The sequence below is a fragment of the Phocoena phocoena genome, chromosome 19, assembly GCF_963924675.1.
Source record: "Phocoena phocoena chromosome 19, mPhoPho1.1, whole genome shotgun sequence".
Taxonomy (NCBI): Eukaryota; Metazoa; Chordata; class Mammalia; order Artiodactyla; family Phocoenidae; genus Phocoena; species Phocoena phocoena.
In genome coordinates this window covers 15,910,085-16,038,891 of record NC_089237.1, presented here as the reverse complement: position 1 = coordinate 16,038,891, position 128,807 = coordinate 15,910,085, and the positions used below count along the sequence as shown (strand labels likewise).

General features: G+C 40.5%; 2 protein-coding genes and 1 pseudogene across 2 annotated transcripts; 2 read left to right on the top strand and 1 right to left on the bottom strand.

Moving 5' to 3' along the window:
• Positions 1–15,390: 15,390 nt before the first annotated feature.
• Positions 15,391–16,479, top strand: LOC136138783 (protein farnesyltransferase/geranylgeranyltransferase type-1 subunit alpha pseudogene; annotated as a pseudogene).
• A 6,566-nt stretch (positions 16,480–23,045) lies between these two features.
• CDC27 (cell division cycle 27) lies at positions 23,046–81,796 on the bottom strand. The gene is made up of 19 exons (XM_065896526.1): positions 81,640–81,796; positions 70,128–70,203; positions 61,371–61,518; positions 59,698–59,823; positions 54,624–54,721; positions 53,714–53,868; positions 53,397–53,608; positions 52,097–52,211; positions 49,646–49,761; positions 41,558–41,657; positions 40,123–40,330; positions 39,738–39,910; positions 36,718–36,870; positions 35,610–35,818; positions 33,642–33,759; positions 31,187–31,315; positions 27,984–28,058; positions 27,015–27,171; positions 23,046–25,810 (listed from the first exon to the last, which is right to left on the bottom strand). The coding sequence occupies exons 1-19, from the start codon at positions 81,664–81,666 to the stop codon at positions 25,728–25,730; spliced, it is 2,478 nt and encodes an 825-aa protein (XP_065752598.1). The 5' UTR covers positions 81,667–81,796; the 3' UTR covers positions 23,046–25,727.
• Positions 81,797–98,814: 17,018 nt separating this feature from the next.
• On the top strand, positions 98,815–112,252 carry MYL4 (myosin light chain 4). The gene is made up of 8 exons (XM_065898156.1): positions 98,815–98,965; positions 100,785–101,068; positions 104,135–104,162; positions 108,695–108,844; positions 110,306–110,479; positions 110,965–111,042; positions 111,608–111,652; positions 112,079–112,252. The coding sequence occupies exons 2-7, from the start codon at positions 100,946–100,948 to the stop codon at positions 111,634–111,636; spliced, it is 582 nt and encodes a 193-aa protein (XP_065754228.1). The 5' UTR covers positions 98,815–98,965; positions 100,785–100,945; the 3' UTR covers positions 111,637–111,652; positions 112,079–112,252.
• Positions 112,253–128,807: the final 16,555 nt, after the last annotated feature.

Here is a 128,807-nt window from a genome sequence, read left to right as displayed (position 1 = left end):
GGGGCTTCCATCACTCCTTATCCTTCCCCATCCTTCCTCCCATTTTCCTCCCTACGTGTATCTGAAGCTTTGTCCTCTGCTTAGTCCTAATGGAGACATATATGTACAAGAACTTGAAGTAGCCAAGAGACTGGAGAACCACCACATCACTGAGAGCTTTTTCATGTAAAGATCATCTGCCCACATTGCCCCCAAAGAGGTGCATCTTGTGAGATGAAACATGGCACAGAGTGCTACCTGTTGAGAAAAATGGTGTCAATTCGCATGCAAACGACCAGGGAATAGCAGGAGAACTCTCCAACAGAGATATACACATAAACTAACAGGTCTTAGAATGTTCTAACATACTAAATGAAGTTTCAGAGTAAATAAATGGCTAGTGACACATCTTTTGTAACACATGAATCAGCTACAGATTTGCAAGAGTGGGACACACCCCAGCACCTATGACACTAAAGTACCTGTTTGAAAGTGGACCTGGCTGTCTGAATTGCCAATCCATCCTACTGAGATTGGAACAGAATTTTACAACTATGTGGGTTGTCATAATTTAAAGTTAAAAAATAAACACATCATTTTCATGGAAATTAATTTGAGAACTTCATTAATATTTTAACACCAATAATTAAGAACAGTAGCAACACAAAGTAAGGAGTAACTAATCAGTCCTAGGAAGCAAACACAACAGTTTTTTTGAGGGGAAAGGAATGTCGGGTAAGAGGGTTGAAGAACTGCAAATTCAAGAACTAGAAAATCCTCAATGGTAAAGAAAAAGAAATAATATGAGGCCTTTAATTAAAAAAAAACAAAATACATCTTACCTTAAGAAGCATCCAAATAGCATTCATAGTGTCAGGAATAGTTCAGACAATACTCAGAAATGAGCAGGAAGGTAGTCTTAGTAATCCCCCAGTCACCAAGTACGAGCAGGTAAGAAAATCTTTTGTTTCAAGAAGGTATCTGAAAGAGAGGAATTTCATTTAGACTAAAAATAATCAAGAATAAGCAAATTAAAATGAATAAACAAATAGTTTAAGCTATCTGGACAGAGATTTGAAGTACTGTTTGCCTCACCATCTTATAAAGATGTAGAAAATACCATCCCCTTTGGAAAAGGACAAATGTGTGTGGTATAGGTATCTCCATATGTATGTAGAAATATATTTTTCCATAAAATTGGATTAAACGTATAACACATATTTTAGGTAATATAAAATTGCTTATCAAATAATTAGAAAGCCAAAACCATTTTTCCCAGATAGAAAAATGATTATCCAGGGTACTTCATAAACACTATTAAAAAATGATTTGTTAACTGATCACCTAAAAAAGCCCCTTGCCACGTTTAGTTTTATTTAATAAATTAAAACCTCTCTGATCATTCCGATTGTCCTAAATTTTCTTGAGTTTAAGTTGCAGAGCCCATTCTACATGAAAAGTAAAATCCATTCTTGACTAAAGTGCTACAAACAAATAAAAGACTTTTCTTTCCTAGAGATCTTTAAAAGCAAACCAAACAACTTAATTTTGAGGATGGGAGGGAGGCAAGTTTGTCTGAAGGTAGGAGGATGGATTAAACGACCTCTTGTAGGATCCTTGCCCACGTCCTAGGCCTGAATGAAAATTCCAGCTTAACCAGTTACTGCTTCTCTTAAAATGGAGGCTTGCCCGAGTAGGGACAAAAATAACAGCACCCACCTCTGTAAAATAAATTTCAAAAAATTCGAAGAATATACAGTACCCTCATTTTTAAGAAAAATTAAAAATAAAAACCTCTGGAGTGGATTTGTTCTTCCTATGCGTTTGTCACTTCGGCTTCGAAGACTTGGCATCACTTTCCTTACCGCTCGTCGGATTTTTTTTGGAGGGGGGGTAAGGTAGGGGGGAGTTTGACTCTTGACCCAAGTCTCGGGAGGGCTTAAGAGCCCCTCCATGATCCCCACCGCAAAAGCCAAGGGGCGATGAGAAAGGGGAGAGCCCGAGTTCCCACCCCTCCCCCCACCCTGGACCCCAGTCCCAAACCTACACCCTTTCCCACAGTGGGTCGACTCCTTCTGCCCCAAACCCATTGTTAGGGAGGGGGCGAAAGGGAGAGTGGGCTCATGGCAGGGGCGCCTGCGGCCGTTGCCCCGGCTCGCTTCAGGAGGAGGCGGCCCGAGGGATGCAGCTTCCCTTCCTCTCCGCTCGGTCCGTCCCACCTCGGCTCGGCCTGGCGCCCCGGGCTCTGCTCGGCGCCCCCGGCCCCGGGCCCGGCCCAGCCCGCCCCCAGAGCAACAGGGCCCCAGCCCCTCTGCCCGCAACCTGGGGCCCAGGCCTGCGGGTGGGCGCGGGGCGGGGGTCCCTGTGCCCCACACACGCGTCCCCGCTCCCCCAGCCCAGCCGCTTTCCAGGGCCCTCGGCGGCGCCCGCTCCCCGGGCCCGTCGGCCCCCCGCCTCCTGGCCGGGCCGCCCCCCCGGGTTCCCGCGGTCGGGGCCTCCTACCCTTCTCCACCATCACCCCTACCGACTCGTGCCCCCACCCCTCGGGCACCAGTGCCAACGGCGTCTCCCCCGGCCCCGGACCTACCTGCACGGCTCAACCAAGCCTAGAAGTGGGGGCGGGGAATCTTCCGCCCTCCTATGTCTCTCATTGGCCCTTCCGGGGAACATCGGGAGCGCCATTGGCTGGTGGAGGATGTCCGTCAGAGCGGTGGGGCGGGACAGAAGCGGAGAGGGATGCTGGTGCCTCGGCGTCTCTGTCTCTGGGTATCTCTCTGTCTCTGTCTCGGCGCTTGGAAATGAGAGACATTTGGATGAGAGGACTGGAAAGGGGCCTCAGGTGGAAGGAACAGAAATAGGAATCCTGGCAGAGCTTCCCACCAGTCTGCCACTCCGAACCCCCTACCTAAGTCCCCTTGAGATCCTCTTACCCATCACCCCCAACCCCGGCCCCTCACCCTTGTAGGTTCTTCATCCAGGAAGCGATATGATGAAAACTCGAGGCCGGAAGGCCACAGAGGGAGATTTTATATAGGTATATAAAATATACACATACAAATACTTATATATAAAGTCAACCAGATATAAGGTCACTAGGGCCTGGAGAGGGAAGGGCACACATCTCACAGGCAAGGAATGACTTGAGATATAGCCAAAATAAGAAAGAATCAAAAATTACTCTAAGCTGAAAACAGGAGGGGAGCTGAGGCGACCAGGTGGGAGGAAGACTTACATTTCACTGTATATCCTTTTGTATCTTTTGATTTTAGTACCATTCACAAAGATTCCCATTTTTTGAATTTAATTAGCTTAAATTTTAAAATAATTCTAAGGTTGCAAAACCAGGGGGACAGATAAGATGGTCGTCCAGGCAAAGTGGGACAACATGCAGATTTAGAGAGGAATTTTAGTTTTTAATATGTTCAGTTCCAGATACCGGTAGTAAACCAAGTAGAGGTGTCCCAGAGGCAAGTGGAGTTAGGAACCTTGGGAGAGGGCGGACTACGGGAGATTTGGAATTCTCCACCTAAATATGGTGATCAGTGACATGCTAAAAGATAAACTCCCCCATAGAAATGGAAAAAGACACCCACAGTAAGGTCAGGAGCGTGAAAAGAAACAGAAAGAGGGTCGGTGAGACAAGAAGAACAGAATAGTGAAAAGGTATGAAAGTTAAGGGAGGAAGGGTCTCTGGAAAAATAAAATAATAAAACTATGAGAACCTCACAGGTCTTACGACTCACTTCAGGGACCCTCTAAGGCTCATTCAATAAGAATGAAAACTTGCTGTACACCTGAAACTAACACAACATTGTAAATCAACTATACTTCAATTTTTTAAAAGCTTTTTAATTAACAAAAAGAATGAAAGCCAAGAGAATACTCAAAAAGCAGAGTTCTTAACTTTTTCATACATGCACCCTTCTCAGAAGGTTTTTAAATGCATGACAAATATACACAGAAATTCAAAGGCAACCAATTACATTAAAATACAATTTTCAAGATAGTTTTTAAAGTGTAACATAGCAATATATGTGCTTTGTATTAAATCTATTAAATAATAAGATCTAGTGGCGGGCCTAATGACCACCATAATTTTGAGGTGGTAAATGAGTAAAAATAATATTTCAAGATATCCACAACTGTCATATAATAGGAAAATACCTGTGATTTCTATTGGTGACAAGATCACAGGTACTGCTAATACTACTTGGTTTGTTATCTCCATTCATAATTGAAGGAAATACTAATATCCTGTTTCTAATTTTCTGTTAGACTTTTGCAAAAATACAGGCATATTACCTTTTCCTGATCCAAGTTCGTGGATTTCCTAATCTATGGACCCCAGGTTAAGAAATCTTATTCGAAAGAAATCATTCTTCCCCTACCCACATAGGGATGTGACCCTGCTTCCCCCACCCCCATCTCTGTCTCTCTCTTACCCTTCCCTACTTGCTCCAAGCACCCTCTGGTTCCCAGTCCTGCCTGCAGATGTCTGACGGCTCTGTGACACTAAGAACAGGGGTGATGAATGAGGGTTGGAGGAAAGATATATGTACACCTTATCTGTCTTCAAAGAAAAAAGAGAAAGCTCTGAGGTGTATTGCAGATCCGAAAAGATGGGGAAGAGGACCCCAGGATGGGGTATCATTCACTACCAAGAGAGAAAACAAATTATAAAAAGAAAACATCTTTATCAGTTAAGAAAGAATCTTTTCTCTGAGTTTATTAATATTGCTCAAATCAGCCCTAGAGAACGTCTGCAATTCAGTATCTTATTTCATAAATCTGTAAAATTGGGCAAAAAATAGTAACTACCTCCTGGGGGTTTTGGGAGGATTAAATTAGTTAGTACATATAATGGATTTAAAATAGTGCCTGACACAGGCTAAACACTCAGTTTTTAACTATCTTTATTATTACATTTGGCATGCTGCTTTCCAGCGCATTCCATGAAAATTTCTGGTACGACTGTTCATACTAATGACATATATAGTAGCAAACTGAGTGCTATGAGGGTTAGCTCAGAACTCTTGCTTTTCATTTAAATGCTTCAAAATTAGAATACTCCATTTTTTTCCAGGTACATTTTCATTCCTCTAGGCCGGGAATAACATCAGTGTCTCTTTAAAGGGATTGTAAACTTGGGAAAAAATGTCTGGCTACTCATATTACAAAGGGCTAATTTCCATAATGCTGTATATAAAGACCTCCTACAAATCAATAAATAAAGCCCAGCAATCCTTGGACACTGCTGGTGGGAGTGTAAACTGGTACAGCCACTTTGGAAACGACTTTGATATAATCCAGTAAAAGTTAAGATATACATACTCTATCAGAGCAGTCCCACTACTACATATATATTATTAGGGAATGCAGAATGTCAAGTGTCAGGATGACTGTACAAGAATATTCATAGCAGTGTTGTTCCTCAGTGACCCAGAAAGGAAACATCCCAAATGTCTACCAAGCATAAATGGTTAAATTGTGATGTGTTTGTACAGTGAAAATTAATAAATGATGGTTATATTCAACAACATGAATAACTTTTTGCAAAGGTAATATTGAACACAAAAGAAAGCAAGATACAAAACAATATATCTAGTATTATTCCATTTATATAGAGTTTAAAAGCAGGCAAAAGTAAACTATATTCTTTAGGGATGCGTAGTTAGGAGGTAAAATAAGGAAAAAGAAGGAAATGAACACAATAAAAGTCAGGCGAGCCCATCGGGGGCAGAAGGAGTTTTGTTTGATTGGGAGTAGGGGTTGTTCTTAGGGGCTGGCAGTGTTCTACTTTTGATCAAGTGACGGGTACGCAAGTATTTGCTCTATAACTATTTATTAAAATGTACCCCAAAACGTATATATTTTTTCTGTATGTATGTTATATTTCACAAAGAAAATATTTTTTTAAATCTCTGTAGAAAATAATGGACAAAAGATACGACAGGAATTTCACATAAAAGGAAAATAAGAATGGTTCTTAAACAAATGAAAAGATGCTAAACTTTACTAAAAGATGTGCATTTAAAACTCCACTGAGGGAATTCCCTGGCGGTCCAGTGGTTAGGACTCCGTGATTTCACTGCCGAGGGTGAGGGTTCAATCCCTGGTCAGGAAAATAAGATCATGTGAGGCGTGACCAAGAAAACCCAAAAACAAAAAAAACCCCACTGAGATACTAACAGGTCATGAAGATAACGCTTGCTAACACATTGTGTTGGCAATGGAGAGGGGAATAGCCATTTTTTGCATCACTGGTGAAAATATAAGTTGTTCCAACATCTATGGAGGGCAATTAGGTAATAGCCATGAAAATGCAAATGAAAATGCATAAATGCAAATAACCTTTAATTCAGCAATTCCATCCCTAGGGATTTATTCATTCATTCCCCAAATATTTATTTAGCACCAACTATGTGGCAGGCACTGTTTTATGCTCTAGAATTTATCTTATATATTCTACGAAAAGTCTGGGAACATGGGGCTGTTTATTATTATCATAGAGCTACTCACAAGAAAGAAGACTTGAATCTCAACCAGAGAATACAATTAAGATTATGTCAGGCTTCCCTGGTGGCGCAGTGGTTGAGAGTCCGCCTGCCTATGCAGGGGACACAGGTTCGTGCCCCGGTCTGGGAAGATCCCACATGCCGCGGAGCGGCTAGGCCCGTGAGCCATGGCCGCTGAGCCTGCGCGTCCGGAGCCTGTGCTCCACAACGGGAGAGGCCACAACAGTGAGAGGCCCGCGTACCACAAAAAAAAAAGATTATATCAGAGCACATTAAATAAAATGAAAAAAGTATAATAAATGTTTCTCTACTTACAAATCTTTCGATAATCTGTGTATACACGGCTATTGGTTTGTTTTTGAAACACTGTATAGAGAATAAAATTTAAATGCACTTCATTACAGGAGTGGTTAAATAAATTATGATTTGCATCCTGCTCTGTCACCAGGGCTGTCTTCATGGGCATGTGAGCTGTGCAGTCACACAGGGTCCCACACTCAGAAGGGCCTCATGATTTGCTGTTGCCTCTTGAAGCAGAGGAGCTATGAACAAATTGAGTGTCACCATTCCTTGTCACCTCATTCGTAAATAGCATCTGTGACGTTCCATGAGCACAGAATTCTGGTGGACTCGTGATACGTGGGAAATTCGTCCAATTTGTACAAGGTAAGTGTGTTACACGTATGACTGAATAAGCATTGAGAGGCCATGCTTTCCTTTTGAGCTAGAACTTGCTCTGAAACCAGAAAGAAGACAGTTTTCTAAGAAACATGGAAGACCAAGATAAGATCGTATCATTCTTACTTGCGTTACTTCTCCATGTTAGCCAATCACTTATGCTGAAAATGATGACATAGAAGGAAGAGGCGACAAGGCAACCCAGAGTTCCTTTTCCTTTCAGTCCTTCCTTGCTTATCAGGAAGCTGAAAGTAAAGTGTTGGTAGAATGTGCACATATCAAGAAGTGAAATCAAAACATTTGAGTTCATTTATCCAGAGTTCCCATTGTTCTGGTAAGAATAAAATAGACTTGTGTGAGTACAAGTTACAAAATACAAATTGTCCAATTTCAGTGATTCAACTTAGGAATTAAATGCTCTTTAAAACTGGCATTGCACAATATGAAGAAGGATGGTAAATTTCATAATAACGATTTAAATTTAAAATTTTTCTTTACTTAGATGACATTGAATAGCAAATAAAAAGCACCATGGTGAGACAAGTTAGAGACCATGAAAGAATGGAAAAAGCTTTATGTTTTAGTGCCTTTAATGGTACTTTCCCCCTGCTTTTTGAATAAGGGACCCACATTTTCACTTTGCACTGAGTCCCTCAAATTAGATAGCTTGTCCTGTTCGTCACTTACGAATTTTGTGACATTGGGCAAGTTATTTAAACACTCACCTCTGCAAAGTGGGAAGAACAATCATACCTATCTAATAGTATTGTTGAGAGGATTAAGTATGCTAATAAGTAAAACTCTTAAAGTTTAGCTATTTTATATTTAATATTATTATCATTATAGCTGTGTTGCTATTATCAAATAGACAATAGAAGAGTATCCAGTCTTAAAAAAGAAAGAGGAAGTCTTTCCTTTACTACATGTACTGCTAGAGAGTGATCTCCAAAATACATTAAGTGAAAAAACAAAAAAAGGGGTCAAACAATGTTTTTGACATGCTTCCATTTGTGTAAGGAAGGAGAGAAAAAAACTGTCTTACATATGTGCTTGCATACACTTAAAACATGTTTCTGGGAGAGGTCACAATTAAATAATACTGGTTGCTTTCAGGGAGGGGAACCAAGCAGCTGGAAGATGAAGTGAGAGGGGAATATTTCTCTCTTCAAACTTTTGAACCATGTCAAAGTATCACTTATCAAAAAATAAATTAAACATTTTAAACGTCTTCTATATTTTATTTTACACAATGCACTGCCAGGCACAGAAGCCTAAATAAATAACTGTTGGCTAAAATATTTCTTTAACATTTGAAATGGGGGCTTCTGGGCTTCCCTGGTGGCGCAGTGGTTGAGAGTCCACCTGCCGATGCAGGGGACACGGGTTCGTGCCCCAGTCTGGGAAGATCCCCGCGGCTAGGCCCGTGAGCCATGGCCGCTGAGCCTATGCGTCCGGAGCCTGTGCCCCGCAACGGGAGAGGCCACAACAGTGAGAGGCCTGCGTACCGCAAATAAATAAATAAATAAATAAATAAAATAAAATGGGGGCTTCCCTGGTGGCGCAGTGGTTAAGAATTCTCCTGCCAATGCAGGGGACACGGGTTCAAGCCCTGGTCCAGGAAGATCCCACATGCCGCGGAGCAACGAAGCCCGTGAGCCACGACTACAGAGCCTGCGCTCTAGAGCCCATGAGCCACAACTACTGAGCCCACGTGCCACAAGTACTGAAGTCCGAGTGCCTAGAGCCCATGCTCCGCAACAAGAGAAGCCACCGCAATGAGAAGCCCACGCACCGCAATGAAGAGTAGCCCCCACTCGCCGCAACTAGAGAAAGCCTGCGCGCAGCAACGAAGGCCCAACACAGCCAAAAATAAATATAAATAAAATAAGTAAATTGAAATATATACATTTTTTAAAAATTTTAAAGGGGTAAGATCAATTATAAGCTATTTTTTTCTCAGTCAGACACAAAGGCGTCTGATGTGACATTCCAAAGTAAGGACTGTAAATACAGTATCTAAAGTAAACTTGTACTTTTCATCCTTGTTTGTCCATACATAGAACCCTGTGTGACACTTTACAGAGAAACTAGAGAAAATCTTGGTGATTACACAGACCAGGCGAGGTTAAGGAGCTTGTGCTAGTCCCAGATGGGCTTGGTTGGTGATAGATTGGGGTGCTTTCCACCTACCAGGTGCTGTACTGGAGGGGCAGCAGTGAAGAGGAAAACCAAATTTCATTTTCACCAAGTAATTACGATACACTGTGATGAGAGTTAGGGTAATGGAGGTTCCTGTGACCATGGGTGCACATATTAGGGGGACAAGCAAATTCTGTCCCTCAGTTTTATTTCTCCAACAACTGCATTGAGATCTTATAATAACAACTCATGTGTTCTAGTCAAAGATGATACACCAAACCATTATCCAAAAGCCATGTTCCTTAAGTCTGGGTGATCCGTTCACCTGCACCTATGGGCCTCATTGTGCACAATTGATCTGTGAAGATCAGGGGTGGGGATGTAATTTGGGGCCATGTGACTCATGAACAGGAAGTACCAATAACAGTGGTTTCACCATGTAGGATCTTAGGCAAATATTTAATGACTTGATTTCTCAGTTTTCTCAAAATAATACCTACCTCCTAGGGTTGTTGTCAGTATTAACACAGGTAAAGCCTTGCACAGAGTAGATGCTCAGTATAAGTGGCCTGATGCTATTGTTGTTACTGTCCAGTCCTTAGGACCCTGGCCTTCTGGTTTAAAATATGAGAAGAGATGAGATCCTGAGTTGTATGCACTGCTCTCACATCCATTCACTTGTGTTGATTTTCCTTCACAATATCACATGTTTACCACTTCCTTTCCTTCCCACTGTCATCAGCTTAGTTAAGAGATCACTGGACAGTGATATTCAGTAGGACTGGAGTAAAATGCAAGTAGGTATATGTTGACTCTATTTATTCCTAAGTAATAGCACACGACACTGGGCTCTCCCTCACGAACCCCAGTAGCTGGTTGCTGACTGCTGTTAGCAATTAGGTTTCTGTACATCTAAATCTCTATAGTCATTAAGGAAATAGTTATTGAGCACCTGCCAAGGTGCTAAAGATGCAATGATGATTAAGATGGTGTCCCTGCCTTCAAAGTTTACATGGAAGTGGGGAAGACAGACAAAAACAGGCAAAAGCCTTACAGTGGAATAAACGCTGAGATAGAGGGAAGCATGGGCGTGAGGTGGGCAAGCAGGGAACACAGGGAACAGCATGTGCAAAGCCCAGAAGGTGAGAGACAGCAACCACTTTCCAGAAACTGATAGTTCAGTATGGCTGAAGCATGGCGTTCAAGAAAGAAAATTAATTAATCTGGAATAGTGGTCTCAAACTTCAGTGTGCATTGAAACCACCCTTGTTAAAAGAGCATCCTGGGCTCCATCCCTGGAGAGTCTGAGTTAGTGGGTAGGAGTGAGTTCTACTGACCAGAGTGGCCAGTCTGAGGGCCACGTTCTGAGAACCACTGATCTAGAGAAGATGAGGGGTAGGATCAACCTGCAGAGAGCCTTGAATATTATGCTGAGAGGTGTATGCTTCACACTTGGGGGCATGGAGAACTTTTTTTTTTTTTTTTTTTTTTTTTTGCGGTACGCCGGCCTCTCAGTGTTGTGGCCTCTCCCGTTGCGGAGCACAGGCTCCGGACACACAGGCTCAGCGGCCATGGCTCACGGGCCCAGCCGCTCCATGGCATGTGGGATCTTCCCGGACCGGGGCACGAACACCGTGTCCCCTGCATCGGCAGGCGGACTCTCAACCACTGCGCCACCAGGGAAGCCCTCAAAGCTTTTTGAAACAGAAACATTTTTAGGGGAATTCCCCGGCGATCTAGTGGTTGGGACTCCGCGCTTTTACTGCCGAGTGCGAGGGTTCAATCCCTGATCAGGGAACTAAGATCCTGCAAGGCGCGAGGTGCAGCCAAAAATAATAATAATTTTTAAAAAAATATTATAATTTTTTGTCTCCTCAGGGTTATTCTCTTCTCTTTTAAACATTTATTTGAAATATAATACATGTGCAGAAAAGAATTATATGTACAGTTTAACAGATAGTGATAAAGCAAACACCTGTATAACCAACACCATTATTAGCATCATGAAAGGCCCTTTGACTCTTCTGGATCACAGTACACTCCCCTCTCCTAGGGTTACAACTCTCATGACTTTTGTAGTAAATACTTTTCTTGCTTTTCTTTATCCTTCCACCAACTGTGCATGTATCCCTAAACATAGTTTAGTTTTGTCTTTTAAAATTGTTATATAAATAGAATTATACATGATATATGTATTATTTGAACATTGTATCTTGAAATAAAGACTTACAGAAAAGTTGCAAAAATAATACAAAGAATTCCCATCCATTCTTCTTTGAGATTCCTCAAATGCTAACATTTTACAAAGTTTGTTATAATTTTGTTTCTCTCTCTCTCTCCACACACACACAGATTTGTTTTTTCCAGAACTGTTGGAGAGTAAATTGCAGATATAATGTCCCTTTATCCATAAATACTTGTTTTTCTTAAAAATAAGGCTATTATCTTCTATCATAGTTACCAAAATCAAGAAATTAATATTGACACTACTATTTAATCTGTTGACCTTATTTGAATTTTGCCAGTTGTCTCACTAACGTGCTTTATAGGAAAAGAACATTAAAAAAAATAACTTTTGGTCCAGGATCCAATCCAGCATCACACATTGCATTTTCTTGTCAATTTAGTCTCCTTTAATCTGGAAGAGTTCTTTAGTCTATCTTTGTCTTTCATAACCTTGACACTTTTGAAGATTATAGGTTACTTACTATGTACAATGTCCCTCAGTTTGAATTTGTCTGGTATTTCCTCATAATTAGATTCAGGTTATGCATTTTTGGCAGGAATATCATATCCAGAAGTGATGCTGTATACTTCTCCATGCATCCTATCAGGAAGCACATGGTATCTAGTTGTCCCGTCGCTGATGTTAATTTTGATCACGTGGTTAAGGTGGCATCTGCCGAAGTTCGCCACTCTAAAGTTATTAATTGCAGGGAATTCCCTGGCAGTCCAGTGGTTAGGACTCCTTGCTCTCACTGCCGACGGCCCAGGTTCAATCTCTGGTTAGGGAACTAACAACCCACAAGCTGTGCGGTGCAGCCAAAAAAAAACGTTGTTAATTGTGAGGCAAAAATAATGTGTCTTGTGGGGAGGGACTTTGAGACTATGTACATATCCTGTTTCTCATCGAACTCCTGCCTATTAGTTTTAGCATTCAGTGATCATTCTGGCCCCAAACAATTATTACTATGGTGGTTGCCAAGTAGTGATACGTATTGTTTTGTTTCTTACATTTTTGTTTGTAAAATTCATCTATATTTTTGTGTCTAATTCTAGTTTATATCATTCCATTGTTTGAATTATACCATCATTTATTTATAATTTTATTGGTGATAGACATTTGGGGTGTTTATACTTTTAAGTAATTTAAAAGAATCTGTAATGAACATTTTGTACGTAGATCCTGGTGCATATAATAACACACCTATCTAGGGCCACTATCGTTGCCACTAGCCACATGTAGCTATTGAGCACATGTGGCTAGTGTGGCTAGCCCAAATTGAAATGTGGCATAAGTATAAAATACATACGACATTTCAGGACTTTCCTGGCGGTCCAGTGGTTAAGACTCTGCACTTCCAGTGCAGGGGGCGCAGGTTTGATCCCTGGTCAGGGAAAAAAGGTCCCACATACCACGTGGCATGGCCAAAAAACAAACAAGAAACCCATACCACATTTCAAAGACTTAATATGAAAATAAAGTAAAATATTTTATTCATGTTTATGCTCATTACACGTTCATAAGATATTTTGGATTTTGGGGTTAAATAAAATATACAAAACCCCCTTACAGGGATGAATAAGACTTGCTTCATCCAAGGACACTTTCCCTTTCTGAGCCAGCCTGCATCCGATGACTGGTCGACACGGGGGTATGAAGTCCTGTCTCCTTGCCCCAACTCAGGACCACTCTAAAGGTCCACCCACTACAATGTTTATAAGCATTTGTAATATTTATTCCTTCCCCTAAAAGTGAACTTGTTTTGAGTTTTTCCACCTCATTTTGTCAAATTGTAAACATGCTCGTTAAAAATGTCATAAGCATAATTATGTAAAACTTATTTTTGAATATACTTTTGAGAAAAGTTTCTAAAAGGTGGAAAATACGTTTTTACCTGGAAATTGAGTAAACAAGGTGTTTGTGTTCCTAAGAAAGCCTATGGAATTACTCATAGGATCTATGCTAAGACTCATGGCTACTGAAACTCCACAGCTCCCCTAGTGAATGTTTTAGTACAAATGCCTGGCCTTCTGAGAGTTTTCCAGCATTGAGCAAATCATCAGGCTCCCATGGGAAGGCGTCAAGTTGAGTTTTCTACAGAAAACTGCAACCTCCATACCAGATTGTTAGGTGGCTCCAACCTTCTTGTGCAGATTGGAGGAAGAAAATTTTGCTAGCAGAGGCCACAGACATACAGTTCTGGGCTACTATACTTTTCAAGGTACTGTACTGTAAGATTAAAAATGTTTTCTTTATTTTTTGTTTGTTTTATTTGTGTGAAAAGTATTATAAACCTATTACAGTACAGTTCAGCCCATTGTGTTACTTGGGTACCTAGGCTAACTTCGTTGGACTTAATGAACAAATTGGACTTGGAATGGCACTCATTCGTATGTAGGGGACTTACTGTACTGGCTAGGAATCTGCAGTGGCTGAGATAGAGAGGGACTGGATCTTCAGATAAGATTATGTGTCCCTTTCATCCATGCGCTTCTCTATTTTTTTGCTCCCTGCTTAACTTGCTGAAGGAAAAAGGATGTCAATTTGCATTAAACAAGTGTGGTGCTTTCAGTAACTTCTCTTGTTTTGCCTACCTTTTTTTTTTTTTTTTGCGGTACGCGGGCCTCTCACTGCTGTGGCCCCTCCCGCTGCGGAGCACAGGCTCCGGACGCGCAGGCTCAGCGGCCACGGCTCTAGGGCCCAGCCGCTCCGCGGCATGCGGGATCCTCCCAGACCGGGGCACAAACCCGTATCGCCTACATCGGCAGGCGGACTCTCAACCACTGCGCCACCAGGGAAGCCCTGTTTTGCCTACCTTTTGACATTGTGAACCCAAGGGTCTCAGGTTTAACCTTGAGTTAATACTCTTAAAATATCTAGCCTCAGAACGGCCCAGTCAGCTGAGGCCCTCACTGAGACTTCATCATAGCTCAACGTCTCCCTCTGCTCGACCTGCTTCCTTTCCTTCTCTTCCGTAGATGTTGATCCTAAGAACATTCCCTAATAAAAGCTTTGTACATTAATTTTTGTTTCAGAGTCTCCTTCCTGGGGACCTCAGCCTGCGACACTTCACTTCAACCATTTCTTGGGAAGCCCCACCAAAGTGAGGGCATAAATGAAGAAGAGGAAGACATTGGATACAGGAAAAAGGAGAACCATCATAAAGGAAGAGCAAAGGGAATCTCTAGGATGATGGTAAAGAGAAAGCTAAGGATGCAACTAACAAACGGCAACCAGTCCAGATAGAAGCAGTTCTGAAAGCTACAGAAGACACTTCAGGATGATGAAATCGATAGCATAACTGATACAGTTGAACATGCTGAGAGGAGATTTGGACAAATGGTAAAGAGTTTGGAGTTGAATTAATTATAAGTATTTAAAACTTAACAATGAGAAACAAGGCAAATAATCTAGGGAAAACAAAAAAAATTGTACAGGGAAGGAAATCACAGTGTTATATTGGCTCAGTTGTGAACAGGGTTTAAAAAGTGATGAAATTGTAAACCTTGAATATTGCTCTAGCCACAGTTATAATTATACTGAAGGCAGACTAGGAAGATTATTTATGTAGGGAGAAGCGATATAGGAAATATAAATCTTCATTCTCCTCAGTGGCAGTCAGTAGATAACTCCTAAAATTGAAAAATCAAACATTGCATTTGGAGAATACAGATAAATACTAAGAGAATCAGGTAGAGGAGATGAAAGTGATTCCCTCTGGGGAAGAGATTGCTCTTTTTTACAAGTGAGAAAACCTTTTTCACTATTCAAACTATAGGAATGTCTGTCTTTGATAAGAACAAATGTAATAGGGGCGGGGTCTCCGCCGCCTCCTCCGCGGCGGGCCGAGGAGCGATGGCGGCCGCAGACGGCGTCCGGGCGGCTGCGCAGCGCGGGGAGCCTGGTCAGCCCGACACGCAGCCGCCCCAGCCGCCGCAAGAAGAGGTGGCGGCGTCCCCTATGGACGAAGGGTTCCTGAGCCTGTCCTCGCCCACCTACGTCCTGTACAGGGACAGGGCAGAATGGGCTGATATAGATCCAGTGCTGCAGAATGATGGCCCCAATGCAGCGGTCCAGATCATTTATAGTGAAAAATTTCAAGATGTTTATTATTATTTCCGGGCTGTCCTGCAGCGTGACGAGAGAAGTGAACGGGCTTTTAAACTAACCAGAGATGCTATCGAGTTAAATGCAGCCAATTACACAGTGTGGTATTTTCGGAGAGTTCTCTTAAAGTCACTTCAAAAGGATCTACGTGAGGAAATGAACTACATCACGGCAATAATTGAGGAACGGCCCCCAAAACGATCAAGTTTGGCAGCATAGGCGAGTGCTCGTGGAATGGCTGAGAGACCCATCTCAGGAGCTTGAGTCTATTGCTGATATTCTTAATCAGGATGCAAAGAATTATCACGCCTGGCAACATCGACAATGGGTTATTCAGGACTTTCACTTTTGGGATAATGAGCTGCAGTATGTAGACCAACTTCTCAAAGAGGATGTGAGAAATAACTGTCTGGAACCAAAGATAGTTCGTAATTTCTAACACCACGGGCTACAATGATCGTGCTGTATTGAAGAGAGAAGTCCAGTACACTCTGGAAACGATCAAACTAGTACCACATAATGAAAGTGCATGGAACTATTCGAAAGCGATTTTGCAGGATCGTGGTCTTTCCAAGTATCCCAACCTGTTAAATCAATTACTTAATTTACAACCAAGTCGCAGTTCCCCCAATTGCCTTTCTCGTGGACATCTATGAAGACATGCTAGGAAACCAGTACGACAACAAGGAGGACATTCTTAATAAAGCATTAGAGTTATGTGAAATCCTAGCTAAAGAAAAGGACACTATAAGACAGGAATATTGGAGATATATTGGAAGATCCCTACAAAGCAAACACAGCACAGAAAGTGACCCATCTACAAATGTACAGCAATAACACCATCTAGAAGAACTTGATGGGATGCTTTTATTTTTCTAGGAGACTCTAATGCAGGAGTTAAAAACCAGAGCGATCATTCCCTTTGCCTGTGATGTAAAACATACATTACACAGGTACTGCTTTTTAACATGAACTCAGTGTCATGCTCCTTGGGTGCTGCTGCTATTCTGACTAGTTCTAAGTATTTGGTTCTTGTTAAGCAGAGTAATTCAGGGGAGGGAGGAGAAACAGGAAGTCCCCAAAGGAACTTTTGGAGCCTTTCAACATTTACTGTAACCCCTTAGCATCAACTCCCCCTAAACGGTGTATGTCAAGATTTGCAGCGTTAATGTTTGCAGGTAACGCATATGTAAAGGATATGAGTCACTTACATTTCGGTTCAGAAAGCAGGGAATGCAGTTGTTACATTAGAGCTGCTCTGCCACACTCACAGTATCTTGCTGTCACTGTAACCAACTAATGCCAAGAGAATGTTTTGTGTTTTTTTTTTGCGGTACACGGGCCTCTCACTGCTGGGGCTTCTCCCGTTGGGAAGTGCAGGCTCAGCGGCCATGGCTCACGGGCCCGGCCGCGCCGCGGGATGTGGGATCTTCCCGGACCGGGGCACGAACCCGCGTCCCCTGCACCGGCAGGCAGACTCTCAACCACTGCACCACCAGGGAAGCCCTCTTTCTCCCTTTTGGAATGAGAATGTCTGTCCTATGCCTGTCTCAGTATCGTATCTTGGAAACACATAACTTGTTTGGTTTCACAGGTTCACAGATGGAGAGGAATCTGCCTCAAGATGAATTGTACCTCGGAACTTCCCTGGAGGTCCAGTGGTTGAGATTTCGCCTTCCAATGCAGAGGGTGCGAGTTCAATCCCTGGTCGGGGAGCTGGGATCTCACATGCCTCGCAGCTAAAAAAAGGCATAGAACAGAAGCAATATTGTAACAAATTCAATAGAGACTTTAAAAATGGTCTACATTAGGGCTTCCCTGGTGGCGCACTGGTTGAGAGTCCACCTGCTGATGCAGGGGACATGCGTTCGTGCCCCGGTTTGGGAAGATCCCACATGCCGCGGAGCAGCTGGGCCCGTGAGCCATGGCCGCTGATCCTGCACGTCAGGAGCCTGTGCTCCGCAACGGGAGAGGTCCCAACAATGGGAGGCCCGCGTACCGCAGAAAAAAAAGGTCCACATCAAAAAAAAAAAAAAAAAAAAGATGAATTGTACCTCAGGTCTCACCCATATCTGATTTAGATGATATTTGGATGAGACTTTGGAGTTGATGCCAGAACCAGTTAAGATTTTTGGGCTGTTGGGATGGAATAAATGTATTTTGCAGGTGAGAAGGACATGAATTTGGGGGGGAAAGAGGGAGAATCCAGTGGACTGAATGTTTATGTCCTCTCAAAATTCATGTGTTGAAATACTAACCTCCAATGTGACGGTATTAAGAGGTGGGGCCTTAGGAAGTGATTAGGGCATGAGGGCAGAACCCTCATGAATGGAATTAGTTCACTTATAGAAGAGACCCTAGAGAGGTCCCTTTCCTCTTCTGCCTTGTGAGGACATAGCTAGAAGACCACCATTTATGAACCAGGAAGTGGGCCTTCATCAGACACCGAATCTACTAGCACCTTGATCTTGGACTCCACAGCCTCCAGAACTGTGAGAATGTTGTTTAAGCCACCCAGTCTGATATTTTTGTTACAGCAGACTGTATGCCCTACCTTTCCTCCTTTCTTTGCTCTTTATTTATTTTATTAATTATTGTTATGGGCTCATAAATTCCTATTTTTCTCCAATAGCATTATTGTACTTGATTTTGGGAGGATCAAATGTATTAAGTTTGGGCAGTCAAGTTGGCTCCTGTGTCCTTGTGGCATGCCTCCAACTCCAACTGAGTATTGTCAAGTTTTGAATTTTTGCCCATCTGTTCGGTGAGAAATTGTATCTCTATGTAGTATTCTTTTCTTTTTTAATATTTATTTATTTTGGCTACGCCAGATCTTCGTTGTGGCATGCGGGCTTCTTAGTTGCGGCATGCAAACTCCTAGTTGCTGCATGCATGCAGGATCTAGTTCCCTGACCAGGGACTGAACCCGGGCCCCCTGCATTGGGAGCACGGAGTCTTACTCACTGGACCACCAGGGAAGTCTCTGTATCTCTATGTAGTTTTAATTTGCATGGATCTTACTGAGTGAATTTGAACTTTTCATGTTTAAGGGGCATTTTGTTATATCTTTCCGTGAATTGTGTTGTTTGTGTCTTTCCCTCTCTCAAAATTAAAAAAAATTTTTTTTTACACATTAGGGGAATTATCCCTTTATCTGTGACATAAGGGCAAATATTTCTTCCCAGTTTGTCATTTTTTTGGTCATGCAAAGTGTTTTTCATGTAGTCAAATTTATCAATGCTTTTTGTTGATTTTTTTTTTCAATTTAAGGTGACATTTCACTTCTTCATATGCTTTTAAAAGGATATTTTTCTTTAGCTTTGCAGTTGTTTTCGGGAGAGTCTTTTTTATCAGCAGAAAGCCTTTAATTTACGTTTGCTGGCTTTTTGCAATAGTTTTGTATGGACGGGGATCGCTTTGCTCTATTCCCAGTCATTTCATGGGCAGGATTCCTAGTTTGAGAGCTCTTTTTTGCAGTTTCAGGATCTTGCTGGTAGGGGTGGGAAGAATGATGTGCTTTCTCTTTTCTGCCAGTCTTTTTATTTCCCCTTTTTCCTTTCAATGCCTCTTTTTCATATCTTATTCTCCCGTAGAAACACTGCTTGTATGAGGCTGCCACTCCTGGTTCCAGACATTTTTAAACCTTTCCCTGAAGTGTGGGCTATAATCTACCAAGTCCCAACCTGTGTTCGGTATTTTACATTTGTTTCATTTATTCCCCCGAAGATTCTGGGCTTCCTGTAATAAGTCTTCTACTCCATTCAGCTCTGTCCATGGAGAGACTTAGCCTTTTTCCTCACTTTCTGTGACCACAGGCTAATGGTGATAGCAGGATCCCTACTGGAAAATTTCCGCTGTACTTACAGGTAATTTGAAGTTATAGTATTCTCTTAATAATGAAGGCATGAAACATGTACAGTTTTGTTCTACTTGATTTTATGGTTGTTTTGGGAGAGGGACAGATTTGTAATCAGGTTAAGTGCCATTGTTTTCCAGCCCTAGGAGTCTCAATATGCTTTTTTCTTATCAGACATACATTTCAGCACCCAGTCACGATGTAAACCATTGAAAACTAGCGATGGAAAGGAGGTATCTTAATTATCAACGGTTATAAATGGTAGTTGAAGTGAGAGTTGTGTTGGAATTGGCAATGAGATTAACAAAGGCAACATATTGCACATGAGTGGTTTTAGATTATATCAAGTTGAAAGTTTGAGAAAATTAAGATGCATTTTCTTTAAGACTCGGAATAAAACAATGAGTGCTTGATATTATGGCTGCTACTGCTCCATATAATACTGGTGATCCCAGCCATAGCAATTAAAAAGAAAAAAGAAATGAGGTATTTTACACAAGGATTAAAAAGGAATTAATGCGAGAGAGAGGCATGGACATATGTACACTACCAAACGTAAGGTAGATAACTAGTGGGAAGCAGCCGCATAGCACAGGGAGATCAGCTCCGTGCTTTGTGACCGCCTGGAGGGGTGGGATAGGGAGGGTGGGAGACGCAAGAGGGAAGAGATATGGGAACATGTGTATATGTATAACTGATTCACTTTGTTATAAAGCAGAAACTAACACACCATTGTAAAGCAATTATACTCCAATAAAGATGTAAAAAAAAAAATACATGATGGGGAAAAAAAAAAGGAATTAATGTCAGGAATTCCCTGCTCAAATAGAAACCCTACAAATTCTTAGAATAAGAAAGTTCAATAAGTTTTTAGGATCAACTGACAAAAAGCGTTACCCTCTCTACAGCAGTGTGGTAGGTGCTCTTGGCTGCTAAACCAACAGCCATTCCCCCTTCTTTGCTAACAAAATCTCTGGGTCCAAACACAGATCATAATGTATCTAAACCAGTCATGGCAAACCCAGTCCCTTTTACCAGATTCTAAAATTTACCAAGTATCCCTTGCAGCTAAGGATGATTATTTGACCCAGTCCTGGCCAAAAATATGTAAGCAAATGTGTGCCAAGCTGTTCCTGCAAAAGATCTTCCTCTTTTTGCAAATGCTTTGGTTTCTCTAAGACTTAGTTTCCTCTTGTATAAAACAGGTAATACATGCCTTACCTTATAAGGCTGTAAAGATGAAATGAGATTATTCTTATATCAAAGTGATCCATAAATCCTAAATAAAAAGAAGATAAATGCTAGCATTTTTCAAGATATGCAAATGATTATGGGCACAGATTGATAGCATCGACTGGTATAAGGGCTGCAAACTGGCATAAGTTTAAGGAGTGCTGTTATATACAAAGAAATCCCTTTACCCAAGCAAGTCTTTTCATTATTAGGAAACTAAGAACTGATGAATTTTTATTCTTGTGTAGCACCTTGCCCAGTGATGTATTAACTCACAAAATATTGAGAAAAATCTAACACCTCAGACTACATGTTATTTGGGGTGATTTGCAGATAGTTATGCCAATATAGCTGTAAGTTCTTGTTCGGGAGCTGCAGGATATAAAATGTCAGATTATATGTATAGTATATAGTATATGTGTATATATGTGTTTCTATTTGTGATGTTTCTATAACATCACCTCCACCCTGATAATACCACTGTATATTTGTACAGTGCTTTAGTTTTACAAAGCATTTCCATGCTTTAACACATATGATCCTCAGTCCTCTGTGGGATAAGAAGGGTAGATCTGATCTTCTTTGTATTGATGAGAAAAAAAGTTTAATTGTTCAGGGTCACACAGCAACTAAGGGGCAAAGTCTACATTTCCTAGATATCAGTCTAGTGCTTTTTAAAAATACATGATTAGAAACCTTAATTCTACTTCTTTGCTCCCACTGTTACTTACTCTTTTTCTTATTCCAACTCCAGTGATGTACTATCCATTTGAATTTTCTTCTCAAATACAGCTTTTAGCCTCAAATTGAAAATTCCATTTTGAGGGTGTTGAATAAAAAGAATGCTTGTGTTAAGAGAAATTGGTAATTAAAAAAATGGAAGGAAAATCAAGCACTTAAAATTTCCTACTTTAAAGCAAATTCTAGTTACTCAAGAAAGGGATACCGCTTTCAGTTTCAGTATGAAAAGTACAGAGGCAGGACACACATAAAAGCCCCTTCAAAGGACTAAGCATATAATAGATTTAAATCTACAGTTAGTAATAAAGTTTCCTTTGTAAAACCCGAACTTCTGTGATACTCAATGTCAAAATGCTAGAGAGGACACTTGAGAGTTAACATTAGGTATGATCTGAAACTTCCAGAGAAATCCAAAACTAAGTAAAAGGTTTTGAACATACATAAATGCCAAAAGTGTCCAGCTCTATCATTTAATAGTTGAGTCTTGGTTTTCTCTTTTGTAAAATGCAGTAGCACCTACCTTATAGGGTTGAGGACTGAAAATACTGTACACAAGGTAAGTAACACGGTACACATGGCAAGATCTCAGTAAACATAAGTTTTTAGCAAAGTTTGCACTTCTGAACCTTCATGAACCATTAATTAGAGGCTAAACAAACCAAAGAATACTTCCTATCTACACTTCTAGTTACCCCTGCCCTACTGACAGCAAATGGCCAGTCCTAGGGAAGGTTACGGTCTGAGTCATTCCCTCTCACCTGCTCAGCGCATCTCACTTTATGTCTTTTTCCCTATTGCTACCCTTTCTTCAAGTCTGAACAAAACCCTTCAGCTCTCTACCCTTTTTCCAAGATATCAAACTAGAGTAAAATTTGGTTTCTATATACTACTTCTTTCAGATCTTGATATTTAAAATTGATTCTAATTAGAACAAAAAAGCTGTGTGTCCCTTTTAAAGGAATTTCAGAAATCACATGACTAAAGAATAATAAGCAGTTGACTTGCAAAGTAGCAGCTGCTGGCAAGGGACTTTTGTAGTTTGGGGAAAATACGTTCTAAAAGTTACCATTTTTTGGTCACAATATTTATTTTGACATTCCAAATAATACTAAAAAAACGGTGTGAGTTAAAAAATACATATATATATATATTAGAAGAGGGTGTAAGTTAAAAAAAAAGAGAAACATTGCCCTAGACTTTTGTGGAACATAAAACTGTAATCTTTCACTATTTTGCTGTGCCTTACTATAAAAATACAGATGGCACAGCTCTTACATAGCTTTAATGACTTGATTATAAATTTGCTTTCAAAAGTAATTTATTTGGATTTTCCATATCCTTTAATGAATTGCAAATATATTAACAGAAAAGACTTTCCCCCCCAAGACTGTACAATTTCCGAAATAAGTCAGGAAAAGCAAAAAGAAGACACAAAATTACATTGTTTCAATGCAAATAGAACACACACATCACACCCACACTTGCATTTTCCTAGGTTTTCACAAAGAAAACAGGTCACCGTATTTCTTGTGAAGACCCATACTATACTCTGGCTAAACAGAGACTTGCAAACTTTTTTCTTCAAAAAGAGCATTTTTAATAGACTAAATACTGGTTATCACTGAGTTTTTGTTTAAGGTACAACAGCAGCATGGTTCAAATGTCACTTGCAATTCTTGGAAAAAATAAAAATTTTAAAGTAATGAAATACAGAAAAAGTAGGACCACCTTTCATTATTTTGAGTACCATTGTTCTCTTGAAAAAATATTTCCAAACTTCTAAAATCCCAGAGTTAAGAACCATTTCCAAGGGGGAAAATATCCAATGCCACAACATAACTTCTGAACAAGAGTGTGTGTGTGTGCTTTTGTGTGTGTACACACATGTGAAAAGCTTAAAGAGAAACAAGGACGTCAAAGTACTTAGTATTTCTGATTTCCTTCAAAATAACTTATGAAATTTGAAGCAAACATTTTGCTTGATCAAAAAGCATATCTTCTTCTGGTGGTTTAATCTCCATTCCAAGCAAAAAAGAAAGAAAAAAAGAAAAGAGAAAGCCAGAAACAGTAAATAGGTGGGAAATAAGGCTTCAAATACCTAAATGACTTTGAAAGTAGAGGTGTGAGGAAAATGCAATCAGGTCAAGCTTAGGCTGATTATCCCTCAGCCAACCATTGCCATGCTGTGCCTTCCACAACTCTCCTTTTATCCTTGGTCTCAAAATTAGAACCAGAAAGACTTACTTCTGGCACAGGACATAAATTCCTACTACAAAAAATAACTAATTATACATCAGCAAATTGTTTTCTGAGCATAGCTTTCTCCAAGCTTTGTAACAAAGAGCTCAGTCCAAAGCTTTCTATGAAACTCTATATTTGATACTGTTACACAGCTGGCTTATGATTTGCCAATTAAAAAAATAAAAGAATATAAAATTAAATATTACAGAACTAATGGATAAAAATGGAATATTTGTTAGAATCCAAGTGCTAGCCTTTGGGAATTTTTAATGATATTCGTTTACTCACAACCTTTCCTTTTTCTTATAAATTATTTTTTTTTAGGCAGCACATATATAGATTTAGGTAGAAAATTTTGTTAAATACCTCTCTGGCACCCAATACCTAATCTAAGACTCTGACTTGAATTAGTTTGTAACGGTATCTAAGCCACATTCAAATCAGCAGATTAACAGTAAATGATAGAAAATTACTGAGTCTACAGGCTAAAATTTTTTTCTTATCTTCTGTAATCCACCTTATTTTCACAGCTTGACTAACAAATACAGGTAACCAGTAGATAAGTTTGTCCTTCATCAAATAATCCAAAACAATAACTGTAGGCCTGTCATTCATAAGAAACTATAAATTTGTTATATTCTGACATTGGCACTTAACAAAATGTTAACTAAACTTTCTCTAAAAATTTCCATACATTACAATAAAGGAGATACACAATTTAAGACTTTAAATTGGTTACTGTGAAATTCCAATAATTCCCATTTCATTATGCATAATTAGATCTTTAAAATTATGGTCATTCCCCAAAGACATCAACCTATATTATGACAAACTCAAAAGAGAACTCCTCTCCTTCGTAAGAGCAGGGGTGCTTTTCAGCTAAGAATTTCTGATATCCTAAACCCAATCACTCTCAGTAAATGTTTTGGTGACTCACACTATTGAAAATAATTTGAAGCAGAGAGTTGAAAAGAATGGAAATGACCTCAACTGAAGGTAACCACACATTCTTGCACCCTGCTTAAACACTTAGAAAAGTCAGAGGGATACTGTCTTGAACAAATATAGATTCAAGGTTATGGCAGGATTCTGATTGTATTAAGGCTTTCACTATCATGATCTCTTAAAGTCTTTCCATTTAGTGTTCTCATTTTGATTCTTCTGGTGAACTTAAATGGTTATTAAGAGCCTTTTTTTGGCTTTTCAGTGGGCGACCCTTCTATCATCTCTGAATGTTAAAGGTGATCCCACAGAGCTCAAAGAGAAGAGGCAATATGGTAAGGACCAATTTTAAAGTTTGTAATACCTAGACAACAATGATCAACACTTTGAAGCAAGATGAATAAATTAAAATTCTTGGTTAGACATTAAAGTATTCTTGCCAAGAGTAATTGTACACTGTATGGAGGGATATTGATTCCTACATATGAGTTCCAATATGCCCATTATATTTGTTTATGGGAGACACTGCAAGTTTAAGGTAATTTACATTCCTTGGCAATCAAGTTACTCTGTTATAGGCAATGTCTTTTATTGTTCCATCTGGCACTTGCTAACACCATTCTTGAAGAACCTAGAAATGAAGATCAGTCACTTTGTTTATCAGGAACAGAACCAAGTAAAAACAAAATTTCTGGAAAAACGACCAAGAGATTCTGGTTCATCACCATTTTCCATCTCTAATGGTTCCTTCAAGATAAAACAAAACTCTTCCTTCCATGATAGCTTTCCAACAAAGGGAGATTAAAGAAAAAAAAGAAAAGAAAGTTTCCCACCCTACCTACCCCCTAAATTGTCATTCATACTGGTGAAAGAGCCAGTCTTGTTAGCAGCTAAATATTGCACTGCCTTTCATTCTGTGTACAGTCAGGGTCCAATGAAAGGGGCACATTCAGGGTATAAGTGATGGATGATGACACTGCTGGCTCAAGAGTGAAGACTCAGTATATGGAAGGACAAGAAACACGTCAGCACTAGTCACACATCCAGTTGCAAAAGTCTTGATTTCCAGAAGTTAAAATTCATCACTTTCAGCTGCATGAAGTTGTGTGTCATCTGCATCTGTCATGCTGCTCTCCTGGGATTCATCTGTTCCCACTTTAAAAATAAAACAAAAATCTACAGTAAGGTATCTGACAAATATTTTTTGTTGGTTCATGAAAACAAGAAAATTATTATATTCAGAGAGATGAGACCTTAAATAAAAGCCCTTAAAAATCCTGATATCCTTCAATAAAATGCAATTCAAGTTCCTTATTTTATAGCATGTCTAAGATTATTTTATTGCATTTAACCTTTAAGAGTTTTAACTACTAAAACTGCCTCTCCCTAATGAATTCCTATTCCTAACCTAAGAATCAGAACTATTCTCTGACATTCCATCCAATTGTTGACTCCACTTTGGGGACAGTCCCTGTTAGTTCACAAAAATACAGAATATAAATATATTTCTGGTACAAAGTCATCTTAGTTTATCTCATCAGAGGTCTCTCAATTCTCTTATTAAAAAATATTAATATATTAAGTCTTGGCTCTAATTATTTTAAGACATACTCTCAATTAGGCGATAGAGTATATATATTCTTTGCTTTTTAATTAATTGATGTATAGCTGATTTACAATATTATATTAGTTTCAGGTGTACAATATAGTGATTCAGTATAGGGATAGAGTATTTACTGCCTTAAGTTATCAATCTAATTCTTTGTTCCTTCCTCTTTTTTGATCTCTCCGTTTAAATACATTTGCCATATATTTAGGTTTTAGGTTTGTGAGAGCTACATAGAATTTGAATAGCCACTACAGACCTGTCAGTGCTTTAAAAGTGCACAAATTTATTATTCACTCACTTAGCTCTTATAATATTTTCAACATAGTCACACCTATCATCTTTTCTCCTCCTACCACGTTCCTATGAAGCAGATGAGGCAGGCATTAGTTACATAGATTGAAGCTTAGGTAAAAATTAGCAATGGATTTGTCAAAAATCACACAGCAAACTAGATCCAGAACTGAAACTAGTCACCTGGCTCCATATGCACGCTGTTGTTATACGACCCTGTTCAATATCCCTAAAATTTCATTTGGTATAAAGAATCTAACATGGTTAGAGATAAAATAAAAAAGCAGTCCCTAAATCCGTATACAAAAGGTAGCTTTCTGAATACTCAAAAAAATTTCCATGTTTATTCTGTGCCATAAAGAAATATCTGTTTCATCTTACCAACTCTGATGTGGTGTTTCACTAGCTTTCTAGTTTGAATAACCACATATAAACCTAATTCACATGGATGATACTCACTGATCTGTTCCTCTTGGGTGATTGGCTCCTCATCATCTGGAAGGTAGCGCTTATCAATTGCCTCTTTAATCTGGTTATTGGCTCCTTTAGGATCTAAATCCATAGCCCAAGAGAAATTCATCAGGGCGAGGTGCGTTTGACCTAACTTCTTGTAAACCTAAAAATAAACAGCAGCACTACATTTTTCATTAAGTTGTAAGCTTCAGCTATAAAATCCTAAACATTTTAAATTAGGCTCTTGATTATGTGCTATAAATTCATTCTGATGAGTAGGACATTTTCATCCTATCGAAGAATTCATACCAACTTTTGAGTTCCTTCTAATATATTCAGATATTATTTTCAGAATTCCTTGCCTATATCTCTCAGGTAGTGAGCTTCCAATAAATCTCACTCTGTCTGGAACAATGATAATGGAAAGAAATGGACTATAAGTTGCTTGATTAGCATTCATTTACACTGATTTTAAACGGAGTTACATCAACTCTCAGCACCTGTCCACTGTCCTCAGCTACCTTAACCAACTGGCATCTGGGGGCCCAGTGTGTAAAATCCTGACTAGTCTGGCCTTGGAAATTTTGCAAGCCATTTTTTCAAACTAAACAACACAGCGGCGTTACTTTTCTTCTTTTGGGGGATGTTTGAGTATTTTATTGATAACTGGAAGCTAAGGGCTTTCCTTGAGGTAGCCTCAGTTAGGAACTCATTACTGGCCATTGGCTGCAAGTGCTAATACACTTCCAAAACTATAGAAGGATTAGGGTTATAGGGTGTATGTTCTTGCTTCTTCAGTAGGGTGTCATCTTCTTAAGTGTTAAAACTAAATCCATTCTTTATTTCCAGAGCAATTAGTTCAGAGCTCTAGTTGAATTTGCTCAACAGATATTGCACAATAAAATATTATATTTACTCTTCAAAAATTAATATGTTATGAAAGTCACAGTTTAGAACCAGGGCCCCAATCTTTACCTTTCCTATTAAGAAGTAAACGAGGGACTCTTTGGGAACAATTTGTTTCAATTCTTCAAGTTCTTGTAAAGCAGACTGAAAAAAGCAAAGAAAAACACAGTAGCAAAATAGTACAGTTTTGACTAAGCAAGTGTTTTTATTTAATTTCCCAAATCATCTTAACTAAAGCTTACTAGATCTTAATCAATGTACTTCCTTGTTGCATTAATTCTTGTTGTGAAAATAAAATGCAAGGAAAATACTTATGACAACAGGAACTAAGAAGTGGCAGGAATTCACCAAAATTTACTGAAAACACACACAATTCTTTGTGAAATATGGAGGTGACAACCCTTGCTTTTGTCACCATTTTGTTTAAAATAACTAAACTCCATCACACTGTATATGAAAGTGTTTTAAAAACTAAGTTGCAGAACAACTCTGAAGTTCTGTTAATTTACCTTCTCCCTGACACCAGCACTAAGCTTTGAATACCAACCTGCCATTTTAACTAATGATGAAGAGCCTAAAATTTAACCCTCTGAATTGAGTTAAAATTATCTAGCAATTTTCTGACCACTGCTAAAGGGTTCAGGAGATTGAAAAGACAGATAGGAAAATTGCATTTGTATTTAAAAGAAAGATATGATGATTAAAAATAAAAACTGGGGCTTCCCTGGTGGCGAAGTGGTTGGGAGTCTGCCTGCCAATGCGGGGGACATGGGTTCGAGCCCTGATCTGGGAAGATCCCACATGCCACGGAGCAACTAAGCCTGTGTGCCACAACTGCTGAGCCTGCGCTCTAGAGCCCGTGAGCCACAGCTGCTGAGCCCACGTGCTGCAACTACTGAAGCCCATGTGCCTGGAGCCCATGCTCCGCAATGAGAAGCCCACACACCACAACAAAGAGTGGCCCCCGCTCGCCGCAAAGCCCGAGCGCAGCAGCAAAGACCCAACGCAGCCAAAAATGAAAAACAAAAAAACCCAAAAAACTGGCTCCCCAAATGAGATACTGTCAATTTTTCACCTAGTAAGTGGACAAAAATAAAAAGTTTGATGTTACATGAAGTTACCATGAGTGAGGGAAATCAGGTATTCTCATCACTGAGGGCAGAATTGTAAATTGATGCAACCTCTCTGTGAGGACAACTTAGCATTATCTATTAAGTTAACAACTGCAGGTAAACATTGATTCAGCAATCCCACTGTTAGGAATCTAGCCTAGTTATGTTAACTAACATAATATATTTCTAATCAGAACAATAAAAGATCAGTGAGAAGAGTGACACTGTTCAACATTTTTGCAAATCTCTGGTTAACAGAAGACAGCTGGACTCTCTTATCTGCTTCTGCATTCAATCTGTTATGATATCACATCAAGTAATTTGTGAAACATTCCACTTTACACTGGGGAGAAAATGAAAGTGAAAAAGGCAAATAACATCTAAATATTATTATGAAAATAGTTTTGACCTTGTGGACTTCTTGAAAGGGTTTTTGGGACCAGCCCCACCAGAAGTTCCCAGACCATACTTTGAGAGTCACTGCTTTAAAGAAATTTTAATCAAGATAACATACCCCAAAACTTCTATACTTCTACACCACACACAGTTCACACAGTTTAGAAGTGATGTGTGTTTTTTCCTATGACTATATGTTACAACTGTTATCAAAATTTCATGTATCTATCATGCCTCCCCCCGATAATCCATTTGCAAATAGAAAAATAGTGAGAAATAGTGAGAAATATTGAGAAATAGTGTCTAACACAGCACCAGAGTTCTCATTTTTGCTCTAAAAGACTTTAAGACTTACACAACTAGATATCAACACAACACATTAAATAGGGTGGTGTCTAGCAATGTTTTTGCCACAGAGACTGAGGTGGCCCTCTAACACAATTTGATTTTCATTTTGGAGGCAAGACATTTCAGAAGCAATCAGTAACTGTTCCTTATGCCCTTTTTCTACCTGTATCTAATCCATGCATCAAAGTAGCCAAGCCCCAAGCTGGTCCTCAAAAATGACTATAACCATTACAGCCTGGACAGTGGATCAGATTAGAACATGAGCTTCTTGAAGCAAGTATAAGGCTGATTTACATGGCATTCCTGGTAGGTGTGGTGGCATTAAGATGGCTTTAAGAACAATAAATTGAATAAAATCCTTCAACAGAAAAACCTGACCGCATATCTAGAGAAGTACAGTGAAGCAAAAAAATGAAAACAAATGCTGAATTACAATTATAGTGCTTCAAAGAGCAAGTTAAAAGTGTTTATTAGATTTAAAAGAAGTTTTAAAAGGACAGAACAGTAGGATTAGACATCCACTTCATAAAGAAAACCAGAGCGAGACTATAAGAATTACTGAATAAATGACAAAGAATAAATTATACATTTAATCACTTTATATATCTTTCTTAGTCTTGTAAAAAGTTAAGGGCTTACCACCGAGTTTGTATTTTTCGATTTCAGCAAATTTCAATGTGTACTGGAATAACAGATTTCTAGGGAAAGAGTCCACTAAAATGGATTATTTAGCCCAAGTTTTTCCGTGCACTTAAATTTCGGGTATTTTTTTGGTAAGTTTTTAACTGTTTTTAGTAGAAAGAGCCTGAATTTATTTAAAAAGTAACCTGAATTTAAAATCAAAACTTTGGATTCATAGTTTATGATTACCTAGTCTCCCTGTTATAAGATCTCATAACTCACTATGTATACTTTTCCTTTATGTATTATTCTTGTGATTATTTGATTAATGTCTGTTCTCCCTCTAGAAGGGTACTAGATGGTAAGCTATTCAAAGGCAGGAAATATGGTTGCTTCACTTGCCACTATATTCCTAGTGCCTGACATATAACAGATACTCAAATAAATACTTATTGAAAAATGCACACATTCATTTGTCATCTGTTCGCATATTTTGGTCCTAACAGGATGGTTTATGTTTTACATTTAAGATAACTGCCTTTCCACGTAGGAAATCTTTTCAAGGGATAACCATATATTCCTAAATATCCATACACCCATCCTTCCCATGAGTACTTCTCATGAAGAAATAAAATCACACAGGCACAAAAAAGAAATTAATAGCTTTTAAAAATGGGGAAAATAGACTATTTAAGATAAAAATTCAAGTATAAATAACTTTTAGTTTATTAAAAAAGGGGCAAAACTTAAGCAGTACAACGTTGGAGACGATTAAGATACATGTATATATCTTACCTTATATTTTTCATTTGCAAATAAAACTGAGGCTCTGTGAAATTTGCATAGAGGGTTCTTAGGATCAATAACAATGGCTTTGTTTAGGGTATCCAAAGCCTTTTCAGATTTTTTCAGTGCGTGCTGAACCTGTAAGAAATAAAGATCCTACTTTTCCTTTTGATATTTATGAGGAAAGGTGAAAACCAAATAGTGTGACTCAAAACCAACATAGCTCCCAATTCACCATTACCCTACATAATGATAATCAAGATTCTATCTTTAGAGTAGATAGTTGGTTACCTTTAAGCCTAAAAGATAAGAAAAACCTTTGTCTTCCTTCTCAAGAAAATCTGTACTATTTAGCTAGGTAATACTCACATTTTAACAGATTTATTATGGTCCTCTAAATATTAGACTTTTCGAAACTTTCCAAGAACCCCTAGAGGATTTGGCTCTAAAACTTACCAACCCTGTTTCACTCGGAACAATTACACTTTTACATATTTTAGGAATTTGTTTTAAAAATGGTCCTTCTGCTTTACATATTTGAAAACCATTAATCTGTAATTCTGGGTAGTAAATAATTTATTTTAAATAACTTAAAAAAACCCAACCAAGTCTCACTATTTATTCCTGTGTACTCATATTCTGCTCTGTTCCTCCTTAGATGAATTATATGTTAAAAATGAAGTGGAAAAGACTCACAGACATAGAAAACAAACTTATGATTACCAAAGGGAAAGGGGTGGGGGAGGGATAAATTAGGAGTTTGGGACTAACAGATACAGACTACTATATACAAAATACATAAACAGCAAGGACCTACTGTATAGCACAGGGAACTATATTCAATATCTCATAATAACCTATAATGGGAAAGAATCTGAAAAAGAATATATATATATATATATATATATATATATATATATATAAAAAAAACTGAATCATCTTGCTGAAAACCTGAAACTAACACAACATTGTAAATCAACTATACTTCAAGAAAAAACAAAAACAGGGAAACTATAGCAAAGATAAGTGACCTTTGTAGGTCTCAGAACCCACAGATCACACAGTGCTGGACTATGGGCTTTAGAAACTGGCCAGTGGGGGGTGTTCAACCATCACACTTTGTCTGTTTTATATTGTATAATTATGAAACCATGACCCAGTCTCTTACCTGGAATTTGAGTGTGATTGGAAAGTGGGATTAAAACTGAAATTATGTTCCTTGAAAATCTCAATTAAAATAAATAAATAAGTTAATAAAATAAAATAAAGTGGAGTGAATGGATGTGATTGTGGAACTTTAACCAACAAGAATGCGAGAGTAGGTACCGCCAACATCTGGTGCTAAATTCATCTATGCAATGATCTTTGCAGAAGGTTATTACTACATGTGGCCAAATATTTTGCCCACAGAACTGAAATCCTAAATACTAGTTTCCTAACAGAGAAGCATACTCTTTTATCTAAAAACTTCAAAGAAACCACTCAAAATTATAAAACAATCTGTTCCACAATAACTTTAGAAGCAAGCCTACTATAAAATATGTTCAACTTCACTAAAAGGTATCAAGAGATAATCAAGTTTGGTTTATCTTAAGTGATGGGAAAAAAAATCTTTAATTTGACATACTTTATATTTTTTGCACAGTATCTAACTATAAAAGAAGTTACCATGTCAATTTTTAAGAAAATTATTATAAAGAACTAGAATTCTTCCTCCAAAATGAACAGTGAAATTCCAAACTAATATAATTTTCCTCATATTGTACACTTGCTCACACAAAAGCCAAACTTGCTGAGAGAAAGAAAAAGGGGCAGGGGAAGGAAAGAGGGAGAGGAGAAGGGGGTGAGAGGGCAAGAAAAAGAACTTAAGGTACCATGCTTGCAGAGAAACTAGTAAATGAGATTTTAAAAAGCAAACATACCTTTTCTCCTATCTTATCAAAGTACAACTTATTATCAGATACATTAAAAAAATATATAAAATTGGCAATCCACACTGCCTTATAATAATTTTAATTAGTCCTGACATATCTATATCACTCAGAGGCTAAAATACAGGAAATAATTTGCCTTAAATTATTAATTACTTAATTTAGGAGCTAAATATTAATATGGAAAACTGCTTTCAAAAATATGAAGTATCTCATATGAGTGTTATAATAACACTCAAAAATATGAAGTATCTCATATGAATGTTATAATAACCCTATGAGGTATGCAAGGTGGTATTACTTGTCATTCATAAAATAGAACCTCAGAGAAATTAACTTGCCCAAGGAATGAGGGTACTCCAGTGATTTCTCTTTATGCCAAGCAAAAAGGCAATATTTTTGGCTGTAAAAGAATCTAGGATATTGTTTCAAGAATAACAATAACAAAAAGCCCTAATTTTCATTATAGCAATTAAGTCAATAACAAACATTTCAAAAGGGATTAACTGAACAATACTTAGAAAGCTACTTACTACTCCAATGTGGCAAAGCAAAACTGAACTTTGAGGGTTGATGTCAAGTGCTTTCTGGAAATGCATTTCTGCAAGGCTGAATTTTTCTTGCTTGTAATAAATCATTCCTAAACCATACCTGAGAGTTTAAAATAAAGTACAATTTTAGGGATATGAACTGCTAATTTAGTTCAACTAATAAAAGGATATGTATGGAATGTGGCATTTTAATAAACCAGTAGAAAAATACTGATGGTCTTAGGATAGGCAAAAACGATCAGTCATGATAAAAAATTGTCCAAGAATTCTAGCCAAGTCACTTTCACAGGTAAAAACAATAAATCCAATCCAGTCAATCAATCAATCAATCAATCAAATAAAACTATAACAATGAGGGAAAAAAGAAACCACATCCTTAGACCCACCACTACAACCTAGATTTAGTAACTAATTTTTACTGAGTGGTTATCATGTGTGTGTGCCAAGAATTTTGTTAAATTCTTTGTGTGATTTACCTCATTTAATCCTAGAAGGAACCAAGGAGATAGGTACTGTTACCAATCACATTTTTAAATAAAGAAACTGAGGCTTAGAGAAGTTAAATAACTTGCCCAAAGTTATACAGCTAATAAGGATTCTAATCAGTTCCTTCCTTTATGATTCTAGACCCTAAACTCCTAACAATGCTAATTCCATGTTATTTGTCCAAATGCATATATATTTTATACTATAATTAGAATATGCATAGTGTCATGTTCTGCTTCCATCCCGTCTCCCCACTCACTGTGCCAAAAATATGCTCCTATAGATTTCAAAATTTACAGACTTCAAAATTAAATTTTTTAAAGGCTTCAAATAGACTTCAAAATTATACATTTTAAAGACTATGTAACAGTATAGTAACTTCACATACAGGTATTTTTCCTGAATTTCAAAACATCAAATGAACACATTGTGACAGATTTACATTAAGGATCCCTCTTGGCTAAACTAGCTAATGATGATGGGGAATAAACACCAAATAATTAAGAAAAAAAGCACAACAGTATATCTGCTTTATTTGTGTGGTTTTGTTTATTATTATAATTGTGTTAGAGGTGAAGAAAAGGTATGAAAAGTTCTGTGCTAATAATGGTGAAAGTGGAGATAACTGAAGATTGGAGTTGGAAAAACACATTTGCTTAATGTTTAGTTAAATACTTATATAGTTACCTAAATAACTCAATATTGAAATTCTTCCCAGTAAAACCTTGCTAGTCTAACTATTCCTCCTTTTCTCTAATTGAAACAATTATTTGTATAGCATAATATTTGATATGGTAAAGTTTTTTTAAGAATGCAACTATTGCAATATAGCAGAACAGACAGTACATATTTAAAAAACAACAGAAGTCCTATTAAGAACTGAGCTCTGAAAATATCACAGAGAACTTTATGTGAATGTTGGCAAGCCTGACTGTTTAATAGGTCGGCAGAAGCTAGCACTTATCAGGCCATCTTTCAGGCAATGTAACTACTTAGAAATGAGATATCCATTAAAAAACACATATACACAAATGAAAAAATATATTTCAATAATCTAGTGCTTCAGATTTAGTGACAAATAGAAAATTGCTATAATGATTAACCCAAAAGATTAACCTTCCACAGTCCCAACCACTTTCTATGTTAATCACCATTTTAGTGTTCTAAGAAAAAGTAGCAAATCAAAGTAACAAAACCACCTATTTGCAAAAATTTGGTAGGAGAAAAGGTTGAAACTGTTGAATATAAGGATCTGGAATTCTATTGGCATTAGTTAAGAGTTTGTTAAAGGTATAAATTCCACATAAAAAACCATTTTGGTTAGAAGTTATCAACTCTTAGGTACCATTCTTAAGTATTAGTTAGTAATCAAATTCATGACAACAAAGAGATATCTAACAAGAAAAATTACTAAGTATCAGCCCCATCAATAAGACACTGCCTTTGCACTTTGTTAGCACTTACCATGCATTATAATGTCTAGGATTGACTCTGATAGCATTTCGAAAACAAGCTAATGCTTTGTCTAATTCTTCAGTTAACACAAACTCATGCCCTAATAGAGTATAGGCATAAGCATAATTTGGATCAACCTGGATAGCTCTCTGGAAGAATTTAATCGCAATATCATGTTCCCGTTGCAAACTGAAACAGTTCCCTGCAGCACACCAGGCCTTAAAAAAATGGAAACAAGAACCAAATGCACAATTAAAATTTTGTTTTATTTTTTTCTAACAAAAGCAATCTATGACTAAAATCAAGACTCAGATCTTATTTAGAACAGAAAGACAACAATTGAAAGAGTTTTAATATAGTCGATCCTCATTCATGGATTCCATATTGGCAAATTTGTCTACTTTCTAAAATTTATTTGTAAAACCAAAATCAATACTTGCAGTGCTTTAGTGATCACTGGTGGATCCAAGTGTTATATGTGTGTGTGTATTTCCCCTAGGAGCAATGGTTCAGTATTTGCCAATTCAGTGTTCATGGAGACTACAGAAGCTTAAATATGTTACAGAAGTACCACTAAATATTCTTGAGGTGCACAGAAATAAAATCCTTATAGGACTGAAACATGTAAACTGCGCCTATGTCTTAAAATGACAGTTAAAATTATTATTTTAATTTAAAATGAACACTTTAAAAAAATCTCTATTTCTGTTTAATGAACTCTACTCTTGGTGACAACAACAATTATAACAAAACCAAATCTTGATTAAACCTGAATGAAAAACCTGCTTTATGATTTTTCTATTTGTGGATCCGCAGCATATACTCTAGGATTTCCCCTTCTTCTCTGAGTCCCTGCCTATACAGAAGAATACGAAAATAAGTGTGGGTGATACTAAATGAATGATTCGGGTCATTTCCGTTTGGTAAAGATGATCAAAAGATAGCTACAGGGAATTCCCTGGTGGTTCAGTGGTTAGGATTCTGCACTCTCACTGCCTAGGGCCTGGGTTCACTCCCTGGTCAGGGAACTAAAATCCCACAAGCTGCGCTGGTGAGGAAAAAAAAAAAAAAATTAAAAAAAGATAGCCACATAAGCAAAGTGTTTCAGTTAATTTACCTCTGGTGAATTTTTATCCATATCTGTTAAGTCTTTCGAAAGAACTGAAAGAGCAACATCCTTTTGAAGATGCCAAAGTGTTGTAGAGTAGATCTCCATGCCTTCGACTCTGTAATTCTCAATTCTTCTAACCTCTGAGAATATTCTTTCAGCCTGAAATATAAAAACTAGTAAGGGGAAAACAAGTTGATACAATTTACATATACAGAGGGAGAGTGCTGGGCACTGTTCTCATAGGACCTAAACGCTGCCTTGTTTTACACTGCTTATGTGAACTAGTATTGATACTAACACATGGCCAAATTGAGCAACCTTCCATGGTAAGTCAAATATTGATGTAATCATATTCACACTTAACCTAGTTTTTATAAACAAGTTATGGCAGGAACATGAATTCTGAAAAGAAAATTTGTTTCCACCAAAAAGACAGAAGAGAGATCTATACAAAGTTAATAATTTAAAAAGAAGTCAATTATTTTATTCTAAAAAAACACTATTCCATGTTTTAATTATGGCTTTATAGAATAATTCTCAGGAAAGGTGAGAGAAGAATGACCTGTGTAATACAAAACCTATTTTTGTACTGATTATTAAGAGGTTGAGCTGAAAACTTCAGGGGAAAAACAGGCTTGGCTGGCCACCAACCCTATGGCATGTGGAGCACTGAATATTTTCATCAATGTCTTACCTGCTAGGAACTATAGTCCCTGCCTAGTATAATTCCCTTTTCTTCTGCAGCACTCTCTTGACTTTAGGGTCCCTTCTCAGCTACCAGGTCAAAGTTTTTCCTCACCACACTCAAAGCTTCCAGAACTGTGCTTCTCTCCCCTGAAGTTTGAGGCTTTGGGTTATGTAGCTCCCCAGTTTATCAATTCAGTAAGTTAAAAATTCTGAAAGTCAAGTTTAGTTTAGAATAAGGAATATCTGGTCTACTCTTAATGAAATGAAGATGACAAAATATGGAAACAGAACTTATAAAACTAGAAAAATAGGAACAATTCTTACATATGGCCATATACTATCTAAATTTAGCTTAGATTTGTGACTTCCCTGAATCCCTTAAAAGTTATACAGATAAGTTTTTCAAATGGGCATTTTTCAAACATGCATTGGTTAAGAGAAGACAGACCTAACTACCTGCTAAATACAGGTTTTGGAAACCTTCTGGTTTAAAATTTTTCAGAATCTATTGCTTCCTCTGAAAAGTGACTGTGCCATAGACAAAAAGGAAAATGAAAAAAAAACTTACTAAATTAAGTTAAAACAAAGGCTTTCTTTAGTTAAATATCTGGGTCTACATCTGCTCTATAATTAGGGGTAACAATAAAATTCATGTAAAGTACCTGTGAAACAATAAATAAGAAATAATCCACACAAAGCTTTTACCTGTGTACCAATTAAAAAAACCACAATCCAGCAATGAAAAAGTCTTTCTGTCTACAACTCTTTTTTCTTTAGTACTCAAAATTACAAGATAAATTACAATTTATTACAAGATGGATTACAAAAATTATAAGATAAATTACAATTGTAATTTACAATAAATTACAATTCTGCATTTATTCTCTACCTGGAAGTACACTTCACCCCTAGAGCTTTGCATGGCTCATTCAGGGAGAAGTAACCTTTTTCTGAGCATGTTTTTAAAAAAATAGCACCATACTTCACTGTCTCCCAATCTCCTTACCATGCTTCATTTTTCTTTCATATGACTTATTGCTATGTCATATGCTTATTGCTATTATTATTGCTATTTCTTTCATATGCTTATTGCCTGTCCTTACATATTTATTGGCTTACAATATGTCTCTTACTAGAAAGTAAGCTCTCTGAAGGCAAGCAATTATCTGTCTAGCTATATTACAGTACAGAATAAGGTCTAGGATACAACATGCACTCAAATATATGCTGAAAGTAATCAGGGCAAATAAGTGACCTTATTATCAACTTTAAATAATTTATGTTAGAGAAATTTTACTAATATATAGGTTTCTTAAAGTTTTTTTAAACGTTTTTCTAATTTTAAGTTTAGGGGCAGGGGGATAAAGTGCTTTGAAAGAAGAAATGGGGAATAAATTAGAATTTTCTTTGGCTTTAGGCTAATCATCCTCTCCTTTCCTGATTTAAACAGATAACTTAAGCAACAAATATAATTAAAATTAAAATGATAAAAGCCTTGTAATATGGACATTATGTTCTCCATTACATACAACTTTCTTCATAGTATTAAATTTATAAAACATACTAAATGCCAAAAAGTCATCCCAGTAAGAACTCTATATATATAGTAGAAAGAATTGATTATAAATATCTATTACATGGTAAATACATATTTTCAGATCCAACTAAGTAGAGTACAAATGTTTCACATAAGAATGTATCGATGGGGACCTCCCTGGTGGTCCAGGGTTAAAGAACCCACCTTTCAAGCAGGGGACGCGGGTCCCATCTCTGGTCGGGAACTAAGATCCCACATGCTGTGGGGCAACTAAGCCCGCGTGCCACAACTATTGAGCTCACGCCTCAAGGAGAGAGCCCGCATGCCACAAACTACAGAGCCCGTGTGCCACAACTAGAGAGAGAATACCTTCCTGCCACAACTAGAGAGAAGCCCGAGCGGCACAACTAGAGAGAAACCCAAGCAGACCATGTGCCGTAACAAAAAGATCCTGCATGCCTCAACAAAGATCCTGTGTGCCCCAACTAAGACCCGACACAAGCCAAAAAAAAAAAAGGAAAAATAAATTAAAAAAAAAAAGAATGTATGGATGACTTGGGTTCTCTACAAATCTACCTCAAGTAATCCCAAAGAATTTAAACTACCCCTTAACACAAGAAAGAATTGTGCTCATATATATATATATATATATATATATATATATATATATATAGTGACAAAATAAATATAGACATTACATAATAAATACTGACCCTTTATATCTAGGCTTCTCAAGCATAAGCATTTTAATTAAATTTAAATTATCTCTAGAAAGGCATATATAACTGTTTTTCATACTTACTTGCATGTACTCTGAAAGTTCAAAATAGGCCCTTCCAATCTGGCACAGGACCCAACCAGTATTGTAGTGGTGAGAAGGTAGGTGGCTCAAGATATTTATAGCTTCTTTGCAGTTGTATGAGCACAAAGCTAAATAACCTTTCCCCATTTCACGAAGAAGGCTCATCAAACCTTCTAGGAGAAAACAATGTAGTAAACAAAGGAGAAAAACACAGTAAAGCAGTCTGGTTTTCTAGAAAGGCTAATTACAAAATAATTCATTAAAAATTCCAACATCTATCCAGAAAAAAATGGAAAGCACTTTAATGAACATAAATAAATTTACTTAAAATAAGTGAATAAAATAAAATAAAATACAAAGAAGACATTAAGCATTTAAAACAGACCTGCTGCTGCTTTCTGTAGATTAAATGCCTGGATCTGAGGTGTGATTGTGGAGATTTTCCCTTCTGAAATGATTGCAGAGTCTAATTTAGTTATTTCTAGGCTATCATTTATGTTAGGTTGAGTTATTCCTCCTTTATTAGTTTTACTCTTTGTTTTTCTGTTTGGGATTTTAGGCGGAAACTTCATTTTTAATTTTTTGCTATTCTCCTGTAACAAGAAGGAAAATCCCACACTTATTATACTCATTTATTTTAGACATACCCCCAACCCTTTTCTCAAGTATTAGATATAAAATAAACAGTTTTGATTGATCTGTATTTTTCTCAGAAAACAAGTCATCAAAGTCATTTAATTTGGAATGCAACAATTCTGAAAATAAATCATAGTAACTAACTAGTGTTTAAGGTACATTAGCTTTAAGCATTTCTCTTTATTGAAAGTATATCACTTTTGGGACTTCCCTGGTGGTCCCATGGTTAAGAATCCACCTTCCAATGCAGGAGACGTGGGTTCGATCCCTGGCTGGGGAACTAAGATCCCACATGCCGTGGGGCAACTAGGCCCATGCACCACAACTAGAGAGAAGCCCGCGTGCCGCAACGAAGAGCCCACGTGCCGCAACTACGACCCAATGCAGCCAAATAAATAAATAAACAAACATTTTTTAAAAACCATCACTTTCATTTATTATTTAAAAATAAGAAAGTAAGTAGATACAACAACTATCTAATTGTCTCAGAGCATTGTAATCTATAAGGTACAAAATTGCTGATCTATATATGTCAAAGTTAAAGACTGTCCATAATATTTGTCAATAGATGAAGAAAATTTACCAAAGGTATAAGTTCCTCCAATTGTGCAAAAAAACGTGCAAAGAAAACACAGAAAATTTCCATTTACTCTTCCCACAACTTTTAGCAATGGTAACATTTGACATAACCGTAGTACACCATCAAATCCAGGAAATCGGAATTGGTACAACACTAGCAACCAAAACTATAGATCTTATTTGGATTTCATCAGTTTTCACATGCACCTTTTAAAAAATTTTGGTGTGTATACTTCAGTATAATTTTGTCACATGTATGGATCTGTGTAATCAACTACCACAATAAAGATATAAGACTGCTCTACCACTACACAAAGAAATTCCCTTGTGCTATGCTGTAAAAGTCACATCCTCCCCTCAGTTCTAACTCCTAATAACCACTGACCTGCTCTCCATCACTATAATTTTGTAATTTCTACAATGTTATATTTATTAAAGGACCAAGAAAATTTACAAATGTTACAGATGGTCCTCCAAATTAAAAAACATTAAAAAATTTTTAAATAGTCTCCTAATTTATTCATCAGACATTGAGTCATCGATGAACAGAAATTTTAGAGGAGGAAGCATTAAGTAAATGTGATATACAGAAATCTTTAAATTACCTTGGTTGTAGAGCTGTCACTAGTAAAAAGTCGTGAACTTCTTCGAGGCAGTGCATTTGGGGGAGATGTGATAGTGGGGCTCAATACCTGAGGTGTTGTACTAAAAAATTATAAAAGTAGACATTAAAAAAAAAACTCAGTTTATGACCATTAACTATTGTTTCAATTCAAGTATATTAAAAAATAAGCATTCAACATGTTTGCATTCTAAAATTGATGACATCAGTCCTTTTCTCATCCCCCTATGAAAACTCTTATTTAAAAAATGATTCTTGTTACGATAAAATGATAAAAATTATAGCACAGATCTTCACTCTATCTGAAATTGCTAATTTGAACTTAAAAGAATCCACATAAAAATTATGGGTCAATAAATAGTAAAGGCATCTAAAAACCAATTATCTCTAGCCCTCATTTGCAACTATAGCAAGTTAGAGAAAAAGAAAAAGAAAGCTGGACATGGACAGTCTAAATGTGGGGTATTTGCCAACAAATAAATACCACTAGAACAATTGATACCTGGGAAGTTATTACCCTGTAAATTCAAACAGCCACACCAAGGGATTATTCTGTTTAGAGCAAAAGGAATCTAATAATCACTTGGATAGATTTTTTTTTTTTTACTTTAAAGGCAAATCTTAAGATATAAGAATTCTATTCTTGATACACACAGTATACATAAAATAGATAAACAAGGATTTACTGTATAGCACAGGGAACTATATTCAGTATCTTATAATAACCTACAATGGAAAAGAATCTGAAAAAGAATATATGTGTATGTATATATATATATATATATGTATGTATGTAAAACAAATAATTTTGCTGTACACCTGAAACTAATACAATTTTGTAAATAAACTATAGTTCAATTAAAAAAAAGAATTCCATTGTTAGAAAGCAAGCAGATTTAAACCTCAAATTATCTAATTGACATTAAGTCTATGGACTAAACTATTTACAGTTTATACAGCTTATGGGAAATCCTACTAATTACCTGAGTCTGGGTCAAAGAAGCTTCTGAAAATAAAAGAGAAGCTGACCAGTGAATAAAAGAATGCACAGGCTTTCAAAGATACAATCTCAATGTAGAGATTTCAGCAAGTGAGGTCATTTGGGTTGACCAATTTACTTTTTAATGATAATTTTTTTATTAATACTATTTTTTTTAGCACAGTTTAAGGTTCACAGCAAAACTGAGGGGAAGGTGCAGAGAATTTCTATATACTCCCTGCTCCCACACATGCACGGCCTCCCCCGTTATCAGCATCCCCCACCAAAGTGGAACAATGTTACAGTTGATGAATCTACAGTGACTGTCACATTGTCACTCACTGATAATCATCCAAAGCCCATAGTTTACCTTAGAGGCCACTCTTGGTTTTGTATATTCTATGGGTTTGGAAAAATGTATTATGACATGCATCCATCATTATGTTATCATACAGAATGTTTTCACTGCCCTAAAAATCCTCTGTACTCTGCCTACTCATCCCTCCTCCTTCCTTGGCAACTACTTACCTTTTTACTGTTCCCATAGTTTTGCCTTTTCCAGAAACCTATTCATTTTTAAAAGTACCATTATCCTTTACTTGGCAGGAACAACTATGTGCCATTTATACTATACATGTAAGCTATATTTTGTCAATAAGATTACGTAACTATAGAAAAGACTTTTGCCTGAGAAGTAGGAGGGAATAACCTCATAGTACGGAGCAGTTTATAGGGAGGACAAGCCTGAGAAAGATGCTGAGCTTGCTTTAAACAGGCAGAAGGCTACATGAGGGTAACATACATCTTGTGGGGGTAGAAGTAAAAATAATAAGAGAGTTCTGGGGCTAGGAGGTTAAAGAAGACATCCCTGTATTATAATTTTCATTAGGGTTCTGTTAGCTCCAAAGGGCCATCTGACAAAATAAAAAACTCAAAGTCTGACAGGCACCAGAAAAGTGAAACAGGATACTGCATCTGTTTAACTAGGAGTTTGACACTGAAAGGCATGTGCTCCAGAATCAGACTGTTGAAGTTTAAAATCAGGTTCTACCACTTACTACTTAATTTGACTATGTGCCAATTATATGAAATACCATTTTAAAAAGTTTTTGTAAATAGCATCATCTTATGGCTTTGCAATAAAATATGAAATATCCTAGTAATTATAGGAAAATGCCTTGGAAAGATTATAGAAATGAGTTTTAGAGGTTAACATGTGGAGAAAACGATGACACACAAACTTTCTTGGGTGATTTAGCTAAGAGTACTAAATAAAAGAACAGACTTCTACCAATTATGATAGAGTAATATGGAATTATTTATTCCAGATTTATTCTCCCATCGTAATCAACTATAATACTGAACAAAATATATGAAACAATGTTTTTCAGACACTGGACAGCAGGTAGCACATGCCTGAGGAAAGTTCTGAGGATGCAGGGCAGGGAAGGGGAACACAACTAGAGCTCAGTGGACTCCGTGTGTTGAGAAGAAAATGTTGAGAATTCAGGGAAGCCAAGGCAGTTAGAATCTGCAAGATTGCAGCACCAGAAAGGAGAGCGCTACAAAGAGGGGAGCTCCAAAGATCTGTAAGAGGTTTCCTTAGAGTCTTCAGTTGAAAACTGACCAGTGCAGGTGTTTGAGTGTTGTATGATAATTTGCCTAGTCTTGTCCCAAGTTGCTGATAGGGAGCTTTTAAATCTTCAGAATTTCCCAAGTGATAGCTTTGTTACTCATTGTGGGTGTCTGGGACCATGCCTAAGTTTATGCTAATGAAGTGACTCATGGTGGGGTCCTAGATAGTTTCAGGATGGGAGGCTGGCCATATTGGAAAGATTAACCATGTAACTAGAGGACTGGGCTTTGAGCTAGGTGATATTAGCCTGACCTCCTCCAGGAAGGGGAAGGTGGCTGGAGACTAAGTTCATTCAAGGGATCAATGACACAATACATCATGCCTATGTAATAAAACCCATTTAAAACTCTGAACATCAAATCTTGGTTGAGTTTCCTGGTTGATGAACACACAGATATGCCGAGAGGGTGACATCTTGATTCCACATGGAGACACGGAGGCTCTTGTATTCAGTACTCTCCCAGATCTTAACTTACGGGTCTCATCTGTCTGGTCCTGCTCTGCATCTTTTATAATAAAACTGTAATTTTAAGTATAGCACTCTCCTAGATTCTGTAAGTTGTTCTAGCAAATTATCAAACCTGAGGGGCTAGCATGAATCCTCAAATTTGTAGCCAGTTGGCTAGAAGTGTGAGTGGCCTGGGGAACCCCTGAGCTTGTAACTGGCAAGTCAGTAAGACTTGATGACAGTCTTGTTGGGACTGTGACCATAGCCTGCAAAATCTATGCTAAGTCTGGGTAGTTAGCATCAGAATTGCTTTACAGTATTGCAGTGAGGAAACTACCAGAATGTGGTGAAAGAACTACTGAAAAGGAGCAGGCAGAACAATTCTTGGAGCTCACCTTGGTCTGGGAATGGCTCATATTTTCAATAGCCAGAGTGAAAAAACCTCATACTAAACAGACCATTGAGTACAGTATTCAAAGTGGGGCAAAATTAATCCAGACTAAAGGCTGCTCTTGTCCCACCGAACAAATTAAAAAGCAAAACCTGAAAGGATCAAGCTGTTAACAAGTAATTTAAGTGCATCCCACATATGGTCACCTTATCTTTGATAAAGGAGGCAAGAATATACAATGGAGAAAAGACAGCCTCTTCAATAAGTGGTGCTGGGAAAACTGGACAGCTACATGTAAAAGAATGAAATTAGAACACTCCCTAACACCACACACAAAAATAAACTCAAAATGGATTAAAGACCTAAATGTAAGGCCAAACACTATAAAACTCTTAGAGGAAAACATAGGCAGAACACTCACAACATAAATCACACCAAGATCCTTTTTGACCCATCTCCTAGAGAAATGGAAATAAAAACAAAAATAAACATATGGGACCTAATGAAACTTAAAAGCACAGCAAAGGAAACCATAAACAAGACGAAAAGACAGCCCTCAGAATGGGAGAAAATATTTGCAAACGAAGCAACTGACCAATTAATCTCCAAAATATACAAGCAGCTCATGCAGCTCAATATCGAAAAAACAAACAACCCAATCCAAAAATGGGCAGAAGACCTAAATAGACATTTCTCCAAATAAGACATACAGATTGCCAACAAACACATGAAAAGATGCTCAACATCACTATTCGTTAGAGAAATGCAAATCAAAACTATAGGAGGTATCACCCCACACCAGTCAGAATGGCCATTATCAAAATATCTAGAAACAATAAATGTTGGAGAGGGTGTGGAGAAAAGGGAACCCTCTTGCACTGTTGGTGGGAATGTAAATTGATACAGCCACTATGGAGAACAGTATGGAGGTTCCTTAAAAAACTAAAAATAGAACTACCATATGACACAGCAATCCCACTACTGAGCATATACCCTGAGAAAACCATAATTCAAAAAAAGTCATGTACCACAATGTTCATTGCAGCACTATTTACAAGAGTCAGGACATGGAAGCAACCTAAGTGTCCAATGACAGATGAATGGATAAAGAAGATGTGGCACATATATACAATGGAATATTACTCAGCCACAAAAAGAAACAAAATTGAGTTATTTGTAGTGAGGTGGATGGACCTAGAATCTGTCGTACAGAGTAAAGTAAGTCAGAAAGAGAAAAACAAATACCGTATGCTAACACATATATATGGAATCTAAAAAAAAAAATGGTTCTGAAGAACCTAGGGGCAGGACAGGAATAAAGACGCAGATGTAGAGAATGGACTTGAGGACACGGGGAGGGGGAAGGGTAAGCTGGGACAAAGTGAGAGAGTGGCATTGACATATATACACTACCAAAAGTAAAACAGATAGCTAGTGAGAAGCAGCTGCATAGCACAAGAAGATAAGCTCGGTGCTTTGTGACCACCTAGAGGGGTGGGATAGGGAGTGTGGGAGGGAGACACAAGAGGGAGGGGATATGGGGTTATGTGTATACGTATAGCTGATTCATTTTGTTATACAGCGGCGACTAACACAACAATGTAAAGCAATTATACTCCAATAAAGATATTAAAAAAAAATTTAAGTGCATCCCAGAACAAAACTTGAAAAATACTTAAAAGGATACAAAAAGTCCAGCACTCAACCATGTAAAATTTCCAATAACCGGCATACAAAAAAACCCTGGCATGGAAAGAAGCAGAAAAATATAACCTATACTGAAGAGAAAGACCAATCAATAAAAAACAGACACAGTAAGACTTAGTAGTTAAGATCATTAGAAGAGCTACTATAAAATGTAGTTCCATATGTTAAAAAAGGTAGAAGAAAGCATGGACATGTTAAGGAGAGAACCAAATCAAACTTCTAGAGATGAAAAACAGAATGCCTGAGATAAAATACACACACACACACACACACACACACACACACACACACACACACTGAATGGGATTAACAGCAGATTAGACACTGCAGAAGAAAAGATTCGTTAGCTTGACGACACAGTAGTAAACCCCATCCAAAATGAAAGAAGAAAAAGACTGGAAACAAAAAAGAACAGAGTATTAGTGAACTGTGGGACAACTTTAAACAGTCTAATATACATGTACTTGAAGTCCCAGAATGAGAGAGAAGGACATGGACAGAAAAAGTATTTGAAGAAATAATGCCCCCAAATTAGCTAAATTTGATGAAAACTATCAACTTACAGATCCAAGGAGCTCAATGAATTTGAAGGCCAAGAAAGGAGAAAACACACTACAGCACATCATAATCAAATGGTTTAATTATCAGTGATAAAGAAAATATCTTAAGAGTCAGAGAAAAGAGAGATTACATACATAGAGAAACAAAAATGAGGATGGCAACAGGCTTCTTGTCAGAAGCAATGCAAGCCAGTAGACAGGAAAGCAACATCTTTAAAGAAAAAAAAACCTGTCAACTAGAATTCCATACCCAGGACTTCCCTGGTGGTCCAATGGGTAAGACTCCGTGCTCCCAATACATGGGGCCCAGGTTCGATCCCTGGTCGGGGAACTGTTAGATCTTGAATTCATGCCACAACTAAGGGTCCACATGCTGAAACTAAGAAGCCCACATGCTGCAACTAATAAGTCCACATGCCACAACTAAAGATTCCGCATGCCTCAACGAAGATTCTGCATGTTGCAACTAAGACATAGTGCAGCCAAAATAAATAAATATTTTAAAAAAAGAATTCAATACCCAGTGAAAATATCTTTCAAAAATAAAAACAAAGGTGAACTTAAAACTTTCTTCTGCATACAAAGGCTGAAAAAAAATTCATTACTAACAGACCTAGACTAGAAGAAATGTTAAAAGAAGTCCTTCAAGATGAAGAAAAAAAAATACCAAATTGAAATTTGGATCTACAGAAAGAAACAGAGCGCCAGAAACAGTAAATATGTGGGTATCTATAAAACAGACTTCTTTTTCTTATTAAAAAAAAGTCTCTGTTAAAGATAACTATTTAAGGCAGAAACTACAACAATCACTCTAAAGTAAAATATATGACAGCAATAGCATACGGACTGAGAGAGGAGCATGAAAATATACCGTTATAAGGTTTTATACTGTATGTGACATGGTAAAGTATTATGTGAAGGTAGACTTTGATAAGTTAAAATGTGTAATATAAACCCTAAAACGACCTCTAAAAAGACAAAATAAAGAGTAAGTGTTAATAAGGCAATGTTATGGGTTGAATTGTATCTCCAAAAGGATATGTTGAAGCCCTAACCCCTGGTACTGTTAATGTGAACTTTTTGGGAAATATGGTCTTTTTAGATGTAATCAAGTTAAGATGAGGTCATCAGGGTGGGCCCTAAATCAACATGACTGATGTCCTAATAAGAAAAAGGAAATCTGAATACAGAGGCACACAGGGAAGATGGCTATGTGGAGACAGAGGCAAATACTGAGTTGTACTACCACAAAATAAGGAATGCCTGGGGCTACCAGAAGCTAGAAAGATAAGGATCCTCTCCTAGTGGCTTCAGAAGAAGCATGGCCTTGTCTATACCTTGATTTTGGATTATAGCTTCTAGAACTGTAAGTGAATAAATTTCTGTTGTTTTAAGCCACCCAGTTTGTGGTACTTTGTTACAGTAGCTGTAGGAAACTAAAATAAGCAATAAAGAAGATAAAGTGGTGTATATCAACTATACCTTAACTTAAAAAAAGAATACAAAGAACACAAAATCATTATAGTTGATGCATATTAGTTAGTATATTTGTTTAAAGTGAAATGTATAATTCAGTAAATTATGTTTATGTATTCTTCAAGACTAGCATATACTTGGCCTGATTAATGCTGCTCTGCAGGAGGCCTCAGGCTCCTTCTCATAACTGAGCCTGAGGCAATCACTGTCACCTGCCTGAGAGCTGGCCCTCATGATGAGACTTACCATCCTGGCATTTTAGAAATATTGAGGCCTTTTATATAGTCAAGGTGTATGCGCACGTACGTCTGTTTTAAGACTTATGGTACATGTTCATTATTTTAGGAGACAAAGTTAGAGCTTTCTCTTAAAATATTAGCTATAATTTATTTTTGAGTCCTTGAACAAGAGAGATCCTACTTAACACCACTTCTGTGTGGAAATGGATTCATTATTTGAAGATTTATTGGAAGATTAGTATTATGATCTGTTTATAGAAATGCATAATAGGGGAAGGGGAGAATAATCTATCTGTACTTGACCAGTGGAGAAGGTCATATAAAAAAAGAAGAAAATTATTTTGGAGGACTGCTCAGAATATCTAGTTCAAACAAATTCATGAGGCAATTTAGAGTAAAAAGGTATTTTAGCTAACTCTTGTCTTTATTTGCATAATAATACTCAACTAAAAATTAAACTCGTTTTTCAGTAAGTTAGAAATTTCAAATTTAACATATTCAAAATTTAAAATAGTCATTCTAGAATTCTTGGGACAGTCAAAACCTGCCTAAACTGAAGGATTACAATCATGTTTCACAATAAGAAACAATATCAAATAATGAACAGTATCAAATAATGACACCATAACAAATACCTTGTTTGTGGGCCAGAACTTTGTGTTTGTGCAACAAGAATTGGAGTTACCTCTCGACTGTTTCCACTCTGTGAGAAGACAGACTTTGTTCCAGTTTGGCCGATTCTGGCAACAGACTGTAAAACACAAAAAGTCTAAGGTTTGAATTATAAATTGCACTGTAAATGATAAAAGACATCATGATGTGCCCATCTACATTTTCCCAATACAAGATTTCATATTATATACAGTCTGTCATCTGAAAACACAAATTATTAATGTCATTATTTATGTCATTTTAGGTTAATTTAATGTTATATTAGAATGAACATCAGCCTATTTCTTCATATTAACCTCAGTATTTTTACCCTTATACTATCCTTTCATCTTTCAACTTTAGTTTCCAGGGAAAGGCTCAAAATTCCTAGAAGCCATTTATTTATATATCTTTCCCAGTTGGGCTAAATGCTGAAGAACTTTAAGACAGCTACTATTCTCAAGATTTATGATCTAACTTAGTATACATAAAAAAATAATAATACAGTAAGATTTTATATCCCTTCTTTGGCACTTAGTAAAAACAGTTCTAGAGTAATTCAGAGGAGTAGATTAAAAAAAAATCATCTGATTATTTTCCAAATTCTAAGAATATTGCTCTTAGAATTAGCATTTCTTTCTGGTGTGTTCAATCTTCTATTAACTGGTCTCTGCTTGCCCCTTCTCTTTTCTCTAATTTACTACCTTATTTCTATTTATTTTAATCACTTAACCTTTTTTTTTCTTTTTTGGCTGCGCCACACGTAATGAGGGATCTTAGTTCCCCGACCAAGGATGAAGCCATGTCCCCCTGCAGTGGAAGCACAGAGCCTTAACCACTGGACCACCAGGGAAGTCCTCACTTAACTTCTTTATAAAGTGATCTCTGGCTACTGTGTCAGTGGATACTAAAAAATTTTTTTTACTACCAAATTAAGATCTTTAGCTACTCTCTCTTTCCCGAGGAGAGCCTGGCCATTTTAACCCTTCAATTATTATTTCTATCACTTGGCCAGAGTCTTTCCTCTATAACTAACTATCCACTGAATATTTTCACCTAATCTACCACTCCCTTCAATAAAACTTTTATAACACTTCCTCCTTTTCCTTCCCCAGATTAGCACCTCTACATTCACCCAAGGGACAAAACTTAGTCAACTCTGGTCCTTATTTAGCAAAGTACTATGTACTAAACTCACTACTTGGTTTGATATTTTTAGTTGATACTGCAGGCAGACCTAGAAGTATACCTTTTCCAGGAATGTCTTGTAATAGAACAGAGGCAGAAGAGGTTGAGACAGGAAGAGGTTTTGACTGGGCAATGAAATCATGTACCTGTTCATCGCCTAACTTGTCCTTAATTACTCTGACTCACATGGTTTTGGCCTACTTCACCTGGCATGCTAACCACCATCCTACTATGCCTTCTCATAACTGTAATAAACTAATTTCCACACTTATATTTCACTCGCATAATAATACAACGGCAGGTAGGTGCCAACTTTTAAAAAATCCTATTTAAAATAATCCACATATTAACTACTTTATAGTCCCTGTTTACCACTCTTGAAGTTCCTATTATCACTCATTAAGAAGCTATCATAGGAAAAAATTTTGCTGACTCTAAGGAAGTTCAGGAGTAAGAGTAAAAACAAAACAAGAAGCAACATGTCTCTCTAGGAGGGTAAAAGGGCTGTATCAGTCATTCACATACCAGTTTGACTCATTTAGCTTCCATTTCTTAAACATCTATTAAGCATGGCAATAAGTATTTTACATATAACTAATTTAATTCTTACATAAGATACCCTGCACCACGGATATGTTTTAAATAAACAGCGCTTTGGCTTCTACTGCCACAGACTTTAATAAAAGAATATTATAAAAAGAGTCGCAGTTGCAACTCAGTCTTGTTGCAGTATTTACTATAAGGATACTGTGAAATATTTTTCATTTTACGATACATTTACTACATATTTACTCCACCTGTATGAGGATCCACTATAAAAATTTTATTATCAGAAATAGCTGGCTTTATCATGTTAATTAGTAAAATTAAAAAACAAACATAGTGGTGGGGATAAGCAAAAACTATGGCAGGTATAATTTCCATTATTTACCTTCGAAGTGATAGAAACAATCTTAATTTTGTTTTTTAAAAAAAGGAAATTAAACATCTGAATGTTTATTTAGCTATATGCTGAAATAAACTATACTTGTGAGTTACAAACTTACATGGCCAAAAGAGCAACCAGCTTTGTGTCTCCTACTATGACTGGAGGCTATGATAATGACAACTTTCTTTTACATTTAGATAAACTCTCCTAAGGCAACAGCAATTAAAGAAAGTTAGATTCTGAAATTGCCTTTAACAGATTGGAATTTTAAATGAATTTCCTTCATCAATACCAAAACTGTATTTTACATGGAAAATACCTTTTTTGAAGGGGCTCCGGTTGATGGCACGTCAATTACAGAAGATGTATTAGTGTAGTTTTGTAAATAGGATCCATCTCCAGGACTTGGGGTTTCTAATGGCAAAATCCCAAAACTGAGAAGAGGTTGAAATCAAGGTGTCAAAAAGTCATCAAGGCATATATAAAGCAGCAGTATACTTAAATTAGAAGGTCTAAAAGGAAGAGAATGGCAAATCAGTCTTGGGGGCATTTAGGATTTGAGGGGCAGATTAAAAATAAGCTGTGAATGTAGACTATTCCACCCACCATAACTAAAATTAAAAAAAAAAAAATCAAACAATAAACTACATTGAGCAGCAACTACTGACTCAGGAGATTTATTAGAAATAAAGAAGAGTGGATTTGTAAAAGCTAAGATCCAAATTATCAAATTACTTCAAATTCTTGGAATTTATGGGATTTAGACCCTATTACAGAGAAAATGTCTCCAGAAGCCAATGAACACATCTGTGGATTCAATGAGTTTTGTAATCTCATGGTCACACTATTTTAGTAGCTCCCTGGAACTGGGACCCAACTCATAGTCTGTTTTAACATATAATTTTTTTTTTTTTTTTTTGCGGTACGCGGGCCTCTCACTGTTGTGGCCTCTCCCGCTGTGGAGCACAGGCTCCGGACGCGCAGGCTCAGCAGCCATGGCTCATGGGCCCAGCCGCTCGGCGGCACGTGGGATCTTCCCGGACCGGGGCACGAACCCGTGTCCCCTGCATCGGCAGGCGGACTCTCTCTCAACCACTGCGCCTCCAGGGAAGCCCCTAACATATAATTTTTTATTTTGATTCTTTTGGATATGCTTCCTCTGGGCTGGGTTCCTATATTTATATATACATATATTTCTGATAATTTGACAAAATATTTCATATCAATAGGTGTCAATTCTTCCTTCCCATTTTGGAATACAGTACTTTAACAATAACCACTGCTGTCACTCTGATTATTATCATAAGCAATCCAACATTTTAAGAGGTTCACTGATGCACAGCCATAAACACAATAGTTTTTAATGCATACACCAGCTGAATAAGGCATGTTTTTAAATTTTCTCCAATATTTAAGACGGAATTTTTATCACAGGTACTGTATTTCTATTACTTCATTTTCTGAAAATGGAATAGGTTCATTATTGACTTATTAAATACCTCTATTTACATAATGATTTAGAAGTTGCTGTTCATATTAATTTATATTATTAATATAGGAATTACTATATGATCGTTTAATATTACAGCACATTTTAAAGTATCTTTTATTTGTCTTACCTTGGGGTTAATGGGCTAAGAGCAGCTGGTCCTCCTAATAAACTTCGACCAGTTTTTGGTTTATTTTGAACTTGTTTAGATAATATGGAAGTTCCTGTTCCAAGAGGGACAGTATCTGGTGAAATTACAGCTGAATCAATATAAGACACTGAAGAATCTGTATTCAATGAGTACTTTGAATTGGAAGATTCTAAATTCAATCTGTTTAATTCCTGAAACAGAAAATTTCTACCATGTCATTTATGATACATTATTTAGTTCAGATCATTGATTTTCATTTTCACAATATTTTGAACACTAGTGTATAATACACTTACAATTGTGTCCTGGGGTGTTTCTGTAAGAACTGTCTCAGGCTGTCTGTGAGATAAACTATGATTAGATACTAGTGTTGTGCAAGAGTTGGGCAGACAGCTGCTAAAGTTCTGTAAAGATGTTAATTTAAATGTTTGGTCAGGATCTGGCTTTTCACCTGTGAAGGGGAAAAAAAAAAGTTTGCCTCTGAGGAAACAAAGGTTAAATTTTTTTTTCAAGCATGCATAAATCAGTGGAAATATGGCCTTATCCAAAGTTTTAAAGTTCTTCTGTTTCAGTGAATCAGATTTATCTCCCAAAAGCCCATCCATCAATTTATCGTAAAAATTTACCCCTAAGATAAAGCTGTAAATTCAGGAAATAAACTAAACCACAATGACACTGACTTTAAATATAATAAATCACAGAAGAATGCAGATTTCTGTGTTTGTTTTAAAGCAGAAAGCAAATAGATCTCATTCTGCTCAAGGTAAGGAGTTGAGGGTGAAACCCTGTAGAAATCATACTAAAGTTTTGAGCACTTCCATGTAAAGACACAACAATGTTTTAAAATGATCCTTCATGCATCCTGGAACATATATACTGAGACACTCTCCCCCCATATTATCCAGGTCTTATTTATAGAACAGTTTCTGCTCTGGGCATTCTTTTAATTTCTTTTCTTACCCAGAATGCTGTTTTGGCTAGTGTTATACTCACAATACAACTCATTCTAGAGGACACAAGAATGGGCACATTATTCCTAAAACATATGATTCTACCTTATTTCTTGTTCTCAATTTTAAAAACCCTTAGCTTTGAAAAATACTTTTCTTGTGGATAATTTGTATCACTCTCCAAAAATTAAGCAGGGGAAAAAAAAGAAGAAGAAGAAATGGAAGAACCCTCCCGTAGCCACCTCTACAAGCTTACCTATTTCACATAATGATTCAAAGGGGGACCAGAGGAAAGGATTTAAACTAAGGCTCTTTTGGTAACATTCTGATCCTTTGGCAAGCCGATCTGTCTTGCTGTAAAGACAAACAAATAGATTAGACAAGCTATAAAATCTAAAACATCTATTACAAAGAAACTTTTGATACAGAAAATTAGGTAAATCTTATATAAGTTCTGAGAGTACTCTGCTAGATTCTTTCTTAAATTATCAATTTCTCCTTCTTACCATCCTCCAACCTCTATTATTTAGGGCAGTTCAAGTCAAAAGTCAGGTAAAAGCAAACAGAACATGAATTGAAAGGAATGTTAACAAAATAAACAAGCTATCATAGCCTTCTTAAATACTATATTGCTTTTAATTTCCTGTTGGATATTAGAATTACTGAGGAAATATGGAAAACACCCAAATATTTCAGTCTTATTGTTGATTTTAAATATAAATCCCAGTGGTAATTTTGAAAGTGAATTAAATGCTTCAAATAATAGCACATTTAAATGATCAGATTTTTTAACAAAGTAGAGGTGGTAGCTCTTAACTTAAAGGAAAATTCACGTTTCTTTCTAAATTGGGTATATAAAGGCTCACATTTAGAATATAAACAACATTCTTGGGACTCTATATACTTGAAACAATCTGGAAATTATTAGAACAGCATTGTTGCCTCCCTAGCTTTTATTTTATTTTAAATTAATTAATTATATTTTATTTTTGGCTGCGCTGAGTCTTCATTGCTGCGCATGGGCTTTCCCTAGTTGCAGCGAGTGGGGCTACTCTTTGTTGTGGTGCATGGGCTTCTCCTTGTGGTGGCTTCTCTTGTTGTGGAGCACGGGCTCTAGGCGTTCAAGCTTCAATAGTTGTGGCACGTGGGCTCAGTAGTTGTGGCTCACGGGCTCTAGGGCGCAGGCTCAGTAGTTGTGGCGCACGGGCTTAGTTGCTCTGCGGAATGTGGGATCTTCCCGGACCAGGGCTCGAACCTGTGTCCCCTGCATTGGCAGGCAGATTCTTAAGCACTGCGCCACCAGGGAAGCCCCTCCCTAGCTTTTAAATGGGGGAAGATGGGATTGAGGGTTAGTGAGACTTGTTGGAGCTTTCAGGTTAAAAAATATTATTCACCTGGTCTAAGGTTGAAATTCTTCATTATCTAATGGAAAAAAATTAAGATACAGCAATTTTTCCAAAACCCTAAGGTTTTATAAGGACCAGATGGCATCTAACCAAGATTTTCAAAACAACCTTCAAATTAAACTATCAGTTAAAACATAATCTGTTTATGTGCTGTCAGTGTATCTCAGAGAACTGAAAAGAAGACCCCTTTGGGTAACTATATATTGGTGTGCCTTACTTTCAAATTTTGCAAGTGAATAGAAACTAGAATAAATGATGTAATAAAGACAAGAAAATACCACTAGTTGAAGACTATCTAGCTTCCCACATTTGCCTAATTTGACCCAATAAACACATAGACAAAGAAGGAAGCAGGAGCAGGAGGCAGGCTTTCAGAAAATGTAAGTTTTATCAGTCTATATCTAGGATTGCTTAGATGAAATTTCTTAAAGGAACAATAGTTGTAACAAGAATAATATAATCATTTACCATGGATAGAGGGGTAACTTAAAAATAGGAAACAAAGCAAAGACATAAAAAGAGTATTTTTTGAAAGTAATAATTAGGAGTGGAAAGTGTCAAATCAATGCTCAGGAACTTTTAACATAAGGCCATGAAAAGAAAAGTACAGTGAAATCTCAATGTTTGACCTAAACTAACTCATGTTATACAGCCCCCTCATTGCTTATATAACTAATTATGGTTTGTCTATTTCTTTACCTTTTTTTTTTTTAAGATTTTTTTTTTTTGATGTGGACCATTTTTAAAGTCCTTATTGAATTTGTTACAATACTGCTTCTGTTTTTGTTTTGGCTTTTTGGCCAGGAGGCATGTGAGATCTCAGCTCCCCGACCAGGGATTGAACCTGCACTCCCTGCACTGGACAGCGAAGTCTTAACCAACGGACCACCAGGGGAGTCCCCAATTTATTTATCTTTCATGTGTGCTCTCTTGCAATTGATTATAAGCTTTCTGAGGACAGGAAATTAGATTTCTCATTTTTATATTACCTCTTTCCTGTTTACAATAGCCTCACCCCCTTGCTTTGCTTGTACAATATATCATAAAATACTTTTACTAATAATTTTTAAAGTTGCATTGAGGAAAATATATGAATTACTTAAATGGCCAGAAAAGTGGTGGACGAACTGATGAAGCAAAGATAAAATAATCTATTCAAGAAAAAATATTATGAAAATGTAAGAGGTGATCATTTGTGATGAAAATCCTCTTCTCCAGTATTATGTAAATTATATTCTCTTTTTACATTAGCAAAAGGTAACTTTTCTTAAACCTTTGATAAGTTGGCAAGGCTGATTTTTATAATAAGCCATGACCTGATTAATAGACCATAAAATAAATGTAAAACAAAATGTCTGCTAAGAAGAGATTAGATATACACACACATGCACACACATGGATAGATACTGGTATGTATAAATATTGGGTTGGCCAAAAAGTTCGTTTGGGATGTTACGGAAAAACCTGAACAAACTTTTTGGCCAACCCAATAACATAAAAGTTAACTGGTGAAGAAGCAAGATGTGGGCTTACAATAACCAAATCTGGGAGACAGATCTCTGTTCAATAGAGAGATAAAAAGGGGGAAAGATGTAATAAAATTAAGCTGCCTGGAGTGCCCCAACTTTAGATGGATTTTTTTAAAAACTAAAACTCCGAAAGAAGTTTCCCAAAGAATTGGGGTTAAAAAAAACTATTTAAATGGCACTGGGAAGAAATAGGTTAATCTAAGAACCAAACTTAGTATCAGCTGTGTCCTAAAGATGCACGTTTCATGTGGTATTGTAGACAAAAAGACCAATGATTGTCTACATCAAAATACTGGAGATAAAAGATAACCTAACAAGCTGTAGCTTCAAAACAATAACACATGGGTTTCTAGATTATGGGGTGCAACTTTGGTCACAAGACAGGTGTATGATGACTGAAATGAAGCGCCAGTTTTTGAAGCAGCGTTGTGCCCCATTGGATACTTAATCTTTTAAACTTTATGATGAATAAAAATAACCCATCCTTATTTCTCTGAGGAAGGGGAAAAACCTTCCTTCTTCATGGTTAGGACTTGATAAAACTGCACCTTCAAAAACTTTTAAACAAGTGATCTTGTTTTAAAATAATTAGTAATATATATATAGCACTTTTGTGATTTAACACCTTCCCTTACTTTGTTTTATTAAATAATGTTATATAAATGATATCGTAGTGTATGTAAAATTTTGAAATTGGCTTTTTTCACTTGTCATAATGCCCTTGAAATCCAAGTTATTGTGTTTATCAATCGTTTGTTCCTCTTTATTGCTGAGTAGTAGTTCATTGTATGGATGCAGTTTTTTTATTCATTCACCCACTGAATTTGAGTTGATTCTATTTTTGGGCTTTTACAAATAAATCTGCTACGAATATTCATGTACAAGTACCATTTTACATTCTCACCAGCAATGTATGAGAAATCCCATTGCTCTGCATCCCCATTAGCACTTGATATTGTCAATACTTTTAATTTTAGCCATTTTAATAGGCATGTAATAGCTTCTAATGGTAGTTGCTTTTCCTTAATGGCTAATGATTTGGTACATCTTTTCATGTGCTTATTTACCATTCACATACCCTCTCTGGTGAAGTGTCCGTTCAAGATCTTGCCCATTTTCTAATTTTCTTATTATTGAGAAGTTAAAAGAAACAAAAACGACTCTTCTATCAAGTCTTTCCTAGTTACCATCTTACCTCTCTTCTTAACTGGGTAGAACTGATTATTCCCTCATTTGAACAGAATACTGCTCAAATTTTATCATAGCACTTAAATTGTGATGATAAAAATTTATAAACTTTTGTTTACTACTTCTTTCCTCCTACACTTTATTATAAACCTTTTGGGGATGGAGAGGAGGACAGTGAGTTATTTATCTTTACATTCCTAGTGCCAAGTATGGTGTCTAGCCATAATAGGGGACGGATCTCAAAGTATTTCGAACAAATGACAAGAATCATAGTTGCATGAACTAAATCCATTACTCCAAGTCCTTCTATTAAGATAAATGAAGATATTGGTATTATATCTTTACTTACTCCTGTTCTCAAAAGAGTGGTGCCATCTGAAAATGAGCCCCAAATTTCAGTCAAATAATTTATTCTGTTCAAAAAGGTATTTTCAAGGTTTTTTTTAAAAACTGCTATTCAAACTAGCCTCAATTTACCTTAGAACAGATGCTAACCTAATTCTTTAGATAAGCAATCCTCAATCATTTCTCCCACATGCAACAGATGACATTTACACATGAAATACCCTCCCATGGGCAGTTGAACAATTCCTGTTACCTAATTACTCCCCAACTCAGAGTATTTCAGAATAAAAATCAGTGAGAACAATATTACCATAGTGATAACTCTGAATTCATTCTCACTTGCTTTTAAGAGACTTAATTTAAAATAAATGTAAATAAATTTTAAGATTATTTGTAAAATCACTATCATTTCAGCTACCATCATAGGAAATTTGTCAAATTCATTATGACATACCAGATGGGAACTGCTATTCTTTATTACTGAAACATGACTTCATGCCTCTTTCTAAGGAGCAGTGGTGATATTTAATATCATAGAAAAAACTTCACTCTTTGCTTCTTTTTCCTCGGTAGGTCACATGAAGATATTCTCCTCACCCAAGGTAAAAAAAAACCCACATGCGCACTCAATTGTTAGGTAGTGCTGCTGTAGCTATTTATCATTAAAGCAAAGTGGACAGTCATAGACAGGATCAAAATCTCTACTGTTTTACAGGTTTAACAAGATCACGGAACTACAAGACTGTGTACTACTCAACCAAATGCTATTTGATAAACACAGATCAACATAGGTTTTTTTAAAACCACAAAGCATTCTAGTACTGGAAACAAATTTCTGGTAATTTGAATCATTCTTACTTACCAATATACATGTCCCAACAATGAAAGAGTAAAGCAAGCTGAATCACCAAACTCAGTAACAATATCATCATGGCTTTTCTGCTTATTAAACACTCCACCAGATAAGATCTGTTCCCCTTCTGCAAGCCTTTAAAACACAAATTTACACATTAAAAAAAAAAAGTCAATATAAAAAGCAGTGTGTGTAAAGACATTCTTCATTACTAATGTACCTCTTACTATGGAGACAAAGTAAATCTTAAAATTTCAGTATTACTTTTAAAAACAGAAACAGTTACCTTTATTCTCTCTACGTACAAATCTAGTCTGAGCAACATACACATTACTCACGTCAAAAGAAACGGAAGACCATTATACTGGGGGGAAAATATGAATGGTTCTTCATTAACAGATGTGGCGGTCCTTCTTAATTCTACAATTCCTTGAAGTATGAATTTGCAAGCAGGTTAAACAAGACTAACATATTAATTAAAAACTGCATACTTAATGGCCTCAGTTATTTTTAGGTTTACAAATAAAACCTGAAGAGCACTTCATCTCTATTTATCAATTATGTTTTCTTGATATAGAAAATTACAAATGTTCCCCAAAGGGAAAAGAAATTTGCCTGATTTCACTATGTATTTTTAGCATATCAGAGTTTGTAATGGTTTGTGTTTTAAAGTTTTTTCCAAATCATCATGTGGAAAACTCTCAAGTAAGCTTACATAGTATATCCGAAACATAAAACTTGATATCTAAAGTTCTGTTACTATCAGTGGGACTTTTTAAAAACTATAAATATTTATAAATGGGATAAGAATGTCTAATATAAGAACTGGCTTAAGAAACTGGTAAATTAAATAAGTATATTTTAAAGAATTTAACATTAGAATCTTTGGAGTAGAAATAATTCAATAACAAATGTCTCAGAAATTTTATATATATTTTAGCTAGCTTTAATTTAAAAGTCATCAATTAGACACTGGACAAATAAAATATTTAGCAGACTATGGAGACTTTATGAGGCTTATTTGTATTCTCTCACTGTAAATCTACAGACTAAATACAAAGGCTTTTACAATTATCTGTTTAGTCACCTTTACCATTATTCCATTTCTCACAGCACAGAAAACAGTTTGACAAAATACAGCTAGCTAAATCTCTAGCTGCCTCCAGATTCAGAATATGGACAGCTGACTTGGTTGAACTGTACTGTGCAAAAGAAATGTTCTCCTGAATCTGCCTCCTTGCTTCAAAGGAGTAATGGTTCCCAAACAGAATGATCTTGAAAGGCAAATAATTACACAACTATCTAGACACAAGGGAGCATTAATCTCAGATGAACTGGTAAGTTAGGTTTTCAGGCTTATTCCAACTGGTCTAGCAATGAAAGCAAAGGAGAAGAAATAACACTTAGGATCATTTTAGAAAATGATTGGAATTAGTTATAACAGGTTTCTCCAGAGTTAAATTCTATTATTTATACCATAACAATGAAATCTCTCCATAACAAAATAATAATGCCATAAGCAGCAGGGTAAACATTTCAAAAGTTACTGAAATAGACAAACCTCTACTATCAAAAGAGGGGAGAAAGGGAGTCAGTCAGAGTTTAATCCATCAAAAGAATTTTATCCAGAATTCTACAGTGTAAGTAGAACAAAATTAGATAGAAAAGATTTAGAAACTTACTTGCTGAGATCAACACAACATTTTGCAAGCAGGTATTTACATTGTGGTGTAGTACAACTGTGTCCTTTCAAGAGTCTATATGCTTTATATGCCTTTCCTGAGCGGTAATAACAGGTTGCCAGTAAAAACAAGGCTTCTTCTGAGTGTACTAAGAACACACACACAAGAAAAATTGGCTATTATTCAGTATGTTGAATGGTAATCATTTTCACCTACCAATAGGTAAACAAGTTTAGCAACAACAAAAAAAATCAGGCATGTTATTTAATACAAAAAACAATTTATTAATTCAAATTTGAATTAAGGACAAATACTTTTCTGACAGAAAAGTTAGTTCCCCAAGGAACCAAGGAAATAATACAATGAAGACAATTGTAGTATTCTCTGTAAATCTTTAAGGAAAGCAAACACATGCACACAACTACCCTTAAATAGACTACCAGAAAAGCATCTTGTTTTTATGTAGTATTTTTCTAATAGACTCTTTGAGAGGACAGAAGTCAAATTTCATGAGAGGGAAACTCAGGGTTATAAACGTAATTATCAATCTGTACATTAAAAAAAGACCAGATTGGAACACAAACAAACACAAAAAACCAACCCACTTACTTCTAACACCAAATATACACTAGAGTATATTCAAGATAATTTAAGAAAAAGGAAAAAAATTTCTAAATTGTGAATATCCACACTATTTAAACACTCAATTGACAGACTTGACACCTGTCCAGTAACAATAATTAAACTGCTCTTTAATGACAAGAGCAGAATTATTTATCAACCGCTTGCCTTTTCTTTACATTAGGAAATGCCTTCGTTAATGAAATGTGGCACTTTTCCCCTTATTTACTCTCTTCCAAACTGACCATCACCTCACTTCTATCCTCACAACCTCACAACCAATCCAGATAAGAGTTTTTTTTTCTTTTTGGCCACGCCACGTGGCATGTGGGATCTTAGTTCCCCAATGGACCAGGGATCGAACCCGTGCTCCCTGCAGTAGAAGCACGGAGTCTTAACCACTGGACAGCCAGGGAAGTCCCCAGATGAGAGTCTAGAAAGGTAACAATAAAGGGGATAGAAAGAAAGAGGGGAAAATCTGTTCTGTGCTTCTAAAAATGGGTTATGTAATAATATCAAGGCGCTGAGGGATCATCTAAGCCAGTGGTTCCTGAAGTGTGGTCCCTATACCAGCATCAGCATGACTTTGGAGCTTGTTAGAAATGGAAATTCTTGGGCCCCATATCAGCTCAGACCCCTAAAATCAGTAATTCTGGGAGTGGGGACCAGTAATCTGTGCTGTAATAAACCCTTCAGGTGATTTTGATGCATGCTAAAGTTTGAGAATCACTGTTTTAAAGTACAGATAAACTTGCCACATCTTCCTGAAAAGTTAACTCAAAGATGTGGGATAAAAAAGTAATTTGAAATTTTCCTGTTATAAAGATTTTCCTTTTTCTTTTCTTTATTTTTCTTTTCTTTCTTTCTTTCTTCTTTTCTTTGCTGCTGTTGTTGTATGTCATGTATGTGCAAGCAAAACCCAACAGAACCCTTCTTCTCTGGTCCATTTTATTTTTCATGAAATCCTAGTATAAAAAACAGTGTACAATAAATGACATGTAGTAAATGATAAGAAATTTTAGCATATATGTGTTAATAGGATCTATAGTAGTATCTGTGATTCAGAAGCAAAAAAATGAATGAGGAGCTCTACTGCAGTGGGAACAAACTGTTAATTTCATTGAAATACAAGTGCTAATTCACATAAGTTTGAAAGTGTGATTTCTTATAGATTTTGCAAAGGCCTAGTTTCTTGTCATCTAAAAAATTAAGCTTTTAAAAACTAGTTATACCAATAAACAATGGCTCCCAAAAACTAGTTCAACTTTCAGCTAAAAAAATGCTTTATCAAATGTTTGTTTACAAACACTTATGTTTAGGTCCAATTTTCACTGTAGTAAAATTTCCTAATACTGAAACTCCTCTTCTTACAAACAGGTTAGGCTTCAAATATAGGTTAGGTCATTTAATAAAAGCCCAAAATAATTAAGAGGAGCTTAAGCTTGCATCCTTCAGGGACATTTCCATCAAATGGGAAGATGAATTTGTCCCTCAGTGCTTTCACACACACAATATTTGGTATAAAGATACCAAATATTGTGTGTGTGATTCTAGTGTCATACTGCAACTACTTTTTTGAAGTGTGATGACTTAAAAACTATATGTTTAAGTGAGATTATAGATTGGAGGTTTAAACAAATCTTAAGCTTAATGAAACTATAAGATAGTGAAGTAAATCCAGAACAACTTGAAGGGTTGTAAAACACATGGAGAGACATGGGTGGTTTTTGAGGCTTCCCAGAAATAACCTGACAGCCCCAAACATAGCTAGTGAACCAGCAGTAAGTGGCTATAATAAATCTAAAAAAGGTAGAGTTCTGACAAATAGATTTCATCTGGAACAGTAACGCCAACTGACTGACAGTGGCTGCCTCAAGTACTAAACTCAGAAAAATTCTAAGGTTGATCATGGCTTTGCCAGTAAGTGTGCAAAGATCAAAATACCAGGATCTGGAAATAGTTATAGATGTCTGCATGACATTTATTTGCCATCCTTTATTAACAGCCTTAATTAAAATATGTGATTGGGAATTATACGGTGCATAATATACAACTGGCCCTCTGTAGCTGCAGGTTCTGCACCTGCAGTTGGTTGAATCTGCAGATGCAGAACCCATGGGTGGTCCTGAGATGGCTGTGTTTTATAAACAGGAATAAAGTAAACACTGATTCCACAAAGTTACTCTTAAAGTAATACTGATAAATCAATCATGTACGAGTTAAATTAAGGTACATCCATGTGATTAAACACTCTACAGCTGTCAAAAAAAAAAACTGACAAAGATTTCCAGGATGCATTGTTAGGTGAAAAAACAAACAGGAAGTTACAGAACAATACTGAAAGTCCTCTTCTTACAAACAGGTTAGGCTTCAAATATAGGCTAGGTCATTTAATATAAGCCCAAAATAATTAAAAGGAGCTTAAAGCCTGCATCCTTCACATACATTTCCATCAAATGGGAAGATGAATTAGTCCCTCAGTGTTTTTAAATCAGACAGACACCTCTTCTTCATGTTGGCTTATAATCTAAATGAGCAGCCTTTTCCAAAATGCACCAGTTTTGGTAAGACTTAAAAAAGTCTGTTGAGGTGAGTGTTCTCTACCTAGCCTTGATAAACTCTACAAATACCACAGAGAACTCCTTAGAGGTTAGAGTACTCTGCTTGCCACCCTGTCAAAAACTCTGATGTTATAAGTATTCAAAGGGCATAAAACCTATGGAATCATCTATGATTTGTGATACACATTTCATCTTTTTTAAGATTTTTTTTGCTGTGGACCATTTTTAGAAGTCTTTATTGAATTTTTTACAATATCACTTCTGTGGGTTTTTTTAAAATGTTTTGTTTTTTTGGCTGCAAGGCCAAAATGTGGGATCTTAACTCCCCCATCAGGGATCGAACCCGCACCCCTTGCATTGGAAGGCAAAGTCTTAACCACTGGACCACCAGGGAAGTCCCTACACATTTCATCTTAATTATCTTTTAAGTTCTCACATCACCTACAGACAGTATAGCACATGGATTAGAGTAATGACCCTACAGCCAAACTGCTTGAGTTCGGATTTTCGCACTACCACTTATTAGCTATGTGACTTATTAGGGCAAGTTAACTTCTCTGACCCTCTGTTTCTTCATCTGTAAAATAAGGATATAGTGATACCTACTTCTAAGTACTTAGTGCTGTTAGAATTAAATGAGTTAATATATACGTACTTTGGATAGCACCTGACACATAGTAAGAGCTCTAGGTGCCATTATTAAATTATTATTATTGACCTTCTAAATTTGCAATACCTGAGTAGTCATCTGACATTCATGTGGGGTATATATACACGACACTGAGCCACAAACTCAAGTAATTCCGTTTTATCACTTTTTTTGCTGTTTCCAAATGCCTGGGTGCTGTACTTTACATATATGATTTGTTCCACCCTTCAGAGTCATTTCTGTTGTTGAACACTTCACCTACATATACAACTTCAGTATTTTAATACTATTCTTAATTTTTATTTTCTCTATATTTGTTCACCTCCTAAACTTCAGTACTAACTCTGGTTTTATACTTGTTGTATATGATGGGGGTTAATATTTTTTAATACTTTGAAAATATGCTTGGAGTAAATACACCACAGATAAGAGGGCTGGAGGAACTTTTAAAAGGCTCCTTAGTGTTTGAGGGGGAAATGGCAATATATAAGGAGAAAGCAGACAGCCAGATTGTGCAGGGCTTTGCAAGCTATGTAAAGATTTAGGGATAAATTATTATAGCTATTATATATCTCTAAAGCGTTTTGAGAAGGAAAGTAAAGAGAATGGGTTGATTTGGGAGGGGGAAAGGGAAGCGGCAGGAAAGAGTAAATATGGGAAAATCAGTTAGGAGCTTTTCTAAGACATATTGGTGTCAGATTACAGTGGGAACATTATGAATCCAGTTTTGCATGAATTGAGTTTGATGTATGTGATGTTTGTGTGAAACATCTAAGTTAATGCATTGAAATAGTTGAGTCTTGGATTTAAAAAGTTCGTTGGGAAGACGAGAGTCTTAATTCACTAACACCTAATGAAAATGAAAACTATGATGATTAAAAAAAAATAGCATTGGGAGTTCCCTGGTGGCCTAGTGGTCAGGATTCCAGGCTTTCATGGCCGTGGTCTGGATTCAATCCCTGGCCAGGGAACTGAGATCCCGCAAGCTGCACGGCACGGCAAATGAACGAATGAGTGAATGAATGAATTGAATATATAAATAAATAAAGAGAATATTAAAACAAAAAAAGCATCATCTTTTTCACCAGTAAGAATTTAATGATGACAGTAAAAGAGTACACCAATGGGCCAGATATCCTTTCTGTCCCCCCATATGACAAAGTGACTTTAATTTTTAGCAACAAGATAACATTTATCAAATTTTCCACAGGCAATGGCCTAAAAATGATACAATATGCCATATCTTTAGAAGTATCTGGAAAACTTCCCTCAATGATGACCTTAACATAACTGTGTAAGTAATTTTTTTTAAAGTTGCCATTTGCAGTCACATATTTCTGTGAGTTTGGGCTCTCAATATAATGGTTAAGACAGAGAAGAGAACCAGATGCTGAACCTTTTACTCTGATTCAGTTCTCTTCAACTAAGCCCAATTTATGGAAATCACTATACTCAATGCAATTTCTACATCTGGCCCATTAATCATTAAGACAGGTAGAAACCTGGTGAACAATGGTCTTAGTTCCTTCATTTCTAAAACGGTAATAGCAATGTCTATTTTATAGGATTGTTGAAGACTAAATAAGGAATTAATATTAAGTACTCAGAGTCCTACTACACAGTAAGAAATCAATAAATGGTAGAATTACTGTTTTTATTATTGAGCTGGGATAGTATCTGCTCCCATTGCACTTAAATTCTAAAATCTTCCCTCATAGAAATATAGTCAAACAGAGTATTAGGTTCTATATTGAGAGAAACTAACAATGAGCAACTTTCCAAGTGTTAAGCACTGTATCAGACACAGGTAGAAAGAGGATTAAACAGCTTTATGTGGATTAATTTGGAATCCTGCCTCAATTCTATGGGAAAACCTGTTCATCTAAATTTGAAACCACTAATTTGCAATCTTTTGGAACCTAACTATAATAAACTAGAAACTGCCTACCCTTTAATAAACAAATTTAAAAAAAGAAAGAAGTATAAGTCAGCAAAACATGGGGGCTGCCTAGGTATCAATGAAAATATATATAAATAGATTATCCACAATCAACCTTGCTTTTACATAATCGAGCAGAATAGGGCAATCTATTATATTACCTTCTTTCTAAGCCTCTCACTGTTCTAAACCTTTTCATTTGGACCTCAGACTTCTGCTCAACAGATCTTCCCTCACTTTCCTCACTGAACTCCTGTTCTCCCCTGAGGACCTGTCGGCACTCCCAAAGGGATGCTAATTCCCTCCTATCCCACAGTAAGGTTGGTTTCCTCCTTGCTTCTCACAACTTTTTCCAAGCATTACCCTTTGTCCTTCTGTGAAACCCCTTCCTCCTGAGATTCATACCTTCTCCTTATAACTCTCAGTTACTAAATTCAAGACATTCTGCTTCATTAACGAAAGAATTCTGCACCTCATTCACAGTCTTCCTCTCCTAAGTTATTCTCATATATCTCCCAATTCAACTTCATCTGGACTTCCAGTACCTCTCTAAAACCTCTTATTTACCAATCCCTTCCTGTGTTAACTTTCCTATGTAGTTTACATTTCCTGGTCCACATCTTGCCTGTATTCTTTTTTTTTTTTTTTGCGTACGCGAGCCTCTCACTGCCGTGGCCTCTCCCGTTGCGGAGCACAGGCTCCGGACGCGCAGGCTCAGTGGCCATGGCTCACGGGCGCAGCCACTCCGCGGCATGTGGGATCTTCCCGGAACGGGGCACGAACCCGTGTCCCCTACATCGGCAGGCGGACTCTCAACCACTGCGCCACCAGGGAAGCCCTTGCCTGTATTCTTAATGTTCTTATCCCTTGTCCCTTTTTGACACATGCCTAGCAAACCCCTAATATCTACCTTCTATGCCTGCAGTTGGGTTACTAAGCACTTTATTTGAGTAAAATCATATAACTGAGCAGAAAGGTTCCACAACTAGTTCATGCAGACACACACAAAAAAACTCACCTACAATCATAAAAAAAATTTTTTAATTTGGTAAGTAATCCAATGGGAGGTTACTCAAAAAGTAGGAAAACTGAGTTAAACACTGGAGTAAAAAGAAGGCAGCACTGTTCCTGGTTAAGAAGGCTTTAAGATAGTAACATGTCAGTACTTGCTAAATTAATTCATAGACTTATATAGGTCAGCACTGATCAAAATATTTGTGAAATTTCAAAGCAGTAGTAAAATACACATAAAAAAATAAAGAATTAAAAAAAGGTTAAAGACTTCTTAGCAAAGAAAGAATTGGAAAAAAAATGATGGGAGATAGGTGTTATTAGATATTAAAAGACAATATAAAGTGTTAATAATAAAACAGTATAATACTGAATTAAAAACAGAAAATTAACTAATGAAAGAAAGGAGAGGTTCTGTGGACAGAGCAAAACATTTTTTAAAAATCTAATACATGAGAACCTGTTGTATAGCACAGGGAACTCCACTTCGTTTTACAGCAGAAACTAACACAACATTGTAAAACAACTATACCTCAATAAAAAATAAATAAATAAAAATTTAAAAAATAAAATAAATTTAATATAAAACCAAGTAAGATACCATGTGGGGCAGGGGGGAAATTATTTAATAAATAACATGGACCAAACTAAGTAATAATACTATGATAAAATTTTTTTTAATATTTATTTATTTATTTGGTTATGTCAGATCTTAGTTGTAGCAGAAATTTTAAAAAACTTTTTTTAAACTACCAAGAACTGTATGTTTATTGAGTTGCAGAAAGATGACAATTTTCCAGCTATTGGAGCAATAGGAGAAAGTTTAAATGACACAGCTGATGAGTTCAACTACATAACAATTTAAAATATCAGATTAATAAAAATCAATAGAATTAAGATTAAAAGGCAAAGAATCTGGAGCAAATATGCAATAAACAAAGATACAGCTCACAGAAATAGGAATACATTTAAAATAAACACTTGAGAAAATACCCAGAATCCTTCACAGTTACAAACATGCAAGACAAAATACCTCACAATTTTCCAGTAAGCAAGAATACATAATAATGGTAAATCTGATATTGATAGGACTATGAAGGAAGTCTTACACTATTGGTGACACCTTGATTATCACACCTCTCTCTGCCGCGTGGTTATCAACTGGGCAAAAAGTAATTTGTTGTAGAACTGATCACACCTTTTGACTCATAAATTCCATTTTAGAGTATATAACCCAAGGAAATGACTTAAAAGAAAAGTTGTACATAATTATCTATCTTAGCATCTTAGAAAGAGGATTATAATAATTAATGACAGAAACAAAACACATTACCAGCTAATGTTTACTGAGCATTTATTACCATGCCAGAAGGCTGTGCCAAATGCTTTAAATATACTACTTCATTCTTCAATTCTATGAGACAGTTACTATTATCTTTATTTTATAGATGAGAAATATGAAATAATCAGACATTAAGTAACTTGCCCACAGTATACTACTGCATGTTTAAGTGACAGGGTTAGGGTTTGTACTAAGGCTGTAGGCTCAAAACCCATGCTCTAAGCCACAGAATATAGACTCTAATAAAAAACCTGGGAAAAAATACCTAAAGACGGGAACATGATTAAGTAAACCATAGCGTAAAACCCAAAGCAACTCTACACAGTTATTAAAAGTAGCATATAAGGAGCTACACAGACACTTGGAAATATTTTTATGAACTAGTGTCAATCATAAAGATAAAACAAAAGGGATACCCAGGGGACTTCCCTGGCGGTCCAGTGGTTAAGACTCCGTGCTTCCAATACAGGGGCCACGGGTTCTATTCCTGGTCGGGGAACTAAGATCCCACATGCCGCGTGGCGTGGCCAAAAAAAAAAAGGAATACCCAGAATCTTGTTACAGTCATAAAAAGTGATGGAATTCCATATATTTTATTCTTTTACAGTTCTATAGAAATGAACAGATTACAAACCTTCTGCATATAGTCGCTCTGCGAGGAAAACTGCATCTCTGTAAGCATAGTGGTTTAGCGCTTGCCATATAGCAGCCTGTAAGTGGAGGAAAAAGAACATAAATATACAAACAGAGAGAGTTTCAAGGTAACTCTTAGCACAGAGCCTTGCATATAATACTCAAATTAACATGTCTAAATTAAGTAATAAAACCTCACTGCCCACAGTGCAAACTCCATAACGTATTAGATAAGGCTCTTCACTGTATGGCTCCTAACATATCTGAATTTACTCACTCAACTCCCCATGAACTTTTAGACCTCTGTGTCTCTGTACTTCCTTTTCCTTCACTGGGGAATGTGGGCTCCTTCACCTACCTCCTCTTATAAATTCCTCATCCCTATAGACTCAGCTTAAATAATATCTACTTCATAAAGCTTTCTTCACTGGAGAGCTCTAATATTCATTTATTCAATAAATATTTACTGAGTGCCTACTATGTGCCAGCACTTTCTAGACTCTAGGCACACAATAAATAACGAATAGTTTCTGTTCTCATAGAGTGCATTTTAGTGTTACTCCTGTCTAGATCAGTGGCTATCAACCCTTTCTTGTGGTGCTCTACCTCAAATCCACTGAATCACAATCTCCGGAAGTTGGGATTGAGTTTAGATATCCTTATTTTTAAACCTTTTTACTGATAAGCATTCAGGGTTCAGAACGATTCTTCTACTTTCTAGGTAAGTAGTTCTGTCTCCTTTTATAGTATACTCTTTTGAAAAACTTATGAAAGCTATGGACCTCCTCCCCAGAAAAAAGCACATGGACATATATACAGGAAATGTGTATACAGTGTGTGGGGTTCACAAATATCTTGGTTCGTTAAGAATCACTTGTCTAGCTGATGGGAGACAGTATTAGAGCCCAATACATAAAAGGTGTTCAATAAATATTTATGGAATTCAATTCAGATACTTGAAAGGGGAAGAGACAAGTTACTGACCTAGAAACGTGCTTTCTCTTTTGCATATTAGAGACTACAGCAGTACTAATGCCTTGAGGAGCACTGCCGCTGCCAGGACTAGGAGAGGTACTCTTTGTTTGAAACTCAAAAAGTCTTTCACCATACAAGGTCAGAAATGTTGGGTAAGTATACATGAAATAACAATTGTACTGGTAAATCAATCTGGGTAAGTTATGGATTTAAAAGATTTTAATGGGCTGGTTAGTGAATCTAACCATCATTTATAGAACTGCACATAAAGAAAAGTACCTAGGGTCTACCCCCTCTTTCCTAGTCCCAGTCTGTAACAGAATCTTCTTTCCTGTAAACTTTTATTTTCCTAAGTGGTTTTTCTACCTACAGGCTACAATGTAATCCATCCTGTCCCAGAATTCCTCAAACAAAAACATCATCACTGCTAAATAGGAGACAATAGTGAGAGGCTTGGGCTCAAATTCATGTTCCATGACTTACTAGTTCTGTGTCTTGGGCAAGTAACAATGTCTCTTAAGACTCAGTCTCTTAATTTAAAACATAAGACTCCAATAAAGTACACAATGGTTCCTAGCACATACCTAATAATTACTCAATAAATTTTAGCTGCTGCCCTCATCATTATCACTATCATGTCTTCTTCCCTGATCAAAACTTGCTAATGATTCCTCTTGGATAGCCTCACAAAGTTTACACAATAAACATCTACAGAACAAAGCTCCATCAGTCCCTAAACATCAGCTGTATTTTCATATTTCAGAGTCTTCACCTCTGTTTGGGCTGTCCTTTGTCTTTAACTTCTATCTCCTGAAATTTGTCATCCTTTCTTCAAAATTCAGCTTACATGGTCTCTTCCTTTCATGAAGTCTTCACTGATCTATCCCATGCAATATTAATTACTCCATCCTATGAGGTCCTGGACAATTTTGTTTATACTTTTTAAAAAAATATCAGGCTTTTTATTAGATTTGGTTATATTATTTGGTTAACCAGGTTGCAACTTCTTGCGGGCAAAAGCCAGATTCTATTTTTCTCTATAATTCCCTGGTTATCCTACTTAACTAAGTTATTTCCCTAGTTATCCTAGATAACTGTCTTTAAACATAGAGAATGCTCGGGCTTCCCTGGTGGCGCAGTGGTTGAGAGTCTGCCTGTCGATGCAGGGGACACGGGTTCGTGCCCTGGTCCAGGAGGATTCGACATGCCGCAGAGCGGCTGGGCCCGTGAGCCACGGCCGCTGAGCCTGCGCGTCCGGAGCCTGTGCTCCGCAACGGGAGAGGCCACAACAGTGAGAGGCCCGCGTACAAAAACAAAACAAAACAAAACAAAAAAAAAACATAGTGAATGCTCAATAAAGTTTGTTGAATGAATGTTTTAAAACTCTGAATCTATTTTCCACTTACTGACCTGTAAACTTTTAGTAACCCAATCTGGAGGTAAAATATAAGATATTCCTATAAACATTATTAAAACATTAATGTTGGCAATATAAAAAAATACAAAATAACATCCAGCTGTTTCTTCCTTGATACAATAAGCAAAACATTATAAAGGAACCAAGAATCTGGTAAGGAGATAAGGGTCAGTCTGACCGAGGGGTTGGAATACATCAGATTTGGGGGCAATAAAATCTCTCAGTGGTGTGATCTATAAATACCTGGAAGATAACCAGATTTTTCTGGTAAATGGCAGCTGAGATCATGTCTCCATACTACTTGGATCATTTTCCTTATCATCTTATTCAATATGCCTGCCACCTCTGAAATACATCATTCATCCATTTGGTAAATATTTATTGAGCATCTACTTTGTTTGCTATATGATCCTGATTGCAGTAAAAACAACAACAACATAAAAAACTTAACCAATTTGAGAAAATCAAGTTCTTCAGGTAGGCTGCACAAAGTCTTAACATTTTGAATTTTCAGGTATTTACTGACAATGAGAAATAAGTCGGGTATTATTCTACAGGCACCTATCTGGTCATTGTCATTGTGCTCACTGTGCTTTTGTTTTCTTATCAAACAGTCAGAAAGCTGAACCTTTGAACAAAAATATGTGGTGTTAGCAAGGAGTGAATATAATAGCAGGTTTTAAACATACTACAGAATCACTGCTATCTAATCTGTATTTCCTCTATACTACAACACAGCAAAGAGACAGATAAAAGATAATGCGATAAACTGTGTTTTCCTCAGAGAATTTCAACATTTGGATAGAATAACTCAAAAAAAAAGTCATTCAGAAAACAACAGCTAAAGGGTATTCAAACCTAATGTGACTCAATTATTTCTTGAATACTTAATATGATCTCCACACCTCAATCCAAGGCAGATAAAGATCCCTCGGACACTAATCTAGATGACCAAATCAATTCTCTGAGCTTTAGCTTTAATCATCTGTAAAATAAGGATAAAAATACTTACCTCTGAGATAAGCCTAGCACAGTGCCTGGCTAAATTCTAAACCCCCCAAAGAACTGATCTGGCCTTCTGGTGTTCTACCAGACCATATATGACCTAGGGTTCTGAAACTATGCCTATAGGTATCTTTCAAAATGATACTCATTTATTTCATTTTATTAAAAAAATTTTTTAAATTAATTAATTAATTTATTGGCTGCGATGGGTCTTCGTTGCTGCGCATGGGCTCTCTCTAGTTGCAGTGAGTGGAGTCTACTCTTCGTTGTGGTGTTCAGGCTGCTCATTGCAGTGGCTTCTCTTTCTGCAGAGCATGGGCTCTAGGTGCGTGGGCTTCAGTAGTTGTGGCACACGGGCTTAGCTGCTCCGAGGCATGTGGGATCTTCCCGGACCAGGGCTCGAACCCGTGTCCCCTGCATTGGCAGGGGGATTCTTAACCACTGCGCCACCAGGGAAGCCCCGATACTCATTTAAATTAGGCAACTGCAGTAATAATGAAAGGAAGAAACTTAATAAACATTTACTTTTTTTTTTTTTTTTGGTGTGGCATGTGGGATCTTAGTTCCCCGACCAGGGATCAAACCTGCGCCTCCTGCATTGGAAGCGCAGAGTCTTAACCACTGGACTGCCAGGGAAGTCCCCTAAACATTTACTTTTAAAGGCAGACCATTTTTTCCCTGGATTACTTTAAGAGTGTCTTACTTAGCCCTTCTGAATTCTTTTCTACCCTATGATCCATTCTCTCCCTATGAGCTTTTCACAAGTCAGATCTGATCATATTACCCCTTTGCTTAAAATCCTTCAATGGCTTCTCACTGTTCTTGATGATAAAAGCAAAAGCCACCAAACTAGGCAGTATGGTATAGTCTGTACCTACCTCTTCTGTTCATCTTGCATCATATTTTCTCATGCTTTCCATGCTACCACAACGACCTTCTTTCAGCTCCTCAAATCTGCCATGTTATCCTTCTGCCACAGGTCCTTTAAACATACAGTTCATTTTGCCTGGCACACCCCCTTCCTTTCCTTCAAAATATGCAAATTCTAGTCATTCTTTGGACTTCTTTCCCAGGGAAGGCTTTTTTAGGACACCCAGATGAGGTTAGGCATCCTTATACACTCTGATGACACCAAGTACCTTTCCTTTGCAATACTTCTCACTGTTTTAATTTTACACATATAGAAGAGTATGTGAATAATGTCTTCCTCACTATAATATAAACTCTAGAAAGGTAGGGACTACATCTGTTTTTGCTCACTATATACTCCCAGCATTTATTATGTACTTTTTTTTTTTTTTTGCGGTACGCGGGCCTCTCACTGTTGCGGCCTCTCCCGTTGCGGAGCACAGGCTCCGGACACGCAGGCTCAGCGGCCATGGCTCACGGGCCCAGCTGCTCCGCGGCATGTGGGATCTTCCCGGACCGGGGCATGAACTCGTGTCCCCTGCATCGGCAGGCGGACTCTCAACCACTGCACCACCAGGGAAGCCCTATTATGTACTTTTTAAGTAGGTGCTTTAACTAACTTATGGTGAATGAATAAACAAATGGCCTTTGAACTCTGGCAGTCCTCCCACTGTTAGCATTTTATGTTAGTCTTAGCCTTAAGTTTTTCTGTATTATTATATGTCCAATAGTTAAGGATCTCTGGAAATCTTGAAGAAACTCCATGGTACATAGAATTATTTTTGTAATGCAAATAATTACCACCTAATTACTCCTTTATAAAATATGGGGATTTCCTAAGAACCTACTAAAAGAACATGGTGAGGAGAAAGAATATACCCAGGATTTGATGTTGGAGACCTGTGTTCAAATGTGTGTGCCAGCACTTTCAGCAGTGTGACTTTGGGGAATTATTTAACGTTTCTCAGCCTCAATTTCCTCATGTGAAAAATGGAACTCTATTTTTGGACTTGTGTGGGTTAAATGAAATGATATGGTGCTCCTAGTATACTGACTGGCACACATTAGGCACTTAAAACCTTTTGCTTTTCCAGCTCTTAATATAAACAAATTCAATAAATATAATTTATAGTTTGTGTTATGTAACATCTCTCATTATATCTGCCACAGTTGTTTATTTTGTAACATATAAGCCACACACACACACACACAAAAATAGATTCTGAAGAACCTAGGGCCAGGACAGGAATAAAGACACAGACGTAGAGAATGGACTTGAGCACACAGGGAGGGGGAAGGGTAAGCTGGGGCGAAGTGAGAGAGTGGCATGGATACATATACACTACCAAATGTAAAATAGACAGCTAGTGGGAAGCAGCCGCATAGCAGAGGGAGATCAGCTCGGTGCTTTGTGACCACCTGGAGGGGTGAGATAGGGAGGGTGGGAGGGAGACGCAAGAGGGAGGAGATATGGGGATATATGTATATGTATAGCTGATTCACTTTGTTATACAGCAGAAACTAACACACCATTGTAAAGCAATTATACTCCAACAAAGATGTTGAAAAAATAAAGTAAAATAACTAAAAAAAAAAAAAAAGACCCAATGATTGATTCACCAGCTACATTAGTGATACTGATCGCCACGAAAATTTGGCACATTAATATTGTGGCCCAAAACTCCTAGGACTTTGACTTTCTGTCTTTTTAAAATTAAATAAATGAAAGAGAAAAAAAGTATCATATTCAAGAGTTCTATCCATTTCTGATTTAAAATCAAGTTTTGCTCAGAACATCATCATTCCTTTATCACCAATTCTTAAGAGGGTCAGAAAGGGACAGTGAAGGCAGGCAACAAAAACTCCCATATGTCCCAGAAGTAAAAATTGCCACATAACAGCTTCCATCACCACTCTGCTCCAGCATCTGAGTGACGGTATGTATCTCTTTTGGGGGAACGGAGTGGGGAATAAACTATTTTCTAAAGCATTACAAATTGGTAGCTCATGACAGACAGGGTTAAGATTAGCCCCCTTGTTATTCATCTACTGCTCAACTGCTGGTATAAACCTGCCCATAAAAGAATATCACTCAGTGAATCACTTCAGGAGTTCTACAAAGTAAAGCCACATGGACGAAATGCTGCGAAAGGTGATGAAGCCAAACAGAGCAACACCCACCGACCCCAAAAAAAGTTTAAAAGAGAAATCCTACTGATTAAATTAATGGGTCAGTCCTATGCTACACTGATTTTAAAGATAATTAAATCAACACCACAGAAATGAAACGGCAAAGTTCCTTACTTGCTTGCTCTTCTTAAATATAAAATATTATTTTAAATATAAACAAACCTCTGTAAGTTGTACAACTAATTCAGACTTAAATGTGACCACATAGATTGTTTTGTGTTATTCTTGTTTTTGTCAAAAAAGAAAATAGTTTTCTTTTAGATTATAAAAGATCTTTTTTTAGATCATAAAAGAAATGAACAATATAAGAAGGTATGAAGAAAAAAAATCACTGTGGAATTTTCCTATTATACATTACAATCTAATTTCTAGAACTCTAATTTAGTTCAGGTCTACATCAGTGGTTCTCAGTCTGGGCAATTTTGCCCCCCAAAAGGACATGTAGTAATGTCTGGGGGGCATCTTTGGTTGTCACAAACGGAGGGGACATCTAGTGGGCAGAGGCCAGGGATGCTGCAAAACACTCTACAATACACAGGACAGTACCCCTACAACAAAAAATTAGCTTGCTCAAAACATCAATAGTGCCAAGATTGAGAAACCCTGATGTACATTACCATGTAACTGGATTTCTCTAGCCTGTATGTCTCCTTAAATCTTGTCTTGTCCCTCCTTCCCAATAGCATCAGATTAATTTTTCCAAAGCAGTGCTTTCATTACATAATTTTTCTGTTGAAAAACCTATAATGGCTATTTATTACCAACAAATTAAATCTAAACTCCTCAGCCTGGATGTTAAGTCCCCTGTAACCTGATTCTACTTGGCTAGCAAAACCTTATCTTTTCCTCCTCTATTTCATCCTAGCCAATGCTATAGTTTTATTATTTTCCTGTTCCTAAACACCATTCTCAACGTTGGGCTCTTGCTCATGCCATTCCATGCCAAGAATATTCTCTCTTCCCTACCAGTTCAAACCCTTTCCACCTTCTAAAGCTTTAAGTTCTACTCCTTCAAGAAACCGTTCCCATTTTTCCAGTCTACAAGGATCTCTCTTTCCTGTATTTATTGTTATCTGTGCAATCACATACTGACTTGTAACATTATCCAGTTGTTCCTGTTAAGTATACTTATCTTCCCAACAAGACTAGACCCCTCAAAAGATTAGAGGTTACATATCCACATTTCTACTGGTTGGTTTCACAAATATCTCCAACTCAATTTGTTCACAACAGAATTCTTAATTGTCCTCCTTCAAATTTGTCTCCTCTCAAAGAATTCTCCTTATTAAATGGTGCCCCCCCAAATTAAATCCAGGTAGCTGTTCTTGATCCCCCCACAATCAATTTCCATGTCTCATTGGTTCTTCCTCTAAAACATCTCTTGAATTTATCTACTTCTTTCCTACTCCACTGCTACCACTTTAGTCTAGGTTACCTTCATCCTAAGACTGTGTTTACTTTTGCCTCCTTCCTCCCTGACCTTTCACATATAGTAGCCAGAGAGATCTTAAGATCTATATCAGATAGTGTCAACCCATGGCTGAAAATCCTTCAGTGATTCCCCATTACAGTTAGAATGAAAACTGAACTCCTTATAATGGCCTTCCATTACTATGCAACTCCAGCCACACTGGCCCTCTTTCAGTTCTTCCAATGCCAAGTTCTGCTGTGTCTTAGGCACTTTGCACATGCTGTTTTCTCTGCTTGTAATGCTCTTCAAACTACTGTTTCCTTCTCAAACTTTGAACTCAGCTTCAATGTTATTTGCTCAAAAGGAACTTTCCTAACATCCTTTTTAGAGTAGGTGTTAGAATGTCTTTTATCTGTGCTTGGCACATATCAGGTGCATAAGTCTTCCCAATTTGATTTTTTTCATTGAGGCTGCTTCTGAACATTGATGGTCCAATTGCAAATCTGACTTAGGTCAGGACCCTCCTATTAGGTCTCTCTCCTAACACCCTATTTATAGTGCCCTTCTTATCACAGTTTATAATTATTAATTTGTGATTATTTGTCTCATGCTTTCTCTATATATAAGCACAAAGGCTATATCGGGATACTAGTCCATAAAGGAATTACTACATACTTGTAACGACTTCCCCCTCTACCTCCCCATCCCAAAGCTTATTCTCTCAGTTCAGGTACTATGTAGCACTGTCTTCAAGACACTATATTGGACCTAATGTAATCTGTTTTCCAAAAGAAAATTTTATAAACAAAATGTTTCAGCTAACTTGTATAAATTTTTTCAATGAAGATCAAATAGTCAAATGCCTATTGATTTATCAATTTAGTTACTTACATATATTTTTTTAAAGCATAAAATATATTTAGGAATTTCACTTTTTTCTACTCTCATTGGATAACACAGCTTTATTGAAAAGCCATTATGGGGGGGGGGTGGGAATCATCTAACACAATTTTCCTGAATACACTACCTTCAATTCTATTACTTGAAAATGGTACCTTATGAATCCACGTTAGATGCTGTCCCTGTTCATCTTATCCCAAGCCAAAAGTATTCCTTCACTATCTAATAATCTCTAAAACAATATTATATGTGTAAAGCACCCACTTACTATACTGCTTACTAAGGTGATTTTTTTTTTTTTTTTTTTTTTTTTTTTACTAAGGTGATTTTTACTTCATCCAACACTTCTGTGATGTCCTACCCCCAGGAATAATTGACAAATCTACATGTCCTTTTAAAAATCAATTTCATCAGGTGAATTTTATAAACATGCAAATTAGCATTGATTCAAGTCACTTAGGCTAGTGTGTCTTCCCTAAATAGTTATTTTAAAAATAAAATAATTGACAGAATTTCTGCCTCATAATAGGAGAGATTTTTTGCAAAGACGCAAAGTAACAATTTCCTATAAGAGATAATTTGGAGGAGGCACTTATATTTAGGCTTATGTGACGTATCAACCTGGGTATTCCATGTTAAAACTTTAAAAAAAGAAAAAGCAAAAAACAGTTGCTCATCTTTTCTCTCAACTTTTTCCTATGCCTAGTAATACCTCAAACCCTGAGGCATCCCTAGAAAGGAAACGCTTTTCCAACTTACTCTCATTCCTCTACAAATACATGCAATCGCTTATCATAGTTTGAAAAAAAAAAAGTATCTTATTTAGTTGTTCTATTTTTATTTTCTTCCTTACTCTTCTTTCCTGTTTTCAGCACTATCCCTGATCAGTTTATCTTTATCATCGTAGCCAAAGTTGCTTGTTCCTCCTACTGCTCCAGATCTCTTCTTGAATGACTTCTTATCCTAAAAATTACAACCAAATTCTCACCTAGCTATATCCTAAAACTTCTTACCTCTGTCCCCAAATCTAATAAACAAAGGTAGTGTGCGTGAGGGTGGGGGGAGACAAATTTGACCCTTAAGCCTTAAAAATACCGAAATGCATTACTGCTAAGAGTACTTTAAGGAAAAAGAGAAAACCTGATGGGTACTATCAAGGAGTTGGCTACATGTTTCTTTTCTTCTCCATGTTTTTATGCATGTTGAAATTGTTATTAAAAAGTGGTTATAGGCTAGCAATAAAACTAGTTTATCATTTTAGAAGCTGTACCTATAGGGCAAATGTATCATTAATTATTAAGACAAAATAACAAAATTATGAAACAGAAATTAAACAACTTGAGTGATCTGCTTATCCATTTAAGAGAATATAGATAGCAACTTCTAATTTCATGTTAGGCCTCAAAAAACAAAAATCTTAAAAAGAGACTCTTTACTAGTAAGAGAAATTTGGATGGAAAGAAATAGCTTTGAAAGCACCAGCATAATGTACAAACAGGTAAACTTCCTAAGACAGAATCCCACATTACGTTAATTAAAAAACGAATAGCTGCTATATGTAAAGAGCTGGAGAAGGAGCCAACTAGGAGAAGTTGATATTTCATCCTGTGAAGAAAAATTAAGGAAATATGGAAGGAGTGATGTATTAAAATATTTACTATTTGACATCACAGGTCTTTAAGGGCAATATGAAGCAATTTCTAAAATCGGTTTGCTTTATAACTTCAAAATAAAGAAAGCCCATGACTCAATGACAGCAGTTGATAGAAGTCAACTCTTCTAATTAAGTCAAAGATCACAGGATAGGGTGAAAGTCTCACAGACCTGGTCCATCACCAAGGGACAAAAGATTCAGTTTCTTCAGATGGCGGGGGGGAAATGACTTGGCACTGCTTCACACACTTAAAAATCCAATAGTGTTTCTTCCATGCCAACAGAGCACTGTGCGTCAAAGCATACCTTGGTGTGGTATGGATGGAAAAACCATCATTTGTCTTTCATTTCCTGAACGCCTGGTAAACAGGCACGATAAAACACTCCTCATCCCCCTCACAGGTCATGGAAAAAATCCAATTTGCCGTTTCCACCCTCTCCCCTTGTATAGGTGCTTGCGCCTCGGCACTGGGCCTTGGGGTTCTCTTCGCAGATCATTGTCCAGAGGGAAATTTACTGAGCGAGAAAAGCAACGTGGACTATAAAGTCTGTTACCAAAATAGAAATTAGTATTAAAAACACCGATCCTACCCTCCCTCCACCCTCTCACAGAAAACAAAAACAAAACCAACACTCGTCCTGCAAACTTGCCCCATCGTTATGAAGATCGTACAAGCGCTGATCAAACGTGCCTCCCAAACATCCTTAGGCAAGAGAGCACCTCGGGCGAGTTGTCGGCCCCTCATCCCTCACGCCGGCCGGGCCCAGCCGCTGGTATGACAGGAGGGGCTCACCGGACGCTGGCCGGGGGAGAAATGAGGTATTATTGCCGAACTCCGCTCACACCAAGGGGAAGAAGTAACGTAGGGCCAGAGGTAACACGGCTGAGGTTGCGGGCAAGGCCTCGGAACTAACGAGAAGACAGGCAGGAGCCGGCGTGAGGGGAGGCGGGAGAAGCAGCTGGGCCTAGGCCGCACCAGGCCGCGGAGTGGCCATACGCTGCTTCTCGACCGAGGCTGAGAGCCAAGCCTCAGAGAAGACGGTTACCATTACCTGGACAGGTTCCTGCAGCACCGTCATCCTGGAGGCTCAGGCCCACTTTCTGCAGTGCCTCAGGCCCCCCCCGTAGCGGCTCCGGCCCGGCCAGCCCCGGCTCATTTAAACTCACCAGCGACCGTTACCGGGGGATGGGGGAAGCCGAGCGTTTGCCGAGCACCTCCGAGCGGGACACGGAAAAACCCGAAGTGGAGAGACCCGCGCGGGAGCCAGACGAAAAGGCCCGAAGGAGACCGGAAATACCCGAGGTGAATCAGCGGAGGAGGAGACCGTTGCCGGAAGTTGTCGAGGACTACCGGAGACTACCGAGTGTGATCCAGAGCGTAGGTTTCTCTTCTCGGCCACGCCTTCCTTCACGCACGCCACGCCCCATCGGCCACCCAAGGCTGGGGCACGCCTCATCGACAACCAATAGGCTGGGCGTGGCGTGCGGGAGTCCGCTGGGAGCATTACGTGGCCGGGCCGAGCTCTCGGTTCGCCGTTCAACCTTGCTGGATTAATTGGTGCGTGGTAGATTAAGCAAAGAGTTAAACTCGAGAGTTTGGGGCTGACTTTAATTAATCAAGAAGTATCTGTCTGTTGAGTTTAGGTCGTTCATCCATTCCAGAACTACCTATTCATGGCTCAAAGGGAAATAGGAAATTGGAAAGATTGCCATTCTTCAAAGATTTAGTATGACCTCTGTCCTCAAAGAGATTACGGTCTGTTTAACGAAAAGTAACGTAACAAAGAATGCTACATTATGTGGTGCCCATTATAAGTGACGTAAAAATTCAGAGGAACGGGAAATTAATTAGCATTGAGATGAGGAAAGTTTCAGACTTAAACTGGGTTTTGAAGGGTGGGTAGACTTAGAAGAAATGAAAGGAGAAAGTGAAAGGATGCAGAATGAGATCAATCTGGTAAGAGTTAAGACATTAACTGGAAATGAGTATTTAGGTGGCCAGATCACGGAAAATCTCAGGAGAGCAGAAATTTTTATTCTTGTTAAGAGAGGCGTTGTGGTGTGTTGGGAAATCCGGAGGTTGGGTTTGAATTTTATCTCTGGCACTAACTTAGCTTTAGGTCCTTAGGCAAGTCACAACCTCTCTGAACTTCTATTTCCTTAGTCTGAAAAAACACCGTTAAGAGAACTACGTGCATTAATGTATGTGACTGTGTCTAACACACATAAGAGGCTCTCAGATTTCCTTCCTGCTCCCCCTACCCCCGAAATGTGTGAACAGGGAACTATTAAAATTTTGGTTTTTGGTAGATGAGAAAAACAGTCTCTGCAATATTTTTTTAATTGAAGTATAGTTGATTTACAATATCGTGTTGGTTTCAGGTGTACAGCAAAGTGATTCAGATATATTTTCTTTTTTCAGATTATTTTTCCACTATAGGTTATTACAAGATACTGAATATAGTTCCCTGTGATATACAGTAAATCCTTGTTGCTTATTTTGTGTATAGTAGTTTGTATCTACTAATCCCACACACCTAATTTCTCCCTCTCTTCCTCCCTTTCCCCTTTGGTAACCATATGGTTGAAGAAAACAGTTTTTAAAGGTTGATGTCCTAATGAGGACATCTCTAGGGTAGATGTGGGACTCAATGGTATATTCCATTTGTGTGGAAATTTCCCTTTCTGGTTCTCATATTTTATGCAGATAAAATCAGGTTAGAATGGGTCACTCCCTTCCTTTGGGTGATGTTGCGGGGGAGTGTTTTGTTTTGTTTTAAACACCAGTTGACAGGGCTATAACCTTTACCACCAGCCATCTCTAGTCACTGCTTGTGTACTTATAGCCCCATAAAGGGTAGGTGCTAAGGTGATTTTTTGCTGCCATATGCCCTGTTCTGTTAGCAGGATTATGCTGGATGAATTAGAGTGGAAATAGTGTTCTACACTGTCCAGTGTGGTAGCCACTAGCTACTGTTTAGTTAAATTCAAGTGAAATTAAAAATGAAGCTCTTCAGATGCCCTAGCCACATTCTGAGGACTCAATACACATATGTGGCTAGCGACTCCTATACTGGATAGCATAGATACAGAATATTACCATCGTTGGCTTGATTAGGGCTGGAAGATCCAAGATGGCTTCACTCACATGTTTGGGACCTTGGTGCTGGCTGTTGGCTGAGCCCCTCATTTCTCCTCCACATGACCTCTCATCGGTCAGTAGTCTAATCCTAGCTTCTTGACTTGGCAGCTGGCAACCAAGAAGGCAAAAACGGAAGCAGTGAGACCCCTTAAGGCCTAGGTCTGTAAGTCAAACCCCATCACTTCTTATTGGTCAGATTAAGAAACAGGGCCAGCCTGCGTCTCAACAGGAGGAGATGGGAGGAATGGCAAAGTGACACTGCAAAAGGCATGTGCCATGGGAGGGATTGACCATCTTTGAGATGAGAGACTGGCAGTGGGAATGGAAAGACAGGGGTGGGTAAGCGATATTACTCTTTTTTTTTTTTTTTTTTTTTGCGATACTACTCTTAAAATGTGATGCTTTAACTGAACACAGCACTCCAGATTTAGTCAAATGAATTCAGAAGGCAATAGGACTATTGCTTTTACTATCTGGATGACTTCTATTAAAGTGCACTAGAGTTGTATGTGCTGCCCATGCTAAGCTTTTGGTTATTTTACGCACATAGCGCTGTTTCACACGACATGCTGCCGTGTCTTGTACCTGCGCATTTGATTCTTGTAAATTTAAATGTAGGAACTCACAACACAGGATACATACAGATGATATTTTTTGTGTGAAAATGTGTGTCTAGGCTCAGCATTTAAAGACTCTGTGATGCTTAGCACTCTGGCTCTTAAGCTTAGAATTTGCCTAAAATTCACCCCTACCCCCCTGCCCTTTTTTTCTTTTTTCTAATAAAGAGCATCTCTTTTCTGACCATTGTTCACTGGGCTAACACATCTGTTGCGGTTTTGTGCCCATTCAGACCCCATTGTTTGAAGTTGTGCTTTGATGGACTCTTTTAGAGCATTTTTACTTCCTTTTCTGTTTCTGATTGACCTACTTAAACTCACCGTCCAGCAACCACTTGAGCATCCTGCCATCACCCATTATCAACATATCTTTAGCTGGCAAGTGGAGTTAGGTTACAATAAGCATTATTCCAAACATGATAAATTATCCTTTTCCTTAGCATGCCTCTTGGTCTGTTTCATATTCAATCAGATTTGGAAACCAGGGTTTAGGGAACTATTCAAGAAGCTAGACATGGTATCATTGGCAAGGTGCAGGCCCACTGGTATAGCCAGAGTAAGCTTACTCTTCTGAATTCCTTCAGTCCTCCTTATCTGTACGCTTCTCTTGTCCCTGTTGTATGCTGCCTCTTATCCTCTTTGTACTACCTGACCGTGAAGCTTCCCCCCCCAATTCGCTCCTCTCTCTTCATCAAGTCACCCCCTTCCTTTGGCATCTCTGATCACACAGTCTCCTGATTTTCATCCTACTGCTCTGTTCTTTATCAGTTTCCTTTACAGAACCCCTAACATTAGAATGCTTCAGGGGTCAGTTCTAGGCCTTCTTACCTTACACCTTCTTCTTAGGCAAACTCTTTCATTCTCATGGCCTCAATTTTTTATCTAAAATTGTTCCAAAATCTGTATCTCCAGCCAGACTCTTTATAGAACTCCAGACCTAAATGCCTAGCTGTCAACTGGATGTCTCACAAATACTTTGTTCAGAATGGAACTCCTCGTTCCTCATACTTGAAATATTACCTTACTTGAAATATTACCTATCCCAGTTTCTCCATCGCCCAAACCTGAAACCACTCTCTTTTTTTAGCCCTAACATCCAGTCTCAGAGCCCTACTAATTTTACTTCCTAAATAGACACCTTCATGTCTCTTGCTGCCTCAAGTCTCACCTACCTCCAAAAACAAGTTTAATCATGTCAGGACCCCCCTCGCTAAGCCTCCCCACTGTTGACCTAAAACAAATAGACTGGGACTTCCCTGGTGGTGCAGTGGTTAAGAATCCGCCTGCCAATGCAGGGGACAGATTTGAGCCCTGGTCTGGGCAGATCCCACATGCCGTGGAGCAACTAAGCCCGTGCGCCACAACTACTGAGCTTGAGCTCTAGAGCCCGCAAGCCACAGCTATTGAGCCCACGTGCCACAATTACTGAAGCCGGTGCGCCTAGAGCCTGTGCTCCGCAACGAGAAGCCACCTCAATGAGAAGCCCACGAACCGCAACAAAGAGTAGCCCCCGCTCTCTGCAACTAGAGAAAGCCCGCGCACAGCTATGAAGACCCAACACAGCCAAAATATAAATAAATTTTTAAAAATTAAAAATAAAAAAACAGACTGCCAGTTATTTCTTCAGCAAAAAAATGTTTTTTGGGAGATCAGCAAAGTTCAATTCAGGATCTGCAACTATGGTGAGCCACATGAAAGTCCCCAGCAAAAATGGAGAAGAACTCTTTTATAGAGGGGAAAAGGAAGTCAGGAGGGCTATAGTAAACAAAAAGTCCATGGCTCTTCCTTGGCTGAGAGTTGTGACAGTCTCTCATTGGCTGAGCTCTTGCCAGGAAAGAAGAGGAAGTCTTTCTTCTTCCTGTTGGACTCTGCTATTGCTCTCACGCCCTCTTCTGGTCTCCCAACTCCATTTTAATTGAAGTTTCAGTTTATTAACTTTTTACATGCTCCAATTTAGGATTTCCCATTGTTCTCAGGATATAGTCCAAACCCTTTAACTAGTCTTACAAGGCTGTCCAAGGTCTAGTCTCCGCCTCCTCATTTAGCCTTAAGTCGCCCGTCTCCCTCTTATACTATATATTCCAGTGAAGGGGATCAGAAAATGCCACTTTGGCATGAGGATTATTTTGAACTGAAAGCAATTAAGACAGCAAACATAAATCTTTTTGCCCTCCCCCATCTGCCTAAAAGCATGACATAAATTCCCCTTTGTGAAGGTGTATCCCCTCCCCTCTCCTGTAAAAGGAGCAGGAAAACAACCATTATCACTGGAGACAGAGGATTGGCACTGAGCTGGGTCCACACCAAAAACCCTTACTAAAATAACCTTTATCTTCCATTCATTTCCCCATCTATTTACCTTTCCACAATTTACCACCCCTAGAGGCCCAAACCCTGTTTCTTTGTCTTGTTACTTCTCCACAAATATATTGCCCTTTGCTAAGATGATAGGTAGGCCCCAAATTCTAACCACCTCTTTGAGTCACTTATCACTGAATTCACCCATGTGCATGCATGTTGCATGTGTAAATAAAATGTTGATTTTTTTTTTTTTTTTTGCGGTACGCGGACCTCTCACTGTTGTGGCCTCTCCCGTTGCAGAGCACAGGCTCTGGACCCACAGGCTCTGCGGGCCATGGCTCACAGGTCCAGCCGCTCTGCGGCCTGTGGGATCTTCCCAGGCCGGGGCATGAACCTGTGCCCCCTGCATCAGCAGGCGGACTCTCAACCACTGCGCCACCAGGGAATCTCTAAAACGTTGTTTTTTAAAATTCTGTTAACCCGTCTTTTGTCAGTTTAATCTGCAGGGCCCCAGACCCTGAAAATAAGAGGATAGAGGGAAAAGGTTTTTTTCTCTCCCCTACAGCAGCTACATGGAACTTCTTGACCCACTTTCTTGCCCCAGTCTTTGTATATACTGCTCTCTCTGTCCAGAACACTCTAATTCCACTCTTCACTTGGCTATCTCTGCCCATCCTCCAAATATACTTCTTTAGATTTTTTCTGATGTATTGGAACACAGGGATAGGTTGCCTATCCCTGCTACTGGTCGAGTGCTAACATACTTGTCATTATTCTTATTGCCCTTTACTGTGATTACTTCCTATCTAGCCTATAAGCTCCATGATAGAAGCCTTGTTTGCCTGTTGCAGGATATATTCTCCACCTTTAATACAGTATCTGGTACAGGCATACCTTGCAGATATTGTGAGTTGTATTCAAGACCATCACAATAAAGCAAATAGCAAAACACAGCAAGTCACACGAATTTTTTGTCTTCCCAGTGCTTATAAAAGTTATGTTTAGGGCTTCCCTGGTGGCGCAGTGGTTAAGAATCTGCCTGCCGATGCAGGGGGCACGGGTTTGAGCCCTGGTCTGGGAAGATCCCACATGCCGCGGAGCAACTGGGCCCGTGAGCCACAACTACTGAGCCTGTGCGTCTGGAGCCTGTGCTCCGCAACAAGAGAGGCCGCAACAGTGAGAGGCCCGCGCACCGCAATGAAGAGTGGCCCCCGCTCGCCACAACTAGAGAAAGCCCTCGCACAGAAACGAAGACCCAGCACAGCCATAAATAAATAACTAAATAAATTTAAAAAAAAAAAAAAAAAAAAGTTATGTTTATAGTGTACTGTAGTCTATTAAGTGTGCAATAGTATTATGTCTAAAAAAAGGTACATACCTTAATTTAAAAATACTTCAGCAAGTAATAGTAGTAACATCAAAGATCACTGGACACAGATCACCGTAACAAATATAATAATAATGAAAAAGTTTGAAATATTGTGAGAATTACCAAAATGTGACACAGAGACACAAAGTGAGCAAATGCTGTTGGAAAAATAGTGCCAATAGATTTGCTTGATGCAGCGTTACCCACAACCTTCAATTTGTAGAAGGTTACAAAGCAAAATGTAATCAAACAAGATATGCCTGTACATGATGGGTATTCATTCTTATTTGTTTAATGAATGAATAAAATAAACTCATTCTGTTCCTATTATTATTTTAAAAACTTTTATTGGGGTATAGTTGCTTTACAATGTTGTGTTAGTTTTTGCTGTACAACAAAGTGAATCAGTTATATATATACAGATCCATATCTGCATCTATATCTATATATAGATATCCACTCTTTTTTTAGATTTCCTTCCCATTTAGGTCACCACAGAGCATTGAGTAGAGTTCCCTGTGCTCTACCTGTTCCTATTATTGTTTTTTGTTTATTGATTGATGTTATATACTGAATATTTGTGTCCCCCTCCCCTCCCTATTCATATGTTGAAGCCCTAACCCCCAGTGTGGCTGTATTTGCTGATGGAGCCTCTAAGGTTAATGAGATCATAAGGGTGGAGCCCTGATCCAATAGGATTAGTGTCCTTATAAGAAGAGACACCAGAGAGCTCACTCTCTTTCTCTACTGCCCTCCCTTGTGCATGCACATCACCATGGAAATGTCATAGGAGGGCATGATGAGAAGGCAGTCAACTACAAGATAGGAAGAGAGCTCTTACCAGAAACCAAATTTGTTAGCATCTTGATCATGAACTCCTAGCCTACAAACTATGAGAAAATAAATTTCTGTTGTTTAAGGCGCCCAGTCTGTGGTATTTTGTTATAGCATCCTGAGCAGACTAATACAATTGGTTATTCTATTTATGTCTTGTCTCGCTAAGGGAAGGCCAAGGCTTATATTTCTCCATATTGTTATTTGAAAAGCATTACATATTTAGTAGATGTTTAAAAAATATTGACTGAGTGATTAAAGTGTAAGCCTTGACAAATATTACTTCTTCTTCCTAAAGTACTTTTCCCTTTCTCTTTAACTGGTTAAATTCTACTTATCCTTCAGGCCTCAGCCTTAATATCACCTCCTCAGAATATTCCGTGTGCTACCTAATCTAAATTATTAGCTTCATCCTATCTTTTTCTTTTTTTATAAAATTGAAGTATAGTTGATTTACAATATTGCATTAGTTTCAGGTGTACAGCAAAGAGATTCAGATATGTATATCTATATTTATATATCTATATCTATCTATCTATCTATCTGTATATATATCTTTCCAGATTCTTTTTTTTAACTGTTTCTTTTTTATATATATAAATTTATTTATTTATTTTATTTATTTTTGGCTGCATTGGGTCTTCATTGCTGTGCGTAGGCTTTCTCTAGTTGCGGTGAGCGGGGGCTACTCTTCGTTGTGGTACGCGGTCTTCTCACTGCGGTGGCTTCTCTTGTTGCAGAGCCTGGGCTCTAGGCATGCGGGCTACAGTAGCTGTGGCTCGCAGGCTTTAGAGCTCAGGCTCAGTAGTTGTGGTGCACGGGCTTAGTTACTCCTCAGCATGTGGGATCTTCCTGGACCAGGGCTTGGACCTGTGTCCCCTGCATTGGCAGGTGGATTCTTAACCACTGTGCCACCAGGGAAGCCCTTTCCAGATTCTTTTCCATCGTAGGTTATTGTAAGGTAATGAATATAGTTCCCTGTGCTATACAGTAAATTCTTGTTGCTTGTCTATTTTATATATAGTAGTGTGTATCTGTTAATCCCATACTCCTAATTTATCCCTTCCCTCCCCTTTCACTTTTGATAACCATAAGTTTGTTTTCTACACCTTGTGAGTCTGTTTCTATTTTGTAAATAAATTCATCTGTATTATTTTTTAGATTCCACATATAAGTGGTATCATATAATATTTGTCTCTCTGTGTTACTTCACTTAGTATCCTCTAGGTCCATCCATGTTGCTGCAAATGGTAATATTTCATTCTTTTTTATGGCCAAGTAATATTCCTTTATATATATTATATATATATATATATACATATACACACATATCTTTTTATCCATTCATCTGTTGATGGACACTTAAGTAGGGTCCATGTCTTGGCTATTGTAAATAGTGCTGCTATGAACACTGGGGTGCATGTATCTTTTCGAATTAGCTCCATCCTATTGTTCTCTCTCACAGAGTCCTCATTCTTTTCCTTCATAGTATGTATGGTAATTTTAATTATATTTGTTTACTGTAAGTTCCTTGAAGGCAGGGACTTTGAGTCTCCATGATATCGCCACCACCTAGCACAGTGCCCTGTACAAATATGAAGAGATATTAAAATATTATAAATCTATAAACATTTTTGGAATATCTGATGATTGAATGCTTTGACCACTTAACTTATCTCTTATTGGTCATAACTTGATGCTTTTTTGACTCCCCCTCTCTGGACCCAGAGAACATGCTGGCCTTGCCTACACGTCCTTGAGGGATTTAAAGTCTAGGCAGTGTCTGAAGTGTTGAGGCTAATCAGAAGATGCATCTTGGCTAGGAGGGCTATGCAGACTCAAAGGGAAAGAGATCAACGGTAAGCAAATTAGCTTGTTTGGAGCGGAGGCTGTATAAACTTGGTTGAAATGATGGTGTTGGGGACAGTGGATAAGCTTTGGGTTCCAGGCTGATGACTTTAGACTGATAAAATAGACCAAGGGAGCTGCTGCTGGTGATTGAGCTGGGGAGTGACCTCATGAGAATGGAATGTGAGAAAGATTATGCTAACAGCTGAGGATTGTGTGAATTGGAGGAGAGAGTAGGGACCAGGAATGCAGCAGAGAGGCTGCTAGGGAGTCTAGGCAGCTCTGAATTTCTGTTATGATAGGATCCTAGATGGTTGAATCTGAAAAAAAGATGGAAAATGGAAATGGTTCTGAATTACTCATTTATAGTGAGAAATATTCTTATCCAATTCCTTCTCCTGAGGGCATTAAGATTCTAACCGGAAGGCAGCTTGGTGACTATAGACTTCAAACCAAAAGAGCTAATTGAATGATCTTACTGGCTATTATGTACTTTTCCTCAGAAGGGACATATATGTCTGACTGCTAGAGAAAAAATACCTGTATCATTTGGAGAGGACACCAACCAAATAATAGATTCTTTATTTCTCCCTTTTCTAGTTTCTAGAGAGACTTTCATTGTTCTCTAAATAAATTGTACAACAATGGATTAAACACAGACTTGATTTATTCCAGTCTTGAGTATACACCATAGTGGTCTTAAATAGACTTTGTTATTATTCTTGGTTTGTTTTTGTGTCACAAATATTTGATTTGGGAGATAGGTGATAAGCTAGGTTTAAAACGTACTGAGTTTGAAGTGCCTCAGGTGAGAAATGTCCAAAGGTCAATTGAAAATGTGAAACTTGAACAATTTAAGAAAGAAGCTGGCACTGGAGATATAGATTTTTCAGGTAGAACTAAATGCTTTCTTCTTGGGGTTGTAAAACCCCTTGTAAAACCTTTGTGAGACTATTTATCATTATATTAAAACTCTGTTTATATATCTGCATCCTCCACACCAGAGAGTGAGCTCTTTGGGGCCAGCGGAGGCCTCTCACTCATCTTAGTAAACGTACCTGCACACTGTGTGTGCTCATTAGGTGTTAGTCGAATGAGTGAATGAGAGTAATGTAGATAAAGGAGATAAAGGAGAGGAGGGTCAGTGACATCTTTGGTGTTGTAAGTACAGCAGAGAAGGCCTAGAGATATCTAAGACCACAGATCTAGCCACAGACAAGTTACCAATGGAGTGTTAGGGGGGAAGTCAGAATTCAAGAAGTAAAAGAAGAAGCTGGTGGAAAGGGAAACCAAGAAAAGAGAATCATCTCTAGCATTGAAAGCACATCCCCAAATGCTGAGAACAAGTGCCTGCTAGGAGTTTGAATCACCTCCTCCTTACTGAGAGCCATCCATGCTGTAGGCACCAGGCCAGCTCTTTCATTGATGCCTTCTCGCTTCCATTCTCCCTTGGGTGCCAGGTTCCCAGAGGGAACCCCTATCAGCAATTCCAGCTCCCACTGTCGCCTTAGTGTCCTGGGTTCTTGTCCCAGGTCTGCCGTGACTCACAGTGTGACCTTGGGCAAGTCACCCCCTTTTCTCTGGGTCTCTAAAGCCCCTTGCAGCTGTCAGGATGTCTGGGAGAATGCAGTTTGGATGACTGGTGAGGATTCCAACTTGCTCTCTGCTGCTTTTCATCTGTAAATCGCTTTGCCAAACACCAGCTGTCCTGCGCTCTGTTTTCGGTCCTCAGGCGGACTCTAACCCACCTGTCATTGGGCCCCTGCAGCATCCTCCTCCCACAGTTCAGTTCGCAGATATGTCACCAGGCGGCACTGCCTTGATCTCAGCACAGAAAATAGCTTCAACCATTTAGGCTGACTGTTGAGTGATGAGGCCAAGCATATGTAGCACCTCCACCTGAACTAAAACAGCCAAGGAAATGAAGTTTGAGGACATGATTTAAGTGCTCTGAGAGCCGGTGCTACCATGGTCCTTGAAATTTTGATTTTAGACACCCTTCTACTTCTTTTCTGCCTTTACCTTGGGTGCTCTGGGCCTTAAGGGTCTCAGACTTCAGGTGACTCATTGCTTTTTTCCTCCTTCCTTGGTGGCAAGGAATCTTAGATACAGAGGACTGGGTTAATCACTCTAGTTGATTTATAGCCTTCTTTCATCAATGGTTCATGCAAGCCCTCTCTTGTTTAATTGTTTATTTATTCCCTTTTATCTCATTACCCTTCCCATCTAAACAACGCTCAACATTACGTTAGGCAACCATCAGATATTTTTAATGTGTATTTCTTTTGTTTGTATGTGTTCTTTTGTGTGTGTGTGTGTGTGTGTGTGTGTGTGTGTGTTTTCTTTTGTATGTGTTCTTGAATAACAGGTAATGTTTCTAGTATGCATGTATTTTAAGATTTTTAATATGTTTTATTCCACCTAGTGTACCCAAAATGTTATTTCAAGATGTAATCAATAAAAAATTACTAATGAGATATATTACATTCTGTTTTTTATTTGGTCCTAAGTCTTCAAAATCCAGTGTGTGTTTTACTCTTATAGCATTATCTCAATTTGAATGCTAAATTTTCATCATAAATATTTGATCTGTATTTAAATTTCATAAAATTCACAGTTGAAAAGTAGATTCATGTACATGAGTTGTTCCAAACATACTTTAAAATTTTCCAGTAACTGAATCAAATACCAAAAAAATCATTTTCTTTTAATATTTGCATCCAAATTGAAAAAATTGCTTCATTTTATTTATTTATTTTTTTAACATCTTTATTGGGGTATAATTGCTTTACAATGGTGTGTTAGTTTCTGCTTTATAACAAAGTGAATCAGTTATACATATACTTATGTTCCCATATCTCTTCCCTCTTGCGTCTCCCTCCCTCCCACCCTCCCTCCCTATCCCACCCTCCCTCCCTCCCTATCCCACCCCTGCAGGCAGTCACAAAGCACTGAGCTGATATCCCTGTGCTATAAATTGCTTCATTGATTTGACTTTGAAGCAAAAGCATGTCTGTTTCACAACTATGTGCAAGTTAAGTAAATTTACCAATTCTTGTGTCAATCAGAATTATTAACATGAAATTCAAAGAGATATTGCATAAATTGGAAAGCAACTCTAAGATTTATTAACACCAGCAAAACATTTAAACTTTTTTGTCATTTTTGCAGCCAATTTACATAGGACTGTTGATTACAATTAAAATATCCTGTGTGTTTATGTTAGAAAAATGTGTATTGATTTGCATTATGAGAAGTTTCAATTTTACCATAAATTCTTGTACCTATCTAGCTAAGTGGCAAATAAGCATTTTCTTTCCTTGGAGCTTCAATTTTAGCTTGTTCATATACAATACGGTATCAGTGAGATTGTATGCATATATTTTTAATTTATAGAAATATTATCGTGGCTTATACCTCATTCAATTTCTTACTTATCACTATGTTTCTTCTGTGTATGCATCTAATCCTTTGCTTCTAACTGCTACACACTCTTTCATGGTGCATGGTGCATCTTACCCAGGCATTCACAGTGATGGAGACCCAGATTGCTTCCAACTCCTGCTACCACAAATCATGCTGCAGACGTCCTGTTCATGTACCTTATGAATTCATGTGAGATTTCTTTCAGATGTATACTTAGATTGATTGCCCTTCTAAATCATAAAGCAATACTCCTTCTATCCCGCATATTTCTTAGCTTTTCTATTTTTTTTTTTTTTTTTTTTTTTTTGCGGTACGCGGGCCTCTCACTGTTGTGGCCCCTCCTGCTGCGGAGCACAGGCTCCGGACGCGCAGGCTCAGCGGCCACGGCTCATGGGCAAAGCCGCTCCGCGGCATGTGGGATCTTCCCGGACCGGGGCACAAACCCGCGTCCCCTGCATCGGCAGGTGGACTCTCAACCACTACGCCACCAGGGAAGCCCAGCTTTTCTATATTTTCTTTATTATTATTATTATTTGGTTGCATCAGGTCTTAGTTGCAGCATGAGGGGTCTTTGTTGAGGCGTGCAGGATCTTTCGTTGTGGTGCGGGCTCTTCACTGTGGCATACGGGCTTCTCTCTAGTTGTGCCATGTGGGGTTTTTTTCTCTCTCTAGTTGTGGCGTGAGGGCTCCAGAGTGCACGGGCTCTCTAGTTTGCAGCACATGGGCTCTCTTGTTGAGGAGCACGAGCTCAGTAGTTGTGGCACACGGGCTTAGTTGCCCCGTGGCATGTGGGATCTTAGTTCCCCGACCGGGGATCGAACACACGTCCCCTGCATTGGAAGGCAAATTCTTTACCACTGGACCACCAGGGAAGTCCCAGCTTTTCTATGTCTTTCTTTTTTCCTTCTGGGAGACGTTCTCTCTTTTGTCTTTCAATTCCCTAATATGTTTCCCAGCTGTGTCCAGTTTGCTACTTTTCATATCTATTGTGTGCTCTATTTTAGTTATTTTTATACCTAACATATTGCTTGTTTTACTAAAGTTGTTTTTCTTATTTCAACTATTTCTTTTTTAAATTTATTTATTTATTTTTGGCTGCATTGGGTCTTCGTTGCTGTGCACGGGCTTTCTCTAGTTGTGGCGAGTGGGGGGTACTCTTCGTTGCAGTGCACAGGCTTCTCATTGGGGTGGCTTCTCTTGCTGCGGAGCACAGGCTCTAAGTGCGTGGGCTTCAGTAGTTGTGGCACACGGGCTCAGTAGTTGTGGCTCGTGGGCTCCAGAGTGCAGGCTCAGCAGTTGTGGTGCTCGGGCTTAGTTGCTCCATGGCATGTGGGATCTTCCCGGACCAGAGATCGAACCCATGTTTGGCAGGCGGACCCTCAACCACTGCGCCACCAGAGAAGTCCCTCTTATTTCAACTATTATAATTTTCTATATGTGATGTTTCTGTTTGGTTCTTCTTTATGTTTTCTTGTTCTGGTGTCATATTGGTAATATGTTCATTTCTTTAAGCATGTTTATTAAGCTACTTTTAAAATCTTGGTCTATCTGTTGTCATCTTTCTACTTAAGGTACAATCTGTAATCAAGTGGGTTGTATCCATCTGAATTAGTTGTGTTCCTCACCTGTCTTGTTATTTGGCCCATGGGCACATAGGTTGCTCTGTTCAACAATGTGTACCAGTGCCATTTAGCTCAGGGGGTGAGGGTCAGGGGTTAATGAGCCGTAAGACTGAGAACCTCAAGCACCAAAACTCCCAAGTCAGTCAGACCCAACCTCACTAAATAACTCCTCATGTCAAGGCTTCACCTTTTGCCCCCACCTCCCAAGGGAGAAGCAACCTTAGGGGAAGTACTTCTTAGATTGCAGTTCTCCTGCTATGAGAGTTTAGGGGGTGAGGAGGGGAAACAACTGTCCGAAGTTCAGTTTCCCCTCCTATTATTTATTGGATCCTCACAAGCACAGTGCGTCTTCAGTGCCCTGATTACTCTTACCAGCACCTGGATCAGCGGTTTGAGTCATGAAGGTGATGGCACATCACTGTTTGTTCTAAGACACTGGTGGAGGAAAAGACAGATGAGAACCCCAGAGATCCTCTTCTTTTTTTATCATTCCACAGCCATGCCTGGCCACCTCCTGCCGTAAACCAAAGCCACCCCTTTACCACACACCACACCAGTTCAAAACAGGGCCTCCCTTCACCCAAGGGGTATCTCACAGTTTTCTTCATTTCTTGGTGTTTTCTGTTTATAATTCTTTCGTAGTTGCCCTTGGGAGAGGGAGCAGCAGTCACACTGGTTCAGTCAAGCTTAAGGATTTTGAGTACTTGCTTTGTGCTAGACACTACTCTAAGTGTAGCATCTGTATTAACTCATTTAATCCTTACAACCACCCTGTGAGGTTATATTAGCAGCCCCATTTTACAGATGGGAAAACTGAGACAGAAAGAAGTTTAACTAGCTTGCCTAACGGACAAATCAATCAGGACTCTAACCCAGAACTCTTAACTCCTGAGTGGGCCCTCTTAACCTCTGCCCTGCGGCAGAGCCCGATTTACCCAGTGTCCTCTACAGAGACATATAAATGTAGTGTTGGCCAGGGCTTTGCCCCATGATGTCTAGCTTATGAGACACTGTCTGGAAGAGGTGGGGGGAGGTGACAAGAACAAAGCATTAACAGCCAGGCACGCTGTCAGCATCATTTGATCCCAGGCAGGCAGGACACAGGCCCTACATGGTTAGAGGTGAAGGGAGGAGGATGCGTGAGTGTGTGGAAGCCCAGCCCGAAGGAGGGCTGATGTCAGTGCTCTTCTGTGCGTTTGTCCAGATTTGACATGGGTGTAAGCTGACTGGTGTGAAATTCTGTTCTGCGTTTTCCATCTACTGAGTGTGAGGTTCTTCCAGTGGCAGCATTCAAGTGGCTGGAGCAGCTCTGGCTGGGGACCACTCGATGCCTCCCCAGAGGCAGTAGTTAGGCTACCAGTACCTGCTACTATGCTTGCCTCTTTACACTTCTGCCTCTTCCTTCTGTCTCTCTTCCTTTCCTTTGCTCTGATTGGTCAACCCTACCATAGGTCCTGTGAAGTGTACTCTAGGTGGATGAAATTGCAAGGTGAAAGTCAGTGGCCGTGAAGCAGAATGAGGACCAGAAGAAAGTGAAAACTCTGACTCCAGTTCTTGGGGGTCTCATGAACTGTGGGCATCATGGGTTTTAGTATAACAAGGCTAGTGTCAGGTATCTTGATTCTCGACACAGCTCCTTCTGGGAAACCACAGCTCCCCTCTAGTAGCTTCTGAAGTGCCAGCCACTTTTTTAGCTGGGGCTGCTTAAAGAGAATCAGAAACTGATTTGAGGAGCATCTCCTCCCCCACTGAGGTTTCAGGCAGCCAGGTTCCTCATCTGAGTGTCGCTGACAGGCAGGCTGCTGGGCCCCAGGGACCAGTTACATGCTTTCTGAGCCACAAATATTTCACACTGTGGGTACCCAGCTGCTGCCCATCCCCTCCCCCATTCCCTTCCACCTCTTTCTCCTTCCTAAACCCACACCTTACAATCAAGTTAGCCACGGCCAGCCTCCTCATCCCTCCCTCTTGTGGGTCCCTCTCCTGGTGTTCCTTCCAGGAAACCTGAGACACCAGAGCACACCTCTAGCTTCCTCTGGCTCAGAAAACAAAGTGAAATTGACAGCTATGATTGTTTCCTATATGCCAGAGATGGTCTGTGGTGTCTAACTCACATTACTTCATACAAATCTCACAACAACTTGAGAAGGACATGTGTGCTGTTAAAGGTCCTGAGGGTCCTGCACCCAAGATTTAGACATGGCAAAACCAGGATTCAGACCTATGCTTGTCTGCCTCTGAAGTCCACACTCTTTCCACGTTTTCAGATCCTCCAGCCCCATTCTGCGCTCCCAGTTTTCTAACCTCAGAGCTCTGCTCCCGAGCAGTCTGGATATTTTGTTTCGCTTTAGAATTAAAAAAAAAAAAAAAAAAGAGGAGAAAGAAGAAAGAAAGAAAAAGAAAAGAAAGGAAAAGACAGAGTTACAGCTGCCTGTCTTTTGGGGATCATATTTCCTCATAGAATGATTAGAACACCTTGTTTTTCTATTCAACATCTCATGCACTGGTTGTTTTTGAACTTTTAAATCATGGAACTATTTCCTACGAAATGACCATGAGACCTCCAGTATATAAAACACCTAGGAGTGGTGCTGTTTGAAGTGGCAGGGGATGGGAGAGCCCCAAGACCTGGCCCCTCTGTGTCCCTGACAGCCAGAAGCAAGCTAAGGAAGCCTCAAGCGTCTGTTGAACACATTGAAAGCTCCTGACTATCTCTCACTTTAGAGATGAGGAAGCTGGGGCCCAGAGAGCGGAAGCGGCTTGACATTCAGGACTAGTAGTGTCTGGCTCTTGCAGCTTCTGGCCTGCAGCTCTCTACAGTGTGGGTATCTCTGCACCTAGTCCAGGAAGGGGATGCGGGTGGGGGTAGAGAAAGAGGAGAGGCTGGGCTTCCTCTTTCCTCCTTCCTCATCACCAACAAACTGAGCTCCCAAGCCCCTTGGGGAAAGAGGTAGTCAGGGAGAGAACAGCCGGGGAATACTGAAGGGTGCAAGCAGAGGCACGCTGGAGCGCGGAACGAGGAGTCGGAAGGAAGAGAAGGCAGGAGAGGGGAAGGGGGGAGGGGAAAAGAGCGAAGGAGCTGCCGGACCAGCCCAGGACCGGGACTGGCCTAGGGTTTGCTTCCCGGTCTTGCTCTAGGGTCCCCTTGGGCAAGACCTGCCCCCCTTTCCTGCCTCAGTTTTCTTTGAAGGCTTCTCTGCTCGCTGGCGGTGAGAGCACGTGCAGGGTACAGGACGGGCAGGGTGGTGTAGGAGCACCGCACACGAGCAGCCGGGCTTAGCTGGCGCAGCTCCGCCTGTGAAGAACTGAATGTCGCTGTAGCTCCGAAGTCTCCTGGGCCTTAGATTCCTCACCTGTCACACCAGACGGGATGAGACGATCTCTAAGGGCCCTTTTGGCTCTGCAAGATGTGGGACCTGGAGCCTGTGCTTAGGGAACCCAGAGAATGGGCAGATGTGGGCTCCAGGGCACCAGGCGTTATGTGATCTAGCAATCTTGTTTCCTTTGTTTGTTTGTTTTTAATGTATATTTTTAAGTCTTTATTGACTTTGTTACAATATTGCTTCTGTTTTATGTTTTGTTTTTTTGGCTGCGAGGCATGTGGGATCTTAGTTCGCCCACCAGGGATGGAACGCTGCACTCCCTGCATTGGAAGGTGAAGTCTTAACCACTGGACAGCCAGGGAAGTCCCTAGCAATCTTGTTTTATGGGAGAGGAAACTGAACCTAGAAAGGCAAAGTGACTTTTCTGCTTCTCTCAGCTTTATTTCTCTTCATCCTCTGAAATGTAGAGACATACAATTCAGTTCAAAGCAATTCTGTGCAGTGGATAAGCTTTTTGTTGTTTTTCTGAACATTTTTTTTTGACTTTCAACTTTTTTTTTTTTAAATAAAAACAGTACATGCTCGTTGTAAAGACTTCCGTTAATACAGGAAGTGAAAAAAGTAAAAACTGCAAATTGCTGTCATCCTCCTGTCCTTACCCTTTGAGTCCTTAGGGGTGTCTCCTGTTAACATTTTAGTGGTGTTCATCCTGACCTATCTGATGAACCCACAAATATATATGTCCCCCCCCACAGGATTATAATATCAATGATTCAGGCACAAACTTTAGAATCAGACATACCTAGGTTCTAATCCCAGTTTATAGCTAATTAGCTGAGTGGCCTTGTTACTTGACCAGTTTTAGTCTCAATCTCCTCATGTGTAAAATGGGAGTAATAATATCTACCTGATAGGACTGCAGTGAAGATTTAAGGAGATTTTGTATGAATGGCACTCAACTACCAGTGCCCGATACACAGTAAGTACTACACACACACACACACACACACACACACACACACACACACACACACAGGGGGCACAGAATGAGTTAGAGGTACAGAATATATAAATGAGACCCAAGTTTCCTTACCTTCAGTCTCATCGACTTTCAGCCAACCTCTCTGCTTCTCACCCTGGCTCCACGGCACAAGTTATGTGCTCAGTATTTGTTGAATGAATGATTGAAGTTGTGGGGTGGACCCAGGGATTTGAGGTCTGTGGAGTTCCCGGGGAGCCTGCTCTGGGAGATTCAGGGTTTTACCCGGTGGATTGGGAGGGTGTGGGACAGTGTGAGTTGGCCGGACCAGCTGTTGCTTCAGGGCGCCAGGCCAGAGAGTTGAACCTCAGGGCAGAGCTGAGGCCCCAGAGTGGCTCTCAGCTTAAAGGATCTTGGCTTAAAAGGAATGTGCAGTGGGCTGCCTCTCTTCAGGAGGGACTAAAAAAAGCCTCGCCCTCCCCTGGGCTTTGTGTCAGGGTTATCAACTGCTCAAGTCAGCTCATCTCTCTGGCTGGACTCTGGCATTTTTGAGAGGGTCTGTTTCCCTGGCCCCTCTGGGTGTCCACTGATTGGCAGGAAGGGGTCAGCCTGACCCACAGGTGGAGGTCGTGAGGAGTGTGAGGTGTGGGGGGAGGGGGAGGGGGCTGGTAGCCCCAAACCTGGTGACAATGCACAGTTGTCAGCTGTACCCTGCTGGTGTTTCTTCCTTTTATAGTCAGCAGCAGTTGCTCTTGCGATCACCAGCCCCTCCGTGGGGGCTCCTGCCCAGGATAAAAAGGGCAGGAGGCAGCCCAGTCTCCCGTCTCATCTCCTGGGCGCCGCATCTCTCGATTCCTTCCTAAGTCCCACCTCTGTGGAAGAGCCCAAGGAGACAACATGCCTCCCAAGAAGCCTGAGCCTAAGAAGGAAGCGCCCAAGGCAGCCTCAGCCCCAGCCCCGGCCTCGGCCCCACCTCCCGAGCCTCCCAAGGAACCTGCCTTTGATCCCAAGAGTGTAAAGGTAAGTGAGCCTCAGCCACTGGGATGGGGGTGGGGATGACATTCAGAACCCTCTTTGCCCTGGAGCTCAGAGATCTACTTCACGGGGGCTGGACCGGGGTGAGAGCTGCGGCATGCATCCCCCGCTCACGGTCCCATGGGGCGTGGAGCATGTGTTGGGGCTGGTGACGGCTATTTTGGATTGCAGGCTTTTCCCCTCAAGAACAGGTTTCTGCTCTGTCTGAGGAAGCCCTGCTCTGTCATCCCCAATTTGCCCAGCAAAGTTGGGAATGGCAGGGCGGTACAACCAACCAACCGTCTAAACTTTCTTTAAGGCGCTGTGGGGACCACCATAGTGAAGTAAAAAAGACTGTGTGATATCTTATGGAGAACAGACACAGAACGATAACTTCCAGTGTAACTCGGAGTAGGTGATCGGAAGAGCGAGGGAGCAGTGCTCTCTGGGTGCTGGGGTCTGGGAAAGGCTTCACATGCAAAGACTCTTGCACTGGGTGGGTGGTGAGGGCAGGGAGGCCCTAGATAAGATGAGAAGAGCCTGCTTCTCTCTCCTCTTCCCCACCCAGGTGGACCCCTCCTTCTGTGCCCTTAGCCTGAGCTCCTATCTGGAGCATGCAGTGGCCTAGCCTAGCCCAGGCCGAGACCCTCCCTCTATCCCGGTGTAGGAGCTGGGGCAGGCTCCCTCTGCCGCCGCAGCCCTATTCCCTCTCTGCTCCACCACGCTCTCCTCACCCTGAAAGGCTCCTCTCCTTGGAGCTGGTGTAGACCCAGCCTGCTGACTCAGTCATTTTAGGCCTCCCAGCTATCTGGCCCAGCTGCCTAAGGAATGGAACGGGGAGGGGATGAGCCAATGAAGGAGGGGGTCAGAGGCCTCTGGAGACTGAAGCAGTTTTAAGCTTTGGCACCAGAATGTAGGAGGTCAAGTGGCTACTGGTATGAAGGGCTATTAATAGCAGGTTGGGAGTGGTGGGCTCTTGGGTATATCAGCCTCAGGGCAGGGCTGGGGGTGGTGAGGAATCAGATCAAAATTAGAGCTCAGGACCTGATTCTGTGACAAAGAGGAAGAGAAACTAGCCCCCAGAGCTCTAACTGGATGACCCTCCCTGGCCCTCTCAGGATACTTCCTAGTACCCACAGCCCTGGGAGACCCTGCCACTGTGCCCAGAACCCTGGGGTTTATCTATGGTAGTCCCTACAAGGGGCGGAATTTAAGCAGAACTGGCTTGGCCAAAAGATGGGACACTCTGGGGAAACTGAGGCACAGGGTAAGACCTTGAAAGTACCTGAAGGTTTTCTAGGTCATACATCGCTCCCTCTCTGGACAAAGCCTAGCAAGAAAAGCTGACAATCTCCCCCTTCAGGAAACCTGGATTTCTGATTTGTTCTGATAACGCACTGTTCCCGTGGGACAGCCCAGACTGGACAAGAGCTGCCTAGTGGTATCATCCGAGTTCCTTCTCTTTGGCCTATCACTTCCCTCCATCCACCCACCTTCCCCAGTTTCTCACATCTGGTTGCAATTCTCTTTTCCATGTCTGAATTTTCCAGTTCTGGGGGTTGTTGAAATTGCTTTAAAGTGGAAAAAAAAATTAGGTATTTTTCATGAAGACTATTTTCACTATTATTATACTTTACCCAGTTCCTTTGCTTAGAAGATTCTTTGCTCAAAAATAGAGCAAAAGTGGCTTCCCTGGTGGCGCAGTGGTTGGGAGTCCGCCTGCCGATGCAGGGGACACGGGTTCGTGCCCCGGTCCGGGAGGATCCCACATGCCGCGGAGCGGCTGGGCCCGTGAGCCATGGCCGCTGAGCCTGCGCGTCCGGAGCCTGTGCTCCACAACGGGAGAGGCCACAGCGGTGAGAGGCCCGCGTACCGCAAAAAAATAAATAAATAAAAACAAAGCAAAAGTAAACTTAAGCCCAATGTGTGTGGTTATGACCATATATTCAGACGTTATGTCGTTATACTAATTTCTCTTACACGTTTAATCCTGGGGCTTAACTCATCGCAAAGTAAGGCAAACTGCTCCGTTCCCCAGGGGGTTCCTTCAAAGCATCCTTTACCCCATTTAGGGGGTTTCTTTAACTTTCTGACCCATTCCTGGGTACAGCTAGCTCTCTTCCCAACACGGTGTAACCCCTCTCCTGCTCTCCTAGCTCGTTCCAGCCACCTCCAGTGGTCCTCATTAACGAGGTCAGCCTTGGATGGGCACAGAGCAGCAGAATCAGGACTGGGAATGGTGGCACACAGAGAAGATGCTCCAGGATTAGTTACCACCACCAGCGAAGAGGGGATTGGAGGGGGTGGTGGTGGTAGATAAGGACCATGAAGTAACATGCAAGATCCTAAGTTAAAATAATGACTAATGCTTGTTCATTGTCATTCATCTTGAGAGCCTTCCACCTTCTTCTTCTGTACTCAGATTTGAATTTAGGGGGGAAAACCCAAAATTTACTCCTCTCAACAAATATATTTTGAGTGCCTACTCTATGCCAGGCATTTTCTGGCAAATCCCCTGCCCTGCCGGCACCCTGGCTTCAAGGAATCACAGTACACATAAAGGCATGACAGGAAAACAGTTAGGAAGCATCCAGGGCCCGCCTGAGAGGGATGTGTGCAGAAGGAGGGGCTGGGATGGAGGGGGTGAGGGAAGGCTCTGTTGAAGGAGGTGGGTTGAAAGCCAGCATCAAGTAGAAAGGGGAGAAACTGAAGGGGTGGATGCGAAGGCTGTTTACAGCCGCTGGGACGGAATTTACATTCGACCCAAAGGAATTATAATAGGGAGTCAGTGTGGGTTCTAGAGTTATTCAGAGTGTTTGTCTTTCCCTCTCATTTGGAGCCATCACTTAACAAGTGGTGCTGAGAGAGCTCTGGAGGCTGCGTTCTTTGACAGCCTGTCAATTGCGGCCCAGGTGTCAGGAGGCCGGTCAGTGTTTGACTCTCAGCCCGTAGTCTCCTTCCGTCCTCATCAGTGTCTGCTGGAGGTGACCCGATTGCTGCGGAAGCCGCTTCTGCTTCCCTTGGAAGGCCTTAGCAGTCCCAGCCCTCATTCCTCTGTGTTTCTCTCCACAGATAGACTTCACTGCTGACCAGATCGAAGGTGAGTACTCGCGACCCCACCTACCCCACCACACTCTCTCTGTTGCGCTTCCTGGGGAGGAGTTGTTGTCACCACCGTAATAGTAATCATCGCCATCACCACCCTCATAATCACCACCATCACAATCATCACCACCATCATCTTCATCATTGCAAACCCGTATCTGAGTCAGGGCACACAAAGGCGTGACTGGAAAACAGTTAAGCAAAACAGCAAGTATAGGTGTGTTCTCTGCTCACTTTCACCTACTACGTGTTATTACTTAAGCACTTTACGTGGATTAGTTTATTTAATTCTCACCGCAGCCCTGTGAGGTAGGGACTATCACCACCCCACTTGACAGGTGATAAAACTGAGGCAGAGAGAGGTTGGGTGGCTTGCGCAGTCTGACACAGACAGTTGGTGGTGGAGCCAGGATTCTAACTCAGGCAATCTGATTCCAGACTTGAGTTCTGAACTACTCTGCCAGACTGCCTGACTTTCCCTCCACCCTATAATCTCCTATCCAAGATATTTAGAAGCCCTCATTTCTGGTTTGTTATTGGAAAGCCCTCCTCAGGTTACCAGCTCCCTCTCCCTGCATCCTGAAGTCTGCCAAGATGCTCACCCGCTAATGGTGGCAGGACCAGCGGTGACTTGAGGGTGCCTTGGTCCACCTGTGATCTCCATCAGCCCTTCTCCGTCTTTGATGAAGACAATTTGTTTTCTCAACTTAATATAAGTATTATTAAGTGTAGCTTCAAGACAAGCCTCGAGACCTCCCGCCCTCCAACTTAATTGTTGCCCCTCAGCCCTCTTCTGTAGGAGTCTGGTGTTTTGAGAATGAAATGTTTCATCAAGTGATATCTACTTTGCAGCTGGGATCCACCTTCATTGCAACTTATCCCTTTGTTTCCCCCACCAAATGCCTCCTGGACATAAAATCATAGGAATTGAAAGGGACCTTGAAAGGTCACCTGATTCAACCCCTTGATTTTAAGCACAGACTATATTTTAAAAATTAAACTAATCCATGAACATGGTAAAAAGAAAGAAAATTAAAAATATTTTCCCCTTGCTTTCCTCTCAGTATGATCCCCTGATCATACTGATCCCCTCTCCCCAAAACAATCATTGTTAATAGGTCTATGTATCCTTTGATTAAAAAATATATAATGTTATACCAGTATGTATGTGTAAAGTTTATACAAATTGAGTCATGTGGTGCATACTGTCCTGCATCTTTCACTTAATATATATTTGGGTTTAACAATGTATAACATAGTACGTATCATTTAATAATATATTTAAATATCTTTTTATATTTAACACCAACAGTTCTACCTCATTCTTTTAAACAGTTATATAGATTCTCACACATGGATGCACCTTTTAATCCAATCAGGCCCACACTGATAGACCTTCAGGTTGTTTCCAGTTGGGGGAGATAATGCTTTCCCCAGGGGATCTTCCTAGCAATGAGTCAAAGGATATGTGCATTTTAATAGTTACTGCCAAGTTTCCCTCCAAAAAAGTGATGCCAGTTACCCACCAATAGGGCATGAGAGATGGCAGATGCATTTTGAAACAAGTGAACCGAGTCCAACTCCATTTCTGCAATACCCTGTGGACAGTCACTTTCCATCAATAGTTTGGAGCACTGTGAAATTCTTAAAATAAATTTTAATGCATTTTAGTTAAATATATATATATATATACTCAGTGTATATGCAAACACAGTGGTACCCATGAGGACTAGAAAATCAACTAACGATAAAAAATTTTCATTTCCCAAATGGGAATCCTGGTCAAAGCCAACTGAGACAGCTGGTTGCCTCTTTTCTCTGTGAAGATATTCAGGGCTGGGGCCTAACTCATTCCAGCCTTTCATCCCTCTGACTTTGAAGGCATTGTTCCTTAGGTTGGATTGGAATTGTTTTTGCTTTAATTTTATGCCAATCTCTTCATTTGCTCTTTGGTGAAACTGAAGATGGTTTTCTCCTGTTTTGCTGGAAAAACGTTATCTGCAACCAGGAGCCTTTGATATTAGCCCTAAATCTGCCACTATTGGCCATGAGACTTAGAGCAAGTCACTTCTTTAAACCTGGATTTTCTTATCTGCAAAGTGAGGGTATTTGGTTCTTTTCGATTCAGAAATTCTGTGACTCTATTCAGCATCTTCTAGATACCCTCCATCTATTTGAAGACAGTTATCAAATCCCTTCGTAGCTTTATGATCTCCAGGTGATATGGCTCCAATTTCTTTTATTTATTTATTTATTTTCTCATAGGAATTAGTTTCTAAGTCCTGACTTCCTTCTCTGGCCCATATTTCCATATCCTTCTGGAAAGGGATCACCACCATTGTTCACTGCTCTAGCAGGCAGCTCCCTACTACAGATCTTTCAGAAGTTTCTTCTGGGACAATGAACTTCATCTCTCATATACCTCGAGATCACACTGGCCTTGTTTTTCCTCCTAGTAGCTATCCTAGACTTCAGTGTTTGGTTTTTATGTGCATACCAGCCTTCCCAGCGGTCTGGAACGTTAGCTGGTACAGCAGGCCTCTTCCTCCTCCTCCTCCTCCTCACTTGGTTTCCTTAATAGTTGGCTGGAAGTCACATCTGCAGTGGCCTATAAATGAGGATGATAATAGCTATAGCATAAAGTCTTTGTAAAGATGAACGGGATAATTCATGCAAAGTTACCAGCTCAGAGCCTGGCCCACAGTAAGTGCTCAAATCATAGGTCATTACTCCTGTTATTTCCCCCCTGTTCCATCCTTCTATTAAATAACATTCTTCTTTTAAGTGGAGACTCCTTTTATTAAGACTACTTTTATTAAGTTTGCCCTCACTCTTCTGAATGAATTAGAAGATCAAAAAGTCTGAGTTCAGATTCAACTGCCATATTTATTGAACAATGTATTTGTGCCAGAAGCCATGCTAATTGCTTTAAAAGTTCAAAAAAAATTAAATTGTTCTAACAAAGCTGTGAGGTCAGTGCTATTCCTTTTGACAGAAGACAAAGTTCAGTGAGGTTATGTGACTTGGCCAAGATCACACAGTTAAGTGGTAAAATTGGGATTAAACTCAGTAAGAGATTACTAACAGCATTGTTGGAGAATTTACTCTGTGTTAAGACACAGAGTTAAAGTTTTTTGCGCACATTATTGTATTTTATTTGAATGTAATTTAAGGACCCTATGAGGTAGGTGCCATTTATAGAAGAAAAGAGGTTTATAGAGGTTAAATATTTACTTGCCCAAGGTCACACAGCTACTAAGCAATGGAAACAGAATTTGAACTCAATTATTTAGTAATTTGAAAGACAGGCAGCTTTATATCTTTGAAATTCATACAAAGCCTAATAAAGAGTGGCAGGTAAATGTCTTGGGGAACCTGCTTTGATATGTGGAATGATTTGTAAATAATCCACATGCAGCATCAAAGGAAATAAGTGTTTGTAAAGTGCTTAGAGAGGATTAAAAGCAGCTTTCCTCCTAAGTAGTTCACACATTCTTCTTAGGTTTATATCGTTTATCTGCTTAGTAAACCGTTTTGTCGGTAGCGTAAGGTAATTTCAATGTCACACCCAGTCCATATTATCCCCAGTGACGAGTTGGTTGAATCCAAATTGATTAGGAATTAAGGTTCTTTGCAAAGGGCCCAGGAGTGCCTTCATTCAGCCTTGCCCCTTGGACACCTGCCCTGGAACCTTCTGGGAGTCTGGCTCCAGAACTAGGAAATATAATAATAACCACCATTTGTTGATTCCCTTACCACATACTAGACACCATGCTTGGCGTGCTTTGTAATCCCCCCAGCAGCCCACACAGGTGGACACTGTATCCTTACTTAGAGCTAAGAAACAGAGGGCCCATGGGAGTTAGGAGTTTGGCCGAGGCCACCTGCAGGTCAGTGGTAGAGCTGAAGCGGGCTGACTGTTTCCACCAGGTCACCTTGTCCAGCCTGGGAGCCCCCTCTCAGCCTGGAACAGGCAGTACTGATATTAGCTGACTTCTGAACAGGTCTTGTCACTTTGCAAAGTGCTTCCACACACTGCCACCTCCTTTGACACTCGTAGTAACTGGGAGGGGAGGGCGGGGTGGAGCCTTACTTTCTGCGCGTGCGCAAAGAAAGTGAGACCCAGCCCGGTGCTGCTTGGCAGAGCCAAGAGGAGAACCCAGGAATCCTGACTCCTCAGCCAGTGCTCTTTTCACTTCCCTGCCTCTTTCAACAGTCAGCCACCTCACCTGCAAAGGGAAGGATGGGTGAGTGGGAGGGGCGGGGGCAGGGGAGACTTCAAATGATGTAACAAGTGATTGATGGAAGAGATCCCAGGCCCAGCGCTGGAACAGGTCGTGGGGCTCCAGGATGCTTCTTTAGTTGTCAGAAGATGGGGTGGGGATGGGTTACAGGGAGCGGCTGGGATGATGGCTGCAGGGAAATACTGAAATATTTTATCAACCACAGCGTGGGTGGAGGCCGATCAGCCCCCAGCCACCACCTTCGCTTGGCCCCGGGGGGCTGCAGCCAGTCTTTTCTCTGCAGAGTTCAAAGAGGCCTTTTCATTGTTTGACCGGACCCCGACTGGAGAGCTGAAGATCACCTACGGGCAGTGCGGGGACGTGCTGCGGGCCCTGGGCCAGAACCCCACCAACGCCGAGGTGCTGCGCGTCCTGGGCAAGCCCAAGCCGGAAGGTCAGCGTGGGCCTCTTGGTGTCTCCCGCCGCCCCTGGGGCTCTCTCCCTTCAAGACCAACCTACCCTCCCCAGGTTACCCTCCTCCCATTGCTAGAATTACCTGGAAGCGCCTGGCACTTAGTTAACCCTCGAAGAGTGTGGCTTGGGCTTGTTCTTGTTTTCCCCGTGAGGGCAGGAGCTCCTGGGGAACAAGGAACGACATTCTGCTTCTTCAGTGTCTTCCTGTGACACCGAGGGTGCCGGGGACATGGAGCAGGGAAGCTTGGAGGGAAGCTGATAACTGACTAGCGCCCCCTCTTCCCCACCAGCAAATTGTATTGTGGTCGAGGTGTCACAGCGCTGAGCTGTCCTCCTTCTAATGATGGTTAGATCACTGAGGATTGCAAATTATTCATTTAATATAAATTAGAGCAGACTGAAGATTAACTCTATAATGATGCTTCTTTCACTCGTTTGTATTTGATAGATTTTGGTGAATGAGAGTTTAGAAAGTGGTGCAAGTGGCAACATTTGTGAATGTCACCTGTCACCATGGCAGTCAAGTTGACAGCTGCCCTAACACACATGTCCTTCTGAGAGGACGGGGCTAGGCAGGCCTGGGCAGGGGCCCACAGCCAGGGTGGACCATCTCTGGAGGCTTCCTGGGCCCCATGTTGGCTCTACCCCTTTCCTTGGTTTGGCCCCTTCCCCTCCTGCTCTTGCTGGTGAAGACACTGGTTGGGCGTGAAGGATGTGGGCCAGAAGGACCAGAGGAAGGAGCCTACCGGTGTCAGTAGGGCTTCTCAGAGGTCGAAAGATATCTGGGCACTTCCATTGTAGGAGGTTCCTGGGTTATAAAAGAAAACAATGCCAACATTTGGAGGTATTTAAAAATGGTTTACCTCTATTAAATTAAAGCTTTTAACACATGACAATGTGGGAGAAGGGTGCTAGTCACACAAGAATCACACATTTTACAAATGATTGATTCAGAGTTGCTCCAGGCACTGTTGGTCTAGTGATGGGACCCAAATTTGGAGTTATGCAAAATTTTCTTTTTGCAATTTTGTCAGTTTACCCTCATGACTGGGAGTCTGTCACGTGTCAGAAGTCTAAGTTGTGAATGTGAGGCCTGCGCTGTGTGGCCCTTGGGGCCCCTCAAATCCTACTGCTGCCACCTCAGCTCCCTGCCCCGCTGGCCACCTGGAGCTCAGAGGTCTGGGTGGAGTCACGGTCCCTCTTCCCTCCTGCCCTAGTCCTTTCACTGAGAAGAGTGCCCAGAGCCAGCTCCTGCCTGGCTCCCGGGCCTCTGAGCCCTCCAGGATTGCTGACGGGGTGCCCCACCCAGAAGTGGCGGCGGCCGAGCTCTGGGTGCTGCCAGGGACAGGCTAGCCTGGCAGAGCCAGGTGAGACCCCTCCTGACCCTCTGCTCCCTCGAGCTCACGTCGAGTTCCCTTTCCTTCCCTGTCCCCGCCGCAAGAGATGAACACCAAGACGCTGGACTTTGAGACGTTCCTGCCCATCCTGCAGCATATCTCCCGCAACAAGGAGCAGGGCACCTACGAGGACTTCGTGGAGGGGCTGCGCGTGTTTGATAAGGAGAGCAACGGCACGGTCATGGGCGCCGAGCTTCGCCACGTCCTCGCCACCCTGGGTATGCCAGCTGGGCAGAGGTGGAGCCCAAGGGCAGGGGGAACAGAGGCGTGGGAAGTGACCGAGCGGCATATGTTGGGGAGACATGGGGCTCCCTGCGTCCTGAGGATCACATCCTGATCCAGGCCTGTCTTGCTTCCCCAGCTGGGTTTGCTCAGCAGGGTGGGAAGGAGAGGAGAGCAGGTTGGCCGAGCGGGGGTGAGGCCTGAGAGGTGGGACCCAGGGCTCCTGTCCTTGTCTTTGCCTCAGTCACTGGGGCCCTGGTCTGCTCACCCACTGGTGGCTGTAGCCAGAGGGAGAGACCTTGGGAACTAGGAAGGGCCTTAAGACCCTTGGCTCCACCCTCCAAAGCCTCTGGGGGAGCTTTGGTATGGCCTCTTCCTACACCCAGGAAGTCTTGAGCCATCAGACGGAAGGGGGTGCTTGGGTTTGGCCTGCGCCTCCTTTGCCCATCTGTAATTAAGTGCCCACTGTCTCCCGCCCCAGGAGAGAAGATGACTGAGGCTGAAGTGGAGCAGCTGTTAGCAGGGCAGGAGGATGCCAATGGCTGCATCAATTACGAAGGTATCGGCTCGTGCTGCACTTCCCCGGTCGCGCGGGGATGGGAGGTTGGGTACAGTTTGGGCTGGGCTGCAGAACAGAACAGATGCAGGGGCTAGGGAGCATGTGCACCCCGTGGGCTTTGGTGAGCTCCCAGTGGACATTGTTCTTTTCCTTTCCTGGGAGTGAACATCACGGTGTAATGGAAGGGGCATGAATTTCGGAGATAGCTCTGTGATATACCAGCTGTGTGACCTTGAGCAAGTCACTTACCTTCTCTGAGCCTTGGTTTTCTCATCTGAGCAATGGGGTGATGCTGGCCCCTGTCCCAAGGTTGCGTGGATTGGCAGAGATAATGTAGCTCATTTCATCTGTGTCAAGTACCAGCACAGAGAATGGACACAGAGCAGTGGTTATGTCTCTTCCTTCCTTCCACCTTCTCCCCATCAACCCTAAATAGGGGAAAGAATCATGCTCTGAAGAAAGGGTATTGGGAAGGTTTGAGGTCAGGCGGTATAGAGCAGGGAGAAGAGGTTTAAGAGGCTGAGAGGGGCCAAGTGCAGTGGCTGATTTCCGTCTTCTTTCCCAGCCTTTGTCAAGCACATCATGTCTGGGTGAAGCAGACCCCTCCAGGGTGAGTGCAGCCTCTCCTTCGGGGTCCCTCTGGGGCCCCACAGGGCACTGCAGGGGGCGGAGAACAGCCTGGCCCCCCCCATCAGTCCCCTGCCCTCTAAGTGCTCCTGTCACCTCCTGCTCTGCCCCCTGCCCTCCCTGGTCTTTGTACCTGACCTTGACCTTCATCAGTCACATCCTCCTGCCTCTTCTGGGGTCTCTCAAGGCAAGACCATTCCCTCAGGAGGGGCCTCCTGTATAGGCTCCTGTGTGTGAGGAGCCAGGTACCAGGTGCCCTTGACCCTGTTCCTCTTTTCTCCCTTCCCTGACCACCCGCTGCACCCTCCTGCCCAGGCTTGGTGCCGTCCTGGTAGGGGTGGGGTCTGTGATCAGGGGCTGGGGTATGGAGAGTGAGGTAGAGCCCTGTATATCTAGTGCTTTCTTTCAGATGCCTGGCCCATGGCCTTAGCCCAGGTGAGTTAACGAGAGGCCCAGAGTGACTGAGCTGGAGTTGGAGTCCTGGACTCTCCACTGCACCGCAGCCCCGAGGACCTCATGGGCCCATAGCCCTCCCCGTAAATAAACAGCTCCGGCAAGGTTGTGCCGAGTTCCCTGATTCCAACCAGTCTCTGAGTTGCTTTTTTAAATGAATTAACTAGTTGAGTTGGGTTTTTGTGAGTGTGTGTGATAATGTCACCTGAGGCCTCATGCATATTCCTCAGAGAAATAAGCAGTAACTGGGAGCTGGGGGGACAAGGACCAGAGCCCAGAGATCTAGAAACACGAGGGCCAGACCATGCGCCGAGAGCTCAGGAAGGGCCTGCAGTTTGAGGAGCTGTAATCAGGAGTTTCATTTCCTTCCAAGGCTCACTCTCCACCTTATGTCCCGTCCAGGTGACAAATAGGAAGAAGCCACCTGCTTCTTCTTTTTAAAAAAATTGTGGTAAACAGGGGGAAGGGTTGGGGGGAGGGACAGTTGAGTTTGGGATTGACATGTACACAATGCCATACTTAAAATGGATAACTAGGGACTTACCTGGAGGTCCAGTGGTTAAGACTCTGCCCTTCCACTGCAAGGGGTGCAGGTTCGATCCCTAGTGAACTAGGATATTCTACATACCGTGCAACTCAGCCAAAAAAAAAAAAGCTAACCAACAAGGACCTACCGTACAGCACAGGGAACTCTGCTCCATATTATGTAACAACCTAAATGGGAAAAGAATTTGAAAAAGAATAGATACACGTATATGTATAACAGAATCACTTTGCTGTACACCTGAAACTAACACAACATTGTTAATCAACTATACTCCGATATAAAATAAAAAGTTTTTTTAAGAAAAGAAAAAAATTGTGGTAAAATACACATAATATAAAATTTTCCATCTTAACCATTTTTAAGTGTACAGACCTGTAGTGTCAAGTATATTTACATTGTTGTGTAACCAGTCTTCAGAACTTTTTCATCTTATGAAACTGTAACTCTATATCCATTAAACAATAAATCCCCATTTCCTCCTCTCCCCAGTCTCTGGCAACCACCACTCTACTTCCTGTCTCTATGCATGCATTTGACTACTCTAGACAGCTTATATAAGTGGAACCATACAGTATTTGTCTTTTTGCGACTGGCTTATTTCACTTTGATAATGTCTTCAAGGTTGATCCGTGTTGTGGCAAGTGTCAGAATTCCTTTCCTTTTTAAGGAGGAGTAGTATTCTACTGTATGTGTGCAGGTACCACATTTTGTTTATGGTCCTTGTATCTTTTTTTTTTTTTTTTGGCCACGCCACATGGCACACGGGGTCCTAGTTCCCCAAACAGGAATCGAACCCATGCCCCCTGCATTGGAAGCTCGGAATCTTAACCACTGGACCACCAGGGAAGTCCCAGTGTTTATATCTTGATGTGGGCCCTTTAGGTGTCTCTTCCCCTGAGAGCAAAGCCTCTGGTGCCTGATTCAGCCCTGCTTGTTCTGGGCATCTCACCAACTCCCTGCTCAAACCTAGGACTCCGTACCCGGGACTCTGGGAAAGTGTCAGGGCTTCAGAGGGAGCACAGGCCTCAGGCTGGGAGGGCAGGGGAGTGCAGGGAGGCAAGTGGGAAAAGGAGGAAGACAAGAAACCAGAGACTGGGAAGAAGGAGAAAGAGCATGTAATGAAATTAAAGACACACATGTGAGTGGACTTCCCTGGTGGCACAGTGGTTAAGAATCCGCTTGCCAATTCAGGGGACACGGGTTCGAGCCCTGGCCAGGGACGATCCCACATGCCGTGGAGCAACTAAGCCCATGCGCCACAACTACTGAGCCTGTGCTCTAGAGCCGGTGACCCACAGCTACTGAGCCCACGTGCCACAACTACTGAAGCCCACGCACCTAAAGCCCATGCGCTCCACAGCAAGAGAAGCCACTGAACGAGAAGCCTGCGCACCACAACGAAGACCCAACACAGACAAAAATTAAAAAAAAAAAACTAAATAAAAGAAAATTACATGTTCATGAGCCCTTTAAAAAAATAATAAAAAAAATAAAGACACACATGTGAGGGGACTTCCCTGGTGGCGCAGTGGTTAAGAATCCGCTTGCCAATTCAGGGGACATGGGTTTGATTGAGCCCTGGCCAGGGAAGATCCCACATGCCGTGGAGCAACTAAGCCCATGCGCCACAACTACTGAGCCTGCGCTCTAGAGCCGGTGACCCACAACTACTGAAGCCTGCGCACCTAAAGCCCACACTCCACAGCAAGAGAAGCCACTGCAACGAGAAGCCTGCACGCCACAACAAAGACCCAACACAGAAAAAAATAATGGAAAAAAAAACTAAATAAAAAAAAAATTACATGTTCATGAGCCCTTTAAAAAAAATAAAAAAAAATAAAGACACACATGTGAGCAGAACACATGCCAGAACTCAGGGGCCCAGTCACCCCTGGATAGGCGTCCCTTAAATCCCTGAGAACTACCCAACGTGGATTAGATTCTCCTTCTCACAACCTTTCTGCTACCCTGTCAGGCATCCAGCCACAGAATTTTGTGAAATATCTTTTATTGATAATGATCCAGCCAAGGCTGAGATTCCATGAGCCCAAACAGGAAGTTGTCATGGGAAGCTGAGAACCATGAGCCCAGATTCAGTCTTCTCAGAATCTAAAGTCTGGCTGGGAAGATGAGACCAAGGCCCATGGTCTCCTTGAGGAGGGGCTCCAGCTTCGGGAGAGAGCTGTTGAACCATAAAACCTGAGATCTTTATGTAGTTGTGAGCGGGGTTGTTGACACCAGTGGTTTTCAGACTTGGTTTTAGCTCCGTAGCCTTTTGCTCAAACTAAATTCTGTGCAGAAGCCAATGCATGAATCTGAAGGGAGCAGAGCTCCTCTGGCTGAGGAGGTGAGGCCCAGATGCCAGCGTCTTGGAGCCTCTACCTGGGGTCCTTGGAGCACAACCAGAAGACCACTGATTGAGTCAGACCTGCTAACTGTAAAAGTAAGGAAATGGATCTTTAGAGGAGAATTGACTTACCCAAGGTCACAGCTAATGACTGATGAGCCCAGGTCCCCGGAATCCCACATTTTTCCATCTTTTGACACACACCAACCTGCCTTTGAAACTTTTTCAAGTTAGGCTCTTGGGAGTCTTCTCTCTTGTTTGCCTCCTACCATTCTGCCTGCTCCTTTTTGACCTTACTTATTTCTCCTTTTTATTTTTTATTTCATTTATTTTCTTTTTTTGGCCGTGCCGTGTGGCTTGCAGGATTTGTTTCCCAACCAGGGATTGAACCCGGGCCATGGTAGTGAAAGCCCAGAATCCTAGCCACTAGGCCACCAGGGAACTCCCCATTATTTCTCCTTTTTAAAAGTCACCCTCCACAACTTGAAATGCTAGCATTCCTCCTCAGTGTTGGGGCCCTGTCAGGTTTTCCTCCCTCCTTTTTGCGGTACGCAGGCCTCTCACTGTTGTGGCCTCTCCCGTTGCGGAGCAGAGGCTCCGGACGCTCAGGCTCAGCGGCCATAGCTCACGGGCCCAGCTGCTCCGCAGCATGTGGGATCTTCCCGGACCAGGGCACGAACCCGTGTTCCCTGCATCGGCAGGCGGACTCTCAACCACTGCGCCACCAGGGAAGCCCCCACTGTATACATTTAGGAGGAATTGAGGTTAAGCTCCCAATGATTAAAAACTGAAAGTGTTTTCCCTGCCAAAGTAGCTTACCATCCAGTTAAGCAAGGACATAAGCATCAGGGCACTAACTAGAGAACGATCATCGCAACAACAGCAGGACAACTTCATCTACGTAACACAGGGTAAGTTCCAAGGGACCTGCACGAAGCAGAAGGAAGCGAGGTATGACAGGGATGATTTTCCCGGGTGGGCTTTAAGTGAGACCTTAAAGGAGAAGATGCCCCAAGTCTGCAGTTCAGGCTCAGGTAGGAAAAGGGCACGAGCAGGGGGTCACTGACTCATTGGACAGACGCTGATTGAGTGCCTGCTGTGTGTATGGCACTGGTTTGGGCCTTGAGAATACACTGAACCAGACAGACGTGGTCCCTGCCTTCATGGAGCTTACAATCTAGTGGGAAGACAGACATTAAATAATTGTATCATGTGGCAGATAACAGCCAACATTTATTGAAGGCAGTATCGGTCACGAGTATATTGATATTTGGCTGTGGGTTATGGAGACCGAAAGACAGCGGCTTCTAAGATGCGAAAGTGCGTTTTCCCCTCCCACCGAAGTCCAGAGGTTGGCAGTCTAGGGCTGGTATGGCAGCCGCTCTGCACGAAGTCCTCAGGACCTAAGCTCCTTCTATCTTGTGACATTGATGTGTGACCTCTATTCATGGCCCATGATGGCTGCTCCAGCTCAGCCACCTTGTCTCCTCAGGGAATAGTTCACCAGGTCTCCTACTTGGTGAACCCTCCTCAGGAACTGGCATGACTTACTGGCCTCCTTACGGTGTTGGGCTCATTCATTTGAAGACCGAAGAACTCCTGTCCTCCTTGTCACCTTTTCTCTGCCCCAGCCTCCTCCTGCCTGGCCCATCAGTAAGGTTCGGCACCGCCCCATCTGGGAAGAGGTATGGGTAAAAGGTGAGCTATTTCCAAGATTTTCTTTGGACTGACTTCCAATATTTCAAACCGGGACTCAGACCATGTCTTAGTCTGCTTGAGTCTCTATGACAAAACCCCATAGACCAGGTGGTTTCAGTAACAGATTTTATTTCTCACAGTTCTGGAGGCTGGAAGTCTGAGATCAGGGTGTCAGCATAACTGAGTTCTGGTGAGGACTCTTTCTGGCTTCCAGATGACTACCTTCCTGCGGTATCCTCACAGAGAGAAAAAAGAGGAGAAAAAGAGAGACAGATAGACAGACTAATCCCATTTTGAGGGCTCCACCCTCATGACTTCACCAAAACATAATTACCAAAGTCTTTAGCTCCAAGTACCATCCCATTGGAGATTGGGGGCTAGGGCTTTAACATATGAATTTTGGGGGACACAGTTAAGTCCCATAGCGGACCATGTAATTTATAGGAATAGGGCTGCTCCCACTGTGGTCCCTTCCACCACCCTGTGGGGTGGCTGACTGTGGACGTGAGAGGATAACACTATAGGAGGTTGAGTAAGGGTGGGAGGAGGAGGAGGAGGGGTGTCCCAGCTCTTGGGTGGATTGAAGGAGAGCTCCAGCCTGGAGCTAAGATGGCGTGAGTCCTGACAGGGTGACGGCAAGGGATGGGACATGAGACAGCTGCTTTTGTGGGGGGAAGATGACTGAAGGTGCCCATAGGCTGAGCTTCCTGCCTCCCGGGGTTTGGTACAGTAAACATGGGCCCTGGTGCAGCTGCCTTCCCACCCTAAACCCTGCAGACAAATGTTGCGGAGAGTTTTCTGCTCCATGTCAGAGAGGATGGGTAGTTTCCTTTAAAGTTCCCATTGTCAGACGGAATGAGCCAAGGCAGGAGCAGGGAGGAGACTTACGCTCTCCCCACTCAGCTCCTTTCCTTTGCAGCGTTTAGCTAAGTGCCATCAGGTATTGGGCATCCTGTACACGCTCTCTTTGGTAGCTAGGGCTTTTAAGGTAGCATGTATGCTGGTGATTGCTGGTGGTGCAGTGTCTGCCTCATGCCACTGGATGGTGCAATTGCAGCATCATCTTCCAAAGGACGCCCCGGAGTGGGAATGAGAGCAAAAGTGATTCCCAGCCTGGGTTAGAAGGAACCTTCAGAAGTCACTTGGTCCATCTCTGTGCCTTCAGAAAAATGGGGGTTTTATTCACTTTCAAAGACTCACAGCTATTAGTGAGCTTGTTTCAGTACCTCCACAAGGGTTTTGCAGTGAGGGGTCAGAGAGAGGACACTGTTCTGGACACGTCTGGACACTGTTCTGGACACGTCTACCTGGCATGTAGACCAGTTGTGCTCCTAAGTCACATACACACTCAGCTTCCGATCCACAGGTTGAAAAATAAGGAAGTTGATTAGATCATCTTTTTTTTTTTTTTTTTTTTTTTTGTGGTACGCGGGCCTCTCACTGTTGTGGCCTCTCCTGCCGCGGAGCACAGGCTCCGGACGTGCAGGCTCAGTGGCCATGGCTCACGGGCCCAGCCGCTCCACGGTATGTGGGACCTTCCCAGACCGGGGCATGAACCCGCGTCCCCTGCATTGGCAGGCGGACTCCCAACCACTGCGCCACCAGGGAAGCCCGATTAGATCATCTTTAATATCCTTCCCAGCTCTCTGATATGGGTCATTTAGAACTCAACTGACTACTTGCTGTACTCAGCTCTAGTCCATTTGTTTTATTTTCACCCCATGTGTATGTGTTTAGAATATTAAGTGGTAGAAAGCATTCATTCAAAATAACTATGGAGTGCACAGTTGTAGGTGCTTTGGGAGATAAAAAGCAAAGTTGGGCTTCTCTGGCGGTGCAGTGGTTAAGAATCTGCCTCCCAAAAAAAAAAAAAAAAAAAAAAAAAAAAAAAAAAAAAAAAAAAAAGAATCTGCCTCCCAATGCAGGGGACATGAGTACGAGCCCTGGTCTGGGAATATCCCACATGCCGCAGAGCAACTAAGCCCGTGTGCCACAGCTACTGAGCCTGCGCTCTAAAGCCCGTGAGCCACAACTACTGAGCCCATGTGCCGCAACTACTGAAGCCCATGTGCTTAGAGCCCGTGCTCCTCAACAAGAGAAGCCACCACAATGAGAAGCCCTCGCACTGCAATGAAGAGTAGCCCCCGCTCGCCACAACTAGAGAAAGCCTACGTGCAACAACGAAGACCCAATGCAGCCAAAGATAAATAAATAAATAAATATATTTTTTTAAAGTTGAAAAAAAAAAGAAAGGAAAGTCACTCATGGTCTTTCACTCCATGAGTTTATACTCTATGGAAGTAAGAATAATCTACAGATGAAAATTTAAACTATGTTATAAGGCAAAATAGAAGGACACCAGGCAGTATGTGTCTAAGAATTGAGGGAGAGGTGTGTGTGGGATCATAGCCCTTGGATCTCAGGGAATGGCCAGGGAGGGCTTCATGGAAGAGGAGTGGGATATAAATGGGATGGGATATAAATAGACAAGAACCCAGAGAGTGTGATTCCTGACAGCAAGCACAGGGTGCCTTCTTCTTTGCCAACTATAATCACAGTCCCTGCCTTTTAGGATTTACATGAAAAGAAATAAAGAGGAATAAAAGAAGAGTGAGAAAAGTAACTGGAGAATGGGACAAGAGGCAAGGAGAAGGGAAGAATGACAGAGGGAGGGTGGAAGGGTGTGCAGGGGTCACACTCTGGAGTGAGGTGCTACCAATTCAGAGGTAGAGAAGCAAAGTTTAAAAATTCAGTGTAAGCTGGGAAAGTACTCATTCTTTTCTCCCCTAATCTTGTTGAGCCACAGAATCACAAGCTTTCAGGGTTGGAAGAGACCTCTAATTCAAACCCTTCGATAATAGCCCTGTAAAATGATCATCCAGTGTTCACTTGAATACCTACCACAACATGAGACTCACTACCTCCCAAGATAGCCCACTCCATTTGGGAAAAACTATCATTTCTATTCTTCTTAGTAGCAATCTGACATTTACATCCCTGAAATTGCCATCCACTGGTCCTGGATTTGTCTTCCAAAGTGACCCAGAAAAGACCTAAGACCATTCCCCGTGATAGAAGTTGACGTTTCCTCTTTTCTCAGCTCAGCACCTCCCAGCCGGTGCTTGTTCCACACTGAGATTCTTGAATCCATTTCATGTGGCCGGTTGCTGCCTCACGCAGTCTATCTTGGGCCTCAGTTCCCTCTTAGCAATGTAGTTTGCCACGTTAGAGTCTGGAAATTAATCTTCTTGACAGAAAAGACAGAGCTGAGGTCAAAGAGAGGTTGGAGAGTTCTGCAAATGTCACACGTGTAGCACTGAGGACTGTGCCTTTTCTGTATTTCTTGCTCTGAACCTTAGCACAGCCGATTTTTGTTAACTTTACCGTTAAAAGAATTTTCACCTAGCTTGGGACTCACGCCTTCTTGGCCTTGTTCTCACAGCCCCATGTCACAGCTTTATGTTCATAACAAGCCCTTGGCTGCCCCACCTTCCGTTTATTCTGGATAAGAACGCTGTTGAACTCTCCTCAGCTCCACCAGCCTCTTCAGAGCCCCTTCCTCACCTGTTTCCTTATTGAATTGTTTGCATTTCACTTTTGAAGACCATCCATTCCTCTGGTGATAGGAACAGAGATTCTTTTTTTTTTAAGCTGTTAATGTGATATATTTTTTTCATTTTAATGACACATTGTTTTCTTTCTAATTTTACAAGCAATACACGTTCATATCAGACAGCTAGAAAATACATAAAAGCATAAAGTAAAAAATAACAGTCACCCATAATCCCCACCCCTCAGAGAAACTACCATCAGCACTTTGATGCATTTCATTCCAGTTTATATATATATATATATATATATATATATATATATATATATATATATACACATACATATATATATATATGGCAAGTGCTTATCTATCTATCTAACTATAATTTAGATATAATTGACTTACAACACTATGTTACGGAACAGAGAGTCTTAACCATAAAAGTCCCTCATGACTACATTTATACTCTTTTCCCAAGAAGAGAATTTGTACTTTTCATCATATTTTCAAAAGGGTCAGAGACCCAAAAAAGGTTAAGGACTGCTATTTGAGAGCCTTTGTGGGATTCTGTTTATCTTTCCTCTGAATGTTTTGACATTGCATCTGCTGTGGCCAGCCTTCCTCCGGGCTACCACGACCTCTAAAATAGCACATCTTCTCTCAGGACCCTCTTCACTTCCCCCTCTCCCCCAGGCATTCCTTGGGTCACACTTAGGTTTAGAGAGGCAGTTCCACCTTTTACTTTTACTCCCTCTGTGGCCCTGCTTTTAGCTGAATAAGCATTGCTACCACACCCCTCTGAGCCTTGCTCCAGACTCTGCTGAACCAACATGGGCGTGCACCCACCAGCTGGAGCCACGGGCTCACGGGCTCACCACATCCCCATGGTCCCTTTGGTTCCTCTCTCCTTGATCAGACTCCGATGGCCTCCGCTGGGCTTCCTCCCTCAGACAGGTGGGTTCACTGTGGATATGAATCTTCTTGATGGTCTGCACTCACATGCCCGCTCTCCTAGCAGTTTTATCTTTCTTAGAACAGAGTCCGTTGTCGAATGGCGATGATTCCCATCTCACAAATTTTTGGTCATACCCAAAAGAGCATGTAGAGAGATTCTAAAAAATCTTCATGGGCTTCCCTGGTGGCGCAGTGGTTGAGAGTCTGCCTGCCGATGCAGGGGACATGGCTTCGTGCCCCGGTCCGGGAAGGTCCCACATGCCGCGGAGCAGCTAAGCCCATGAGGCATGGCCGCTGAGCCTGTGCGTCCGGAGCCTGGGCTCCACAACGGGAGAGGCCACGACAGTGAGAGGCCCACGTACCGCAAAAAATAAATAAATAAATAAAATAAAAATAATAAAATACAAAATCTTCATCATTTTACATTTATGTAAATCTCATAAGATATTAGTTATTAGGGATCAATGTGTCATTTCATAACCAAGGGCCGTGGTCGGTGTAAGGACAGGTTGTTGAGGGTGTCCTGAGTGTCTCTGCGGAGTGTGAAACTTCGGTCTGGGCATCTGAGGACTTGAAACAGCGCATCTGGCAGTGCTGGTCTATTAGGGATCCCTCCGCTTCCCAGCCCCCAGGCTTCAAAGGAAATTTTTTAAAATGACCACTTTGGCCCTACCCCTTCTCCCATTCCATTCCACCCACATTTCAGCTCTCATTGCAGCCTTTCTGTGCCTTACATGTTAAGGAGAAGCCAGAGGTCAAAGATCTAGTGTTTAAAACTTGGTTACCAGTTGGAATGTGGGGAGAGCTCTTGTGTAGTTAGTTTCACAATCATTTACTTAGTGCACTTTATTGCTGGTACTGCAAGTTTTGTTCTGATTTAGAATTCAGTCTTTGTGATATTTTGCCAGTGTCTAGTTTCTTATAATGGCAGCTGGCATTTTGCCCGGACTTTGGGGTTTATAAAACTGAATAGGACCTGCTCCTTGCACGTAGGACTGACTGATAGGTAAGCTAAGACATATATGGAGCACAAATACAAAAATATCAAGTGGAAGGCAATGGCTGTAAGACAGATACTAACAAAGAAGTGGGGGAATTTTAAAGGGACAAGCAGGATTATTTCCAGATAGGAGATCATAGAAGGCTCTTTGGAGGAGGAGGGACTGGCACTGAAACCATGGAGAATGGGGGTGATTTTGATACACACTCACAGAAGAGAGCCATAGTCAAGAGTGTAGTCTCAGGGTCAGGATGGGTCTACACTCATGAGCTGTTTGACCCTGGGCAAGGTCTCCAAGCCTCAGTTTCCTAATTTACAAAATGGGGATAATAGTAGTGCTGACCTCATTTGGTTATCACAAGGATCCAATGCGTTAATCAATGTAAAGCACTTAAAACAGCACCTGTATATGTATAACTGATTCACTTTGCTGTACACCTGAAACTAACACAACATTGTAAATCAGCTATACTCCAATAAAAATTTTTTAAAAATCTAAAAAAACCCCAAAACAAAAACAGCATCTATAACATAGTAAGGACTGAATTATTAACTCTGTAGGGGAGAAGGGTATTCTAGGTAGTGGGTACAGCTCTAGCAAAAGAAGGAAAATGAAAGAACTATTATTCTTTTGGGAAATCCCCAAATGATAGAAATACCCAGGAAACAGTGGAGAGAGAAATGGCGCTCATCATAATAGCAGCTCCCTGTGCCGCATAGTTACTCTGTGCTTAACGTTCTTCCAAGTGTTTCACGTCCTTTGTATGGTTACTCTTCCCAGCGACTCCTCAAGGGGCAGGTGCAATTATCTCCATTCTACAGGTGAGAAAACTGAGGCTGGTGGAGGCTAAGTAACTCCCATCAGGGCACTCAGTGAGTGGGCAGAAGCTTCAGACCCACCTCTGCTCGTCAGCACCAGCTCCAGTGCCCTTGCCTTCCTCGGCCCCTCCAGGCTCCGCCCCATGCCCAGTCAAACCCATGCCCCCTGCAGTGGAAGTGCAGAGTCTTAACCACCGGACCACCAGGAAAATCGCGTAGTTTCCTTTGGAAGTAAAGGAGTCAAGGATATTCTGGAAGTTCCTCTGTTCTCTAAGGAGTCTGATTTCTTTTTCTCCCTTCTCCACAAAACTTGTCTTTATTTGGCTGTCGTGTACCATTCCAGCCACCAAATGTCCCGATGACAGGAGTGCACAAGGAAGTAGAAAGCCAAGCACCCAGGTTCCTTGGTGCAAACCTGCTAGCAGGTTAAAAGGAAAAAAAAAAAAAATCAAACCAGCATGTAATAAAATCAAGGCAGAAAAACCGAGGTGATTTGGAATAAGGAAGTGACCAGAGACAAGATGTCAGTGAGAGACCCTTCCCAGGGAACAGGAGTCTAAAATCTGACCTCAGAAAGAATGGGGAAGGCTGCTTTGGGCTCCAGCTGGTAAGGTGGAATGAGGGGGTGTTCCCCAGTGACCCCAGCCTCTGGTCCTCTCTTTGTGGCATCTGGGGCATCTGACTGAGATGAAGCTTGAGGGTTGTTTTGGGGAGAGATAGAGCAGGAAGAGCGCATTTGAGGGCAGAGAGGGGAGGCAGTGAGCCACTTGCGTGACATGGCTGGCAGTTAAGGAGGACATGTTACTAAATTTCTTTTTTTCTGGGAATTTGGACTTGTTAGGAGTAGTCTTGCACTATAATCACTCATATTTTTTATTTGGTTTGGTTTTCTAGCTTGATAAAAAATACAATTGAAAAACTGCCACACATAAATAGGGCAGGGACTTACGTTTTTTTTTTTTTTGGCGGTACGCGAGCCTCTTACTGTTGTGGCCTCTCCTGTTGCAGAGCACAGGCTCCGAAGGCGCAGGCTCAGCGACCATGGCTCACGGGCCCAGCCGCTCCGCGGCACGTGGGATCCTCCTGGACCGGGGCACGAACCCATGTTCCCTGCATCGTTAGGTGGACTCTCAACCACTGCGCCACCAGGGAAGCCCGGGGATTTACACTTTTTAACCCATGTAACTAATTTCATTTACCTTTGGCAGTTCTACCATGTGCTTCTCCATCTTCTGCCATGCTACAATTAGTTTTTGAAGGACTTTGAGAGTTCTGTCCCCCTGCCTTAAAGGACACTCACGGTCACCTGCCACAGTGTCCCAAATGTCCATTATTAACCACCAGGCTCCTGATTACTGAGGGTTTGGGCTCTGAAACTAGAATGCCAGGGTTTGGAACTGAGGACTACAGTACACCAGTGAGTGACCTCGGGCAAACGACTCTCCCTCTCTGCACCTCAGTGTCTTCATCTGTAAAATGGGGATAAAAACAACACCCATTTCATTCAGGGGTATTGTGGGGATTTTACAAGCTAATATCTATGAAGCATTTAGTACAGCGCTTGGCACATAATAAACCCTCGATAAATGTTAGCTATGAGTTTGTCACCACTCTGTCATCTGAGCTTAATGGATTGCCCAGTAGAATTCTGAGGCAGTAGGAAATAGAGGTTCATTCCGTGATCTGAGCAAAGGAAACAGGGCATTCCATAACTAGGATGGTCCCAGTCTGAAGGTTTTACCACAGGCAAAATCCTCTGAACATTTAGGAGATGGCTAGAGTGTAGAGTTCCCAGAGAAGGACCAAAGACACAGGGCCAGGAAGACAGGTGAGAGGTGATTGCAGGTAACTATCCGGGGATGGGGAACGCAACCCTTGGGGTAGTCACAGGTGACTGAGCTCCTGAGGGGAGGAGACTGGAGCAAGAGGGGAGAAGTGTGGGGAGCCTGAGAGGTCGAGGTGCTCTCCTGCCAGGGGTTCTGGTTGGAGGGCACGAGGTGTGGGCTCTCCACGTCCACTCCTTCCTCAGACCTTGGGGTTTCCAAGTCCAGGCTGGGGATTGCAGACCTTACTGGGTTGGAAGCAGCCAGAGCCTTGGGGAAGTGAGGCATGCTGCCAATCATACTCGAGCTCACAGTCACCCCACTCTGTGTCATCCTTTCAGGGAAAAGCTGAATCCCAGGGGCCCTCTGTTTGCCCCAGACCTTGGTCTAATGACCAGGTTCTTCCGGCGTAGCTGTCATATCTCAGGAGTCAGCTGGTCATGGCTGGTAACTTCTTGTAATCGTTAAGACAGGAAGTGGTCAGGACCTGGAAATAGAGCAGCGCTAGGCGGTAGGAGGGCAGCGCTAGGGGGTAGGAGAGCAGGGAGGAGGCTTTTTCTGGAGGAAAGGCTCTGTGTGCCTTCTTGGGCTATGTGTGCAGAATTCCTGGACTTGGCCTGGGCTGCAGGATCCCTAGGGAAAACTTCTTTATGGACTTCCCAATTTAATGTCTTCCTTTATTCCAATAGGAATTTCTCCCACGAACATAGCAGTGCCCACTTGAAACATTTGGGGGTGTCTGGCAACCTATAGCCCCACTTATAGCAAGGGAGACAGTGGGTTGTAAAGTCTGACCGACCTGTTTCTCAATCCCTGCTTTGCCACTTACTACCTAGGTGCTCTTGAGCTAATTATCGCATTTCTCGGAGCCTCTGTTTCTTCACTTGTAAAATCAGGATTCCCATGCCTATTTCGTGCTGACTAAATAAAGTATGAAAAGATTCTTTACATAGTATTTTGTATATAAAAATTACAAAATAAACGGCAGCTAATATAACAACAACAAAGATAACTGTCCCATAACCCCACCTAACGTCAGTTCCTACCTCTGTAAAATGAGTTATTATGAGGATTAAGGGAGATGACCAATATTTGTAAAGGAGGCGGTATACAAAAAGAAGGATATATATGTTTTATATATCTTTTTTTTTTTTTTTTGCGGCACGCGGGTCTGTTACTGTTGTGCCCCTCTCGCTGCGGAACACAGGCTCCAGACGGGCAGGCTCAGCGGCCATGGCTCACAGGCCCAGCCGCTTCGCGGCACGTGGGATCTTCGCAGAACTGGGGCACGAACCCGTGTCCCCTGCATCGGCAGGCGGACGCTCAACCACTACGCCACCAGGAAAGCCCAAAGGATCTTTATTTTAAAGAAGGGAGGAAGGTGATCTCCGCGTCTTACTCTTCCGCCATCTTGAAGCTCCTCCCAGAACATGACTTACGTGAACTTTATTTCTGTCAGAACCTGTCTCGCCAAGACGTGGCTGGAAGAAACTCTGGATACGGATCAGGGGCAGAGAAGGCGCTCTCAAATCCTAGCTCTCTCCCTCAGAAGGAAATCACACTCGGGGGAAAAGAACCTGGGTAAGCAGCTCATCACAGCGAGGGGAAGTGGGGGTGAGGGGGAAGGGAGGCCATTTTCTGCCTGGAGACCTGGGGAGCTAACCCTCCCTGTTGAGGGATTGGGGAATGGATTCAGGCAGATTTGGGGGCCCATTGACTGGCCCCTGTTTCTACAGAGAAGCTGGAGTGGTGGCAGGGATCTGTGGATACTGTTGACACTGGCTGCACTGGGGACCCCTCTGAGTCCTCAGAGGCCCAGAAGAAGGCCTCCCAGCCTCATGGGGTTCTAGACTCTAGGATTCCCCCAAAGCGATGGTTCTTAACATGTGGAATCACAGACCAGTTTAAGAAGCTAGTGAAAACTAAGGACTATTTCTGTAGAAAACATATATCACACAAACTTTTGCCTATTAGAGGGGGTTCACAGATCCCTTGAAACTCATCCAAGGTCTTGGGGTGAAGAAACTCTGTCCGTGGCTTCAGAAGAGCCCTGATGCTTTAGGTGTTGGCAAGAAGAGGGGTCCATGAGCTTGGGACAATCTGGTACTTGTCCCAGCAGCACTGATTATGCCAAGAATCAGCCATGGGTTGGTACAGGGGCAGGGGACCTGACCCAGGAGCTACAGCAGAGGATGGTCAGTTTGACCAGCAAGGACCATGCCCATAGCCTATAACATCCTCCTGCCTCAATTCAGCTCACCTCAACTAGCCCAGGGGGCTACTGATAGGCAACAACTATGAAGCAGTGGGTATCTTGACTTGTAGGCAGAATGTGGGGATATACTAGGAATCCAGCATAGATGAGTTGATCCTAAGGGGGGGAAAAAAAGTTCACATTTATTGAATACTTATTGCATGCCGGTCATTGTGCTAAGTGGTTTGCATTAATTCTTTCCAGTGAACCCCGATTTTACAGATGGGGAAACTGAGGCTCAGTGCAGTTAAGCAACTTGCCAAGGGTCACTGAGCTAATGAATAGTGGGGCTAGGATTCAATTCTTGGCCACCTGACTCTTGTACAGGCAATCCTTACTTTACTCTGTCTCTCAGGAAGGCAAGGAGGGTCTGAGAAGTCTAAAATACATGTCTGGAGGGGGAATTCCCTGGTGGTTCAGTGGTTAGGACTCTGAGCTTTCACTGCCGTGGCCTGGGTTCGATCCCTGGTTGGGGAACTAAAATCCTGCAAGCCATGCGGTGCACCACACCGCCCCCCCAAACAAACAACAAACAAACATGTCTGGCGCCCAGCTGCAAGTTTGGATTCACTGAAGCAGGGCCCCAAGGAGGGTGACTGGGAACTTAGAAAGATGCCAGAGCAGGTATTTGGGTCCAGAAGCCAAGAAGCAGCTCTGTTATTAGAACGAGGCAACCATGGCTTGGGGGTTGGATGGGGAGGGTGTCTGGATTGGTCTGAGATGGGGTGGGAGCAGCCATGGGATGCCTTCTGTGGGCACAGAGCTTGAATCCAGCCTTGGCCAGGCAGTATTTTGTATGCTGAGCTGGGATGGAGAGTCCACGGGCTCTTACATTTTCTTCTCAGCAGAGAAAGGTGCTCACTTGAGGATGCACTCCCGGACAGAACTTGATTGTCTCAGGCCCAGCTGGGCTCAAGCTGTAGGAGGGCGGGGCCTGGGGCTCTTCACTACCACATCCTCAGTATGCTGAGAATCACCTGGCACACAGCAGGTGCCTAATACATACTTGTGAACGAATGTGAAATGCCAAGGCTGAGCTCATCCCTCCACAACGTTGATAAAAATCTAGGGGTACTTTCTCAGACAGCTCCCCAGAGCCCAGAAATTCCAAGCTATATCATTGTTAAGTCAGAGTGTGGGCTCTGAAAAGCCCATTTCCTTTAAGCCAAAGGAACAGCTCTATCATCTCTCTCTCTCTCTCAATGGACAGAAGAGCCACTGACAAATGTGTAGGAGGAGAAGATTCTGAGCCAATATACTTACTCTACACTCAGTCTCCTTCACTAGAAGAATGAATTTGCATTGATAGATCTACAATCGCTCCACAAATAATAACAATAATAAGAACACATTCCTCTGTGTTTTTCAGATTCCAAAGGCTTTCATATCCCTGGTTTCTAGAATCTCATAAATGTGTGTGTGTGTGTGTGTGTGTGTGTGTGTGTGTGTGTTGGGAGGGGGTAGAGTGGGTTTGGGGGTGAGGAAAAGGGCAGGGAACGGATAGTTATTTTACAGATAAGGAAAATGTGTATAGAGAGGATTTGGAGACTTTTTTTAAACAAGACGATCGTGTTTTTTTTTTAACTTTTTATTTTATATTGGAGTATAGTTGATTAACAATGTTGTATTCGTTTTAGGTATACAGCAAAGTGATTCAGTTATACATGTATCTATTCTTTTCCAAATTCTT

What these genes read in the sequence shown, in the direction of transcription:
- MYL4 (XM_065898156.1), top strand. Translation starts at nt 100,946, where the DNA reads ATGCCTCCCAAGAAGCCTGAGCCTAAGAAGGAAGCGCCCAAGGCAGCC. An exon ending in CACTGCTGACCAGATCGAAG is followed by an intron (nt 104,163 to 108,694) that starts GTGAGTACTCGC and finishes TTTTCTCTGCAG; the next exon opens with AGTTCAAAGAGGCCTTTTCA. An exon ending in GGGCAAGCCCAAGCCGGAAG is followed by an intron (nt 108,845 to 110,305) that starts GTCAGCGTGGGC and finishes CCCCGCCGCAAG; the next exon opens with AGATGAACACCAAGACGCTG.
- CDC27 (XM_065896526.1), bottom strand. Translation starts at nt 81,666, where the DNA reads ATGACGGTGCTGCAGGAACCTGTCCAG. An exon ending in CTTAGCCCATTAACCCCAAG is followed by an intron (nt 52,212 to 53,396) that starts GTAAGACAAATA and finishes ACCTCTTCTCAG; the next exon opens with TTTTGGGATTTTGCCATTAG. An exon ending in TCTACAGAAAGCAGCAGCAG is followed by an intron (nt 39,911 to 40,122) that starts GTCTGTTTTAAA and finishes GTTTTCTCCTAG; the next exon opens with AAGGTTTGATGAGCCTTCTT.